The sequence below is a fragment of the Amblyomma americanum genome, chromosome 9 (genome assembly GCF_052857255.1).
Source record: "Amblyomma americanum isolate KBUSLIRL-KWMA chromosome 9, ASM5285725v1, whole genome shotgun sequence".
NCBI lineage: Eukaryota > Metazoa > Arthropoda > Arachnida > Ixodida > Ixodidae > Amblyomma > Amblyomma americanum.
This window is the reverse complement of record NC_135505.1, coordinates 81890661-82010431: the sequence shown is the minus strand read 5'-3', so window position 1 is coordinate 82010431 and position 119771 is coordinate 81890661. Positions and strand designations below refer to the sequence as shown.

At 47.1% G+C, this 119771-nt stretch overlaps 1 protein-coding gene across 1 annotated transcript; it reads right to left on the bottom strand.

The window, feature by feature from the left end:
• Nucleotides 1–40519: 40519 nt before the first annotated feature.
• LOC144103464 (calcium-activated chloride channel regulator 3A-1-like) lies at nt 40520–97721 on the bottom strand. The gene is made up of 11 exons (XM_077636174.1): nt 97653–97721; nt 92448–92745; nt 90642–90748; nt 88906–89079; nt 87744–87871; nt 83863–83977; nt 79153–79371; nt 69629–69905; nt 69322–69495; nt 42363–42677; nt 40520–41031 (listed from the first exon to the last, which is right to left on the bottom strand). The coding sequence occupies exons 2-11, from the start codon at nt 92584–92586 to the stop codon at nt 40520–40522; spliced, it is 2160 nt and encodes a 719-aa protein (XP_077492300.1). The 5' UTR covers nt 92587–92745; nt 97653–97721.
• Between the last annotated feature and the right edge of the window lie 22050 nt (nt 97722–119771).

The window sequence follows — 119771 nt, the reverse complement described above, 5'->3', positions numbered from 1 at the left end:
CGAGCGCTTCGACCTCCATAAAACACGTCCACCGTCTTTCATTGCTCAGCACTGCGCCTTAACGCAGCGCAGACGTTCCACCGGGAAGAAAGACTGCTTGCTGTTGCGGTTTACAATGTAGATGACAAAGTGATATATCCCGACTTGTCGGAACGATGAGGCTCGAGGCTCCATTGTGCCAGCTACTGTAGAGCTACAGCAACTAGATTGAGCATATCCACACCTGTAGTGCCTTTTGTGCAGCTGTCGTGTGAACGCTGTAAAGCAGCGCACGCATGGTTTGACGAATGTCCTCAGCTTTGCAATTACTTGCGCGTGTCCAACATGCACTGCTGCCTGGGCTAGGGTTCGAACAACAGCAGGCTCAGCCCACGGGGAGCGTACGACTGTTTCACACTAAGGGTGTGCACTATTTCGGGAGCGACCGCCAAATAATCTGCCGGTCCCGACCTTGGGCCAGAGTTGGTCCTTGTGCTTGATTAGCGATAGACTAGGTACTTTGAATGCGCAATACCTGTTCGTTCACGGTGGGCGTGGGTGGCTACGTCACAGATGGCCAAGACCCGTCTGCGACAACCGTCCATGCATCACTACTCACATGGCCCTCGTTGCTTAGGGAGTTATGCAGAGGGCGAGGACAAGTTGCACGAATTCCTGGACCATCCTTCTCAATGGCCACTACACTTCTAGAAGACCTTTTACGAGAGGGGCGACTTCGACGCAACTTAGCAGCGTCCCCTCTGGGTGTGGAATCGTGTCTAGTCAATTCTTGCGTCCCTCGTTCTTTTCAGGCTCAGTAATGACCGCCGCGGCAAAGCGCAGACTTTTGGACTTCCGCCAGGGTAGCATCGCCGCTGTGTGGTTGAGAATACAGAGGTCAGGTTGCGCTAAAGAAAAACATTTGCCCCGTCCGCATGGCCGAGAATGCAAAAAATATTGTGCAACCATAAAAAGAAAGAAAAATAAAGAAGAATGCGGTGGCCACAATAGAATGCAGTCTCCTTGGAAAGTCAACGTGGTGCACTTTGTCTTCCCAAGGATCTGAGGTTGCAATAATGATGCGCCGTCAGTATCTCGTCGACATAAAATTTTCGGGTTAGTCTTATATGGTGTTAGGGGCTGCGCCTCAATCCCAAGCCTTCCACCAGTGTCGTAGACGGAGGGGTCCTTGTGTTGTCTGACTCGTTCAGCACCGCAGGTCCCGGCTCCGAAGGACGATGTCGGACTTCGTTAAGAAGGGAACTGTACCGTAGTTTTTCTTTACATTTTTACAGCCGAGAAAGGATCGAGTGTGTCGATAACTAACCAGCACCCTGTTAAATAGCCTTAGCATTACCCAGATCCCTGACTGTGGAATAAAGTTAGTGGAATGATGTTCAATCAAGTGAGAAGATATAAGACGAAAAGCGGGAAAAGAACACACGGACGCAGAAAAAGACTGAGGACAAGCGCTAGCTTCCAACTCTGTCTTTCTTTGCGTCCGTATGTTTTTTTTTCGCACTTTTCGTCCTACATCAATATATTTGATTGGATATCATTCTCCTTACCTTATTCCACCAACTAGCCCGCACCCACACTTTACTAAGTGAACAGATGAAGACACTGGTTGTGCCGCCCGGGGCAGGTGGCGGTGCTGATGCTTTCTCGCAGCTCGGTCGATTGAAAGTTGAAAACAAAGTCCTCGATCACTGTCGTGTCGTCACCGCAGCTACAAGGTCACTGTCTTCGTGAGAAAAGAATGGCAGGCCGATTCCCAGCATGTGCCCAGGGTCAAAGACGGATCGAACACTGGGGTGCGATCTTCAGCATTGTGGCGGATTCGGTGTCACGGTGGAAAAGGAATGTCAAGACATTTCCCAGCAGGTGCATTAACGACCTTGTAATCCCCCGCTTGTTGTCTGAAACGCGGGAACTCCGTCGAGATGCCCACTGTGACCGTTGAAAGCACCACTCCGTCTGGCGACCAGAGGAGAGACTTGGCCACCTGACGCCGCCACGGTCGCCGCTGCTTCCGTGAACGCCAGACCTCACAGCTGCGTTTCATCCCGATGACTCATCCGAGTTCACGTTGGCTTTCTAGCAACACTCCCCAGGTCTGAATTCACAGATCTTGACAATGGCTATGTCTACGTCGAAAATGATGCATACCGTAGCGCAGCTGCCCAGGGGGATATTTCGTGAACGGACACTGATGCCGGCGACCATTTTGATTATTCTCGATCTTTCAAGCACGATTCGGTCCGTGACATCAATGGCAACAGCATTCCCATAACGATTCACCCTCACGCCTTTGAGTCCTCACCTTAGCGCAGTCTCAGTTTTGCCGTGTTGCTAAGGGCTCGGATGAAGCCGTCGTCAGGTTAAGAGTCATCGCCAGCAGCAGAGCACAGCGCAGTGTCTGGGCTGCTTGAATCACTCGTGAGGCCGCGCAGCATCCTCTGGTCAGCAGCAGCTGACCCAAGGGGTTCCACAGGAGGTCCGAAAGAGTTCACTTCCATCACCGTCACCAAAAAGAGAACAGTATCTCTACGATATTACGGTAAACTAGGAAGAAACTGAGGAGAACCATCCTGTTTCCGGTTTCTCGAGTATCTCTCCTGCACTCACCCGAGTCTGTGTGCAGAGAGTTTTCTTTTTCGCCTAGGGTCTGTTGAACATATATTTCCCTAGCTTGCCTGCGTCCTTTATGCAGGTTCGGATCCATGTTTTCGGTACCGAGACTATCCTGAGTGTGTTGCGATATTCGTCAGGTATTCACTTTGTTCTTTATTTTGTAGCGCAATTTCGTAGCCGCATCTATTTAGGAGCGCTATCCCCGCTTTGAATTGTTTTAGCCTTTATAGCTGCGCCCCATGTTGGGCTTCTCTCAGCTCTTCAAAAGTGTTCTGAAAACCCGGGGCTAGGAGTCTTTCCGTTGAGGTTGCTTGCGGTAGGTTGAGCGCTATCTTATATACTTACCTTATTTTTGTGTCTGATAGAATCATTTCTCCCTCAGTGCAGTTGTAGTATGGGAGCCTGTATGTTATTTTGCTTACTACGAGGCTGCTGACGCATTTTAAAGTGTCAGCTTCCCTCATGCTTTGCCTCCTTCTAGAGACTCTACTTATCATGCGGGCCACTTGCGTCACTGAAGCTTTGTTTAAGTTTAGGGCATATGTGCATCGATGGTTCGATTGGATCAACATTCTTAGTTTTATAATCACCGTTTTTTAGGGAATTGGTTGTCCTTCAAGATAGAAGTTTATGCTGAGTTCCTCCTCATCCGGTAGTTTGTGACTTTTGTCTGCTTCTCCAGATTCTTAAGAGTTTTGATTTTTCTGTTGAGCAGGCAAGGCTTCTATCTCTGACGTAGTTCTCTACCCATGTGGCTGGTTCCTTTAGCTTTCCCTCCTTCTCACCGAGCGAGCCCTCCTTGTCCCACACTGTGATGTCGTCGGCATATATTGCGTGTCGTACGCGTTCTATGTTTTCCAACTTCTTTGCTAAGCCAATAATCAACATGTTGAAAAGGATGGAGGAGATTACTGATCCCTGCGGCGTTCCTTTATTGGGCGTGTGGAAACGCTCGGAGCGAATTTCACCGATTCCTATCGTTGCTTTTCGGTTTGTTAGAAATGCCTTGACATACCCGAATATTTTCTTGCCGCAATCCAAGTTGCTTAGGCCCGTTAGTATTGCTTCATGGCTGACGTTGTCGAACGCCCCTTGCGCCATGATTACGTGCCCGCCTCGTGTCGGGACGTTAGTGAAAACCTCGTCTCTGATTTGGAGTAGCACGTCTTATGTTGATAATTTGCTTTAAAGCCAAACATGCTGTGGGGGTATAGCTCGTTGTCTTCCATAAAGTGTTGAAGGCGTCTCGTTATTATCCTTTCATATAGTTTGCCTAGGCACGATGTAAGGGATATCTGTCTGACATTTCCGAGCTGCAACTTTTTGTCTGGTTTTGGGATCATTACTATCTCTGCGTGTAAGGGATGGTGCTCTCGCGTAAAACCACTTGATCGTCTTCATCTGAGGCCCCTCTGACAATGCATTCTGCTTTTTACCGACCCACGACACTTATTCTGATCGCTGTTTAGAGCAATGCCAAAACTAATGAGCCGTAAAAAAAAAGCTCCGACATGCCATGGGGAAGAGGGGAGAGAAATAAAAGCTGCTTACTTTGATGTTACCAATGATTGACTCGTCAGGAGTAACGCTGTTTCTGATGGATACCCGCAGTTTCGTGTAGCCTCCATCCGACGTGTCGAGTTGCACTGACGCGGCAGTGCTTAAGAAAAGCAGCAGAACGGCGGTAAACACGAACATCCCGCTCATTGTGATGTCACCAACAGTGGGCCTGGGAAACATTGAAAATAAATATTTAAAGGCGAAACGACCGCAGCTGTCCGGTCAGAACTATGTAACAATGTTGTAAGATTATAAAAAGGGAGTCCAGAATTCCGGGTTTGTTCTGGACAGGTGCGATGGAATTATGTTCTTTGGTGTTCAATACTAGAACTGGCGCTCCGTAGCGAAGAATCGAAATTCAGTTTCCAGTCTTTGTGCTCATCGCTTCCTAGGCGTAGCTTGCAGCAAAGCTGTAGATGAAAACACTTAACTGGCGAAAGTGTGAAAGACCCGAGAAGTCCACATTATTGCACTGTCAGAACACCCGCATTAATCGAGCGTTATAAATTACATCCGTAGGGTTGTTCCTTTTCTCTGGGGGAATAAGGGTAACTGATTCGGTCACAAATTTTATTTACCGGGTCCTTACCTAGCACATGAGAATTAGTGTAAGTACATTTTGCAAAAGAACTCGTCGGATGGACAGAGTAAATGACCGGCTTCCGCTAAATTAAGTAAAGCCTGTCTAATACAGCCATGAATTTTAGCAACCTATGGATAAGCACAGACATTTTTTTTCCTTAAATTTCAGCCACTAGGCATCTCACAGGCAAATATACAGGTTTGTGAAGCTAACGCCAACATTCTTTCATGATCGTCTGCGTACAATCTTGTCGACGCCTGCAGTGTTATTGCTGTCAGCTCAGTATCCAAAAGGTGGATTCCGGTTTGCCGCTGCAAGCTTCCATGGCAACTGATTTCCGACGCTGATTTGCTTTATAAATCACTGTCAACTGCAATAAAAAAATCATACACGACTCTCAATGTAGCTCCCTAACGTTACAATCCTAGACCGCACAATCTGACATGGTAGTCCTTGTAAGTACAATGAATGCGAAACAGAATACATGACATAATAAAAAACAATTCCAAAGATCTTAACCTTACTGTTTCCATCTTTGCAACTTCATTTCCGTATAGTAAACCTAAACTTACAGGTTTTTTTTAATGCAGCAAAATGAAGGTCATCAAAAGATATTTTTGATCATTTCAGTAGTGGAACTCCCTTTAGGTTGTGCAGAGGAGAAAAATGCTTATGTTTAGGAAGGGCGATTGTCGGACCGGTCGTCATGGGAGAGGTCATACACCCCGTGTACTTATATCTGGTGGTCTGATTGCCCGAAATTTAGAAGTTACGTCTTCCAATGTACACCGTAGACCGACTAATTGAGATGGTTGACAAAGGAGGTGGCACCTGGCAATAAAATCACTGAAGCAGATGTAGGTACCAACATCCTTAACTATAATAGTTTGACAAGCAAATTAGAAGTTGAAAGATGCCAAATATAAATGGATTCGAAGTAAAGACAACGGACTGCAATTGTTTTTGATTTGCCGCTTATTATGCCAGCTTCCTGCTAAATCTGCTGAATTTCAGTCTCACACTCGATCTGAATTCACGATATGATACATTGGTTATATTTGTATAGAAAGATTGCTTAATAAAGTAATTCAACACTATTAACCTGTATAAAGTAGTCTGAATTGTCGTGCGGATTCCTAGTTTAATCAGTAGCGACTGAATTGTATAATTGGCTGATGGCAAAGAAAATTCGCAGATTCTTGTAAATTTCTTCAGCGCCGAAGCACACGCTCTAGGGTTTGCTGCCGGCACAGATATGATAAGTTCGGTGAAGTTCAAAGACAGCGCAGATTGCCAGCTAGGGTGCTTAAGCACTTGTTCAGAAAGATCGTTGACTCATATTGGCGGAAAGCTACCAGAAAACCAGCCAGTAAATATATAGGAAACAGTAACAGGGAAACAAAAAACTTTACAAAACGCCGGATCGAAATGGTACTGCGTCAGTACTGGATTTATTGAGAACCAAAAGCAGACTCTGGGCGTGCATAAATGGAAAGAAAAGAACAAAGCGGGGAGAAATTTTTCCTTGATATTTCTAGAGGAAGCGCTGTGCTGTTTGAAGTCAGAATAGGTTGGCTTCTACCACAGCCACGCGGCCGTTTTGAAAACCCATTCAGTTGAGACTCTTCGATGATACCAATCTCTGTCGAAGTGGAAGGAGCTGTGCCCCTCCTACACGGCAAACTCGATTGCCGTAGAGAACTTCCATCATCTCACAGAGAGGTGTCATGGCGCCACCGTCGCCACCAATAATATTGCAGGCGTGTCAGTAACCAGTTTGTAGGCACCCAGGCAAGTCTGAGCTGCAAAGGTTAAAAACAAAATGTCTATTCATTACAGTAATACTATTCACTCTAGGAAATTTATTTTGTTCTTTCGGAACAAGCTGTGCAATAGCATTCATGCACTGTTTATTGAAGGTAATGTTAATATATCGGAGGGAGACTGCAACAACGGTCGAGGAATTGGTGGCTTAAATGCAGGGCAGAGACTTATGGATGCAAGTTCGGGAATCCGGACTGGCAAATCGTAGACATCAATAAACTTTACGTATCAATAAAAAAATTGAGCACTTATAACTTTGATGGTCTGGTTTAGTTTGTTTTATGGCGTTTTTAACGTACCAAAGCGATTCAGGCTGTTAACCACGATGCGAGCCAGGGCTCCGAAAATTTCAACCACCTGGAGTTTTTTAACGTGCACCGGCATTGCACAGTACGCGGGCCTCTAGAATTTCAAATATTGAGTTTTTTAGATTAGGTAGAGAACTGTTTATAAAACAATACCGTGCATGGCAGTAATTTCCACTACCCAGTTTCAGAGGGGACGCTCATTACTTCCATCCAACCCCATGCTGCGCGAAGCGACCGAAAGGAAAAGCCGGGTTTTTCAACAAGCCAGGTTTTTCCGTTTGAAATATCGATACGGGGTATATTTGGTTTCGTTTTACCTTTACTAAACTGTGGATGTAGCCTTTAAGCCATAGAAGAGCGAATTGAAAAAAGAAAACGTACAACCCTTTTTCTTACTCCACACCAAAGCGAAAGGACATCAAGCAAGCTTGTAGTAAACTGTTGAGCAAACGAAGAGGGAAAATTTCGAATTGTTTGAAAAGATGCCATCAAAGCCAAAAGATGGACGCAGAATTGGCACACACCGGAAGATTTTCCAAATTCGTGACGTTTAAGGAGTGAAAAAGAGACCAGCTTTCATTGAAAGGCTTAAAAAGAAAGATGAAATTTGGGGCATGAAGCGACAAATCAAACATTTCTGGAAACGTTTGAACAGTTAAGGGTTAAAATCTTCATGGTGATGATGAATCGGCACTTATAGGTAGGTAACGCAAATAGCCACAACTTTTGAGAGGCCCAGACAGGCACAGCACCTCCGGCTACTAGAGAAGAAGGTTATGGTTTAGCGGGGTTTAACGTCCCAAAGCGACTCCGGCTATTAGGGATGCCGTAGTGAAGGGCTCCGGAAATTTAGACCACTGGCATTCTTTTTTGTACACTGACCTCGCACAGTACACGGAACTCTAGAATTTCGCCTCCATAGAAATTAGACTCACGCGCCCGGAATCGAATCAGCGTCACAGTGGTGACGCAGTGGTTACAGCGGTCGACTACTGACCCCTCTTACAAAAATTTTTATAGACACTCTAAGGACTGTCCATACACTTCCGCCTATAAATTCTATAGACACACTGTACAGAGCAATCTACACGCAATACAATCTCTACAGAAAGTCTATAGGCAACCTATAAAATTATGGGCATACACTTGGTGGACATTTGTCTATTGACTGAATCTAGACTTTGAATAGATAAAAAGAAATATCTATATCAAGGCAATAGTCTATTAGAAGTCTATAGACTGTATTGGTAGCCAATGGAACACAGGATTGGAAGGTGCAGTGAAAGCTGATGCCAATGTGCCACAACGAGGAACAGCGGAGGCTTGAAAGAAATTGTACAGATGAGATGTCATCACCTGCGAGACGAACACAGATTCTCTACCTTGAGATCGATGGCACTCGCAATTGCGTTTTCCACCGCCAAGCTATCGTTTGCGACAAGGTGGAATCCACAACAATTGCTTGCCTGCTGCCCACTTGGATAGCATGTGGCTTATTCTTTATAGCTGCTAGAGTATCTCGTCTAGAACACCTCCGCTTATCTGTAGCACCTCAACTTCTGCGGCCCCCGCTTAATAGACAGAGTAGCTTACTGACTGGCCCCCACGCAAACAGCGCTTCTACTCAGAAGAACCATTTGGGTTCATGGCTCTCTCCGCACCCGCAGCAACCAGGTCTCGATATAAGGTCTTGGCACCAAGGTTAAATCCATTATTTACGGCACTGTGGAGGCCCAGATGTCAACTGATCAACGAGAGAGACCAATGGCCACAGCTTGACTTCAGATGATCAAATGGGCCCCGTAAATGTAGCTATGACTATGTCGTTGGGTATCTGCGTCCTATCCGCGACGCGACTACATTGGTGAATAGTTTCTCTACCGTCTCGAAGGAACTCAGTCATGGGTCTACGCAGCGGACTAAGCCTTCTGAAGGCGCCATCGGAGGAGTTACAAACGCGCTCACCGGGTGATTGGCGAAGGAGGCGGGCTTGAGCAAGACTGCCACACATGCCGGTGTGGCGGTCTGCAAACTACTCCGTGAGTGCCGAACTGCCGTTCATCAGTGGTCCCCATGTAGTGCGGGGTGCTGCATCTCAGAGCTGCCTGCACCGCCTCCAAGTAATTTCCCCGGAGACGAATTCAACGGGTATGCAGCTTACTGCGCGACGCAAGAAGCAGCCAAGTAACAACTGATCAGGGGAAAGAGGCCGACCAGGTGAAGCTCTCGTGGCCAGGAGAACTTGTGGACACCAGCCGATGTTCACGCTCTCAGCTAACCCAGAAAACAGAGAGAACGCAGGAAACGTACCAGAAATTGAAGAGCTAGTGCAGCAGCACAGGGTACTTAGCCGGAACCGACAGGCGCACCGAGATCGCAGGGCAGCTCGAGAGTCAGCACGCGTTCGAACCTCAGGGAGACTGGCGACGGTTGTGCTCACTTCATCTGCGTCTTTCGTCCACCTGGTGGCCACGAGAGACTATCAGGAGCACGCGCTATGTCGGATTTGTGCTACGTAGAAGACGACGATTCACGGGCAGTGCCGTGGGACGAAGCAGATGGAATTATGTTGAGCAAGGCGACGCTCTGTAATGCACGGCGCGAGAGTGTGGTCCAGCTTAACACAAGGCTGAAGACATAAACATCATCATCATCTGCGGCAATAGCGTAGTCTATTTTTGACGCTGATACTTAAGAGTATCCCTTTCAAATGTTCAGACGGCCCGTGTACGAACTCATACCAATCGTGCTGTGCACTACGAGGTGCCGCCACGTGGCTGCCAAATGGGTCTCTTAGCTTTATTCTGGAGACGTGCTGGTCAAGTAAACATGCTATAGTTAATGAGTTTGCATATCACAACTCTTTTTTTTTCTACCACTGCAAGCAAGGTTGATGTTCATGTTGCGCACTGGATGTCTATCAGTACTCCGCTTTCTGAATATGAATGCGCCGGAATAAATGCTCATTAATCCTTCGGTGAATAAGATGGAGTTGACCAATTGCGACCTTCCAAAAGCCCGGGACCTGACAGGCTCTCAAGGCAATTTTATCAGATATTTTTTATTTCCTATCCTCCTAAAAAATTGTTCAAACCAGTATTGATGTGGAAGCAGCTGCGGTGGCTGAGTGGTTATGGCACTCGGCTGCTGGCCCGAAAGACGCGGGTTCGATCCCGGCCGCGGCGGTCGAATTTCGATGGAGGCGAAATTCTGGAGGCCGGTGTGCTGTGCGATGTCAGTGCACGTTGAAGAACCCCAGGTGGTCGAAATTTTCGGAGCCCTTCACTACGGTGTCTGTAATAGCCTGAGTCGTTTTGGGACGTTAAACCACCCATAAACCAACTGTTGAGGTAGGTGGAGTTTTTGCCGCCGACGTGTACAAAAGCTATATTGGCTTAATACCAAAGGCTGATGTAGATTAACAAAATGCGATTTTTAGGTGGGTACAGACTGATATGGCTTTCTAATGTGGATTATAAATGATCCGCTAAAGAACGCTCAAATCGGCTACAGCTTGCAATCTCTACTTTGACTGAACCTCACCAAACATGTGGCTTGAGGGGACGGTCAGTATAGTCTAGTTTACATGTTGCGCGCTTTGTTTCACTATTTCAGTGACACTCATGTACTACTAGCACTGCTCCAGATTTACCTGGCGAAGACATTTGATTGACATTAACACTTCTTTTTGGGCGAGTTGCTGCATACTTGATTTGAAGAAAATAGCGCCAGAGCATGCGCCAAAACATTTGATTGAGTGTGCCATAATTTTGTTTATGGCACACACAATCAAATGTCTTCGCCAGATAAATCTGCAGCAGTGCTAGTAGTTCACGAGTGTCACTGCAATACTGCAACAAAGCGCGCACAACACGTAAACTAGACTATACTGACCATCTCCTCAAGCCACATGTTTGATGAGGTGCAGTGAAAGTAGAGATTGCAAGCTGTAGCCGGTTTGATAATGGTTCAGGTCTTTCTTCTGGGATGCGTCTTAGTTACAAACACGGTTCCACATGCTTTATTGTAAATGGCTGTCTCTGACAACCAGTCAGCATGAGTCATATGTGAAACACGGCTGCCCACTGGCCCCGCTTTTCTTCGCGATTTACTTGGAGCCACTTTGCTTTAATGTTATAAACGGAAGAGCCGTCAGCGGTTTCCTATTATTGGTGACAAACTGAAGGTATTAGCTTTTTACGATGACCTCGTGTTCTTTGGACTGATAAGCCAAGCGCTGATGTGGTTATTTGTTTAACGGAGAAGTTTGGTCCAGCATCACGGGAGCTCTCATTATTCCCGCTAAGAGTTGAGATCTCTGGTTTGGAATTCGGGGATCGACACCTGTTGATTATGCTGGCATACAGGCCACCTACGTACCTTGGAGTATCTTCGAGTGTCTATAAGCACTGTGCACAATGCTAGAAAGACAGCGTGCCAGCTCTTCAGGGCTATGCTCAGATTTGTCCCGCATGGTCTCTCAATTTTGTGCAGAGCGATGCATGTAATCCGTTTCTCCTACTCAACTTCATTACGCACTAGTAATTATTCACTGCACAAGAGTCTACATCCAGCAGTTTTCACATAATTTTAGCCCCTTTTGTGTGGGATTCGTCTTTTGAATCTTTGAGGCGTGATAACATTTTCCAACCTGTAAGTGCTGGCGGCCTTGGTTTGGTGCAGCAAGTGATGTTCTTCTTTGACAGTTTACACCGAATAGTCTGGGCATTGTTTCAATTTAATTTCAGTCGTGGTTCGCCAACCATCATTGTTTCTCTGTTTCTGTATCGACCGTGTTTGTATAGATTCATGCATGAAATGTATTTGACTGTTAATTTACGGGGTGTTCGTTTCTTCTTAAACTTCCTGTTTTCAGTGTCGAAGAAACGGTTGTACAAGAATGTAAACTGCATGCTGTTCCCTCCACCCATCTACCGTTCTATGTATTTTGGCAGACTGGGACATCACTTACTAAAAAGGGTGCGTGAAATACCCCGCCTGCTACACATCACAAGATTTCCTTAAAAGCTCTCGAGCAAGACATTGCCCGTTAGAACAGGGTTAGAAAAAGGGTACTTTTTTGTGACCTCGGTTAATTCCCGCTTTTGTGATGCTCTAGCAACGACTGACATTTGTTTAATTGATTTCCAAGATGCTTTGCACTTCTGAGACATTTCGCCATGGACATTCAAAAAAAGAAAAACCTGACACCGATTTCTGCGCGGTATCACACTGCACTGCCATTTGTTCGTGACTCTTAATGCATGTTCTTTCATATTGGACTACACGGCCTCTGGAAAATGCGCACGATAGACCGACATTGTGAACCTGTTTTTTCTACAAGAAACCACTTCAGCAGAATGACTGTTCAGCTTAAGGGATTGTATGCCCGGATTGAATTTTAACCAGAGTCGCAACCACTCCTAGTGCTGTGCTCCTCGTTACCTTGATTCCAGTGCCCCGTTGCCTAGGTATATGTCGTATTTTGATGTTATGGTGATATGGCTTGAGTCACGAATTTTCAGTGCTTAATTGTTTTGGTGTGTCCTTTTCAGCAATTTATTGCTTTGAAATTGTCTTTTTCATGGTTTGAATATCGTTCATGTTTTTAATAAAAAAAGTTGCGACAGGCTAGTGGTCTCGCGCATCGGCCTTTGAAGATGGTCTGTTCGCACCACATCGGATTTGAATCCCAGTCGTGGATACTGATGTGGTTTCTTTTTCCAGCGCGGGATGGCGCGCCCCTAGGCACATAAACGCACAGTAAACGCTAGAGATGATTTTCCCTGGTTGTGAATGTCGGGATTAGTACTTTCACTCTAACAGGAAACGAGGAAGGTATACGACCCTTTGTTACTGTTGTTAGGACTTGCACTGCCGAAATTCGATATAAGCGTAGGCTAGAGTTACCGCCTGGCCCCGATCGAGTAGGAAAGGCGATTTAAGCTTTCCAGTTGCTTATTTCGGCCTATATCGCTTTCACTTCGAGAAACGTTTTTACCTAGCACACACTCTGTACATCTGCATGCACTCACAACCCTATAAAATCAATTGAGTTTTGTGTGACCATTTGGCAGATGCTTAAAGTGTTATAGGCATTAAATTTTTAATGATGCTTTAGACGTTGGTGCAAATGCAACAACCCGCGGTATTCGCCTATGCGCGCAAAAAATTTCTTATAGAATTTTTACTTGATGCTCTCTCTGTTTTGTTTTCAGCAGCCGAACGACGGCTATGACCTGTAGATGGTGTTTAGATCACGTGAGGCATGAAAAATAAGCCGCCACCGTCTCGAAGACGTTGAGTTAACGAGCATTAGCTGTATGTTTTACAAGATGTAGAAAGCGAAGAGGAAAACGGAATTTAATATCCTTTGAGACGGAGTGGATTGCCTCCTTCTCAGCTACGCGTGCAAGCACGCCGCCTGGCGGAATGATAGCCGCCTAGCACCACCTAGGTGAGAAATTGCTATTCACGTCTACAAAGTTTCCAGTTGCACCTCCTCACAATACGTCCTAAGCGCAATGTGCTTCCTTTGGGTATCAAGGTAGGCCTAGAATTCGGCTTGCGGTACAATATGGTAACGCTTCGATTAGTAATTCTATGTATACAATGTTTACGTATTATTTAAGTGTGGCTTTATGTCTATAACACAACCCATAAGGTTTTATTTGCCTACAAAATTCCGTATACAACTGTCCCATGATGGATTCCCGTTGTTGTCGGAGTATATATAGTGGAACGAATGCATGCGTGCATAGCGGTCCCGCAACGGGACAGGTTTGCTACCCGTTTTGGGATATTTTTGGTGACGGGGGAGAGGGGGAAGGATTTAGAGGGCACAACCAATTTTAATGGCCGCCGTCTTAGATTCCAGAAACCGAAACTATACCTTCATTTCGCCCCCTGACGTCATCCTCACATAGTTCCACTCCTATCCACAATATTGGACCATGAAGTCATGATTGCTACGCTCAGGTGGTTGTTTCTACAATGCTATTGTAGATGGCGCTACAAGTCTGAATGTCAGATGCGCTGTTTTATAGTTGCACCTACAGATGGCGCTTTGATCTTAGGGAGCCAGGAGACCTCACGAAATCAGGAAACGTGATGAGTAGCTGCTGACACAGATGGCGTTGTGATCAAGAATCGTAGCAGACCCCACGAAATCCCGAAACGTGAAGAGTAAAAGCTACCACTCCTAAAGAAATGATAATATACATCTTTCATTTTCACTCCAGCTCTTGAAGAGGCATGAAATAAGTGTAGTAGTGAATTAAACCTGTGTGTCTGCTATTAATAATAATATTATATTTGGTTTTGGAGGAAAGGAAATCACGCAGTATCTGTCTCATATATCGCTGGACACCTGAACCACGCCGTAAGGGAAGGGATAAAGGAGGAAGAGAAATAAGAAAGGAAGAAAGCTGTGCTGTAGTTGAGGGCTCCAGAATAATTTCGACCACCTGGGGACATTTAACGTGCACTGACAACGCACAGCACACGGGGGCCTTAACGTTGCGCCTCCATAAAAATGCAGCCGCTGTGGTCGGGTTTGAACCCAGGAACTCCGCATCTGTACCCGAGCACCATAACCACTGGGCCACCGCGGCGGGTCATTTCTGCGATTCAGTTTTTGATTTTCGTGCCTAGCATGAGTTACCCACCAACTACACCTCACAGCCATCATTCGGTTGATGAAACCGAAACTGAAACCCAGAAGAGATTCGGGTACACATTGTTTAGTGTTCACATGCGAATACCCCGCGCTGAGTCGGTGAGGAACGAAATCCCAGGAGAGGCTTTCGCTATCCGAGATGCGCGATAAAAAGTGTGTCTGATGTCAAGCGCTTTCGCAAGCACTGCTCTGGGTCTTTGGCCGACAGAGCGACCAATAGTAACGCTGCGCCCTGCAGCATCGGCTGCTTCAATGTCTGCTGCGCATGTGCAGCTGCGCTGAGATGGCGAAAAAGTAAAGAGGGCGTGGTGATAGCGTATGAGGGTTAGGGTTCGTGCAAGTGTGTAATCAACATGTGGTTGCATAGCGCACAATAGGAAAAAGAGACAACACGAGTGTTCGAGTTGTGTTCTTTCCCTGATGTGAACTATTCAACCAAAGGGAGATAGCAAGGGGGATAGAAATCGGGATAGCATTGGCATCTTCAGAGATATTCTCTCATTCGTTGTGTCTCTGTCGGCTGCGTCTAATTCCAATCAATGGTAGGCTGCCCTCAGTCGAGGGCTCCGCTCGCCACTGCCGCCGTGTGAGCTCGCTGTACCAGATCTTGCTGGTCTTCACAACGGTCGCTGGACTGCAAGCCTACCACTGTTCGGCACTCGGGTTTTCTGCAGGTATATTGGGGACCACGCCTATGGTTTGAAAGGCCCATGTGGTTGTAGAGCTTCGGTACGAACTTGTCTGCCGTTCTTTTGTGCACGCTGTCGTGCAAAATTTTTAAATTTTTTTCACGAGAATGTTGGACGTGGAGCTTCCACTTGTAAGATAATGTGGACACGGAACGACATTCGTCCTGTTTCCTAAATAGCAGAATTAGCAGTTGAGCACTGCATCTGCAGTTGGTTATTATTGCGTTTGGAGACGGTGTATCCGGTCATATACCCGCTGGGCGTACTTACGCAGCATTCTCGCAACGTTCCCTCTGTCAACAGTCTCTTTTACTTATTTTCCTTTCCTTTGAGAATGCTGTCTCTCTTCGCGGCTGACGTACCTAATCGGAATGGTTTTCGTGCAGATCTATCTCTTTTTTCTCTTTGATCCACACCCTGATGTACATTCATTCACAGACTAATCAGGCTGGACGCTCTAGCGGAGAATTTCGCGATGTCAACACCACGCTTCTGTGCGGCCGCGTACCAGTTCAAGATCGGCGCGCGAAACCGCACTGCTTGTCGCGTTGCGTGCATGGTTTGTCGGCAGACCGAGGCGTTGTCTGAGTTTTAAAGCCTCAGCTTTTCTTGGCACATGACCGGCGTCGACAGAATTTGTAGATGGAAGCTGTAGATGGAAGTTGTCCGAAAAAGTGCCCGCACGAACTTCCATATTTGTAATAAACAGAAGTGATAGCAAATAGTAAAATCTGTACCAGATTGTAATAATGATATCTACTAATAGTGGCAGTGCTAGAGATAGTGGTAGTGATAGTGAACATGATAGCTCCCGATAATGACAGTTAGTGCTAGAGATAGATACTGTTAGTGATGATGATGGTGATAGTGATAGTTCGAGATATCGGTGATGATAGCGAGGTAGAATAATTAAAAATAAAACAAAAAAGACAAAACTAAAAGCACAAATTAAAAACAAATGCAAAAAGCAATAAACAATAGAATTAAAAATAAAAACGAAAAAATAATTGCAAATAAAAAGGAATACAAATAAAAGAAAAAGAGAGCAAAAATGGAGGGCGTCACAGACGAAATGGAGACGCTCTTCCATTTCCGCTCTTAAGCAGACTTAAGTGCATAGCTGTATTGAATTATTTGCTTAAACATATAGGTTACGGATCAGGAGAACGCTGCAAGCTGACGAGTTAACAGGGGTGGTAAATGCTAATGCGCTTGTTATTAGTTGCCGGCAATCTTCAGCGAGAATGGGGCCCGGAAGCCTGCATCCTCTGCAGTGGAGCGCTCTCAGGACCTTGATTGTGAAAGGAACACCGTCTTCATATCTGATGAAGTGAAGGGCGTAAACTTATATGTGTAAATACAGGGACCTATGAGTTAATGACCATTGCTCAGCACACATGACTAACACAAAGCGCCTTACTTTTGTGCATGTATGCCCCTGTAACCGCAGGCCTCGTTACGGATTGAGTGGACAGTGATATTATATACAAGAATAATGCGGGGAGATGTGGGGAGGGGGAACGGGGCAAGGGTGTCATATAATGGTTTCGTCAAGCTGAATTTCGTAATTTTTCACCCTGCACTTCGTTGTAATCTCATGCCTTTTCCGTGACTGGATGTATGACCTCAGAAAGGGGCGTATGATAAGCATCGATTAGATTACGGCGATAAGATTGTAACATCGTGGGCTTCGATTCATTACTTTCCTTCTATCGGCTGCTTACGAAACAAGTTTGAAGCTCTATTATCTTGGCTTATACCCCAGGCACATGGGCCCTTTGAAAGTCTCTTGAACGGAGCTCACAGTGCTTGAAATTATCAATCGCTATGGAACTAGAAGGACCTGTGTCACTGCTAAACAAAGAACCCGATTACCGTCCGGAACCTTCGTCATCTCACACCACGGTGTTACGGCGCCACCGACGCCGCCAATAATTTGCAGTCATGTAAGCAATCAGCATGTAGGAGTGGAAGTAAGTCAGACCTGGAATGGTTAAAAACGAAAGGTTCATTTGTTACTGTAATATTCTTTACTCTTCAGATTGCTTCTGTTCTTTCGGACAAGCTGTGCACTAGGAGTTTTGATTTGATGAAGAAATTGGTGCTGGTTATTTTAGTTTCGTTGGTAGCAAATCACGTTCTGTTGTTGCAGTGTTATGTATGCCGGCCTGCTTTGTTTTCTGAAAAACAAGTTCTAGATTTGGATGTTTTCAATCCTTCAAACATGATACTGCTGCGATTCGTTTCCCAGTGCCTCGCAGAGTGTGGCTCTGCGTCCGGGAATGCTCAATAGGCTGCTCGAAGGCCTTCGATATCACGATAGAATTCCAGGGCGGTCCGTTGACGTGACGGACTGCTAACCCGGTGACCGTCGGAGCCGCCCTTGCAGCCGCACTCGGTTGGCCTTTGATTCGACAGACTATGCTTTCGAGGGCATTCGAAATGATCCTGTGACAGGGGGACCACAATGCGAAGCTACCATAAAAAATTTATTCAGGTTGATAGCGCACGTGGAATGCGTGGTAAATTAGTAGTAGCTATAATGGGGCAACATATATCCACATGATGCAGGCACAGTCCCTGTCCCGAGGTCAGTGCTTGAGGAGGGTTATGGCAATATATATTTGCTGCAGATGGTAAACAGGGGTCGAAAGAGTGTGCCTTATAAGGAGGGCGCATACTTAATGATACAAGTTCGCGACTCTGAATTGGCAAAGCGTAGACGTGAAAAATTTTTAGAAATAAATGGTATTATTCCTATTTTTGAATATGCCTGATTAAGTCGAGATATGTTAATAAAACAATAACGTGCATGGCAGTGCCCACCACTGCCCTGTTTCAAGAGCGACGTCTCTTATTTCATTCCAACCTCATTCTGTGCGATATGACCACAAGGAATAGCCAGGTTTTCGAAGAAAAGGTTCTTAACTACATTTGTCAAAGAGCTCTTAGTCATTTATCCACAGCGCGGGAGGCCTTCAGCGGGGATGTGCACCGGACAATTCGTGTGAGTAACAACGCTGCAATAACTTAGACCACCTGCATTTCGTTTGAAATCCTGATAGAGGGCATTTTTTTTGCTGTGTATCCTGGGAACATAAAGAATTTTTAGCAGGAAATTGCCAAAAAATCTATGATAATTGTAGGCAAGCTCTTTGTTTTTTGAGGCCAGGACAGGAGTTTTGCTGACTAAGACACATAAGGATCCACGAGATTTGCTGACTAAGACATTTTGCTGACTAGGACACAGTCAGGTTCCACAAGATAGACACGTTGGGCGTTGCGCGCGGAGAGGAGGAGGAAACAGTTGAACACTTGATACTTTTCTGTAAAGGGCTTCACCCTTTAGTGGAAAGCAGCGGGGCTGATTTATCCAAGACACTGGGGTATAAGGACACGGAATTGAAAGTAGATTTTGAGCGGGTAGAAGTAACCAAGCGAAGGTTATTTGTTTGGTGGCTAAAATCAGGACAAGTGTAATATTTCATAAGTCATGGCTAGGTGGCTTGAGCCTGCGAGAGCTTTAAAGGGTTCAGTCGTATCCATTCATCCATCTATCCATTAATCGCTTCTAAAATATGGCTGTGGCCTGAAAGCATTCGAAGAGTGGTTTCAGAAAGCAACGCACAGACCCTTTTTCTTACGCTACAGCACTGGACATGGCGCTGGTTTCGAAACAAAAGAACTGCTTCAACATGAGATAACACAGGACATGTCCGTGTGTCATGCTTATTATTTTTCTGCCGACATCTTTGTGAATGATTTTAAAACTCATATCTGGCACACGAGCTGCAGATTGCAATTTTACGACATGCTCACAGATTATCCCACGTTCATAGTTATAAACTTGTTTTTAGAACTACAGATGATATATTTACTACATAGGAATCATTGTGAAAGCACGCTTTCTGTTGTTAACTCAAGGGGATAGTGGAGCGTACGCACTTGGCCAAGACACAAATAGCGCCTGAAATGTGCTCAGAAACTAAAAAAAAGAATGCACATCTGGCGATTTATTTTTGAACAAGTCGAAAACTGTGTGATCTGTAACTGAAACTGAGAACATAGCCTTGCTTGTAGCCATTAAAAACTTTTAGTCACCCATAAAGAAGAGCAGTAGCCGGATGACGGAATTCGGAAAACAACGTGCATGACATGGCAGCGATTTCTTGTCCCAACGAAGCTTTAAATGGCGGAAAACACATTCCTGCCGCTTGCCCCAGAAATAGCAGCAGCAAGAGACAAAAACAACCACGAAAGAGAAACTTACACCATGCTGTCGCAACAGGTGCTGTACCAGGCCCCTCTATATAGAGGAGAAATAGGGGCAGGTCACCAAGAAATGATCGATCATTTCGCGTTAATCGCACAGGGGGGGGGGGGGGGCAGTGGAGAGACCGCCAGACCAGACCTACGCAGGTAGAATACAGGCAGCAGGTACGTACGCGACAACGCAGACGCGTGAAAGAAACGTCAATATTGCGCGATCACCAATCTTTACTACACCACGTAAAGAGAAGGTGCGGGAAATCGGGATAGGAGGTAAGTTTTGAGGCTAACAATTCCTTCAACAGCAGACAGGTGCGAACCTGGCTGCTGTAATATATGCGCAACGCGGAAGCATAGTCAAGACTGGGCCTTGATGAGGGGCCCTCGCCAAGGTATCAATAAACACAAGGGGGTACCAAAATTTTGAGCGAGCGGTGTGCCTGTGCCTCTCCAGACGCAGTTAGAGACGAACACAGGGGCAATGAATTCGTCAAAATTACAGAAGAAAAGCAGTGCAAATTACGCAAAACCAGGACAACTGCTAAATATTCGCCCAAATAATTGGATGAGTCGGGAGGGCGGTGTGAGAAAGACAAATCGAGGAGGAGAAAAATACGGACACCGGTCGTGTGCACGCAGTGAGACGTCTTTTGCAAAGAGAAAATTAGAGCGAGAGGTCTAGATTTGTAGGCATTGGCACTATGGCTAAAACTCTATTAATTACGGCACTGTAGACGCCCAGATGTTAACTGATCAGCGTGAAAGACCAATGGCCACACCTTGGATTCAGATGGGCATATGGGCTTGTAAATGCCTCTAAGACTATGTCGGTGGGTGTCTCCCTGCTGTCCTCACGCGACTACATCGGCGGATGGCGATTGAAATCAAGTTTCTCTAGCCTCTCGTACGGCCTCACTCGTGGGTCTACAACGCGGACCAACTCTTTTGAGCGCGCCAGATAAGGAGTTACAAACGCGCTCACCGGGTGATTGGCGAAGGAGGCGGGCGGGAGCAAGATTGCCACACATGCCTGGACTGGCGATCTGCAAACTATTCCGCGAGTGCCGAGCTGCCGTCCATCAGTGGTTCCCATGTAGTTCGGGCTGGAGGATCTCATAGCTGCCCGTACTGCCTCGTGGTAATTTAGTCTCATGAAGCTCCCATCCCCGGAGACGAAAGCAACGGGGATGCAGCTTACTGCGCGACGCAAGAATCAGCCAAGTAACAACTGATCAGGGGAAAGAGGACGACCAGGGGGAGCTCTCGTGGTCAGGAGAACTTGTGGACACCAGCCGATGCTCACGCTTTCAGCCACCCCGGAAAACAAGAAGAAAATGCAGAAAACGTACCAGAAATTGAAGAGCAAGCGCAGAAGCACCGGGTACTCAGCCGGAACCAACGGGCGCACCGAGATCGCAGAGCAGCTAGAGAGTCAGCACGCGTTCGAAGCGCAGGGAGACGGGCAACGGTTGTCCTCACTTCATCTACGTCTTCCGTCTACCTGGTGGCCACGAGAGACTGGCAGGAGCACGCGCTATGTCTCATTTGTGCTACGTAGAAGACGAAGATTCACGGGCAGTGCCGTGGGACGTAGCAGATAGAGTTATGTTGGGGCAGGCGACGCTCAGCAATGCGTGGCGCAAGAGTGTGGTGCAGCTTAACACAAGGCTGAAGGCATCAACATCATCATCTATGGCCGCAGCATAGCCGAATTTTTGAAGCTGATAATTAATAGTGTCACATTCAAAACTTCGGGCGGCCTTTGCGCGAACTCACTCCAATCGTGCTTTATTTGCACTATGAGGTGTCGCTACGTGGCTGACAAGAGGGTCTCTCAGCTTTAGTCTGGTGGCGTCCTGGTCAAGTAGAGATGTAATAGTTAGAGTTTGCGAATCAATATTCCTTTTTTCTACCACTGCAAGCAAGGTTGATGGTGTTCATGTTGCGTGCGCGCTGGATGTCTATTAGTACTCCACTTTATGAACATGAACGCGCCGGAGTAAATGGTCATTAAACCTTTGGAGAATTGTTGTTGTTCCCCTCACAAAATAAGATGGAATTGACGGATATCCCTCTTTGAAAACTCCGGGACCTGATGGGCTCTCAAGCCAAATTTATAAGATAAATATATTTTATTTCTTATCCTCCTAAAAATTGCTCAAACGAGTATTAATGTGGGATTTTTGCCACAATGTTTACCACAAGCTATAATATCGCAATACCAAAAATTGATGGTAAAGGAAAAATTACGATTTTTAGATGGCTACAGACCGATATGGCTTTCGAATGTTGATTATAAAATTTCCGCTAAAGCACTCTCAAATCGGTTACAGCTTGCAATCTATACATTGATTGAACCTCATCAAACATATCGCTTGAGGGGACGGCCAGTATAGTCTAATTTTTATGTTGCGTGCGCTTTGTTGCAATATTGCATTGACATTCAAGAACAACTAGCACTGCAGCAGGTTTACCTGGCGAAGACATTTTATTGAGTGTGTCATTAAGTTTTTTTCTCTTTAGAATCACGTTGGTAATTGTTCAGTTCTTTCATCTGGGAGCCACATTTGTTGCAAGAACGGTTCCACACGCTTTATTGTATGCGTGCAATGGATACACAGGGCACCTACGTACCTTGGAGTATCTTTGAGTGTCTATAAGCACTGTGCACAATACTGGAAAGACAGCGCGCCAGCTCTTCACCGCTATGCTCACACATTTCTCCCACATGGTCTCTTAATTTTGTGCAGAGCGATGCATGTAATCCGTTTCTCGCTATTGTACTTCATAACCCACTACAAATTATTCATTACAGAAAAGTGTATATCCAGCGTTTTCACAGCGTTTTCGCCGCTTTCCTGTGCGATTCATTTTTTGAATCTACGAGGCGTGATAACATTTTCCAACCTGTAAATGCTGACGCCCTTGGTTTAGTGCACCTTTACGTCCGGCAAATAGTTTCGCCTTTGTTGTTTTTTCGTGAGAGTATACACAGCGAATAAAGCGGGTATTCTCACAATTTAGTTCATGTTTTACCGAACCTCACTGTGTCTTTTAGTGCTTATGATCGACAGTGTTTTCATGGCTTCAGGCATGAGATGTATTGGGCCTGTTCGTTTCCTGCCTGTTCGTTTTTCCCCAAAATTCCTGTTTTCAGTGTCGATGGAAGGGTTGTACAAAAACAAAAACTGCATGCTGTTCCCTCCACCACCCTTGTTCCCTTCTATGTATCTTTTTTACCAGGACATGATGTACTCGAAATAGAGCGTTAAAAGCCCCGCCCACCGTGCACCACGACATTTTCCTATAGGCCACATAGCGAGACATTGCCTGTTAGAACATGGTTAGAAAAAGGGGAAGTTTTTGTGAACACAGCTTATTTTCGACTTTGTGATGCTCCACAAACGGTGAATCTTTAGACATGATCTTTCTGATTAGACTACATAGCCTGTGGAAAACGCGCATGACGGACCGACATTGTGAACCTGTTTTTTCTACCAGAAACCACTTCAGCAGAATGACTGATCAGCTAAAGGAGTTGCATGCCCAGACTGAATTTGAACCAGAGTCTCAACCACTCCTAGTGCTGTGCTCTTCATTACCTTCTTTTTAGTGCCCAGTGTCTTAGGTATATGTCATATTATGATGTAATTGTGATATGGCCTGAGTCACGACTTTTCACGTGCTTAATTGCTTAGGTGATTCCTATTAGGCATTCTGTTGGTTTGCACCTGTTTTCTTCATGGTTTGTACATAGTTCATGTTTAAAAAAAATGGCGATAGACCAGTGGTTTCGCGCAGCGGCCTTTGAAGGTGACCTGTTCGCGCCATCGCGGGTTTGAGTCCCGGTCATGGACATTGATGTGGTTTCATTTTCTACCGCGGGACGGCGCGCCCCTAGGCACATAGAGGCACAAAACACACCAGAGATGATCTTGCCCTGGTTGTGAACGTGCGGATTAGTACTTTCGCTCTGACACGAAAAGAGGATGGTATGCACACCTGTGATAGTGTTGTTTTTGTCACGACGTGCACTGACTAAGGTCTATGCTACAAGCGTGCGTTAGAACTGGCGTCTACCTCCGACATAGAGACAAAGGCGTTTTCCGCAATGCCGCTGCTTGTTTCGGCTCCACGTAGGCAAAAGCTCTACCTAGCACAAATTTTGTACACCTGCATGTACTCATATCTAGATAAAATCAATAGAGTCGTGTGGCCATTGACAGATGCTTAAAAGATTACAGACATCATCTTTTTGTTTACATATTGTCTTCTTTTAAATGATGTATTACGTGTTGGTATACATGCAAGAACGCGCCATTTTCGCTTATGTCCTAAAAAATAATTTATATTAGAAATTCTTCTTGATGCTCACTTGGGGTGGTTTTGAGCAGCCGAACGATGGGTATGACCTGTAGTTGGTGTTTAGATCACCTGAAGCACGCAAAAAATGACATTATACATTGTTTATTGTAACTGCAGCTCTAGAAGCGGGATGGCATAAGTGTTGTAGTGAATTAAACCTGCGTGTATAATATTAACATTTTGATTTTCGTGCCTAACGTGACTTACCCATGAACTACACGTCACAGGCATTGTGCGGTTGATGAAACCGAGACTGAAACACCAGTAGAGATTCAGTTACACACTGTTTGAGTACCACGTCCTGAATTAATCAGCAACGAAAGCTCGGGAGAGGCCCTCGCAATCCGAGATGCACGCCAAAAAGTGTGTCATATATCAAGCGCTTTCGGGAGCACTACTCGGAGTCTTTGGCCGACGGCGCAGACAATAGAAAACCTAGGCCCAGCGGCATTGGCTGTTTCAATCTCTGCTGCGCATGCGCAACCGCGCAGACAACGCGGCTAAGGAAGGCGAAATGGGAAGGGGATAGCAGAGATGCGTTATGGTTCGAGCTATAGGGCTATCGACTTGAGGTTGCAAAGCGCACAACAAGGAAGGGGCGCAACACGAGCGATCTTGCTCAGTTGCTTCCCTTTTGAGCATTATGCAATCCAAGAGTGACAGCAGGCGGAACGTTCATGGCCAGCTTCAGAAACTGTGACATAACCACCTCTCCTGAGTTGTTTCCTTCGTCCATATTGGGAACCATGTATTTTAATGGTTAACGCGCATCACTGGCAAGAGGAAAAGATTAACGTAAAGTTTATGTTGTGGTTATTTAACACCACGCCGGAAAGAGAAGCGGTCGATAGTGTCTTCAGAGAAGCACAGGAATCTGCTCGCGAGAAGGCAGGCAGGAAGAAAAAACTTTATTGTACCCTAGTGCTTCTTCTATTCTGCGGTGTTTCGGCATCTTCAGAGGTGTTCTCTCCTTGGTTTTATATCCAGGAGTCTTCTCTGTCGACATCGTCCACTTCTAACCAATGGTCTGTTGCTGTCAGACCAGGGCTCCGACGACCACTGCCGCCCGTGGAGCTCGCTGTACCAGAGCTTGTTGGTTTTCGCAGCGGTCGCTGGACAGCACAGTCGCCCACTGCTCTACACTCGGGTTTTGCATATTGGGGACCAATTGTATTCTTTGACAGGCCCATGTGATGATATAGTGAGTGTTTTTGGTCGCATCCGGGATATTTGCCCGGAAATATCGTAGGGTGAAGTATGTTTAGTGTGGCTAGGCTTGAATGTGAACCTGCCTCTACTTGTTTGGTGCCCATTGCGGGCGAAGAGTTGTAAGATTTTTCACGAGAATGTTGGACATGAGTCCTGCATTTGTAAGATAATGTGGACAGATAATAATATTGTTCCAGTTCCCGGAATACGAGAATCGCAAGTTGAGCGCTGTGGCGGCAGCTCGTTTTTATTGCGTTGGGACCCGGTGAACCAGGGCATACACGCTCTGCGCACACTTCTGCAGCATCCTTGATAGGTTCTACCTCTCAACAGCCTCTTTTTCTCATTTCCTTTTCTTTTGAAAATGCTGTCTCTCTTCGCGGCTGATGTGTTTAACCTGAACGATGTAATCGCAAATCTGTTTCTTGATTCTATTTGATCCACACTCTGATGAGCACTGACTAATTACGCTGGACGCTGGAGTGGAGGTTTTTCGCGAAATCATCACCACACTTCGGCGAGGCCGCGAACTAGTTTTGGCGGGTTCGGCCTGCCGAACCGCACCGATTGCTGCATTGCGTGCATGGCTTCGCCGACAAAACGAGGCGTTGTCTGAGTTGTCGGGCGTAATTCTTTATTGGCTGACGAGCGGCGTGGACAGAAGTTGGAGACGGAAGCTGTAGATGGAAGTTGTCCGCAAAAATGTCAGCACTCACCGTCAATCGTCAGTTGTGTGGCGATTCAAATGAAATGTAAAGCTTGACTGAGCAACAGTTGATAAGCAACACAACTGTAATCACAGTAGTGATAGTTCGTGATAGCGATGGACAACTAATTAAAATTAAAATTAAAAAAAAATACAATTTTAAGGTAGGAAGCCAACTCACAAAATAAAAAAATATATTAAAATGTAATTGGAAATAAAAATATCGAAATAAAAATCAACAAATATGAATAAAAATGTAAGAAAAATAAATTAGAAATGGGGGACGCAGAGGAAATGGAATCGCTTTAGTGTTTCCGCTCTTAAGCGGACTTAGTGCAATGCTGTATTGTATTACTTCCTTGAAAATATACCTTACAAGCCCTGTTAGGTGCATGCATGCATGCATGATGACGAGATATAAGGGGTGGTAAATGATATTGCGCAAGTTTTTAGATAAAAGCATTAATGAGAGACGTGGGGCTGGAAGCTTTCATGATGTGCAGTAAAGCGTTTTCAAGGCCTTGAATGCGCAGTTAAAACCAAGCACCAAGCCTTTATATCTGACGAAATGATGGGCGTGAACCTATATGTAAATGCTGGGCGCCATGTGTTAACAACTATCGCCGGGCGCACACGACGAACGCAAAGCGTGGTGAGTTTTATGTATGTATGTATGTATGTATGTATGTATGTATGTATGTATGTATGTATGTATGTATGTATGTATGTATGTATGTATGTATGTATGTATGTATGTATGTATGTATGTATGTATGTATGTATGTATGTATGTATGTATGTATGCATGCATGCATGTATGTATGTATGTACGTATGTATGTATGTATGCATGTATGCATGTATGCATGTATGTACGTACGTACGTATGTATGTATGTATGTATGTATGTATGTATGTATGTATGTATGTATGTATGTATGTATGTATGTATGTATGTGTGTGTGTGTGTGTGTGTATGTATGTATGTATGTATGTATGTATGTATGTATGTATGTATGTATGTATGTATGTATGCATGTATGTATGTATGTATGCCCCTGTAATCTCAGGCCTCATTGGATCTTGTGTGTACACTGATTTTCCTACCTAAGATAATGGGGGGGGGAGGAAGGGGGCATACTGAATTACAAGGGGTGATATATTGATTTACTCATGCCTTCACTGGGACAGGAAGCGTGCAGTGAGAAAACGGTGCGTGGTAGTCATCGATTAGAATGACACGGAATGATTGCATCATCGTGGCCTTAAATTCATTATTTTCCTTCCATCGGCTGCTTACGAAAAAATTAGAGATCACTGCGGCTGCCCGCATTGGAAGAATGCGAAAGCGTTCACTCCTCCTGGGCACTGGTCGCATTTGAAATTTTTGGCCATGGTTGTTTTCTCGTTCACTTGATTTATTGGTTATTGGTTAACCCTGATTACACCCTCGTTTCGTTTTTAACGCGCCCCATGCAGGATGGGGCTACTCAACTATACCAGTAGAACGGGAACTAAACTCTGGGAGACTGCTCAGGCGCTAGGGCACACATTCTCATCGACCCTCACAAACCTACGCACATTGGTAGCACTGTAACCGGGGATACGTGCCCAGACCTTGCCTTTGCAAGAGATATCCCCGATGTGAGAGGGGAGAATCTCAACATTAACATAGGGGGCGATCACCATGTGCTGTGTACCACTTTCTGAAACATGAATTGCAGAATTCGTCAACAGGAATTGAAGCACACGAATTGGGACGCCTTCAGATTTCTCCGCTCGCGAACACCGGCGGAGGGCATTGTTGATTTACTACAGTGGACGGAGCGTTTGCCTCAAGACACCGCCAACACCTCGAAAACTGTGACGCAGCAGGAAAGCGGTCCCAGTCCAGACGCTAAGCTAGTACACATGATGGACGCCCAACGTAGTATACACGCTCGGTGGCCTAAAAAGGAGCCTAAGGGGCGCCTAAAAAATCGACTAACCCGACTTGAAAAGGATATCGTGGCATACAAGTGGGAGCTTAGTCGACAACAGTGGCATCAGGCTGGCGTCAGCCTTAATATACTACTGCGCAATAAGAACACATGGTTTCTACCCAAGCATTAACTCGATCCTACGAAATCTAAGACCGAATCTCAAAAAACCCTGCAGAGGATCACGCATGCTTTGCAGGGAAGCGACGAAGAGCTCATGATCACATTCGAAAATCAATAGCTAAGCACCTCCAGGAATATATCCACGCCAGGTGGGTATTCAGTGTCGCATAATGCTCACATGGATAGGGTCTTTACCGCAGCGGAGGTCAGAGCTGCTCTTAATGAAATTAACACGACCTCGGCAGCCGGGGATGATCGCATCACCAATAAGAAGTTGCTGAATTAGAGGACAATTCAGTAGGGGCCCTTACGAACCTCTTCAACAGATACTGGACAGAAGGCAGCATCCTCGACGAATGGAAGCACGCTAGAATCATTTGCATTCGTAAACCGGCAAAAGGACTCGACGTTGGGATCCTCCACCTAATTTCGCTTACGTCATGTCTAGGAGAAGCAATAAAGCACATTGTCTTAAACAGGCTCCAAATGGACGCCGACGCAGAAGACACGTTTCTCCGGCGATGATTGGGTTTCGAGCAGGTCTATCGACTCAAGACACCATGTGGCAGGTACACGGCAAGACGTTCTAGATCTAAACCGCATAAGAGCCACGCTTACAATCATGGACTCGATGTGAGTAAGGCCTTTGACAATGTGTCACGCGTTTCCATCCTCTCTCACGTCTCACTGACGAACGTGGACAAACGAACATACGACTACATCGCCACCTTTCTCAGCGAGAGCACGGCTACGCTGAATTCCGGAGACAAAAGTAGCGATAAAATTACACTAGCCACCAAAGGAACCCCGCTAGGCGCTGCACTTTCCCATTTTCTCCTCAACATTACTATAAGTAGCCTCCCGCGTGTGTTAGACGGTATCCCACATATACATCATTCTATATACGCCGACGACGTCACCATATGGACCGACTCCGGATCCGGTGGAGAGATTGCGTAGTCATTGCAACAAACCATCGGCACGGTACACTATTTCGTGGAGTTAATAGCATTGCCTGTTTACCGGATAAATCGGAAATATTAGTTACCTGGAACAAACAACCCTCAAAGGCAGCACCATCGAAAACCCATCGAGTTGCACACTGACAAACATCCAATATCTCCCGTAGCTACGATCAGGGTACCTGGCATTTTGATTCAGAATAATAGAACACGGAAGCGATCCGCCGGCTACGCGTCCCGGCGCACCAGTTAGGCGGGCTGGTGAGGCGCATTGCCACGCGTTGCAGGGGCATTAAAGAATCCGACCTTTGCAGGATGATGGAATCATTGATGATAAGTCAAAAACATCCGCCTGCCCGTTTTAGAATCTCCATCACACGGACGAAGATGAACTTAATAGCATTATTAGAGCAGCATACAAGGCGCCCCATGGTCAGCCGGCATACAGCAACTCAGATCGACTGATGCAGTGTGAAATTTTTAACACGCTCTCTGAGCTAATTGAAGCCCATAAGAGGGCACAAGTGACCCGCTTGTCGCGCATTGTTGTGGGACGCGTAATTCTCGACAAACTCCGCATCCACCCCGTAAATGAGGTATGTGCAACATAACATTCTCAGCCCATCACTGTAAACTAATTGTTAACCTAGTATCCAAGAACATGCTGCCGCAGGCGCTTGAGAAACAGTAAGAGAACTAACCACGAGCAGTGTACGTCGATGCAGCTCAATACGTCAAAGGCGGAACGTACGTGGCATCTGTGGCCACTCCAATGTCCGCCCTGGTTAACGCGACAACCTTCATATTTGAATAGCGCAATAAAACAACGGAACACAGCGAACACGCTAGCTCTATACGCGAGGCAGAGGAAGTCGCTATCGCATTAGTCATCGCGGATCCCCGCATCAAAACTATTCTAGGCGACTCTAAGAGCGCCAATCAAAATTTCGCCAAAACTCGGTAAGTGCGCTTGCAATGCGAATTCTGCGCAACCGAAATCTCGATCACATTATTCATCTCGTACGGGTTCCGGCTCACGCGGGTAACTCCGGAATCGAGGGGGTCAACCGTTGAGCCCAAGGGTCAACCAACCGGGGATGCTGGAGACCTCTGGGGAACGGACGCCCCGCCCCGCCAATGCGCCTCGCTCGTAGGCGGAGATTACAAACTGTTGCCGCGAGCTACGATGCACGTATCCCGCCCCTCACACCGACCTGGACAGGGCGCAAGCCACCACACTCAGACGCTTACAAACAAAGGCAACTCTTAGCCCCTACCGATTATATTTTATCACTAACGGTGAATATTACCCTGCGTGCCCGCACTACAGTGACGGGACGCACGCCACTCAAGACCAATATATTGGGAATGTGCTAACAAACCCCCTCTGACGGCACGCTTGCAGCTCCCTCGGTAGAGGAACGGGACAAACACTTGGCCAGTTCAAGAAAAACAACGCAGCAGGCCCTCATCAAGCGAACTCAAGAGGCCGTCCCCGACTGGAGGCCACCTCGGACTCACCCCAGCCTCAGCTAATTCCTTCCATTTTGGGCAATAAAGTTGTAACCACCACCATCAGCCTCGTTTCATACCGACAACCATTTCGAGTTCTCAAATTTTTCGCCAGGCTTCATGCCCGCAAACTCACTATATACCCGTCCAGTCTATTTACCCGTCTGTCACCTTTTCGCTTCTAATTAATTATCCAATTGCGTCTCATTGATCATTCTTTTTCCTATCTCTTGGTTACGTATCGATCACTTATCCCTGGTCACGTGATTGCCCATTTCGAGTTTTCAAACTTGGCGCCACGCTTTGCCTACGTCCGACGTTCTGGTGCTTCAAATTTCCGGTGTTTTCAAAGTTCGCGGCACTTTTCCTCTGGCCGCGCCCACTTTTTGGACATTTTTGGCTCTGATTAACTACTCATCTGATTTCGAAGTTTATTTTCGGGCAACATCCTCCCATCCCCTTTCCATTACAACCATTCATTTGAAGCTCCCTCTTCTGAGTTGCACACAACTGCTGCCGAAACGTTTTGCGGACGCGATACCCGCCGACATACCTTAGCCGACATAGCTTTATAGTTTAAAGAGTGAAAATGCTAGGTGCGGTTGTTCGCAGAAAATATTGCACGAAGTATGGCGGGACTGCACGGACATTTTTACTAATGAGTGCTCATGGGAACAGAGACTGAGAAAGTCTGTCACACGGGCTCGCGTTCCTATGCAACTGTGGCCGTCTCTTGGTGGTGAAAAGCCTTTATTGAATGAAAGAAGCGACGCTCTTTAAAGAGCTCTGCAATGGGTAGAGTCCTTATTCCGGCACACCATTGGTCGAAGCCGCGAGCTTAGCCCTCTTGACCAAAGTCTTTTGGGCCTGAAGGTCCCAACAGCTAAGCAGGGCCGCCTCCCATTCCTCTCTGGTAGGGCTGGGAGGGGGGGGGGGGTGGAGAGAGCTGAGTTGCGGTGGCAAGCCCAAACCACGTGAAAGGTTTCAGCCACCTCCCCACAATGTGTGCACCTGCCAGTGAACGCGGGATCGAAGTGTTTTAGTACTGCCGGGCACAGCACTGTGTTCGTGATTAATTGCAGTAGAGCGTTCTTTTGCTTTCCCCAGTCCCTTTGCAGGGGCCGGGCAGAGGCGATGCCTATCGTTATAATAAGATGTGATATCTTTGAAGGAGAATAAGCAGCTACCTTCAGGTTCCAGGTGGTCAGGAGCCAATGGGAACGCCCGGTGAATGAGTGCTCTGGTCGCAGCATCTGTAGATTCGTTTCCTGCTAGGCCCTGATGGCCCGGAGTCCAAACCAGGCAGCGGGGAGTAGAATCGGTATCCCGGCTGCAATTCCTTAGTATTCGTTCAGCTAGCGGAGTTATCCAGCCAGCCTCATAATTGCGACATGCCAAACGGGGGTCTGTTATTATGTGTTTGGATTTTGAATTAGAAGCAGCTAGGGCGATGGCAACCTCTTCAGCTTGTGTTGTGCCTGGGGATCGAAAGGAAAGCCCATCAACCTGCATTTCTTGATGTATGACCGCGGCCGTGTACCACTCCCCGTGGGTCGGCCCAGCTACATCTACGTAAAAGACACCATGTTTGTTGCCATATTGGTGCGCTAAGGCTTCCTCCCTAGATTGACGACGACCACTATGTTCCTCCTTGTCCATCTTAGTGGGGAGGGTTCGAACTCTGACGACGCGTCTCCAGAGTTCGGGCACTCGGACCCGATCCTGCATGTGAAAATAATTTTGAATGTGAAGGCGGGCTAGCAAGTGCCAACCCGACTTCGTATGGGATAGCCTCGTGTATTGATTTGTGAGATGGGCTCCCGTGAGCTCCTAAAAAGTGTTCACAACTCCCAATGCAAGAAGCCTCGCATTGGAGGTGGACACAGGAAGGTCAGTGCCCTCTTCATCATTTTTCGGAGTATTACCTCAACTTTATCTTCGTCGTGTTTCCGCAAGGGTAGATAAGGGACCGAATAGAGAATTCGGCTGATTACGAAAGCATAGGCCAGCCGCATGGCATCCCTACTTCGCAAACCCCCTCTCTTGTTGGAGACGCGACGGACCATACGGCCTACTTGGTCTCCAAATTTGTGGAGTTTGTGCAAAGTTGTGTTTGTGTTGTGTGTTGTGTATGGGGCCACTTGTTAAGGAGAGATGTAGTTGGGTAGTGTCCTGAGGGGATACCCTAAGGTGCACAAATTCAGACTTGTCGGGTGCGCATTGGAGACCACAGTGTCCTGCGTAGCGATCCACTACGTGAGCGGCTGTTTGCAGGCATTCCTCCATGCGCCCTAAGTTTCCCTCTGTGGCCCAAATCGTGATACCATCGGCATACAGCGCATGCCGTATGCCTTCGATACCATTCAACTGGTCCGGCAGATGGAGATTCGTCAAATTAAAGAGTAAGGAGGATAGAACTGCGCCTTGTGGTGTCCCCCGCGTACCAATTTGATACGGACCGAATTCTGCCTCTTGGATTCTGGTTAGTGCGGCTAGATCGGCCAGGAAGTCTTTGATATAGTTGAAAGTGTGTCGGCCACAGTTGGTTTCATTGAGGTGTGTCAATATGATGCTCTGTTTGAATTTTTCGAAGGCTCCTTTCAAGTCCAAGGCCAGGACGACCTTGTCATTATGTGGGTGTGCGACTGGTTCTACTATGTCTCTGTTGAGTTGGAGGAGTACGTCCTGTGCCGACTTATGGGGGCGAAAGCCGAACATAGTGTCTGGAAATGTGTTTCATTGTTCCAGGTATTCGGAGAGCCTATAACGCACCATGGTTTCCATCAGCTGGCCGACACACGAGGTGAGCGAGATAGGCCTCAAGTTGTCTGTGTTGATTTCCTTACCCGTCTTGGGGATGAAGGTTACTAGGGCAGTTTTCCAATCAAGGGGGTGCGGGTTCACGCCTTTCCATATAGTGTTGATGTATTTCAGAAGGGCCTCATACGCCTGGTCAGGGAGATTGGCCATCAGCTTAACTGTGACCTTGTCCCGTCCAGGCGCAGCGCATCTCCTCATTTTGGTCAGGGCTGCCTTGAGATTAAATAATTGTAACGGTTGGTCCACCTCAGGATTATCTTTGCCTGCGTAAAGTTACTCATTACCGCGAGGGTCCTGTTTGCAGCAGAGATACTTGTCCTTGAGTGGCTCTGCAAGTTGTGTTGTGGTGCCCTTGAAATTATGGAGTGCTCGTTCTAAGTGGCGCTGTGTTTCGCCCCGGGTCTATAAGGCTGCGGAAAAACCTCCTGCCGGACATCTGTCTGGCAGCTATATTGCAGCGATCTATCCAGTTGGCTCAGCAAGCTGGGAGGCATACTGAGCTGCTTTGTGAGAGAGATCTAGGATGCGCTTCTTGAGTATGTATCTGTGTTTTGTGTTGCTTGAGTGTTGTCATAAGTGCTTGGACCCACTGATCGTATCCATCTTTAATCAGGTTGGCTGAGGGCAGGGACTTTTTGAAAGCCTGCCAGTCTGGGAGTCGTGCTTGTGAGAGCGGCCTTTTGAGAGGCCGCGTGTTAATAAGTGTGTTAATGCTGCAGTGGTCACTGCCTAGTGTCTCTTCTGTGTTGTTCCATTCCACGTGTTGGATGTGTTTGGAATGTGTGAGATCAGGACACGTGTCCCGAGCCACAGAGTTTCCCATTCGTGCGGGATGCGCTGGGTCGGTCTGGAGGGTGATGCCTAGGGTAGAGATAAGCTCCGCTAGCTTTCTACCGCGCGCCTACCCCTTTTTGTAGCCCCATAATTGTATGGGGGCATTGAAATTTCCCACAATCAAAAATGGGTCCCGACCCGCTATCTTCAGTGCCCGGCTAAAGATATCTGAGGAAGTAATATGTTTGAGCTTGAGCGGACAGTATATGTTGAATATGTGTACAGGGTGGTCAGAGCGTCGCAGAGGTAACGCGGTGACCATAGTGTAAGAGTATGTTATTTCTATGTCGAGATCTTTCTCCTGTGCTGTGTACGACTTATGTACAAGAATACAGGTGGATGGGTCGCGCTGAGAAGTGTTGTATCCAGAAATTTTGGCCGATTGCACAAGTTCTTGAAGCGCGACAATGGGGGCATGAAAGTCCTATGTTTCAAGGTAAAGGCGCAGGTGTGCTCGTTTCGCGCGGTCGCGAAAGCCTCTACAATTCCATTGTATTACGCCCAAAGTTTCCGGTTTTATTTTACGAGATGTCCGCTTAGTGCCCTGACCCATGATGAAGGCCAGAGGCTGGCTGGCTCACCCCACCTACTGCGCTGGTGCCCTGCATGGTAGCGAGGGGTTATCCTGGTTTTCTTCCTCAATAGTTTCGCGACAAATTTTGGATGGGCTGCCTACTTTCCTTACGAGTCATGTCTGCCTAAGCAATTTAGGGTTAGCCTGTATCCAGGCTTTAATGTTTTGGGTGACTTGCTGCGTAAAGGACACAGTCAGTTGCTGAGTAATGGTTGTTACCAGCTTCTGCATTTGTGCTTGGATGACATGTGTAATAATCGCTGGCAGCTGGGTCAAGCGATCCGCCACATTTTGCACAATATCCGGCATTCGGCTTTCCAGATTTGCAGTGAGCGCTGCACCTGACAACGGAGCTACGCTCGAGGACGCAGACGCCGATTCATCAGCGTCCTCCATTGTTTCCAAGAAATGTGGCTCTGCTCTAGCGTTTTTAGTGCGTTCCATTTGGATTCTAGCTGCGCGTTCTGGTTTTTGAGAAACGCTAGCTCTTTTCTCAGCTCAAGTTCGAGGGGGAAGGGGAGGGAGGGGAAATAGAAGCGACGCCCGCCAAGCTGCTTACCTTTGATGTTGAAGTTGGGCTGTTTCCAAGGGGGGGGGGGGGAGGGGGGAATCTTCGGCTTGGAAAGCTGGTGGCTTGACACCGGTCCCGGATTTCGCATTTTTGGAAGCGGGAGGTGGCTGTTTCCTGCTGCCTTGTTTCCCGGCAGCTTGGCCGGACTTGTCCGTCTTGTTCTCAGGGGACTTGCTTGACTTGCTTGGTTGCTCCCCTTTGTGCTGCTGGGCTAGCGGTCTTGATAGTTAGAGACGCCGAAACTTGCCCTTGCAGTCAGCGGAGCCAGTCAGGTGGGCCTGCCCGCAGATAATGCAGGATGGGGTACAGTCAAGTTCGTTAAGACCCTGCTCGGAGGCGCCTACATGTTGCCCGCCAAATCCACATCTTCTGATGTCCGGGTGTGGGCAGTTGACAACATGGTGGCCGATGGTCCCGCAGCGGAAGCATGCAGGGATCGTCCGTTTGTATTCTCGCACAAGTGTACATTCACAATTGTAGTGCACGTAGCGCAGCACGTTGCGGCCCACAAAGCTGAGCACCGCAAGATTTTATTTTCCCAGTTTGCGCACAAAGGCTATCTCACCTTCGCGCCACTTCACCTTGTTCTTGAGGGAAGCCGTCGTCTCATCAGCCCGCACCGCGATCACACCTCGGCACACCTCACCATTAGGATTCACGTGAGCCCGAAATGGATGGGAGTACGCTCCGGTCTTGAGGTCAAACTTTTAAGTCACCTTATTGGCTGCTCCGATGTGTTGGGCCCCAAAAACCACGAGGTTCTGGGTCCAGACGGGCCATATGCTAAGCGCGGCGCCAGCGTCTCCACCCGCGCACTAGGCAATTGCCGCTCCCAACTCGCCGTGCTGGAAAGTTGCCTTGAGGTTCATGGTTTGCCTTGGCTTGAGAACCACGATTATATCTTCTGAGCTCATTTTCGGCGCCTATTTCGGGCGCAATAAAGCAGCCTTGTTATCCAGCGGCAGCGCAGCGCGATCGCTGCCGGAAGTGAGCGAGTGATAGCTTTATTGGATCTTTCAAGGGTTTCGCGGTTAAGAAGTCTCCGTCGTCTTCTCTGGCGCTGGCGACTTGAGGCTTCTCGTCAGCAAGGGTGGGCCCCTATTCCAAGGCTCCACTGAGTCGTGCTGCATCATTCGCGTGCTGCACAAAGGCCCTTTGGGTCGTGAGCTCGCCGCTGGTGAGCCGACTCTCCCATTGCTCCGCACTCGGTGTTCGTGTTGGTGGAATGCTTTGTTGAGTTCGAACTCCCACGTGATATGGTAAAGTGTAGGTGTGGCATCGTACCAAGGGCGGGTGGCTCTGTATTGTGTCGGGAACAGCTTATTAGGTGTGTGTAGGTTAGGAAAGGAGTTGGTCTGTAATCTGCGCCAGCCAGTCGCTTCCTCCTTTGTTAGGGCTTTGTGTGGTAGTAGATATCTAATTCTAGCTCCCTTATGCAAGTTCAAGGTTTCTGCGTATCCCCCCTCGCAAGCCTGTAGGCGGAGCTCCTGAGCATTTGACTGCCCTGGTCGGAATGCGTTACCTCGAGCTAGGGTGTCTGCCCTTTCGTTCCCCCCTTTGCCCGCGTGGCCCGGGATCCAGATTAGGTTATGCCTGGGTTTCTTCTCGGCGGAGGTTACCCCGCTGAGTATTCTAAGGGCTGTTCTGCTGATCCTGCCCCTCGTGTAGTTGCTGCACGTCTCCTTTGAGTCCGTTAGTATGTTGAGAGATCGGCCCGTTCTGTAGCCTTCTGCTGCTGCCAGCGCAACGGCAATCTCTTCGGCCTCCGCTGTGCCGGCGACCTTTGCCGTGGCACATGTGATCATGTTTCCTTCCATGTTAACCGCTACCGCCGCGGCTACGCGTTCTCTCTCGTGCGGATATACGGCAGCGTCCGTGTATACGGTGTTGTCTAACTGGGCTAGCGTTCTTTCTACGTACTCGGCCCTCGCTTTTCGTCTTTTTTGGTGAAGATTGGGGTCCATGTGTCTCGGCAATGGTCCCACGTTAATGGTTTTCCTGAGGTGGTCCGGTACGTCCGCGTATCTGTCTACTAGTCCGCCCGTGTCCCGACCCAACCTTCTTAGGAGCACTCGTCCCGTAGGGGTGCCTCTGAGTCTCGTGGTTTGCGTTCCCAGCAGAGTTTCGACGAGCTCGCTGAAGGTGTTGCTGATGCCTAGCTGGTGAAACTTTTCGTTTGACGTGCTCTTGGGTAGGTGCAGAACAGTCTTGTACGCTGCCGAAGAAGAGGCGGGCAGTGAGCCCAGCTGCCCGTGTTTGCTTGAGCGACGCCGTCGTGGTACCGTCCTTGGATATCTTGGAACGCTATGTGCACTTAAGCATGGAAATCAGCGTAAAGAGTCCTTTATCTTCAATGGGTGGAGACCTGTCTTCGGGTGTTTGAATGTCGATTTCAGCCCACGCCATTGCAGTGGGATCGTAGCCGCGTTGAGTAGCGGTCGCCATAGCGTTCCGCGGCGTGGCGATGATGAAAAAGTGTCATTGAACAGCCAGTTTCGGGCCTACCTTTTCAGGTAGGACCAGGACCAGCAGGTTCCGCTCGATGTTGGGAAGGTGATAGTCAGGGTTTCGGTGGGGTCACCAGAAAAGTTCCGCGGTTTCTGGAGAAAATACTAGGAACCGACACGCCGCACGTCTGGTCTCTTCGCGCGCTCGCAGTGCCCCCTGTTCTCTTGGACGCACATTAGACAATTAAACAACCTGGACTGTGAACATTCGGAAAGCAGTTAGCAGAACGCAGAGTGAAAAAAAAAATTAAAATTGATATTTGAGAATGGAAATGGCGCAGTAACTGTCTCACATATAAGTGGCCACTTGAAAAGCAGCGGAAGGGAAGGGATAAAAGAGAGAGTGAAAGAAAATATAAAGAAAGGAGTGCCTTAGCGGAGGGCTCCGCGATAATTTCGAACACCTCGGGATCATTAACGTTCACTGACATCGCACAGCACACGGGTGCCTTATACCATATTACATGGGAGTGTAAAAACAATAAACTAAAAGAGCCCAAGGCGGAATAGTGGGAGAGCCTGCTCACCAGCAGCGTGCTGGTGGTCCAAAAAGGACTGGTCCAGCATGCGTATGAGCTAGCAAGACTCAGTGGGGCGCTGGAATAAGGGCACCACCCCTGGAAGACTCGGAACTTCAACATGAAGTCACCCGGGTCCCGCTGAATCGACCAATTTTTGGAGCCTATAAAGTTTTTTTCTCTCTTTTCTCTCTTGCCTTTCGCCTCCGACCTTTATTTCTTTCGACACCGCATGCACTGACCACCTTTAGTCCGTAAACCATTAATGGGAACAAAACTTTTGAATGCTGCCGCACCGTTCTAGAGCCTGCAGTGCGATCTCTCTTGAAACGAGATGTATAATTGCCTCTTTGTTTTGCGTTGCTTTTCCAGCGTGGGTGCAATTTTCGATCAAACGGCGAAGCAGAGAAGCACAGAATGACGATCCCCGCAAGGGCGGCACGACCACTGAAACGTGGCAAATCTCGCAATTCAGCTGCACGAACGGTGGATTACGCAGTTGATCTAGGTAGCAGCGACTACTGAGCATGCTGCCCCATCACCGGACTTAATTCAGAAGGCAATGAAGACAACGAGGAATGAGCCAAGAATATCGTGACGCCCATTGTAAAAATATTCTATAGACTTTCTAAACACTTATGTTGTCTATTGCATCTCGATACATATTTCATTTTGTCTAAACATAGTATACTGACAAAAATTTACTATATATGTGCACCCATAAAGTTATAGTCTTTGGCATCCATGCCGATTTAGTGGAAAAATCTGTGGATGTTCTCTAGGTTCTGTGAGAATGTTTTGTTATGGCGATGTTATAATGCACTAATGCATTTAACACCTACATTTTCGGACCACCGCCTCGACAAAGCTCGAGCAAATAACACACACTCGAAAAGCTAGCGGTTTGGGTGGTATTAGTGCACGCGGCTTTTAGACGCAGTTATGGGTAGAGGAAGCGCTGTGTGCTGTGCGCTGATGCAAGCGGACGGCGGTGTTGCTCCTGTTACCTAAGTAAGAGAGAGGGGGAAAGTGCGCAGGCCGGGGAGTCAGCTTAATACAAGGCCATTAGCACTAACGATTTCTGACTGAACAAAGCCCATTTTTGCGTCGTACACGTTATCTGATCGATGTGGCCACGTGGGTGTTTACAGGAGACGTAAGGAGAAAAATGCATAAAGTTTTCTTCGGTCACAACCTTTCCGTTGTTGCTCCTTGTGTATAGATGACAAAAACATTCCTTCAGTAATCTAAACGCCGCGCGGATTAGCAAACAGTTTGTTCGCATTTCCATGGCTTGCGCAGCGAAGGGATCGGCCGATTGTTTTGCCCAATGTCTTGGCAAAGTATTCAGCTTCAAAATTTCTAGCCATAGGACTCCACAAGAAAGATTTGCAGTTGAATTAGAAGATATTTGGTTTAATAAAACTTTATTCTTTATAACCAAATTATTCCGAGTTGTGCTCAGTTTCCTTCTAAAAAGCTATACTTCGTCAACAAAATTTTATTACGAAAATTTAATGCTTTAACGAAGCTTTCACCACGGAAATGTGTGTTAGACTGGCGGCATTTGTGTGTACTGTATTAAAGTGTAAGCCTATTAGCGTTTGGACTAAAAATAACATATAAAAACCCAATAATAAAGAGTGTTAAGGTGGAAGTATTTTTAATTATCACACTGGTAAGTGGTAACTATATGCTTTATTTCAGTTGCGAATACAGTGAGAACCACAGGCTTCAGATGGAGTGAAGCGGCGGTGGTAGTTGTGCCTTGCACAGCAGTCTTGCGCTAGTCACCCATCCACACAACCGACATCATCTCTACCGCCGTGCGAAAGCTGATCATGTAAAGATCAGCTGCCCAAAGCACGACCTGGCTGTGAAACTTCAGGGGGCAGAGGAAAAAGCAGAGCTCCCTTGCGACATACCTTCAGCACACAGCACACTAGGTAATGACCATTACAACATTGACGCGCGCCTAACACACGATACGAAAATAATTTACACCACCTCGGTGGCTCAGTGGTTAGGCCGCTCGACTACTGAGCAGGATGAAACGGTACCAGCTGACCGCGGATTCAAAAGTGGTCAAAATTATTCCGGAGAGTGATGTCTCCGGAATAATTTTGACCAGCTTTGATTCCGCGGTGGGTTCGTTCGGAATAACCGACCTCCCTGCGGTCAGCTTCTAGCATTGGCACTCGAAAACTGGACATTTGGGTGAGGCGTGAGACGGAGCCCAGAGGGCTCCTGGACTTTTAGGAGCCCTGACAGGGCGAAATAGGTTTTTTATTCTCACTTATTTTTTAAAAGAAAATTCTAAGACTCCTCCGCTTCCTCGCGCTTCAGTATCGCCGACACCGCGACTGCGATGACGATCACGATCGCCGCTGCGATACAGGAAAGTCCAACCCAGAAGAAGGGGGACGCGACGAAATCCGACTCCCGAATACTTTCCTTGGCTGCATCCTCAGCTTGCGTTGTCGTGACATTTGGGGTCGGGGTCCTGGTCGCTGTGGCTTTCGTGGTGGGAGCTGCTGTAGTTGTAACAGGCGGAGGGCCGCAGTCCACTGTTACCACGTTCGAAGTGCTGGTTAGCCCATCGCTGTTAGATACTTGCACTGCCAGGAAAAACTGAAAGTCCAATTGCTCATCTTGCTGAAGCGAGCAGAAGGTGCGCGGAATTGACAGAGTTACGTTGTGCTTGGCCCCAGGTGGTTTTGGGTCCAGGTTGCCTTCGACGACATTGGCTTCCGTGATCTCAGCCTGGTTTTCAAAGTCGTTCTTTAGGTCATCGAAAAATTTTGCGGCTCGAATAACCATGGCAGAAACTGCGAAAAAATAACGCCATTGAAGGGGAATCAGGAGACCATCCTTTGTAACGTCGTCCTAAGCTGTGCCAACTATTTGCGCTGATATTCTTTAGTTTCCCTCACCAAGTTCATGTGACCGTTCTGGCGGTATATATGTTGCTCGACGGAACATGAAAAGGCGTCGATCGTGTTCGGGATGACACGGGCGTCTGCCTGACCCTCTATAGCATCAAGTAGTAGTGATGGACAAAGACGTGAGCTGACTAAAAAAACCACAAATAAAATAAGACCACAAAGAGAGAGGGTTAAGGGGGAAGTATTTTTAATTCGCACACTGGTATGTTTGGCTTTATTTAAGTTGCACGCAATGATCGCCAATTCCGCCCTTGTTTACTTCGCACCTTTTCCGGCGATAAGTCTGTTCTGATGAGTGCAAAAAGTTGCGAAGCTATAATTCTCTCCGCTGTGCTAGCAGTTTTTCCCACCATGTCTGTTATAGAAGGTTCAATTCAATTAACTTACTTTCCAACATGTATATACAAAAAGTGTGAAAGTCCCAGGGAACCTTCTTGTTACCTCTGGATGTTCCTTGCGCTTTTTATTCAAGAAGGATTGATGTAAAAACTGTCTCCGAGCTTAATAATAATAAATACCTGCAGAAATACTGTGAAGCTGTCGGGACAAGTTGCTGTCCGTCTTCGTTATAATGCCGAAAACACAAGGCGCAGTACATCAAAAGCCATTTTCACCCCATAGCTGCACACATATGCGCCCATTTCATATGGCAGCTGACGAGCGCATTGGCAACTTGTCTTTATGCGTAAATTACACGTGACATTTCGAATTCACGGTGATATTCAAATTAAAGTGTATAGGTTTATGTGATACGGTTTTCTGACGAGCCCGGGAGGCAACCACCGAGTATAAAAGCTTCTTTAAATGTTCTGACGCTTTCCACAGCACTACTGGATAACCCGTACAGTGGAGGCAACGAATAGCAATACTGTTGATAAAGTGGTGTGTGTTAGCCTCAGTTATGTAAAATGCACCAGTAGATTTACTTAAAGGAATACAATTGCATTTATAGAACATGTTTCCCGGCGCATAGAAGTGTTCAGCATCATGCAGAACGCGTGGGATGAAACTCGATTTTATTTGGCAATCAAGAATGCTACGCAACATTGCGCGAACTGTGCCACGACAATAAAAAAAATCTACAAATGCTTCCATCCCTTTTTCATCGCTGCCAACTGGCGCAGTTTTTCATCCTTGAATACTGCACCGAATAAGTGGATTAAGCCTGTACGCCCCGAACACTTAACAAAACATGTCTGTTCTTTAGTGCTTACCCTTTCCATACGACAAGCGAGCTCCAGGCCAAGTCCAAGTTAGCTGTACCAGGGGAGTCTCCGGAATCACGTGCGCTTTAATCCACCAGTGCCTTCCTGGTGGCACTTGGTTTATCGTAATATCTTTCGTGACAAAAAAACTACCACAGTCGGCCACTGTCTGGAAATCTTCCATAGTCTCCGCGGCTGTGCCGGTGGTGTGGTCGGTGGTGTCGTCGGAGGGGTCGTCGATAATCTCGAACATAGAGATCGGGTACCCGGTCGCCAGTTCGGGAAAATCGTACGCCGGTTCGAAGCTGGTTCCCGGGGCTGCTCCTGCGTGAGTCGCAATAGAAAAAGGGGCATAATAAGAACGAGGAGGAGAATTCAGACGACCAGTGAGTTCGCAAGCTCATTACAAAAATTAAGGAGGATGCGCCTCTGCATTTAGAACGAGCCACGCAACTTGGGCGACAACTTCCACCATTTCTTCAACTGCGCTCTGTAGGTGTTTTGAGTCTGCGATATATAGAGGTAAAGAAAGTGAGACAGGTGTATGCGCGTACAGTTACAAAGCTCTCTATGTTTTCCACACCCATGCCGGATTCATAAGCAGACGGTTTTACACCAGGAAGACAACGCCGTGAGTGGCGGCAGATGCCCACCGTCTGACGCACGCAGCACAACTCACAGCACCGATGTCAGCGGAGAGGAGCGTGGCGCTACTGCCAGGGGAAAGCAGACAAACCCCCTCCCCCTTCCAGGCCGCTGTACGATCGCATTTTTTCCGCATGCGCCCGGGTCGTTGCGGCAGTGCGCAAGGGCCGCGGAAGGGCGGGACCATAGCCGAACAATGGGGCGCATGAACGCATCCGCCTGCGCGCACGAAGTTCATCAACTTCAACTTTTTGCCGAGAAACGCATATTATTTGGCGCATGTAACTATGACGAGTGATGACAGTGACTTCGAGTTCCACAGTGTGCCACAGCGGCAAGCGGCAGTTTCCCCCAAGTTGTTTTGTCGCCGTCTACACCGAGTTGACCGAGCGGCCTTCAATCTGCGCTGTCATCGCAAGACGTATACAGTGCCGGTGTCGCGAAGTTTCTATTTGGAACCGTTTGTTATTGCTACAAATGTTCTTTATTCGCGCGAGGATCTTCACGAAAAGCTGCGATACGCAGCTCCCCATGGTGAATTTTCTTCACAGCGCAGTGACAAGTGTCAGTGCAGTGAAAGCGATTGCAGTCGGAACGAGTGATCTTGAGTCAGTGATATTGCGTGCAAGTGCAATTGCGTTAGAAAAGCTTACCACGCACGCCTTTTTATCCGAATGCTGAAATGAACTTAGAGCTGTACAGCAGACTGTGTTTCGGGTGCACTCGTGTGTCCCGAGTTTGAGAACAGCCGCGAGTACGACGCGACTAAATGAACTTCGTGCTCTGCAGCCAGTGGCATTCTGTGCTGCGGTTGCAGTGATTGTGAGCACAAGTTGTGCTGCGGCGTAGCCATCATCGATATCGATCATAGTTCGTGTGTACTGTGTTGGAAAAACGCCGAGAGTGCGACGAGACCATTCTGAAACTTGTGTTCTGCTTATGCGAAACAACCTCGGCTGCACGGCCGTTGGGCGGTTTTCTGCCAGGACTACCGAAGTGTCGCCAAAATTCTGCGGCATTCTGCTCCATAAAGTGGAATTACCAACTATGAGTGGCCGCGTTACGATGGTATGCCGGAGGCACTGTGAAATCTGTGTGAAAACATCGGTGTGCTTGCAAGCTTTCACATCTGGAGCCTCTTTTTTTAAATTCCTGCCGGCTGAGCAGGCCCATATCGGCAATAAACATTTGCGTGACAAATTGAATGAGTCTAACTTCCCCTGCAAGTGATCATATTCTGAGAAAAAGCAGTAGTGTTAATCTTGGGTTGTAACATGTTATCACTAGATCAGGAACACTTATATAGGAAGAAAAACCATTGTCGCAACTCTTTCACCGGTGCTTCACAATGCAGACGTCTCTAATACGGGCCCACTGACGCAGCTCTCTCTCTCATGAGAAATTTATTTTATCTGATACGAAAAAACGAAAAAAAGACCAAAGCAGATGCTTACGCTTCTCAAAGCAAACAAACCATAGCCTATAAAATTGTGCCGTATTAATATTGTCACCGACACACCTAGCAGGAAGCGGGAAGCGCAGCCCTTTACTGGAGCGCCACTTGCCGAATAGCCGCGCTCATTAGAGACAAAGACGACATTTGTTCAAGCGCTGGGAGACATATTCGGCCATGATGTGGCCTCCAGGTTCGGCCACTCCACTCGACTGTGACGAACTTGCTGGCTCGCTTAGGGATTGTAATGTCGTCGTCACGTGCGCGCAAGATTACCCTGCTGGGTTCGGTGTTGGTGTCAACGGCTCGCTGGCCGGAAAAAGATACAATGAGCTCTTGAAGGTCGATGGCCGGCAAATACTGTTGAAGGAAATTCATGCCCAGAGTGAGATGTTTAGAACAGTCACGTAATTCGTCAAAGGAGCCAGTGAAGGTAAGACCGCGGATCTGGATGCGGCTGGTGCAGACGCCGATCAGCGTCACTGCATGGCCACAGGCGGTGCCGATCACGGGTATATGCACACCATTGCGTCAGAACCTTACGAGAGTCGTGGCGAGCTGCCTGCACATCACAGAAAAATCAGCTCCGGTATCGACGAGTGCGGTCACTACATGACTGTCGGCGGTTACTAAAATTTCAGCAAAAACAAATCGCTCGCAACACGTCGGTGCGGTTGTCGAATCGGGTCGGCGCCGGTCGGGCCGTAGCGTCAAATCTTCGGGTGGAGGCTGTTGACATTGTGTAGTGGCGGCGGCCCTACCGCCGGAGGACGCTGTCTTCAGTTTTCTCGATGAGGGCACATGCCTCTGAACTGACCAGAGGATGAGGGCAGACTGGGAGATGCAAAGCGCCTCGGGGTGGCGATCGCGATTGGCGCCGCAGCGAGGTCGGCGGCTGCACCTGAGCGGCCAGGTACTCCTCTATGTCCTGCGGTCTTTCACCATAGCGCGGTCGAGGCGCGTCCGGAGGGAGTCCTCTCAAGCCCCTTCTTCGGTACGGGCAATTCCGCAGATTATGGCCGGGCTCCCCCGCAGTGGTAGCAGAGCGGGCGATTGTTCGACGTTCGCCATACGTGCGCTTTGCTGAAAGGAGGGCACATGTCCTTCTGCTGCTGCTCGACGGGACGCAGGTAACGATGCTTTGGTCGTGGTCAGGCAATACGGCGAAGTGTTTACGGCTCGGGGGCAGATCGGCGCAGGGCATCGCTGTAAGACATGACGAGCGGCTCCGATAGTGGTGCATGTGGTGGCTGCGCCCCTCGCCGGATTTCGTCACGGAGGACATCGCCTCTAGAAGGCATGCTTGCCGACGAAGCATTCTAGTGGAGGCGTCGCAGTTCTTCGTGGACAATGCTCCGTACAAGCTCTCGCAGCGCCTGATCCCTGGAGGTTCGCAAGGACGTGCAGTAGTGATCTGCCGCTGCATTTGGTTGACGGCCGTATAGGGCACTCCGTTCCTGCAATGAACGTTTCCTGCCAGTAGCTTCCTTGGCGAAGGCGGTGACGGTTCTCTGAGGGTCGGGCATGGCCGGCCCGATTGAAGAGGTGGGTCATGTACTCAATAACCTTGGCACCCTCTCGTTGGACTGCTGTGACCTGGAGCAAAGGGCAATTAAAGCATTTTCATTTCGCTCACTCGCGCCGAATGTGGCGAGCAACTCACGGCGAAAAGCTTGCCATGTGGAGAAGGTCGCCTATAACCATGTTTTCGCCGAGTTTTGCCGTGAGAAATACACATTAATCAGCTTCCGCTCGTCGTCCCTTTGGTTTAACGCAGCAACACCATCAAAACTGGCCAACCAACCTTCAACATCCTGGAACCGGTCGTCATGGAAGGATGGTGGCGACCGAGGCGAGAGAAAGACGAACGGCGGGGCACTGCCGGAGTACTGACCTGTCTGGGTGCCAGTGGTGGAAGTCATAGCTCGTACAGGCCATGTCCGTGGCTCAAACTCGGGTTGCAGGCCTCGCAGGCGACGGCTCGCTTTGTGGACAGGTGTGGCCTCCGAGCGTCGGGGAGAAGCGGCAACGATATCGTCGGGGTCAGCGTACATAGGAGGACACCCAGCACCTCCACCAAATGTCACCGACAAACGTAGCAGGAAGCGGGAAGCACAGCCGTTTTCTAGGGCGAGGCTTGCCGAACAGCCGCGCTCATTCGAGACAAAGAAGAGGTTAGGCTACGGGCTGGTAGACAGGTTAGGCCACCAGGTGGCGGCGGCGGCAGAGTCTCAGCAGTGTAGCAGTATGAACAATTTGGTTCTAGATCAGAACTGTACGTAGAGTTTTCCGTAATAGCGAACCGTGATTAAAAATTAAAAGCATTTTCAGTAAACTGCTGTGATCACAATGTGTGTTTTGCTTAGCAGTGTGGAGTCAAGTTGGAGTTTAGAAAGATGGTTGCAATATTAAGTGCATTATCGTGGTTGCCAAGGCTATTGGTAAAATGCAGTGATCTTGAAGTGCTCCTTGAGCCATGACAATCGGGATAGAAACTGTACTCTTTAAATCAGCACCTGATCCCACTTTCATTACGCTGCTCTCGCCGAGGTGCTTAACAACTTGGCTTTATTGGTGTCGAACAGTTGTTAACTAGCGTTTCCTAAGTAAGCACTACCAGCTTGTGTACGACATTCTCGAAGCCTTTAGAAGCATGTCATCAATGCACATGCACACATGCATATTCTGCGTTAGTTTACCTGTGATTACCGGCAATTTACATTATTTGCCTGCTGGATGAAGGCGACGGTGGGCCATGAGAATGTAATTGTCAGAAATGCAAGAAGTTTTCTAGATTCCCTTTGCCATCTTTCAATTGCGTGATTTCTAAATTTGTTTGCTTGAATGTAGATGCTTGTTTGCACATTCCACAATGCTCAGCCGTAGGCTTCCGCGGACGCACATCTGTTCACATTTGTCGTATGATAGTGACAAGGCCATATTTGTGCATATTGCCAAAACCACGTTAACGAGGTTTATATGATTTCTCAAAACTTGCTATGCGCTATTGCACTATGGTTGGCCCTGCAATGCTGACGTTGTGCCATTTCTGAAAGTTCTACAGTGGCGATGCAGCCATTGAGCTGTCGAGGCTGAAACAGCATTTAATTTCAACCCATTTCCTTACTGCTTGATTTGTATTTGCAGATTGCCTGCTTTGCACCTGCATAGTTCTCCTCGCGCCCGACGTGCTTTAACTCGAGTAGTTTATCTTCGTGCCGTGTGCTGTATAAAAAAAACACATCCAATTAGTATTGCAAGTAAACATCTGTGAGATTATAACAAAAATATTATACAGTTAGCGAGTGGCTTAATTATTTAATTCGTGCAGTGAACAAAGTGCACCAGGAAATGAGTCTATGAGCCTTTCGGTGCCAATGATGTTGACACCAGGAAGAGAAGTGCTTTGTCAGTCAGAAAGTGCAAGCGGAGAGAGTTGGCATGCATGGCAGTTCAAGATTTAAAAAAAACTGAACTCTATGCTGCCAAGTGGTATTAGGGCAATTCCAGTGTGCAACAGGCATATTATTCAGATTGTGTTCGTCGCCAAACAGTTTTAACAGTCCTTGCGCTGTGTAATACTATCTGGTTACCGCAGGCCAGACGTTCGCATTGATGGCCATATTACACGACAAAAATATGCGAGTCCCAATGGGCTTTGTGCATTTAAACCCTGTCAGTTATCCAAACAGAAAGTTTCCATGTTAAGGCATGCATGCTTTGATAAAGTTTCATCCCCAGAAAAACTGTCCATAATTCAAGCCATCACATTACAGGGTGGATACTAACGAGGCATCGCTGCATACAGCAGATTGTGGTATTTTTTTAGTTCTTATAATATCACAAACACCAAATCATTGCACCATTTCTATGAGTAGCATGGGTTCCTAAGTGCGACAAACACTGTGTACTCTCACGCTGCTAAATTTTTGTGGCCAATTAAATTTTTCTTTCGAAATCGGTACGCTTATCAAACCTTTATCAAATAATGCCTTGCAGCGTACTGTTCTGAGCAGGATTTAAGTGATCCTAGCGAGCTAACAGCAGTTGGCCCATGCTAACTCTTGCTCAACCTCTCTTAGTTTTTTAGGAATCTCGGGCAGCCCCAAAGGTATCGTACTTGGCCCTTCACTTTTTCTTACATTCAATATTTGCATTGTTTTCACACATTTATTTAACTAGTCTTCATTGATTGCTATCTGGCCTGCCATCCTACTGTCAATATTGTGAAGGAAGGCCAGGCCGAGACGGCAAGACGTCTGTGGAAGGCTAGACCGAGACGGAAATACGGCCGTGCCTGGTGTTTATTCCCAAAAGCGAACCCGGGCACGTGCCACAGGCGCAGCCACGGGATGATGAAGTATGTACAAGAGAAAGAAGATGATCCCTGGAAGGCTCACACAATATGCCCGGGGGGTCGGAAGCGGCCATCCTGGCCGCTCCTAAGCAACCGATGTTTCGCGGCGTACAAACGGATTAAAACGGGAAACGTGGACAATTTCAGTACTACGGTGGCGTCGATCGGCTGCGGGAACAACAGGTGTAACACTGTAGTTCACGATGGAAGTGCGATTTATGACACTATAGAGACCAAGGTAGCGGTGGTGAAATTTTTCACTAAGGCCAGTGATGCGCTGTGGTGTGAAAAGGAGTACTTCGTCACCTGGTCGGAAAGAGGCCACACGATGAGTAGAATCGTAGCGACTCTTGCGGTCTTCCTGGCAAGCTGCAGTGTTGAGGCGAGCAAGGTGACGGCATCTGGCCACACGGGATACGAACTGTGCAGGTACTGATGTGGAGGTATATTCAGGCGCAGAGTAGAAAGAACTGTCCAGAATTGTGGTGGGAGGACGGCCGTAAACGAGGAAGAACAGAGAGTAAGCGGTAGTCCGCTGTATTGCTGTATTATAGGCGAAAGTGACAAACGGTACAATAGTGTCTCAATTTCGATTATCCGGTGTGACGTACATGGAGATCATATCGAACAGAGTCCGCTGAAAACGCTCAGTTAGACCGTTGGCCTGGGGATGGTAGCTTGAGATTGTCTTATGAAGGGTGGATGATGCGCGAAGAACTTCGGCAACGACAGTCGATAAGGTCTTCCCGCGGTCACTGAGGAGCACCCGGGGAGCACCATGCCGTAAAACAATAGATTGCAAAAAGAAATTTGCAACCTCTTGAGCCGAGCCAGTGGGCACGGGTGCTGTCTCGGCGTATCACGTAAGGTGGTCGACAGCTGTGATGACCGAATGGTTACCTCGATCGGAGAGAGGCAGGGGACCATATAAGTCGATGCCGACGACTTCGAACGGCGTGGCGAGACAGCGAAGGGGTTGTAGGAGGCCATCGGGTGCAGAAGTCGGCCGGTTGCTAAGTTGACACAGGAGGCAGGAAGCGACGTATTTTGCAACGCTGGAGGATAGGCAAGGCCAAAAGAAACGTCTCTTCACGCGGTCGTATGTTTTGTGGAAACGTAGGTGACCGGCAGTAGCTTCATCGTGGAGAGCCGCTAGGAAATGGGAGCGAAGCACCCGCGGCACGACTGGGCCCAGTGTGTTCCATCGGGGCAATACACGTAGCGACGTAGGATGCCATCTTCGAGCTTGAAGTTGCGTAGCTGTCGGCGGAGCCGGATGTTGGGTGGTTTTGAAGCGCCGGTAAGGCGGTCGATGATGGGACGGCAGTAGGCGTCGGCCAGTTGCTTCGAGCAGAAATCGTGTTTGTGGTCGGAGTCGTCAAAAGAAACTGCTGTGATGTGCGTCGAAGAGGGTGGGCTCTGGTCAGGGATTAATGGCATTGCGTAAAAAACAGCAGGCTGAGTCCAAAAGTGGGCAGCGAGAAGGCGCGTCAGCGTCTTGGTGTTGGCGACCTGATTTATAAAGGATGTCGAAGTGGTGGTACTGGAGGCGCAGAATCCAACGGCCAGGTCGGCCTGTCAAGTTCTTTGGGGAAGACAACCAGTAGAGAGCGTGGTGATCGGTCACAACAGTGAAATGGCGACAGTATATACAAATAAGGGCGGAATTTTTGGACTGCCCAGACGACTGCTAAACATTCCTGCTCGGTAATGGTGTAATTTTTCTCTGCTGGAGTGGGGGTCCGGCTTGCGAACACAATCACTTTTTCACGCGAAGTTGCGTCGCGCTGCGATGTACACCACCGAGACCGTGACCACTGGCATCAGTATGCCGGATGGTTGGAGCCGCGTCACCGAATTGGCCAAGGACAGGGTCTGATGTGAGGGCATGCTTCAAGGATTAATAAAAACTGAACTCAATGCTGCAAGTGGTATTAGGGCAATTCCTGGGTGCAACAGCCATATTATTCAGCCTGTATTTGTCGCCAAGCAGTAGTTCATGAAGGGGAGCAGCAATAGTTGCGAAATTTCTAATAAAACGCCGGAAATAAGACGCCAAGCCGAGAAAGCTGCGCAAATCTGCAGTCCGTTGAGGACGAGGAAAGTGCAGGTCCGCGATGATTTTCTCAGGGTCTGGACGAATGCCGTCGTGGCAAACGAGATGGCCCAAAATTTTAATTTCCTTCTGTGCAAAGTGGCACTTCTTGGTGTTCAGCTGAAGGCCCGCTTAAGCGAGGCACGTGAGAACCTCATTCAGGCGCGTGAGGTGATCTTGAGAAGTTGAACAAAAGATAACAATGTCATCCAAGGAGCACAAGCAGGTTGTCCAATTCAGGCCACGAAGTACACTATCGATCATTCTTTCAAATGTGGCCGGGGCGTTACAGAGGCCGAAGGGCATAACATTAAATTCGTAAAGTCCATCGGGAGTTGCGAATGCAGTTTTTTCTTTGTCGGCCTCGTGCATAGGTATTTGCCAATAACCCGAGCGTAGGTCTGAGGTGGAGAAATATTCGGCGCCTTGAAGACAGTCAAGGGCATCATCAATGCGAGGCATCGGGTAGACATCTTTGCGGCTAGTTTTGTTGAGCGCACGGTAGTCAACACAAAATCGTACTGAGCCGTCCTTTTTTTTAACCAACACTACCGGTGAGAACCATGGCCTTGTTAAGGCACGAATAATATCGCGGTGTAGCATATCATGGACGTTTTCTTCAAGGACTTTGCGTTCGTAGAGAGAAATCCGATAGGGCCGTCACAATAAGATCGAATTCCTTTCGGTAAACATGCGGTGTTGTGCAAAAGTAGTTCCCCCAGTGGTGGGGAAGTTGCATCGAAAATGGCTCGGTGACTGCGAAGCAATGTGAGCAATTCTTGACGTTGATGCGGCGTGAGGTTGGTATTAATTGTCTTTGATAGAACAGTAGTAGAGACGTCGGACGAAATAGGTTGCTGATGTAGAGGGGCGGTGAGCGCCATCACAGACATAAGTTGAGCATCTAATACGCAAAGGATGGAAGTTCCTTTGGGCAGCACGAGGGAATCGCGGGAAGTGTTCTTGGCCGCTACGATCGCTAAGCCGCTACAGTACCGCACAAGACCTGACGGGAAGGCGATTCCACGCGCAAAATGACGTTGAGACGGCGCGATGAGTACGTCCCTATGAGTCATGCGGTCGGAAACAACGGTAAGCAGTTGTTCGCACTCAGGAGGCCAAACTGTATCAGCTGCAGCAGTGAGAAAATAATGGCGGTCGGAACAGTCATATGAAAAATCACTGTCTGTCATATGGATGACGCGGTCGCCACAAGAAAATAATGCTGAAGCTGTTGACAAGAAATGCCATCCCAAAATCATCAGATGCGCACAAGGTAAGAAGGAGTACAGCAAACTGCACATGGTGGCGGACACCGTCAATAACAACTCGCACAGTGCACTTCACGGAAAGGCGCAGAGTGACATCATTTGCTCCACGAAGTTCAGGCCCATCATATGGTGTCGTCACTTTCCGCAAACGGCAGCACAAATCAGCGTGAATAACCGAAATTGCAGCCCCTGTATCAATCAAAGCTTCGACAGGTAGTCCTTCCGCTAAAACAGAAATCATATTGAACGGCCGATCTGGAGGACTTTATTGATTTCGCAAAGTGCAGTTTTACCTCCAGAAACTGCATCGCCTAGTTTTCCGAGTGACGGATAGGGAGAGCTGTTGCGGGTCGGAGTGGGGACACGGAACCGCGGCATGGAGATGGGGAGCGGCGTCGGGAAACATGGGCTCCACTAGGTGCAGTAGAGTGGGGTGGCGGCGGAGAGAATCGGCGAAGCGGGCTGGAAGAAGGCCCGCGTTGATAATAGGAGGAAGGTAGCTCACTCTCGAAGGCGGCGTAACCACGGCGCTCGTCCTGAAGGCGTCGACTACAAAAGCGGGAGATATGTCCTCTAATTCCACAGTAGTAGCACACTGGGAAGGAGGGCGCCAAGGTGCGTAATAGGATGGTGCAGCTGGAGCAGTCGCCATTGCGTTGATGTGATTGTATGTAGGTGCCGGTCGAGGCGGGTGGTCAAAGGGAGGGGAAGATGCAGCTACTTGAGCATAGGTCGGTGGTGGGCGGGGAGCAGGATGTTCAGGTGCGATAGGGTGGGTGAGTGTTGCCAACTCCTCTTTAATGATGTTACGAAGTCCAGCGTCATTAGAAGGCGCGGGAGAATGATCGAGGACTTGGAGCTCTTCGCGGATGATCGCTCGAATGAGTGTTCGCAGATCGAGGTCCGCAGAGGTCAAGGCCTTAGCAAGGCCGGGGTGTGCGAGGCGGGGCAGCAAGCGGGAGGACTGCAGCTTGTCGAGGCGTTGGCAGGTGGTAATGATTGAATCGACACTTGAAGGATTTTGAGCAATTAGGGTGTTAACTAGAAGCCACAGAATTGATTCCTTTCAGAACATCGTAGACGCGGTCAGTATCCGGCATCGTGGGACTAAAGCGACGGCAAAGGGCAAGTACGCCCTCTGTGTAAGACGCATAGGATTCATCAGGACCTTGAAAGCGGGAAGCGAGCTTGGTCTTGGCGACCTCAGTCCGAACAGCCTGGTCGGCAAAGTACTGATGGAATTGCTGTTTGAAGGTGGACCAATTAGTAGTATGGGGTTCGCGATTGATGAACCAGTTTCTGGCGACCTCAATGAAGTAGAAAAAAACGTTGAGAAATTTTAAAGCGGCATCCCACCGGTTGTAGGCACTGCAGCGTTCATAGTTGTCGAGCCAGTCATCCACGTCTTCGTCGCGACGACCAGCGAACTTCGGTGGGTCGCGTTGTCGGAAGGGCGCGGTCGAAGGGGGCGTTGCAGGTGAGGCCGAGGTAGAGGGTGCGGCGGGGTCGGGGTTGTCTTCGTTCGGCATGGCGACAGTGGGAGGTGCACAACGGCGACCGGAACGCAGCTCCAGCGAGTGGCAGGGTACAGGGCAGCAACGGGATCGAGGTTCATCTCCACCGCTTGTGAAGGAATGCCAGGACGAGACGGCAAGACGTCTGTGGAAGGCTAGACCGAGACGGCGAGACGGCTGTGCCTGGTGTTTATTCCACCGGCGCGTACCACAGGCGCAGCCACGGGATGATGATGGTATGTACAAGAGAAAGAAGATGATCTCTGGAAGGCTCACAATATCAACATTCCTAGCCTCCGGAACAACCGTCTGCGTTTCAAGCGAAGCAACACAGGGACTTCCATTGTGCGATGTGGTTAAAATGCTAGGTGCGTATGTTTACGCATGTGACTTTTATGTGCGTGTATCATATGATCCTTATCCTCATCATAAATGGCCTTCCAAGTATGTCATGGGGCCAGCATTTAAAGTATTTATAAAAGGGTCCGTGCTTCTCTAAAATGAAGGTAAATTTCACATACAGTTCTGACGTCATTAATGCAGTCAGATAACAGCTGCTGTGAATTTTCTGAGCGAATGTGATTTTCTTACATTGATGGCAGTGAAACGCATGGAAAGGCGCAAACCTGTACTCAATATTAATTTATTGATAGAGCTGCTGTTTTCCTTACATTAGTAACATGGGTTTTCATATAAGGCCCTGAGGAGGGTTATTATTTTGGTGCATTATTTTGAAAAAAGCAGGCCACAAAACACTTTCGTTTGCCTAATACATGCAGCTCTTTTATCAGTGTTTAAATTGACATATACTGCCTGTATGAAGCCGAAAAGTAGGCATAGCCTAGGCAAAGATCTTCAGGCTGTTAGGCTAACAACTAAGTTATTTTAACATAACATAAGCCTAAACAAAACTTTGGTAGCTTGAAATAGAAACTGGCAATAAAACAAGCTTCGCTTAGCAGAAGACGTTGATAATAACCGCAGCTAGCGCGTTTAAAACCTTCTACATAATATGTGCTGCAGACAATGCTCACTTTTGTCTGCCGTATTGGGAACCAGAATCACTGTTACCATACCTCCTTTTTTTCTGGCCAGAAAAAATTCTTAAATATTACTGTATAAGGAGATGAGAGGATATATGCATGTACCATAATCACACCTAAACGAACACAGCTTTCACCTTGTAAATATATTTCCACATATTATGCTTTCGATAACCCTATCCATGGTGAGTGCATCCTGTTTCCCTGAATACATGTATTCTTTCCCAACCTCTACCAGGAGCCGCCAGATGTAAGCCAGTTTACCAACTCCCACATCATGTTATCTTTACACTGAAGGTAAAAAGCATGTATGGCCTTCTACTGAATACTAAGCAACCACTTTGTTTTCATTCCCATGGGCACTTTCAGAATTTTTTGGAGTTGTGCAGACAACACGCCAGCTTGTCTCTGCATCTGTCACCATTGACTGCCTAATCTGAGCACAACTCTGCAGGTTTGTTTGCACTGCTGCATTCCAGCTTGTGCAATTCTCATTGCAACATGAGCTAAGAAATGACTGCTGAAACAAAACTGGCCACCCGCTTTCACTGTGCAAAAAACAAGGTCATGCATTTCAGCGCAGAGATGAATGGCTTGGCCCGTTTAGTTGTCACCGCACTTTGCTATTTCTATTTTGGCTTTTCTAACGGACCGAATAACTTTACAGAGAGAAATCAGTACTGTTGCACGGTCACTCTTTTGCGAAATGCACAACTGCGGCAGTTACAAATGATTTTAGATATTCCAAATTACAAGGATTGTCATAATTTTATCGTGAATTTGGGATCATATTCGACAGCAGTGTGCTAAAATATGGAATTTTTAATACATGCACAAATCAGAAACACACTTCTTATATCGATGAATAGATAAGTATCTTTCGCATTAAAAGTTAAGTGGGCAGAAAGCAAGGAGGCCTGTTTACCTGACAGTGACCACCAACGTTTATAGATGACAACTAAATTGTGCATGGATTAATGAAAAAGCCACCAAATAAAGGCAATTATAATACGTGTACAAAGACTGCAGTCTGCTAGATTGAATAACTGATGATTTAACCTGTGCCAGATATCAGCTATGTGAATTTTCCTGTTACAACCAAGAAACGATCCAATATGTGCTGCTAACCTGTAGCTGCTCTAGTCCCGTATCCTTGGCTCCGAGAACTCGCGATACGAATGGCGTCGTCGTTTTGAGGTCGTTATTGCATGTTAGGGTATAGCGTAACTTTCAACAGGGGCACTCTTCAAATATTAGAAGGCAAAAATATTAGATCCTAGTTAGAATGTTTGCATATGTGGGTGGTCTTCAGCTGAGTCTAGACGACTAGCGGTCCAACGAGGAACATTACGGTAAGGTGTACTAGAGATAGGTTGAGTGGCGCGACTGCAGTGACATTTAGAAGCGCGTCGTATAGAACGAATAGAGGGCGCTTCGAGAAACCTGGCTTGGTGCTGCATCCTAGCTGCAGCGGACCTTGCCAGCCTGCGGCGCCGCACGTATTAGTGCATTTTGGCATAGTTGAGGTGGCAAATTACGTTGTACATTACGGGCGTAAGTTTGCAACGGCATTTTCAACACAAACGAAGAGCAGTTCTGCGCGCAGATCGGCTGCGTGTGCCCGGTAACTGCTCTCACAGGTGCTGCTTGGATGGAGCGTCTGCTACGGTGACAGAAGTTGCGCGTCTACGCGCAGTCGTTCTTCTTGGTCGAACCGTAGTGGTAACCTAGACGAGTCTTGTTGCAACATCAAGTTTGAATTTAATGTGTGCAGGAAGCGGAAGATCCAAGGACAGGCTGTTTGTTTTATGTTGGCATCGTAGTAGGTGCGCCATGCTACCAGAGTTTACACGGCTGTCGCCTTCCTTATTATGCCGTGCTTTGTATGATTACTTTTATTCTAGCGCAGTTCAAATCAGAAGACAAGAACATTTGCATGAGCGTACATAAAAAATAACAGTCTGCACGGCAGGTTAAATGTGTCCGAGATGCAATCAATTATTGTCGAGGGAACTGCTTGGTCGGAGCGTCTGTTGCACGGTGACAGATTACGCGCTTCGCAATCGCTATTCCTACTTGTTCGACCACGGTGATCACCTAGACAAGTCTGTATCGATAACGGCGTCAATTGAAAACAGAATTCGCGGGAAGTCCAGCATTGACAGACGTTCCGTCGGGATTGTTGTAGTCGGAGTTTACATGAAGACCGCATTTATAGATTTATTAGATATTTACGAGGCGCACGTTTAATCGGAGCCGTCTTGCATTTCTAGGCACGGCATCACTCGCCAGCGCCGATCGACACTGCGTGCGAAATCCTATCTTCTTTCCCAGCCACAATATGCGCGTACTCACGGAAAATATAGCGTTCCTCAAAATGTAGTTCACACACAGACATTTTTCATCGAACGGTTTGTGAGCGCGATGCAGGTTCTTTTCACTCAGCTTCCTACAGACTTCGTCCTTAGGAACACGAACAAAAAATTTGCAAGTAATATAATAATTGTTTATTCTTCAGCATTTTGCAGTTATTTCCAGCCAGCCTAAGAAATAAAATTTGGCTTGTGAGCGGGTCTGGCTGTCAAGCTAGAAACATCGCTCGCGAAGAATAAATCAGAACGTAGGACCTCCTGGTGACAGTAAACGAATAGCGTTTATACAGTGCAAAATATTGATTATAATTCTCATTATGCACGCTCATATGTACAGCAGGCTCCCAAAATAAACTCACAAATACACTCAAATGAACTGACACATGCTAATACACTAATGCAAGAAGCACTCGTATATTATGTCGAAGCAGCATGATGTATAGTGCCGTACGCAAGATGTGTGGCTATTCTGCCTAATATTCGATTCAATGTGTTCAGTTTGTAAGCTGGTGCGAAGCCGTAAATTGCGAGACCGTAACGTGAAATGGCTTCCCTCAAGCAAGCGGGTTTAACACCAGCGTAGCCGGTGCAACAGCCGGGCGCATCGCAGTGCCGGTCCTTCAGCATTCTAACCGCATCACAAGCACAGCCGCCCTGTGAAGAAATTCCACCCGAAAAACAACGAACGATGCTAACAGGGACCCCGGAACTTTTTTAGAGTGAGTAGGTTAGGGTTGGGGGGGTGGAGGTTCGAGCTTATTTTGTTATTTATTTATTTAATACTCATTTACATAAAAAATCATTTTGTTTTTTTATATTTCAATGTTGAAAGGTTGATGCAAGCAGCCACGTTATAGCGACGACAGTAGCCCTGTCCACATGTACCCGATAGAGTCAAGTAGAGTTTGCTTGTCGGGTAAAAAACCAGTTGCCAGGTTCATGTAGACGCTGTCGGGTCGACTAAAATAAGCGGCAGAGCGAGTCGAGTTAACTCGCCTGCAGGGGGTAGGTGAACTCGCCTGACCCGCCTTTCCAAAAACCATGTATACGCAGTCGGGTCAGGGAGTCGGGTAACAGGGAACTCTCAGAAAGATTCCGGTCATGAGATCAGTCGGCCAGAATGGCAGCCGCCGTCGGTCCCCGCGCTGTTTCCACCCGAGCTTCTTGGACCGACCGGGAAGTGGAATGTTTTCTGGGGCTAATAAATAAAAAAAAGTGAGCGAGGCGCTGGACAGCAGACGGCAGCGCAACCAAGATGTTTACAAAGATGTGCAGGCCGAAATGGCCAATCTCGGCTACCACTGGACGTGGCAGCAGTTGCGGAACTGCTGCAAGAATTTGAAGAACCGATTCACGGCCGTGAGTATAAACATTCCGCCACCCGAATTTCGACACCCATACGGAATGATACGACGTTGCAGCACAATTCTGTCTTATGTGACAGAAACGGTTGGAGAAAGAGAGAAGTGGAGCTGCACCGTCGGCTTGGAAGTGGTAGGACCACATGAGCGCGCAGCGGGAACCCGCGGGCCAAAAACAGGAACCGGAAACTTGCACGATAACTGCGAACCTCGACGCTAGGCGCCGCTGCGATACCTACGCGCTTGAACAGAGTTCATGTAGACACCAATCGGGGCGAGTCAGAGGCGAGTCACCTAGCCCGACGCCGACTCTACCCGGTCCTGTCGGGTTCATGTAGACAAGGCTAGTATGTATACAGTAGTCAGGAAGGCAGCGGAAAGGCTTCGAAAAGAAACCATTCGAGTGGACTGACTCGCACCCACTGTGAATGAATCGGCAGCGGCGATGGCCACAAGCGTGCTCGGCGGTCATCGAACTGAACGCTTGACGTTGTTTAAAGCTGGCAAGGAATCTTCGAGATAAAGAACCAAACACAACTTCAAGAATCTGGAAAAATGTGTAAGCATTTGCATGCGCCCATGATCAATGAAGATAAGTTTGGTCATATCTGGCATTAAAAACAAAATCATAAAGCCGTGTGCCGGCTGTTTTGAGTGCGAACGAACAAAAGGTGCAAAGATTCACGGCAATATAAAACGAATTGAAATAGGAAGCTTTACACACGAAGAGAGATGAATTGTATTAAAAAAGTTTGTGCATAGTTGGTTTTAATTCTTCTAATCATGATCATGAACGGGTCAGACAGTCGACTTCTGTTGGGACATGAGTGGTTTAGGTTACTTATATACGAAATGCTTTACAGCTGGCTACGAAGCCAAGTAGTAGCTGAGCCCCAGTGTGCTTTGCAATAAAAGAGTCCTTGAAATAAAGTGTTTCAATTGTCAGGAGTCTGATACAAGTGAAAGCAATTGGAGACAGGGGGGGGGGGGGGCTGCCCCTTTGGAAAAATGTTGGAAAGTGTTCCGAGGTCTCTGGATGCTACGCAATCGTGCGGCCATCTGCACTTCTCTCCTAGTGGGACCCGGTGCTTCCAAATCCAGCTCGACCGCAGCGCCCCCGCACCAACTTTTCATGCGCCGTGCGTCACGCAAAAGTAAGGGCGGCGGCAGGCGTTCGCGGCACTCAACCCATTGCTAGGGTCCCTACAATTTCTAGTAGACTCTAATTACGGCGCGCACCACTCTGCCCACATCTATGAGCGAGCGGCGATAGCTTCGTTCGCTCGATATTGCCGGCATCGAAGGAAATGGACTCGCACTCTCCTCGCTGTCTTTCTCTCCCCTTGATATCCTTTCGCGCTCGGTTGCACCTCTGATGGCGTCGCGGCTCAGCCCGCAAACGGTCACTTCAGCCGCGCTCTGATAAGTGTCGAATTATAACAAGCAGAAATGGGGCTGCTGGACCGCAGTTCCTTATACGACATATGATAACAGAAAACTGCAGCACCGTGTATAGCACCACTGCAACCCCGTACCGCTAGTACCCGTGGTAGTGTGCACACGCAGATTGCTCCGACCAGTTATAGGTGCAGAGCAGCTCCATTGCACCTGCCCTCTTCGGACCATCTGCGCATCCGCAATGCGCACAGCTTGCACAGAAGGGGCAGTATAGGCTGCGTTTTTCTTCGAGTTTACAGGCACACACAAAAGTTTCCCTAATATAGAAATCACGTTTGGCAGTGGCGAGCAACGGACGCACGCGCCTTGCATATCATTTTTTTTCGCACTTTTCTCAGGACAGAACAGCCGCTGCCAGGTTGCTTAAAAAACCAAGCGCTGCTTCTGCCGTCAGCGGTAATCGGCAACGCCCCCCGCACTTGATAGTAGCAGTGTCGAGCGACGGTCCCACCCTTACACGGCTCGAAAGTCCTATCGCACTTTTTCCAGGTTGGTGGATTCTTGCTTCCTGCTTTAGCTTCTCTGTATCGACTCTGCTGCTGGCAAACGTTTAGTGAAGTGGTTTGTGTACGAAATTGTTGTCTATGGGAGATACAGATTAAGAAGTTTGCGCTGCTTGCAACAGAACAACTGACACTCCTGAGAGCCTAATCACATGTAAAGAATGTCAGTACCCATAACATGTAGAAGGCTGTTCAGGAATCCCTTAGTAGGGCATGCCATTCAGTCATGGCTCTCAGAGAATTGCACTGTTCAACGCGCAAAACAGGTTCATCTCGCAGCGGGAAAATGGCACCTACAGCCGAGGTTCCTGCTTGTGCCATTGGATATGCTTTTCTTCAGCTGTCAAAAAACTAGACAGTTTAATGTCATTTATAGAAAAACTTGATAACATTGAGCAGTCCGTCCAGACAATGTCTGGCCACTTTTACGAAATCATGAAGCGTCTGGATAATGAAGACAAGGAAATCGCGCAGCTGCAGAAAACCATGGCCCAAGTCGAGAAAGCGCGCTGCGATCAACAACTCTCTCAGCTTAACCTTGATTTGGACGAGCTGGAATTTCGTGACAGGAAAAAGAACATAGAAATTCAAGGTGTTTCTGAAAGTGAGCAGGGGAATCCCCTATGCAAAGTTAACGAAGTGGATAAGAAAATTGATGATGCCGCTCTTAGTAAGACCGATATTGAGGAGCGCTACCGGCTTCCAGCAAAAGCGAACAAGATCAGCCATTATTATGAGCTTCAAGCGACAAGCTAAGTGAAAGCAATGACGTCAAAACAAGGAGGCTTTGGCAGAGAAGGGGTCAACGCGTGTACCTGTGTTGAAACAGTACCTGGACAAAGAACTCCTTTCTTCAGTAAAAGAAAGAAACAATATCAGGTTTGTTTGGTGCGAAATGTGCTTGTTCGCCGAAGGGAAGGTGGCACTGCTCAAATTATTCGAGACGAAAGTGACCTTAATTGTGGACTTTTAAGCAGGTATCCGTTGTGAACGCTGTACACAGACATAGCAAATATCCTCTCCCATGTGAAATTCATGACATGAACTGGAAAGGCCGACAATAACTAAGTTTTCGTCTAAATACTAGATCAGCAAAAATTCGAGATCATTGCGGTATAACCAGCATTGGAGTAATGCGAAAGCTTTGGCACATCCTCGGCACTCGTCGCCTCCATTTGCTCCTCTTTGATTCTCTTTACCTCTCTTTGCCCCGCCGGGCACTGACGGCTTAGACATGCTGCCATACGCCCACACAATGCGCAGTTAAGCACCACGGCATCAGCGCGAGAACACAGCATCGGCACGCGGCAACGGTGGGAGAGCAACTGGCGTACAAGCGGTGCGCCTAAGCAAGCATCTCAAGGGCATAATTGCAAGCGGGGGGGGTGGGGGGGGGGGGCAAGTTTTGGAAACCTATTTTTTACATTTTAACATGAGCATGTGAAAATAACTTTGAACAGCTAAGCACAGTATGTAAATACAAGAAAGTAACAAAATTCGTGATATCGGTACGTCGTCTAGGCGGCAATCGGCCTTCAGGTCACCGCGATGCAAAAATCACAACACAGAAATCGAAAGGGTACACTTTTGCATCAAGCGCAATACGTGCCAGAAGATATGAAGTAAACGGGATTTTATTAATCTACGGCAGACTGTGTGACAATAAAGACAGAAACTCTGAACACATTTGACATTCACCAATGCTCTTGGGAAGCCTATTTCTGTTTGCGGAGGCATGCGGAAAAAAATGAATTACGTTATCCTCTTCAGACCCCTTGTCTCTCTACAGGGACACTGGTTCTCATATCCTGAGGAGAAACTCAGTTTATGTAGAACATAGACCTAGTGTCCCCCTCGGAGGACAATTTTTGTGGCGCCTCCTGTGAAGAGCGGAGAGAGATATCACGCTCCGTAAAGAAGACATCATGGCGCGATTAAACACGAGAACGTTTTATATGCGACGGAGAGATAAGTCGCATTCTACCATTGAAAACTGTCTTGACTGGAACCGTATTCAATATATAGAATTGCTATCGCTTAAAAAACAATTTAGTATAGTTTATTGCGAAAGAGCATAGTGTTCTGCCACTAGCGATATATTAAAATAAATGTATGTCCTTGCATGGGGACATTGGGTTACAGAGCTGGCAGTTCTTGGTTGGTTCCGGGTGATGAAACGTTTTTTGTTCATCACACGCAGCTTAGAAATTAAAACACTATTGTAGTTTGTTTATGCCCTGGCTAATAGCAAGGCCGAAGAGATCTCGGGGTCAATTTGTGACCTTTATAACTCCTATATATACGTACCTGAAAGTGAAGAAGATCCTAATGATGCATGCTCCTGTAATACTGAGGAATACACTGATGCCACATCTGGCAGTGACCAGGAAGAGCCAACTCCTCAAACTTGGCGGTGACGTGTTTTCTGGAGAGGAGCGAGTTCGGCTCCAGAGAATGATGACCCAGATCTAGAAACCTGGACATACTGCTCATTTGTTAATTATGAATATTACACATTAGATTCTTTCAAGTTCTGAGTAGGGGGACATTCTGACAGCGTTTGAGGATGCCTACAATAGCGTGGGAATATCCTGAACTACCTAAGAAATACAAACATAGGAACCCTAGTGTCCCTGTAGGAGGACATGCATTTTCAGCCATGGCGAAATTGCGATAACTGGAACTGAAGTAGAAGCTGATGGGGCCGTATATTCATTTCACGTTGGCGTGGCATCGCTCCGCGCCACACCGTCACACCATTATTTCGCATTAGTTTACATTAATTCACTATTATCACCCTTATTTCACCATTTATTCACCTTAAATAACACTTAAAATTTTTCAATAATCATTTATTCGATTTTCATTAACTGCGCATTTCTCTTGTTTCATCTCAGTATCCATTTCGGGTGTTCAAATCTGGCGCAACTCGTTGGCTTCGCGCACACTTCCGGGCACGTGGTCCCAAACTTACGGCGTTTTCAAATTTGGCGCCACTTTTGCTCTCGCCCCGCCCACTTTTTCGAACCATTCATCCGATCCCGAAAATATTTCTTTCCTGAGCACCCTCACATTATCCTCCTTTGATTACAGCCACTCGTCTGACGCTATCGCTTCTGATTTCCCCAGAACAGCTGCGGCCACGTTTTTGCGGACACGACCTTGGCAACGTGGCTTAGTAAAGCTTTCGCTTTCATAATGACTATCAATTCTCTATCTTGTTAAACAGCTTTTGTTTTGCAGCGAAAGCTACTCTCTACGCTAAACGAAACGATTTCGCCTGTCTTGGCTATCTGTTCTAAATGCGCAAGCGCGAGTTTTGCCTCAGATGACACGTGCGTGACGTCACTGCTGCGCTGCCGCCGAGACCGCCGCCGACTCCTCCGCATCACCCCCTCCCCCGCTGCGCGTTGACGCCAAGCCTAGCTATGCGCCTTACAGCGCGTGCGCGTGGGGTCGAATGAATAAGGGAGGCGATGCGCTCGGCCATCAGTTGCAAGCAATAGAAGAGAAGCCCTGATTGTTGCAGCAGCTTTCGCTATGTATACTAGGCTAAGCACAGCTAAGCCACCGCTAATTTATTTTTTCGATTCAGTAATGATTCAGAGGCTTGGCTGACTGACAGCGATAACTTTGAGTTGCCCTCGTTTTAAACATTCTCTTTAAATCGGAAATCCTCTGGTAGAGGTCGTGTATGCATGCTTGTTTGAGCGCGGTGTGTGAAAGTTTTACCGAATTGTGTTACATGCTGGATGATGTTGAAATTCTGTCAGATATATCCAAAAACACTTTAAGGCTTGTCGTTTACAGGCCACTGTCTGGTCGACTGAGCTCATGTCTTGCAATCATGCAGTCTTATTTAAATCCTGCAATAAGCAATGAGTATGATGTATTCATTGGTTGTGATTTCAACATGGGTATGTTACGTGCAACTATGAACAGTGCATCTTTCGATGTTTTACTCAGATGCTTTTGTGTTACAAATATTATTGCGAATACAGTCCGTAAAACACCCACCTCTCAAAGATGCATTCATATATTCGTAACTATCATCGACTCTTCACTCATCACTCAGGAGTTGCATGCTGGGACATGATTGATCATACGGGTGAGCATTTTACTCCAAAGTTAAACAGGGTATCTGAGACCATAAGCAAGCCGGGGAGATCGCGTGAATTGTTAGAGCGTATTAAAAAAAATAACAAATTTTGTCTGCTATTTATCGTCACCAGTGATGTTCTTGTTTTTCAGCACTTCAAGAGGTATGGGAATAAGCTTAATTCCGATATACGACAGGCTAAGGATAGATATTATGTAACTTTCTATCTGCATCGAATCGCCCTGATAAACTACTGGATAAGCTTCGGCTGTTCGACTCTGCCGTCTCCCTGGCTAGAAGCCACAATAAGACAACTAATAATGGCATAGATTATTTAAGTAATCACCTCACACAATAAGTTGGCAAATTTTCTACCTATTAATCGAATTCCTCAGCCCATTAATCTGACCTAGCCCTTGATAGATGGCCTTCGTCTATGTTTCTAGAACCTGTCCCTAAGCACGAAATTTTGTCAACGTTTAGAGACTTGAACAGCTGCTCTTGTGATGCGGATGATTTCCAGATACGCCCAGTTATTCTCGTCATCGACATAGTTGCTGCGCCATTATAACACATTTATAACTCGTGTATAGAAACCCTCACCACCTCCCCTATTTTCGAAGGTTGCTGGAGTTACAATCATATACAAGTATGAGGCAAACACAATTTTAGGAACTATCGCCCAGTAAGTAGTTTGCCGATGTTCTCAAAAATGTTGGAGAATATCATTCCTAAACGAGTTGAAAGCTTTTTGAATAAACACAGTACGATCCCCGACTGCCAATATGGCTTTAAGAAAAACCGTACAACAAGAACTTGCTCTTTTACACGAGACGTGATATATATTAAAGACCCTTTAAAATAGGAAACTTGCCTTGGGATTTTTTTTAGATTACAGCAAAGCATTTCACTGCATAAATCATAGCATCTTATTTCAACAGCTTGGTTCTTGAGGACTGAGAGCAAAATCATTAATTTTAACTAAACCTTATTTGTCATTTATAGAACAAAATTTCCATAGAAATGAATAAAATTAATCTGAGCGAATAGTCTCCAGCGGGGTTCCCTAAAGGAGTATTCTGCGACCATTGCTATATATACTGTACATTAATGATATATTAATTGCGGTTACCTATCCTCAGTTCGTAGTTTGCCGTGATGATACTGGTTTGTTTTTATCTGGCGATACTAATATTAATTTAATAAGCAATGCGAACATGTTATTTGGGGAATATAAATATGGCGCTGTAAAAAATCTTCTCACCGAAAATACTCTAAATTTAAGGCAATACTTATTCATGCAAAAAACAAAAAGTTCAATGAACTCAAACCACTATTCTAACAAACTAAATAGATTAAAATATTAAGGTTATTTAGGACGCCTGGCATAACATTCATCAAATATATGTTATGGGATGACCACATAAGCACAACTGCTTTATTAGTGCCGCAATAGCATCCCTTGACGACTAATTGACGCGTTGTTGAAAGTAAATTACTAAGCTTGTCTTTAGTGTTTGCATGGTGCTATTCTCTTGTCAACTATAAAAATGAACCATTACTATGTTTTTTTTTCTTGCAGCAACCCTGACCTATTGCCTCAGTGAAAGTTGGCATTACAGGTAAGCCTATACAATAATGAATATACATTATCAAGTGTGTGATATTTCGCTATTTTGTTGCAGCAGCCTTGTCCTACAGGGGAACCTTGCACCAGACTGACATCTCACCAGCAAAGCGGAACCTGAGTGCAATACTGAACGAGAAAAATCATTACCCGATAAAAGCTGGGAGGCGTCTTGCATGCGCAAAACTTTGAAGCAAGTAAATCTAAAGTTCAGACAGATCTTTTCACTACGGTGCTTTCATCCCATGAGCGTTCACGGACAAGCTTTGTGAACATGCGGGCACCGCAGCCCATAAAATGCTAGGCACATCAGAAATGAATTTTAAGGGCGACATTGCTCTCTGGCTTTGGTGAACTACACTGCCTGCACGTACACGACGTGCTAACTTAAGAGCCAGCAGTGACTTGTTTCAACAACGAATTTCCAGTTCGAATGGGACCATTTGACAACTGGTTTAAGGAACAACTTTCCAGTTGAACTGGGACCGGTAGCCAACTGGATTATGAAACAAGTTTTCAGTTACACTGGGATGGGTTGTAACTAGGCCAGCTGAAGTGGAAAATTGTTCTTTAAACCACTTTTACTGGAACCTAATGGTCCCAGTTAATTTTCAGCTGCCCATTGGGTTTATGACGCGTTTCATAAGTTGTCTTCTGCAAAAGATAAAACTTGTCTTATTATGCACTGTTTTACTAACATTTGAACTACTGCATGCCCATTAGTGTAGGGCGCCTCTACATACATCAACTCTAAAAACCAGCTGTTGCTGAAAGACGAGCTCTCACAATTGTTTCTGACCTGCCAAATAGACGTACACTCCACTAAAAATTTGTTTTCCCAGAATAAGCTAATCATCGTTTAAGATATTCATGCTTATAGACTGCTGCACAACTTTAAAATAGAGCAGCGAAAATGCACAGGCAATATATCGCACTTAGCCAATATACAGCTATTTCATTGTACACTTCGACGCGTTTAGAATCTACACTGGCAATTACCGCTCACGAAAACACACCACGGATGCAAAATAGTTTCATTTCAACTTCCATTCCTTCTTAATATTACTAAATGATGCAAATATAAGCAGAGAGCATTAGCTGCACTAACCTCCACGACATCTTTATCCCCGCAACTTCCCTTTGTTAGCGTTTTCATGATGCATGTGTAAACGTTCCCTTGTAGCAGTACACTCTGGGGGGCTAGCTGGTGCATGGATTTTCAAAATCATGCACCAACCAGGTCCCATGATGCCGCAAGATGAGCTTCTACAGCACAAGGCGGATTTATGGTCGCTTGACAGCGGAACTCATCTCTGGTCCGTCAAGGCAACGATTTGGTCCAAGACCCTTTTCCCAAGGGTCTCACCCCAGAAGAGCCGAGCACCTGGCCGGAGGGAACCTTGCACTCATAAGAAAACCGGTGGGTCCCCGGCGGCACTGGGGATCGAACCCTGCACCTGCCGAATGCGGGGTGGCTGCTCTACCACGAGTTCAAGCGAAGTGTTTTACAAGCGCTGTTTCAGATGCTATTATTGTTATTTTGATGTTTGTGTTTCTTTTATGACTGAACAGGTTTCTCTTGCTTACGACCAAGTCAACTTTGCCGATATATTTTTTTCTTTAGTTACTTGTATGAAATCGTGATATAAGTGCTGTCGCATGCCACAGCTCATTTGCTGTAAAAGGGGTGGAAACATTGTCAAGCGTTAATCGCTTTCATTTCCACCCGCTCCGCCAACGTACGGTAATGGAAAAATAATGGTTATTATTATTACAAAGAAGCTAAACTCTTTTACTGCTCCAAATTGAAACCATGAAATTGAAAGCCTGTTCTCTTATGAGGTCAGCATAACGCACACACGAATTGCAGGACGTACGTGAAGTAAGGCACTGGGAAATTGAACTTCCTTGTGCTTTCTTTGTTCAGAAAACTATGATGAGAACCTCCAAGAATTGTACAGGGAAGGAACGGGGGCAGTTTCCTCTTTCTTCGACTTTTTAGCCTCAGTTATGTGGAAAGCATCATTAGCTTTACTGAAAAAAAGCGAAGTTGCATATGCAGAAGATGTTTTTCGGTAGATAGTAGGCTTCAACATTGTGCAACATGTGTTTCATGAAAGTGGAGTTAATGGCGAGTTCATGAATGTCACAGTAGCTGTGCCAGATCGGATATTTCCTTCTCTGGAGCTGCATAATGGCGGCGGCACACTGCTCTTACCCACGTGCGAATACGAGTCCGTATAGAATCTTTCCACCTATATTTTACTGTTATTCATGCTTGGAACAGGCCTCTGCGGTGACGTTACGCCGACTTCTGAGTCCTCGGGGACCCCGTTCAGTCTGCATTCGATTCCAACGCGAATGTACGTTTCCCACTGGAGGTCGCTGATAGCGCGCGCCGTTAGGCCTAGTTGGCGCTGCATAAATTACGCTCGAGAGCCGATGTATGTAATTGGCTAGCTGAGGTGTGTTCCAGGATATAGAACCCATGTCACGACACTACATCGGCCCGCATTAGCGCAGTGAGAGATATCTGCGCCGTTTTATGCTACATAAAATGTCCGGAGCAATTAGTTTGGAAAAGCCAATTTTCACATGAGCACAAATGGGCTTACACTCACTTTCATGTACAAGCCGGGGCGAGTCACCAGGCGAAGGGGGCTGCAGGTACGTACAAATGTAGGCACGAAAGCAACGAAATAATTGTTGCAGGTACGTGGGATTTTACGCTCTAATGTGGCACACGGTTTCTATAAGCGGAGCTGCAGTGGAGGGCAAAATAATAAATTATACCACGTGGCGTTTTTTAACCCGCAGTCACACCGCACAGCACCCAGGCCTTTTCGCATTTTTCCTTCATTTTAAATGCAGCCGCTTCGCCCGAGGTCCGATTTGGCCATTTTGGGATCAGCAGCCGAACACAAAAACATCCGAGCCTCCGCGGTGCATTCAACCGCCCGCCTGAAGACATCCAACTCAAATTGCTTGTTTTAAACTTCTGCCACAATGCAATTACGAGCATTCTCATTCGCTCGTAATTGCATTGTGCTCACATGACGGGAATCCTCCATTGCCTGTACTCATAAGCGCGTTCTTTTTCTTATAATTAGTGCGCTTGGTGGTTCTGCGATTGCCTGAGAGGTAAATGGGCCGAGTACATGGAAACTCACCCGTCGCCGCATGAAGGAATGACGTAGTGAGGAAGGAATCCGAGACACTCAACGCGTAGGCCAGGCGAGTGGAGTTCTGGTTAGAGACCTCCACCATGGCGGTGTATCGTCCCTTGCCTATGAAGTCGACGAAAAAGCCGAAGTACCGGCCATCATTTTGCTGATGATCGGGTTCTGGAAAAAGGTTCAGGAAAGGCAGATGATGACAGAAAGCGAGAGAGAACATCCGAGCACAGCCTTTGTTTAATAATCCTACACTGCGGAAGAGGGCCGAATGCCTATTACCATACCAAAGAACGGCTCTTACCCTCTGCGTCGTCACGAAGTGGGAACTTTATCGGCTGCGGATCCTTCTCCGGGCGGTAAACTGTGGCGAGGACAACGGCGCCTAGAACCAACTTCTTGCCCTTCGTTACCTTGGCGTAGACGATCGCTCGGTCGGACTTGTCCACGATCAAGTCGAGCATCTTGCAGGTGACTAGTATAGGCTCGTAGTCTTTTGCTCTGGGTTCGGACTCCACCCGGACGCTGACCTTCACTGGAGTCGAGGCGAGACTCGGCATATGAAGTGTCCTGTTTCCAACCTTGTAGGCAGGAAAAAAGTGTCAGTGAGCCTTGGTAATCTTCAGCCACCAGACAGCCGCCATTCAGTGCATTCAGAAAGCAGCTACGCACTTGCACCAGCACTTGCAAGGTAACTGCGCGGGTTAGCAGATGTGGTGTAACGGCAAGAGAGCGCTAAAGGTTGGATATATACACTTAAATTCTCTGCGCGTTTTCTACCGTCAAATGATGCGTTATACATTACAGTACACGAATTACTTTGTGGTATTTTCCTACTACCGATAAATAATTTACAAATGATTTTCTTCTCTCATGGTGCTTCGGTTCTGGTTTCATTGACCGAACAAAAACTGCGACGTCAAGTTTGTTTTGGTCACGTTATCCACAAGAAAAACTAATATAATCGCTGATATGTAGTTTTATTTCACTATAACATTTAGTGTGTTCTCTTACAAGACCTTGAATTACGAAAAATGACCCGTCAAAAAAATTATATAGCCGATTTTTTATGCCGCTTGTAACCTAAACAGAAACCACACGTTAGAGTGTTCGTTGCGCTGATGAATCCGAAAACCCAAACAGTGCCAAGAAGAAATTCAATTATAAATTATTTAGCGGTTATTATTTATGCCTGGTGGCTCAAACATGAGGACGTCGTCAGGATATACAGGGTACTTCACGTCAAACTGTACGCGATTTTTGAAATATCGTCTTTTTGAGTTAGCAGAGCGATTTTTTCGACATAGCATTGTGAGCGGTATAGTACATTGTAATAAAGCTATGAAGTGCTAACTAGCAGGCTGGTTAACTAATGTTGAATAGTTAACTCTTCAACTATTACTGTAAGGCTTCTAGAACACGTGTAGCCCACCGTATGTAGTATCCATTTATGTTTTTAGAATTTCGAGAAAGAGGTTACCATTGGCTCTATGACGCAAGATATTTTGGCTACATCGCGTCAAAATAAATGCGCTTTTGAAAAGCTTGCAGGCAAAGCAACTTCTTTAGTGGATGTAACTCGTCGAAGTAGTCAAAATTTGTTGAGCCACAGCGCTGAGGGTATCTGCCGTTTAGAAATTATAAAAACTGATAGTGATATTATTTTCTGTATTTCTGGATCCTAACCGAAATAGTAAGAAAGTTAACAGTTGAATATTAGTTAATTAGCCTGCTAACTAGCACGTCCCATCTGAATTCTGATGTACTACACCACTGACAATGGTAAATCAAAAAAGCGTTCTTCTAACTCATAAAGCCGGTTTTTAAAAGTTGTCTAGAGTCTTAGGCGAAACCCCCTCTATTATAAAGCGGGTAAAAAGAGACAGGCGATTACCAGTGGCGATCCTAAAAGAAAGGGCAATGAAGGCGATGCTAAGCGATACGAAAAGCAAACTGTCACAGAATGTGGCAGTTACCGTGGTAATCGTAGCAGCGGGACTGAACAGTGACGCTGCGCATGTGGTGCAAAGATTAGCTCAAAACGCTCACGATAGAAACGCAATAGGACAGCAACGGCTGATTGAGGGGTGGACACTGCATGCTTGGACGGTGCGTAGAGGTTGACAGGGATGTGGCGATTGAAAGTCGGGAAATAGGGAAGTCCAGGATGGATAAAGGTTTGCACCTGGAAGAAACAACAAGTGTGTGTGGAACACGGTTTGGCAGAGAGTTTGCACGACACGGCATCCACCAGTTGAAGAATGGGAACAGAGATCGACTAGCAGGCCATGCATTAGCTTTTTTAGGGACTCCGCGGGGACCCTGGACGTAGGACTAGCTGGCAGCGAAGCAGGAAGCATAGTAATGTAGGTTGTGCCCAATAAAGTGGCCACTTAGCGTTCAATGAAGAAAAATATAAAATAAGTTAATCACAAGGATCAGATATACAAACCTAGTAATGGGTAGAAAGAGAGCGAATAGGTTAGAAACAGCACAGCACTTCGAGGACGATGAATAGGCGTGTACGCTCTATGCGCGACGCAAATGAGGGATCTGGAAAATCCTCCGCTTATCAGGGGCTATGTCTTGGAAGGGCGCAACACAAAAGGAACGGGGAAAAAGAGGGAGGAGAAGGAGTCGGTATCCTGATCCATCAAGGACCAAAATGCCACAGATTAAATCAACTTGCAAAACTTGCCTCGGTAACAGCATTAATTATCTGCAAAAGTTCATTGTTATGGGTTGTTTATTTATGGACCTGTGGCGATGGTAGGCAAAAAATACAGGTTCTAGTTAAGTGTCCCAAAAACGATATAAAACAGATGGGAGGTGCTGCAGTAGTAATTGTATTCGGCGCATCAATGGTGACTCTGATGATCTGGATGGGTGCCCAGATTATAACGGGAAGTTAATGCAAGACCTCTGAGAGCAGCGGTAATTAGCTATTACAAATGGAGGAGCTAAATGTGATAGATAGATCATGTAAGATTTCCAGAATATGCAGACGAGCATTGACTACGGCCTTATCTCGCAAGGAATCTGTAGCAAGCTTACAAAAATAGAAATAGGCGAGGAAGGGGAGAAGTGCCTTGGAAGTGATAATAAACGTATTAATCTGCACATTGGCGCCAGGATCAATATAGGAACGCAGAAAATACAAAAAGGGAGCGAGAAATGAAGCGAACAAATAGCGCGATAGCACCAAGCGCTGAGGAACCAATACAGAAATGCGTTTTGAAATATGGGCTTTATAATAATTTAGAACAACTCATGAGTACGAAAATCAAAGAAGTGAAAGCGGGAACACACTGAAAATTAAAGAGGATGCCACAAAACTTGTGAAAAAGTAAATCAAGGAGGACATAGGAAAAAACGGCCTTACTGGTCGCAACACATAGTTGCAAAGAAGTCGCTGTTATCAAAAGAGAAAACAGGAGAATAATGCGAATCTTATAGACATAAGAACGTGAGAATGCTGGCCCTCGCTTAGGGAAAAGTAAAGCAGTCGACCGATCGCTGGATGGCTGAAGTTGGCGATTCAATTATGGGTGCACGGTCATGAAAATTCTGGAACCGTGCAAGCTATCTGGGTAAAAAGAATGAGAGAAAGAAAGAATGGATTCAGGATACAGGGAAAAAATGTTTATACGAGAGAAAATGCTTAGAGAATTACGATGCTGGTGATAAGTACATTACATCAACTATAGCTGAGTCATTTAGTAGCGAGGATAGGGTGATAAGAGATAGGGGTTCAAGCCGATTATTTAACTCGGTTTTAGAAGCAAGAAAACTTCGTTAATTGGATTTGAAATAGTCAACACAAATAAGGAAAATCTGGACAGCAGGTGACAGAGAAAACGCAATTTGATATATGGAGAAAAACGACACAGGATCAACATAACATTCTTAAGACCTATTAAGATAGCATCAGTTACTGACAGGCTGGCAATACAGGCGGTGAAATTAAAAATGCTGACATGGATAGCAACTAATAAACACAGAAATACACAATGGGTTCAGGCGGAATAGGCGCTTAAATGATAGCCAGTTTCCGCTTACTGAAAAAGCTAGGGCGGAAAAGAGACCTGTGTATTTAGCCTTCGTGCACATAAGCAGTGCATCCGACAACGTGAACAGGGGACTCCTATGAAACAGAAAAAAGATGAAGGCATCAGTCATGAGATAACTGATATCGAGCTCGAAATATAGTGAGATAATGAAGATGAAAGTGCATTTGAAAGAATTTTAGGTACACAAATGATTAAGGCAGGGTTGCCCTCAGTCACTGCTGCGGTTCATGCTTTATGTGATAAAGTGTCAAAATGAGGCTACAAGAAACCCGTTTAGCTTATAATTTGTCGTAAAGGTTAACCGAAAATGTCATAGAGCAGCGGCTTCCAGGTTTATTACTCTACTATTTCATATTGTATTATTAGCAGATAAATGTAGTATTTGCAAACTCTGGATAAATCTTGTGGAGCAAAAAAAGGCGCTTTACAGCTCACTTTTTGCGCAAATATCCCAGTTATGATATTTAACGATTGAACTAACCAGATGCTTACACCAAACCGCCTTGAAATAAAAATATTTGAGGAAAACGAATATCTCAGTGTATGAGAAAGGATTGAAAGCTCCAAGGCTTACTTTCAGGAAAGCGGTTTTGTGCGGAAAGGTAGACGCCACTTGCGACCATCCGGGAGATAGTGGCGGCGGTAAAGGAGCTCGTCTCGGAAGGCGAAATGGTGGGACTGACGGCGGAGAGCACGGGAAGGAGGTCGAGACGATTGGCCAGATAGGAGATCAAAAACGCAAGTGATATACGGGTCTTTGCGTTACTCGGAAGCCATATCAGCGAACTCAAACTTCAAAGAAGGCAGGGCGGATATACAAGGCGCTGCCGCAGATGGTACAGGGGAACGTGGGATTGCATCAGCATCGGCATGTTTTCGGCCGGAACGATAGAAAACGCGTATATCGTATTCTTGGAGTTGCGGAGCCCATCGCGCCAGTCGACCAGAGGGATCTTTCAAAGAGGACAGCCAGCAGAGGGCGTGGTGATCGGTGACAACGTCAAAGGGGCGCCTGTACAGGTAGAGGCGAAATTTGACTATCGGCCAAAGGATGGCTAAACACTCCTTCTCGGTGACAGAATTGTTGGCTTCAGCTTTTGTGAGTGTACGGCTAGCGTAAGCGACAACGTATTCGTGAAAGCCTTGCTTGCGTTGAGCGAGTACTGCACCGAGGCCGACGCCGCTGGCATCCCTGTGGAGTACCGCTGGAGAACGAGGGTCGAAGTGACGCAGAATTGGTGGAGTGGTGAGAAGGCGACGGAGTGTGGTAAACGCTTCATCACAGGCTGGCGACCAGGCCGAAAGGTCGTGGCTGGAAAGGAGCTTGTTCAAGGGGTTGACGATAGTGGCAAAATTCCGGACCAAGCGGCCGAAGTAGGAGCAGAGGCCGACGAAGCTGCGGAGGTCTTTTACAGAAGTGGGCTTTGGAAATTTGGCCACAGCTCGCAACTTGGCCGTGTCCGGGAGAACGCCATCCTTCAACACGACATGTCCTAGAATGGTGAGCAAATTAAGTTGGAGGCCAGCGTCGGCCAGGCAGCGAAGAACAGTCTCGAGGCGCTGGAGGTGAGACGGAACGTCCGGCAGAAAGATTACAACGTCGCCTAGATAACAAAGGCATGTGGGCCATTTGAGCCCTCGGAGTATGTTGTCCATCATGCGCTCGAATGTGGCGGGTGCATTGCAGAGGCCTAAGGGCATGACATTAAATTTATAGAGCACGTCGTTTGTGACGAATGCAGTTTTTGGGCGATCGGCCTCCGCCACCGGCACCTGCCAGTAACCGGAGCGCAAGTCCAATAAAGAAAAAACTCAGAGCCCTGCAGGCAGTCAAAAGCATCGTCGATACGGGGAAGAGGTTAAACGTCCTTGCGTGTAATCTTATTTAGACGACGGTAGTCCACGCAGAAACGGATGGAACCGTCTTTTTTCTTGACCAGAACCACTGGCGATGCACACGGGCTGTGCGACGGCTATATCACGTGACGCTGGAGTATGTCGGTCACCTGGACGTCAATGATGCTGCGCTCAGCGGCTGACACGCGGTAAGGACATTGGCGCAAAGGGGCATGAGTTCCAGTGTCAATACAGTGGGTAACAGTGGTGGTGCGGCCTAAGGAATGTTGCTGGTAGTCAAACGAAGCTTGAAAACGCTGAAGAACGGCTACAAGCTGGTCTCGTTGGGTAGACGTCAGGGCGGCGTCAACGAAACGGTGAAAAAATCGACAGACGACTGATTCGTGATGGGAACAGGCGTAATGGCGCTGACGTGAAGGCCGGCCGCTCCATCGACGAGGGGGTATGCGGAGGCGGGATCGAGAACGGCAACGCTACCAAACGATTGGCCACGGAGTAAAGTGGTAGGGCAGGAGAACGGGTTGGCCACATAAATAGCGCTGGAGCCACGAACAATTGTCAGCACAGCATGAGGCAGCAAAACAGACTTCTGGTCAGCGCATCGTAAAGATGGGGTATAAGTCACAGTTGCATCTGAGGGCGCAGCACAAGAAAGAGGCACCAGCACTGAAGAGAAAGGTGGATCATCTGTGTCCTCTGAGACGACCACAGTAGCGGCAGCAGCACCGGTTACGTTCAAGGGGGCGTCACTGTAGGGCGACAAGTCAGGCTGAGCACGGGCGCAGTCAATAACGGCGTGATGTGAGGAGAGGAAGTCCCAACCAAGGATAATGTCCAGAGAGGAGCTGGCGAGGACGATGAACTCGATTGTGTAGGGAACGTTTCCGATGAGCAGGCGGGCGGTGCAGGCGGCTAATGGTCGAATGTCCTGAGCGCTGGACCTGCGGAGAGAAAATGGAGGAAGGGGCATCGTCACTTTTTTGAGTCTGCGACAGAGGGTGTGACTGAGAACCGAAACGGCTGCGCCAGATTCAACCAGTGCTTCGAAGGCGCCTCCTTCAACGTAAACGGTAATAATATTGGCAGGCGCAGAAACAGGTCTTGAGTGAGCCGCTGTTGACGCAGTTCTTGCCTCCGGAACTGCGGCGTTTAGTTTTCCGCGTGGACGGCGGGTTGGCGACGGATCATGGGAGAACGGGAACGTCGGCCAGGAGATGGCGAGCGGTGGGAGCGGGGATGGTAAGTAGGAGAAGAATCCGGAGGCGGAAAGTTTGACGCAGGCGAGGACGACGGCGGAAGGTCGTACGTCGGCTCACGCCTATAATCGTAGGAACGGCGGTCACGACTGTGACACAAACGAGCCACGTGAACAGCGACGCCACAGGCGTCGCATATAGGGCGGTTGTCTTGTGTGCGCCAGGGGATGAGTGGCTGCGGCTGAGATCGGGGGCGGGCAACCGGACGGTAAGGTGGGGTTGCAGGTCGCTGGGGTTCTAACTGCCGGGTAGGCGGCCTGTAGACAGGGGCTGTTAACAGGTGAGGGCCGCGACCACACCACGGCATCGGCGTACGTCAGAGGAGCCGCGATCAGGGGTGGCTGAGAAGGAGGTGGCAGGACTTCAGCGACCTGCTCCTCGATAACACGCTGTAGGTTGGGAGTGAGCGACGGCGCAAGCGAAGGCGGGCAGATAGACAAAGATAGCTGGCTTGCGACTTCCTCACGTACAAACTGCTGGATGCTCTGGAGGAGCGACTGTTGGTCCAGAGCACCGTCCCCTGGGAGAGCCAAGCTGCAAAGTGCGGCCTCCTGAAAGCCTGCACGCCGGGAAGAAAGGCGCTGTTTGCGCAGCTCATCGAAGCTTTGGCAGTAGTCGATGACACCGGAGACAGTCTGGTTATCTTTGGCGACGAGCATTTGAGAGGCATCATCCTCAATGCCTTTAATAATTTGTCTGATCTTGTCGGCCTCGCTCATAGAAGACACGTTTGCAGAGGTCGACGACATCTTCCATATAACTGGTGAAGTTTTCACCGGTTTGCTGGGCCCGACTTCGCAAGCGTTGCTCGGCGCGAAGCTTTCGCAATGCGGCACGGCCAAAGACTTCTGTCAGATTGGTTTTTAGAGGTGCCCAGCTTGAGATGGCAGCCTCGTGGTTTCGAAACCAGAGATTGGCTACGTCGCTCAGATAAAAGATAACGTGGTGAGCTTGACGCTATCATCCCAATTATTGTATGCGCTTACGCGTTCATAGGAGGCCAACCAATCCTCCACATCCGTGTCATCCGTGCCGCTGAAGATGGTCGGGTCACGCTGCCGCGCGGCGCCGGAACAGAAGACAGCCGACGGAAGTGACGGTCTCAGGCATTTCAGAGGTGGTAGGCAATGCGCGGGTGCGAAGCTCCAGGGAGAGAGATCGTTGGCAACTCCACCACTTGTAATAAGAAACGTCTTCAAAAGCACAGTGTCACGAACAACCAGCGGAACCGTCCAGGCACAGATCAGAGACCGCCTTCAGTTCAGAGCACGCACGAGCGACCGAGCGTTCGCGCTCGAGCTTCACAGTGTTCGGCGCTTCTCGTCGTCTTCTTCGTTGCGCGCCAGCCTCTGAAGATTCTAAAGCCCGTGGCCAGTCTTACAACTAATTAGTTTCATAAAAAGTGCAAATGTAATTTAAATAAAATCCCAATTGTTGCTCGCAAAAAGTAATGGAATCGCGAGAAATAGGTGCCGAAAAGAAATGGAATTACTTTTAAATTTACTCTTTCGTTCTCATGCTTAAGAAAGCAATGAAGAGAGAAGAGAAGAAACTGCAACATCTCTCGAAGTAGACATTCCTTGGCCTTCATGTCAAATACCGTCCCTATAACTATTGCCGCATCCTTTAGGGCCGCCATTACAAAGAAGAGGTGACGCCAACAAAACAATTGAAACAAGCAGAGATGAACACTCGTCACGCTCGGTGCGCTCAAGACCCGAGCGGTCAAATCATCTTGCTATCCGGAGCTCTCTCTAGAAGCGTAGCCAGCCATTATTGCGCACTTAAGCAACATAACCTTGTGGGCGTGACACTTGGGAGTGCGGCCCTCGCTATTCCAGCGGCACGCAAAAAAAGCCAGCCAGACGTCACGTCTTTTCGAAAGGAATGCTGGGAGTGTTTGGCCGACAAATCAGCCTATAGTAACGTTCGGCACTGCGTCGTCGTCTGCTGCATTGTCCGCTGCGCATGCGCAAGTGCTCCAAAGCGGCCGCCAACTAGCAAGGAGGAGATGTGACGTCTGGCTTCAGAAAATGTGACATAAGTTTCTAAGTTTTTCCTTCCTCTATGTTTCGAAAGTTTCGCAAAGCATTTGCGGTAAGCATAAGGGCACGCACCACGTCCGCTAAAATTGCTGTGTGCTGCGGTGGAGAACACCCTCAAGGTGCGCCTACTCTTAAATAAATACCTCCAAAGTAGAAGGCGCAACGTGTGCCCATTTCATTCAGCTGGTAGAGCATCGTTCTCGACATGCGGAGGTAATGGGGAACGAGTCGTTGCGGCAACATGTGGTTGTTCTTTCTTTTATGTTCTTGCAATTACTCTAGCATTTATAACTATTCAAAAAATATTTTACTGGCATAAATTAAACCAGTAACAACAGAAGCCGCATGCATTCCCAGCTTTGTACGCGGCCGGAAAGAATACTGCTTCGAGGTATAAAGCGTAAGCAGTGTTTGAATAGAGCATGGTGTTGAGAATATTATAGAATGAAAATCAGCGCCGTTTTGAGAAAGAATGCTCATAGCATTCATCCATCCTTTGGCACATACACGGATCAGTGATGGGAAGCTTGCTCTAATTAAGGGCGTCTTCTACCAAATGTCAAACTGGTCAAGCGCGTACTGAATTAAGGGGCCAATTACCATTGCCGGACTCGGTATGGTGACGGTTGTTTCATCCGCGTTCGCACTTTCATGGCAACCCTGGCACGGCTGCCCGCTGGGGTCGATGAGGCTGGCGTGGATTCGCATGTTGCTGGGGCTGTTTTGCTTCACGTGCACCACCGTCGTGTTTCCCACGGCGAAGTCCACTTGATGCTTACTCTCAAGCGAGCTCGTGACCTCTTCGTCGGCATCCAACAGCTGTTATGGGAAGAGATTGTCGCGAAGAATTAACTGAATGCAGTCAGTCTCAGCAGTGCAAGTAGAATTTATGCATAAGTGAAGAAAAAATAAAGAAGGAAAAGAAGGTGTTGTGAAGGTTGGCATGTATTCATTCATTGCACGTGGACACAAGAAAGCCGTCTCTTAAAAGCTGGGGAAAAATTTTGTCCTTTAACCTTCGAGAGAACAAGAAACTTACAAATGGCGAGCTGTATGCTCGGCATACAGCTCCTTGGCTACAGCTGTAGAAAACAATCATTATAGTATAGCGAGCTATACCACTGCTACCGAGCATCGTCCGTGCCAGCGCAGGCGGTTCGATGGCGCCAGGTTTCCGCACGTGGCGCAGGGAAGACAGCGCATGCGCACTGGCGACAGTAAGCGGTACGTTCTGTTAACTTTATTTTCTATCATTTCAACAGAACAGAACATTTTTTCCTGTTAGGTTCATCTTAACTTTTGATAAATTCGAAATTTCTCGCTAAATTCACACTGCATTTTTAAGGAAGCGAAAAATATGTCGGCATGCATAAGCAGGAAACCAAATTTTTGTTGCGTGTTATGCTTTCGGAATGTGCTCAAGACATTAGCAAACGTCGGCCAGCATATGGAATTCGGCTGCGAGCAACTGATCTCCACAAGGACGCTGCATGGTGCAACGAGCGCCCGAAAGTGAGGCTACCGGATGTAAGCAGCTTTTTCCCGGAAGTCAGCCTTCGGAAGTGCACGAAACCGGACCTCAGCGTGGTTTTTCAGATTCAGTTTTCGTTTCATTCGTTTATTCATTTATTTTATTCTTAAAGGCCCGACAGCATTACATGAGGATGGGGTTTACAAATGGTTTTGCATATAGCACTCATGATGAAAACAGGCGCAATGAACGCAACACTGCAACTCTAAATACGCTAAAGAAATAAAATGAGGAGGATCAAGCGCTTACAAACAGTGCAAGCAAAAAAGCACAGAAATACATAGAAAAATATAGGAAAAAGTACCAGGCAACAAAAGGTTCAAGTGTTGAGTTTCACTGCCGAGTTTCGCGCGAAACGATTTCCGATCGTTGCATGAAACTATATCGTTGGGCAGGGCATTCCAATGGGTTATTGCGTAACGAAAAGAACTGCTCATTGCTGAAGTACGGCTCTTGATGCTGGCTATAGGGTGGCTGTGGCTGAGGCGACTGGAAGCCTTGGTCGGTGGTTTCAGCAGGGGGTGCTAGGACGTGGAATGGCAGAGAAAGCTGTGCAGTAGGCAAAGGCGTGAACTGATGCGGCTCGACTCAAGTCTGGGGAGGGAGATTGAGTGCAGTGATGCTGCTCTCTTGTGTGTATTGAGAAGTGAAAAAATGGGTGGCGCTGTTATGAATGGCCTCAAATTCAGAGGTGAGGTAGGGTTGAACGGGATGGGTGATGCAAATTCAAGTTTGGGACGAACAAATGTTAGGTACTCAAGCATTTGGCCTTTTCGCCGTTCTCATCTTTTTACACGACAATGCCTACCCGTTGCGCCGTCAACTGCATGACAAGAGCAGCAAAGTAAGTCTTCGGCAAAGACGTTAACAAAATAATGATCCATTGCATTGCAATGAAACGACAGTCGCAGAGGAGAGGACGATGCTACACAGACAACGTACGGAGCCTCGTGTGCTCAGCTCTGTGTGGCCCAGTTGCGCTAGTGTTGCAAACTCTGCTCTTGATATTGACGCACGTTGTCGCGCTCTAATCCAAAGTTATACTCCCAATAGGGATAAATTTTAGAAAGAATGGGTGAAAAGTTCGCCACACAGCCGCTGTCGCAGTGACCTTGCATTTTACTTAATTATACTTAGACTGAACTGGACTGAGGGCGAGGCTACTAACTGGAGAGGTGCCGACCGTGTTCTGCTGGTTTACATTAGTGCCTCAAAAAGGTAAGGCACTGCTTTTTCGACGGAGTGTATCATGTACTCTTTCGTAAGTTAACACTTTATGCGTGAATGAACACTTTATGTGTGAATGGGATTTTACACGTGATGCTTGATGCAGTTAACTTCTAACAGCGCTTGTCACCCGCCTTGCAGCCTTCGTGTATCTATTCAGTTGTTTCTCTCGCGCTGTGCAGCTGAAACGTGAATGTGCTATAGAGTTTGGTTAAAAGTACATCTGGAAGGTTAATAACCCCTTATATTTGAGATCACACCTGCCATCGATGAGAAGGCACATCGTCCGCAACTGACTGGAAACAAACTGCGGCAGCTCTAAAACTAGCGGCTCTTCGAGTGTCAGAATTTCCGCGCCATCGACCGCTTTTTCTTTGCTACAATAAAATTCGGTTTTAAGATTACCTAGCCTCATCGTCATTCCGCTACTTCGTGCGTTGAGCTTGCCTATTCCTTTGAAATTATACCGTAGAGCTTGAACGTGATCAAAGCGAAAAACTAAAGACGGAAGGGCTAAACACGCGACTTTCTGCAATGAAACACAGAAAACATCGGCCTTCCGGGACATGCCGCAAAACTTCTGGCGGCTGCCCTAGCGCCCACATCAGGTGGTTGTGGTAGTTACAACTTTTCTGCCACAAAATGAAAGAGATTAGTTGGGGCTGGGACGAATCCAGGGTTGCCTCCAGTCGCGGGTGACCTCTTGAGGTCGCTTCATGAAGGTTAGTAGCGTTGTTTTTCTTGAACAGTCCAAGAGCTTGCCCCATTCTTCTGTCAAGGGAGCTGGCAAAAGTGTCGTCGGAGGGGTTTGCTGGCGCGTTCCCACAAACTTTGGCCTTGGGTGGCGTGCGTCCAGTCAGCGCCGTGCGGTCATGCAGGGACACACTCACCATTTGTGATTGAACATAATCAGTAGGGGCTAAGGATTGTCTTTGTTTGTAGGTGTCTCAGTCGTGTCTCGCGTCCTTTCCAGGTCGGGGTGAGGTCGGAAAGCGGGAATACGGCATCCAGCCACCTGGTGGAGGTCTGTGGTGCGAGCAGCGGAACAGTCGCTTTACATCACGTGTAGAGCTCATACTAAGTGAGGCGTACAAGAGCTCCAGTATAATCGCTCCCTGTCCATGTGGTCGCTATAGCCGGTTCCAGCAGCCGGAATGAAAGTGAGTGAATGAACAGCTTTTGACCAGTTTTACTCACGCGTACCAAAAAAGGCTTTGTGCGCGTGGAACTCTTACGAGTAAGGAGTTCGCAAGCGCAGTTCGCAGCGGGTCTGCGTGGGTCTCTTGGACGTAGGTGGGATTTCGAATCTTGCGAGTGTGCCTTGCACGCGTAGAGGGCTCTGCGCGCGATGATTTTGCATGATATCTAACAAAGAAGAGCGCTTAATGCAAGACGACAGCGGAAAGCCGCTGACAGGATGCGTTCGGCAGCTCCGTGTATTGATATCCAGAACATGCCGAATTTCCTTCGTTGCGAAGCGTAAAGGAATGCAAACCCGCCAAGGTAGGCAAGCGAGATGCAGTTGCGATGGACGGACATTGTTGTGCGCATTTAAGAAATGTAATAGTGTTCAGCGCCCGCACTGTGCGCGACCGCACGGACCTGCAGCTCTTCTGGACGAAGCGCATCGTTGGAGCACTTGGAGCGTACGTCCGCTTGAGGTTGAGGCACTTTGCAAGACACGCTGCACGAAGGCGTACGCGGGAGAGAGCTTCGGCAGCACAGCCGAAATAGGCCCAGAATGACGCCAGGTAACGATTACACGAGTCACGAGGCGAGACATGTCCACAATTCTGAACAAAAGCATTTTTGAGCGGGAAGTCTTTGAGGAACGCAATTGTTTCATAAAATGCAAGATTTCTCTATAACAATGAAAATACACGCAGACGTTTTTGCTATTGTAAAAAGAGGTCCCCATTGGTTTTCTCGGGCAGTCTGTACTTTTCTATGCGATCGATGTAAGCACTTTGAAAGAAAGATTTCGCTACGTATCCGAAGAATGGACCGTTTCCTCCGATATTTGCATAACAGTATCTTACAATTGTCCAGTTTTGAAAAATTTTGTCTAGACATTTGGACGCTGATGGCACGGCTCAACGTACGCTAGCAGTACATATTGAGCAGAATACATCCACATAGTCGCTTTTTGTGTAGGTCACGTATGTGTAACTAAAAGCGTTTCAGAGGACGTGCGGATTGTGCCCGCAGAGTTCTCCCGTTAGTATCGGTGAAGTCTCTACGAACGTTTACTACAACTGCATTGTACTGTGTTTCTTCATGGTCTTGCGTGAAACCTTCTACTTGTGACGGACGTAGCCGCCGTTTGTCTGGCGAAATCGAAGCCACAATGGAATTAATTTAAATCTAAATCGTTTGCCAAGCGCAGCCTTATTTCACATCTCAGTGCATGTCTGCTGCTTTACGCACCATTCCGAGGATATAACCCGGCACGAAAAATTTCATCTCGTTTAAGGGAGAAAAAGAGCGAGTTGCTTTGGGAGAATGCACGAGGTTTTTGAAAGGGTCAATGACCGCCAAAAGATTTTGCTCACCCTCATGCTTTTTGAAACGTCCAGCTCAAGCGCCACGCGCCGCTGTAGGTCTTTGTCCTCCTGTGCTTCGTCGAAAGTCACATCGATTCGCTTGGACATGTCCGGCATTGGCAGGCTGGAATAAGTAAACAACTTTCATTCTTTCTTTCCTTCGTTCGCTTGCACAGGTCGCTGAATAATTTGTACAGATTCTAGATTCATTAACCTCCAAAGAATAAAAACAGCCGCCAATTTCGGGCAGGCACGTGTAAGAAATACGTTTTAGTAGCCATTGAACTCACGTCTGGATTGGTAGTTTCTTTCGCACTGAAGGTTCTATTTTAACTTTCCGCGAATATCTATTGCAAGTCTGCAGGTAGTGCTAGGAAACGGATATCGCTGAATAAAAAGATTGTATCGGCGCTGAATTTTCAAACCACTTAAAGGATCTTCATCCAAGAAAAAGTTTACTCAAAGAGATTTTTGGCGTACGCCGCTCGATTGCGTTGGTAGGGAAAATAGGTTATGCCTTAGAAGATACAGCTTCACTCAGCTATGTTATTCAGATTTCGTGTTGTATCCGACCTCTTAATGGAGCTCACTCGCCGAGTGCGCGGCCAGTCGTTGAGGCGCCGCGCACTCACAGCAACTGGACCAATCGGAAAGCCACGTGCGGTGCGCGTGCTCACATGAGGCCGTTCAGATCATCCGCTTGCAAGTGCTTGCTCGCCGAGCGACAGTCCATTGGGGCGAGCGCTGCTATTCCGAAGTTAAGTAAAGGCCGAGTCCGAAGAGACCTGCTCTCGCTGGCTACCATGACCCACAGAATAGCGTCGACGTTCAGGCGCTAAGTGCCGCCGATTCTCACAGAAGCGGGCGGCGCGAAACAACAGCGCCTACAGCAGATACTGTCAACGTTACAAGGGCTCCGTGCATGCCCAACTTCCATTCACCGATGCGCAGCGAAGGCTGAGTAAGAAGGGCGCCTAGAAGAGATGCGGAAGTCGCTCGACAATGCCGTGGTCGCGAAAGAACCGATCAACACGAGGGTGGGCTCGAAGAGAGGCGTGAGGTCAGGCGTCGGCATGCGTCAGGAGAATCATTACAGTGGGGTCGATGCCTACTATGCACTGCACTTCACGCAGAACGAGTTCGGAGTTTATTACAGCGTGCGCGAAAGATGGCGTTTACGTCGGGCCTCAGTTGTGTCCACGGTCTGTGCGAGGATATTCTCTGACTATGCCGTGCTCAAAATGAGTCGCTTCAGGAGGTCATGAACAAAGCTATGACTCTTCATCAAATCTTATCATAGCCAGTGTCCATGCAGCTTCTCCGCCCACAGGACGATAGAGCTACGTTATCGCAGCAGCCGATCCCGCCTCTTGTTGAACTGCGACACACTCTCGCGCTGTGCATTGCACGTCATTGTTCACCAAATTCCATCTGCGGCGCGAACAGATCAAACCAGCTTATAACCCTGAGCAGAGCTCAACCAGAATCTATTATCGACGTCGGGTGTGCCGACGACCCAACAAAGCAAAACCTTGAGCCAACCAGGCTAAACACGCGCTTTCGCACGTATGCTCGCTTTAGCTACAGGTTTAAACTGTAACACTTTTTAATGATGAAGTCATGAGCTCAAAAATGACAGTGAGGACGCGTGGAGTTTGGTATGTATCTTTGCACCAATCAACGCGTTCAAAAGCCAAGCATGCTATTCACATAAAGAAAGCTAAACAAGGCCCAAAAGTTGTAGACATACCACAATATTGGTACGTAAACCGCGGTTCATCGACAGAGTTGGATGGGTGCGAATACCATTGGGCTCACTTACATCGTGATTCATTCCAAAATCCTTTTAAAACTGTGTTCATGGAGTCCTTTGCCGCGCAGACGTCATAGTCAGGAAAATTTTAAAAGAATTTTTTTACCAATAGACACGTCTTTCGCAACAAGATAAATATCAAAATTCAAGAGAGAGGAACGAAAGCGATTTTTACTGAGGATCAATCAGGACGGAATTGCTGTTAATGCTATTTAAGGTCCCAGACTAGCAATGTTAAACTTGTTTCGATGTTCCTTGCTTCAGCCAAATGTCTCCAGACGAGCAGTCCTGGTGAAGGCACTAAATTAGTGGTGTAAGTATCTTCCAGCGTTGTTTAACTATGCGCTCATATACTCTTCGAATTCTTTTTTGTTAGTTGCACACTATAGCAGGATACAACTTTAAAAATCCTGCAGTTTTTAACACTGAGCTCGGTCTGCGGCGTACTGTATCACTCGCCAGCCAGTCAAAAAAATTAAACGAAATCATCTTTTTAATGTTTGACTTTATTAAACAAGCCAAATGTCAAAATTCTAAAACAAGTTTTTTCTCCAGACTAGCTTCTTGTTAAGGTGACAAGAGAAGTCAAGAGAAGAGGCGTAGCTTCACTGCAGACTTACATTGTATCCGACTATAGGAGCGCAGTTTAACAGTCTTGTCTTCCCATGAGGCTGTTTATTCCAGATTTGTTTTGTTAATCAGCATACTTGCTGATTCTCAACATTGTCTGAACTTGCACTGCTTCGGTCACGAGTCCGTATGTCTTGAAAAATTGAATATTTGTTTTTAAGGAAAGGAAATAGCGCAGGATCTCTCTTACATCTTGGCTCCCAACCATACTGCGCCGCCGTAAGGAAAGGGATAAAAGTGGGACTGAGAGAAGAAAGGAAGAAAGAGGTGCCCTAGTGGAGGGCTCCGGAATAATTTCAACCACCTGGGGATCTTTGTGCGAATCTTTGCGCTCATATATTTTTCAATTGTTTATGTTAGTCAGTTACACACTAGGAGTGCAATTTAACAGCCTTGTCTTCCCCTGAGGCTGTTTTACACTAAAGCTTTGTTTTGTTAATCAGCTTACTTGCTGACTGTCAACAGGATGTGAACTTGCGCTGTTCCGGCCACGAGTCCCCGTGTCTCCCTTCATTCGTTTCGTTTTCGAATCGCCACGAATGTCTTACATGGCAAGTTGTCACCGCAGTAGTTTAGAAATAACCCTACTCTCCCTACCATGTTTTTAGGATGCTTGGTCGTTTACTCCAGTTATTGGCTTTTGTACACCAAAGCATGTAGGTATATCTCGACCACAAACTAGACAGTGCAAAAGAAAAAAAATATTCCGAATCTATTTCGTCGCACACTATATAAAATATTAAAAGCTATTAAAGATATTAAATTTAAATAGGTATTAAAAGCTATTAAATCATGAAAAACCATTAAAAGCTCAAGAAGATTCTTTGACAACATAGCGAACTGGCGTCAAAGCCAGCTCAATAAGTCTTTAAACCCAAAGCGCACTAAAATTTATTCCATTGGGAAACAAGCCATGCGGTAATTTATGCCCGAATGAATTTGGAAACTTTTTTTCTCCTCTAGGTGATGCTGTGATTTAAACATTTCTCAGTCTATTTGAACTTGTTTAAAGCTCTGAAACTTGTGTTCAGATAGTTTTTACACCTGGGTGACATTTATTATTAAAACCATTGATTTTAATCCCAAAGAAGATATAAACATTATAAAGCATTGATTTTAATTTAAGAAAAGATATAAACATTATAAATAAGTTTTTCTATTTTATAGGAATAACGTCGCTGGAACGAAACAGTGCGTAAAGGCCAATACTGAAGTATCTGTACCCGTCAACACGTTTCTAAATTTTACAACTAGCCTTGGCACCTTCCACAATAGCTGCGCTGAGGTGCGCAGTGCTTATGCAGACCCATCATGGCTCCTTCTGAATCACGGTGGAAATGTTGGAAGCAGATGAGGATATTATTGCTATTATTCAGACAGTTCACTACTGCGACAAGTCCCAATGATATTACTTATAAGCTGCAGCTGCTAGGACTACCCCACTCACTTCTTGAAGTCCTCGTGTTTGCTGATAACATCCCAAGTCGAGCGTTGATCGCAGTACTCGTTCTGCTTGTTCGGGGCGTACGGGATGTGGGGGCAGGGTCCTTTCCGGCTGTCCCTGAACTGGCTAACCTGCAACGGCGGAGAATGCGTTGATGCACAGCAGCGTGGGGTGCGATGTTTCAAAGGATAGGAGGAGGAGGAGGAGCAGGTAGAACTTTATGGCCTCGAGGACACGGGCAGCGGATTTGAACCTTAATTATTTAACAGTGGAAAGCGATAATCGCCGAGAGATAAAGACAATGACGGAAAGAAAAGTAGGTAGGATAACATGTAAAAGAGCAAGAGGCTGAGGAGGTGCGTGTGGCATATTCACAATTTATCAGGCAGGCCAGACTCCCTCAGGAATTGATACAGTATTTTGTATCACTGGCACGCCAACAATAAGAAAGTACAAACAGACACCTAATTCCATTATGAGTAAGCAGCTTTTGGTGCCTTTACCGGAAGTGCCACAATTTTCGTCGTGCTGAGGTCACTTCCTGTCTGGTAAGAAACATTTTTTTCTTTGTCCTCATCTGCAGCACTTTTAGTTTTTAGCACGTCTTACTTTCCTTCCAGCCTTTGGGAAGTCCTCCGTACGGAGGCGTCCCATCCCTCGAGACAATAGGCGAATTTTATGACTGATAACGCATTCCGGCGCCTTGGGCTTCACTAATATCACTAAAATATGAATTCGGGCGGGAGTTCAGTCCACTGTCATAAATACAGGTTGCCTGCCACAAACTGCAGTTCAATCACGAATAAATGCAAGAAAAATAACAGACCTACCGCCTGGTACGATATGTATATTTTGACATCATATTCACCCTTTTCTTGAAAGTAACCAGCGCTGCATATTTAGACGAATACACATAAAGGCATCACAGGACGGCCGCGGTGTATTCGTCTAAAAATGCAGTGATGTTTAATTTCAAGAAAAGAAAAAGTCATCACCAACTAGCCGTGCGAATAGTTTTATTAAATGGTTAACCCTTAGCCTCTTAGCCGCTGGCCCCTGGCTTGCTCTGCTTCACACACTAAACCAGCTTTTGTTAACTCTCAGCCCCTTCAAACCGTCCGGGTGATGCCGCACTTCGTCACCAGAGTATGAGAATACTTCTTACATTGGCGACGTAGGGCATGAACATGATGGAAGACTGGACGGGGTCATGTTCCATCTGCTTGATGATGACTTTGCAGTTGCGATGTAAGCGGCACTTTTTGTTGATTGCGCACAGTTTTCCTTCTGCGGTTCTTGGGCTGAAGAAAATCCGGCTCGAGCAGGCGTTCAGCCGTACCTGAGAAAATAATTCGCGCGCACATATACGAAGTGATGAGCACATCTGGTACGTCAACTTTGCAATGCAAATAAAAACATTGGTGTTGTGTTTTTTTTGCTATTCCCCTTATTAGCCATCAACAAATAATGTAGCTCTGCTGATACCGATTTCGTTAGAACTTGTCCATGGCCAAAGAATTCGCTAAACTCTCGATTGTTGGGAGGGTTTATTTTCATTAGATTGTATTCAACCCACACAGTTGATATTTAGCGTTTATGGCTATGCAATATAGGCTATTAAATTTTACTGATCTGACTGACAACCGAACTCGTTCTTCGCATCGACTAAACATCCGTGAACTGTTTTCGTGGCCGTTATCAACGACCCCACTTCGAGCTTGCCAGCTGCACTGCCATCATCATTATGAACAGCAGTAACCTGAATACTCCCTGTGCTGCTGCTAGTGTTAAAGCTAAGAGGGATTAGAAACGATTCTTTTCATATAGACTATATTTGCATTCCATAGACTAGATTCGAACTCCCTTTGTCAGGGCATTATGCTTTGCTTCATGTCACCAGCTTTTTCCCCCGACTCACGTCTCGAGAAAACGTAGCAATAAAACTGGCCAAGTGCCCTTTTCATCACTGTTGCTGTTAAAGGGTGCTAGAAGCACTCAAACTGAGTCATTATAGGCAGCTATCGACGCAAACATTCTTGCTCTTTGAGTGGCGGCCACGAGCCCCGACGCCCCGGTGCCCTTGAAACTCTTGCAAACCTCTTGATCCGCTAATACAGATTGCGGTGCTTCAAGCGAACGACTAATGCTCCTGTATATGCTATAGAAACGCTAAAGAGCTCTAAAGCTTTTGTTAGACAGCACTTCTCTAAGCGTCTTTGGGTTTTATTTACGGCGTTAAAACTTATCCCTGGCTTGTGATCAGAAACACGAAGCGATGGTTGTGCCAACCGACGAAACCAGCACGCCCACATTATCATATGTGCCATCGAGTGCTTAAATTCCAGCCGCACTACGACCTCTTACATGCAGCCGGTGTTTGCAAGGTCTAAGCGTTGGCTACTAAAAGTTTAGGCTGAGACTCAAGGGCTCTATAGTTGTTGTGAACGCGATCTTCTTTAACTAAAGTTTGTCTGGTTCGGTTCGTAACATTCAAGGTTCGTAATAATGAAGGCGCCATTCGAGAACCGAAACGTAGATCCAACCCTTAGGAATTAACTTCGTCCTTCACAAAAGAAATCGTGAACATACACTATGTACCTATGCTCTTCCCATGCATAAAACGCCTAAGTCAAGCCGCGGAGAAATATGGTGGTCTCCTGCCTGCTAGGTGCGGGCAATTTTAGCCGTCATTCAAGAATTAAGGAACGCAGTACGTCACAGAACATTGGGATTTCGATTTCAACTCTTGGTAGACCGCGCAGTCTCCTTGTATATGTATTGTTATTTTCTAGATGCTCTGGATATCTCCTTGTAATGTGTTTTTTTTTACAACTCTCTGCCAGAAACTGTGCATGCCTCCCATCGTTTCTCGTGTCGTGCAATGTTTTCCGTGTGGCTCACCGTGTTGTTGTAGCAGAAGGTCAGGGGGTATCTGCTGTCGTTGAGGCTGCCGTAGTCGTCGAACACGCCGTACCTGAAGTGGGCCCACTCGTGCACGAACACGTACTCTGGGAAGGTGTGTCTTTATTAAGCGCACTTTTAAGCGAGAAATGTCTTTAGTATCCCGCTGTCTGTGCCGCGGGTAGCCTTGGTACCACAATAGAGCATAACACAGGGCCGAACCTCAACTAATGGTGGTGTCACCTCTTTCATTTCATTTATTCAAACGGCCCGCTATCATTTATTTCCGCTGCCGCAGCTCAGGTGCCGCCGCCGTAGTGATGGTAGATTCCGGTGTTAAAAAAAAACCTCTTACCTTCATTTTTGTTTTTATTTTACATTAGGCACTTAATACTACTACACCGGCGAAACTGTCGGTTCACCCGCCCCTGGTGCCTACGTGCTGCGCGGCCACGGGAGCTGCGCATGCGTACAAACAGCGTCGTCATTGTCTCTTGGTGCGAAAAGCCAGCGTTGGCCCGGAGGAAGTTCTGCCCTGCAGTCCGATAGGCGCGCGCGCAATCCTGGTGGCAATTGATGAACGAGGCAAGCGGCTGCGAGTGGGGCGGCAGTCCCTGGAGAGTTTCTGTCATTACGCAATGTGTGCGCATGCGTCACAGATACCCGTGGCGCCATTAATTAGCACGGCCAGTAATCAGCTGTGGTTAATCATGTCCCCTTATATAAGACAATATTTACCAAATTTTCGTTATGAGAAAAATTATCGCTTCCTTGCCGTACTCTGGAGAGAAAAAGAGACACCTGTTGGCCTGCAGGCTGTGCTGCACACTCTCATAGCACACATCCTGTAGCACTATTCGAAATATTTCACGGTGGGGCATTGCACCCGCTGCAGCAGCCGTCGTGCTTTCCAGCTACTTTCCGTTGTGCCTTAGTTTGAGTGGCGCGTCGCAATCTGTCTCGGCAACTTCACCGTTCCTTTCGCCGCATCGCTCCGCGCATCAATTCACCGTTTCATGCTGCTCTGTTTACTCCGCCCAGCGCTTCTTTTTTTTTTTCAGCCCGTTTGCGAGCGAACTGTTCCTCGCAGTGTAGCACTCGTTCCGGCGGCATGACGGCTGTATCCCGGCAGCAGCTTCCTACTCTGCCCGACTACATGAACACAAGAGCGCGCCACGAGAATCGCATCGGCGACTCGCCGCCTGTCAGCAGAGCTGCAGGCTGGCCAAGGCCAACGCGACAAAGGCAGACGCGCACAATGCGCGAACCTTTATCCATCCTCGTGTCCCTAAAATCCCGACGTTCTCTAGGTTGTAGGGAGCTTTAGAATATAGGGATAGTTAATGGAAGAAGGGAAATAGAGGGGCGCCATTACGCATGCGCTGAACACTCAACCTAGGCAGTAGGCGGACTCTGGGTTAGTGCTCTTGGGGGGGGGGGGGGGGTGCACTCTGCGCACGTGTACTGGCGCCCCACTTTTCCCTATCCCTCTTACCAAGGGAATTAGGGGGATAGGAACGACCCCTAATATAGCCACATTTGCCATCTGTTCTAAATGCCTCCTTGCCACATCCGTAGGAGCATATTCTGCTCTTGCCTTATTGTTTTCTCTGCAGACTCTCCTTTTTCTCCCTACTACCATGGCAACGTAGTTTTTACTCTTCCTTCCTCAAACCTGTTCCTTTCGCAAGCAACGGATGCAGCGAAGGCGAACATACGTGCTTCCGTTGGTCTTCCTCGGTAATAAAAGCTATCGCCGTAAAGAACTTAAAGCGAAATTATCGTGTAGAAAACAACTTCATTTACCTGGGTTAATAAACCTCTTAGCCGTAGAGTTGGTAAGTGTGGCCAGAAATCCGGGAGTGAGGTGGATGAACTCCCCCTGCTCGCCGCACGGCTTCACCTGTGTTGTGAACGGCCTGTCGTCGTACGGCGGCGTGGGCATGTCGATAAGTACGTCGCTCTTTTCGGAGGCGTTGGACGACGGTGCCCAGGAGCTATTTCTCTTTGGCCACGTCTTGGGAACCTCGATGATGACGTGTTTGAAGTACACTCGTCCATTTGTAGCCTTGTGAAGAAACTCTGTTGACGATCGGAACAGCGCCTGCACATTTTAATCGTTCGCACTATCTGTACTCATTGCGCCGCAAGAAATTCAACTTTAGGTTGTCCGCTGTTGCTAATCATAAAGCCTGTTAGCGTGTTTCACTTTATTGGGGCTAGGCATGTGCACCTGCCTCTGCTTAAGCCTTATCTTTGTTCCTTTTTGTATCTATCACTCGCTTTTGAACCTAGGTTGCCTGGCTTGTAACGCATATTACATCGACCATTATTCTTAAGGACGCGACAACCTGCTGGTCACGTTGACATCGGGAGGCTGAATTCAAAGGAGCAAAAAGAACTGAGGACATTTCAATAACGGAGAGCTTCCTGACTAAAAATGCGCGCTAGAACTTAAATACCAGAATGACAGTAGAACGCTTCTCTGTGAGAGAGAAAGGAATGATAGAGGAAGCGCAGGGAGGTTAATTGCAAGGGTGTTCCAGTTGACTACTCTGCAATGGGGGAAAGGGATGAAGGGGGCATAAAAGGACAAGATAAAGTAAAAAAATGCGTTCCGTAGCAAGAACATCCAGCAATGACACATGCACTGAAAGTCACAGGCTGCCGCAATCGTAGCCTGCACACCATGAGGGTTGTCGAGCGCTTCGACCTCAATAAAACACGTCCACCGTCTTTCATTGCTCAGCACTGCGCCGTAACGCAGCGCAGATGTTCCACCGGGAAGAGAGGCTGCTTGCTGTTGCGGTTTATGATGTGGAGGACAAAGTGATATATCCCGACTTGTCGGAACGATGAGGCTGGAGGCTACATTGTGCCAGCTACTGTAGAGCTGCAGCGACTACATTGAGCATATCCAAACCCGTATTGCCTTTTGTGCAGCTATCGTGTGAACGCTGTAAAGCAGCGCACGCATGGTGTTGACGAAAGTCCTCAGCTTTGCAATTACTTGCACGTGTCCAACTTGCACTGGTGCCTGGGCTAGGGTTCAAACAACAGCAGGCTCAGCCCACTGGGTGCGTACGACTGTTTCATCACTAAGGGTGTGCACTATTTCGGGAGCGACAGCCAAATAACCTGCCGGTCCCGACCTTGGACCAGAGTTCATCCTTGTGCTTGATTAGCGATAGACTAGGTACTTAAAATGCGCAATACCTGTTCGTTCACGGTGGGCGTGGGTAGCTCCGTCAGAGATGGCCAAGACCCGTCTGCGACAACCGTTCCTGCGCCACTACTCACATGGCCCCCGTTGTTTAGGGAGGTATGCAGAGGGCGAGGACAAGTTGCACGAATTCTTCGACCATCCTTCTCAATGGCCACTACACTTCTAGAAGACCTTTTACGAGATTGACGACTTCGCCGCAACTTGGCTGCGTCCCCTCTGGGTGTGGAATCGTGTCTTGCCATTTCTTGTGTCGCTCGCTCTTTTGAGGCTCAGTAATGAGCGCCGCGGCAAATGGCTGTCTTTTGGACTTCCGCCAGGCAAGCGTCGCCTCAGTGTGGCTGAGAACACAGAGGTTAGGTTGGACTAAAGAACAACATTTGCCCTGCCCGCTTGTCTGAGAATGTTAAAAACATTGTACGACCATAAAAGAATGAAAAATAAAGGAGAATGCAGTGGGCACATTGGAATGCAGTCCCCTTGGAAAGTCAACGTGATGCACATTGTCTCCCCAAGGATATGAGGTTGCAATTGTAACCCGAAATCAGTAGCTCCTCGAAATAAAATTTGAAGGTTAGTCGCATATGGTGTTGGCGGCTGCGCTTCAATCCCACCCCTTCCGCCAGTGTCGTTGACGGAGGGGTCCTTGCGCGCTCTGACTCGTTCATTTCCGCACGTCCCGGCTCCGAAGGACGATGTCGGATTCCGTTAAGAACAAACTGTACCTAGGGTATTTTTATATATTTACAGTCGAGAAAGGGGTGTGTCGATAACTAACCAGACCTGTTAAACAGACTTAGCATTACCCAGATCCCTGACTGTGGAATAAGGTTAGGAAAATGATCTCCAATCAAGTGAACAGATGTAAGACGAAAAGCGGGAAAAGAACACACGGACGCAGAAAAAAACTAAGGACAAGCGCTAGCTTCCAACTCTTTGTCTTTTTTTGCGTCTGTTTTTTTTTCGCGCTTTTCGTCTTACATCGGTTCAATTGATTGGACATCATTCTCCTAACCTAATTCCATCAACTAGCCCGCACCCACACCTTACTAAGTGAACAGATGAAGACACTGGTGGTGCCGCCCGGGGCAGGTGGCGGTGCTGATGGCTTTCTCGCAGCTCGGTCGATAGGAAGTTGAAAACAAAGTCCTCGATCACTGTCGTGTCGTTGTCACCACAGCTACAAGGTCACTGCCTTCGTGAGAAAAGAATGGCAGGCCGATTCCCAGCAGGTGGACAGGTACAAAGATCGAACACTGCGGTGCGATCTTCAGCATTGTAGCGGGTTCGGTGTCACGGTGGAAAAGGAATGTCAAGATCTTTTCCAGCAGGTGCATTAACGACCATGAAATCCCCAGCCGGTGGTCCGAAACGCGGGAACTCCGTCGAGATGCCCACTGTGACCGTTGCAAGCACTACTCCGTCCGGCGACCAGAGGACAGACTCGGCCACCTGACGCCGCCACTGCTACCGCTCCTTCCGTGAACGCCAGACGTCACAGCTGCGTTTCATCCCGATGAAGCATCCGAGTTCACGTTGGTTTTGTAGCAACACTGCCCAGGCCCGAATTCAGCGATCTTGACAATGGCAATGTCGACGTCGAAAATGGTGCCTGCCGTAGCGCAGCTGCCCTGGAGGACATGCCATGAATGGACACTGATGCCGCCGACCATTTTGATGATGCTCAAACTATCAAGCATGATACGGTCCGTGACATCAATGGCAACAGCATTCCCATAACGATTCACCCTCCCGTCTTTGATTGACCCCGGGACCGAGCCTCTAGGAACCTAAACGTGGCTTGCCTGTTGATTTGGTTAATATTGTCGGTGGGGGTCTCTGGCACACAGTATTTGCCGATTTTACTCGTTTCGGGGTGATTAGAGACTTACTCGACACCGAAGAGTCCTCACCTTAGCGCAGTCTCAGTTTTGCCTTCTTGCTAAGGACTCGGTTGAAACCGTTGTCAGGTTACGAGTCATCGCCAACAACAGAGCACAACGCAGTGTCCTGGCTGCTTGAATCAGTCTTGAGGCCGTGACGCATCCTCTCGTCAGCAGCGGCTGACCCACGGGGTTCCACAGGAGGTCCGAAACAGTTCACTTCCATCATCGTCACCAAAACGAAAACAATATCTCCACGAAATTGCGGTAAACTAGGAAGAAACTGAGGAGAACCATCCTGTTTCTTGTTTCTCGAGTATCTCTCTTGTACTCAGCCGAGTCTGTGTGCAGAGTGTTTTCTGTTTCGCCTAGGATTTGCTGAACATAAATTGACATAGCTTGTTTGAGTCCTTTATGCAGGTTCGGATCCATGTTTTCGGTATCGGGACTATCCTGAGTGTGTTGCGATATTCGTCAGGTATTCGCTGTTTTTTTTTTCTTGTAGAGCGCCCTCGTAGCCGCATCTATTTTGGAGCGCTATCCCCGCTTCGGTTTGTTTTAGCCTTCGTATCTGCGCCGCATGTTGGGCTTCTCTCAGCTCTTCAAAAGTGTTGCGCAAACCCACGGCTAGGAATCTTTACGTTGAGGTTGCTTGCGGTAGGTGGAGTGCTGTCTAATATGCTTTCCTTATTCTTGTGTCTGATTGAATCATTTCTCCCTCAGTACAGTTGTAGTATGGGAGCCTTTATGTTATTTTGCTTACTACGAGGCTGCTTACGAATAATAAAGTGTCAACTTGCCGCATGCCTTGCCTCCTTCTAGAGACCCTAGTTATCATGCGGGCCACTGGCATCGCAGAAGCTTTGATGAAGTTTAGGGCGTGTGTGCATCTTTGGTTGGATTGGGTCGACATTCCTTGTATTCCAATCACCGTTTTTTACGGTATTGGTTTTTCTTCTAGTTAGACGTTTATCCTGAGTTCCTCCTCATCCGGTACTTTGTGACTTTTGTCTGCTTCTCCAGATTCTTAAGAGTTCTGACTTTTCTGTTGAGCAGGCAAGGCTTATATCTCTGACATAGTTCTCTACGCATGCGGCTGCTTCCTGTAGCTTTCCCTCTTTCTCACCGAGAGAGCCCTCTTTGACCAACACTGTGATGTGGTCGGCATATATTGCGCGCAGTATGCCTTCTATGTTTTGCAACTGCTTTGCTAAGGCAATCATCGAGATGTTGAAGAGGATGGGGGAGATTACTGATCCCTGCGGCGTTTCTTTTTTGGGCGTGTGGAAACGCTCGGAGTGAATTTCACCGATTCCTATCGTTGCTGTTAGGTTTGATAGAAATGCCGTGACATACCAGCATATTTTCTTGCCGCAATCAAAGTTGTTTAGGCCCGTTAGTGTTCCTTCATGATTGACGTTGTCGAACGCCCTTTAATGTCTTGCTTAATCATTACGTGCTCGCCTCGTGTCGCGACGTTAGTGAAAACCTCGTCTCCGATTTGGAGTAGCACGTCTTATGTTGATAATTTGCTTTAAAGCCAAACATGCTGTGGCGGTATAGCTCGTTGTCTTCCATAAGGTCTTGAAGATGTCTTGTTATTATCCTTTCATATAGTTTGCCTAGGCACGATGTAAGGAATATCGGTCTGAGATTTTCGAGCAGCAAATTTTTGCCTGGTTTTGGGATCATTACTAACTCCGCGTGTGAGGGATGGTGTTCTCGCGTAAAACCACTTCATCGTCTTCATCTGAGGCCCCTCTGAATATAAATTCTGCCTTTTACCGGCACACGGCACTTATTCTGATCGCTGTTTAGAGCGATGCCAAAACTAATGAGCCGTAAAAAAAAAAAAAGCTCCGACATGCCATGGGAAGGGGGGGAGAGAAAATCAAAGCTGCTTACTTTGATGTTACCAAAAATTGACTCGTCAGGAGTAACGCTGTTGCTGATGGATACCCGCAGTTCCGTGTAGCCTCCATCCGACGTATCGAGTTGCACTGACGCGCCAGTGCTTAAGAAAAGCAGCAGAACGGCGGTAAACACGAACATCCCGCTCATTGTGATGTCACCAACAGTGGGCCTGGGAAACCCTGAAAAGAAATATTTAAATGTGAAACGACCGCAGCTGTCTGGTCAGAACTGTGTAACAATGTTGTAAGATCAAAAAACGAGAGTCCAGAATTCTGGGTTTGTTCTGGACAGGTGCGAGGAATTATGTTCTTTGGTGTTCAATACTAGAACTGGCGCTCCGAGCGAAGAATCGAAGTTTAGTTTCCAGTCTCTGTGTTCATCGCTTCCTAGGCGTAGCTTGCAGCAAAGCTGTGGATGAAAACACTTAACTGGCGAAAGTGTGAATGTCCCGAGAAGTCCACATTATTGCCACCGTCAGAACACCCGCATTATCCGACCGTTATAAATTACATCCGTAGAATTGTTCTTTTCTCTGGGGGAATAAGGGTAACTGATTCGGTTGCAAACTTTATTTACCAGGTTCTTACCTTGCACATGAGAATTAGTGTAAGTACGTTTTGCAAAAGAACCCGTCGGATGGACAGAGTAAATGACCGGCTTCCGCTAACTTAAGTAAAGCCTGTCTATTACAGCTATGAATTTTAGCAACCTATGGACAGGCCCAGAAATTTTTTTCCTTAAATTTCAGCCACTAGGCATCTCACAGGCAAATATACAGGTTTTTGAAGCTAACGCCAACATTCTTTCATAATCGTCTGCGTACAATCTTGTCGACGCCTGCAGTGTTATTGCTGTCAGCTCAGTATCCAAAAGGTGGATTCCGGTTTGCCGCTGCAAGCTTCCATGGCAACTGATTTCCGACGCTGATTTGCTTTATAAATCACTGTCAACTGCAATAAAAAAATCATACACGACTCTTAATGTAGCTCCCTAACGTTACAATCCTAGACCGCAGATTCTGACGTGGTAGTCCTTGTAAGTACAATGAATGCGAAACAGAATACATGACATAATAAAAACCAGTACGAAAGATCTTAACCTTACTGTTTCCTTCTTTGCAACTTCCTTTCCGTATAGTAAACCTAGACTTCCAGGTTTTTTTCTTAATGCAGCAAAATTAAGTTCATCAACAAATATTTTTGTTCCTACCAGTTGTGGAACTCCCTTTAGGTTGTGCAGAGGAGACACATGCTTAAGTTTAGGAAGAGCGATTGTCGAACTGGTCGTCATGGGAGAGGTCATACACCCCGTGTACTTATATCTGGTGGTCTGATTGCCCGAAATTTAGAAGTTACGTGTTCCAATGTACTCTGTAGACTTATTAATTGAGATGGTTGACAAAGGTGGTGGCATCTGGCAATAACATCGCTGAAACAGATGTAGGTACCAACATCCTTAAATATAATATTTCGAAGGGCAAATTCGAAGTTGAAAGATGCCAAATATAAATGGTTTCGAAGTAAAAACAACGTACTGAAATAGTTTTTGATTTGCCGCTCATTATGCTAACTTCCTGCTAAATATGCTGAAATTCAGTCTCACGCTCGATCTCAATCCACGATATGACACATGGGTTATATTTGTATAAAAAGATGGCTTAAGAAAGTAATCCAACAATATTCTCCTGTATAAAGTAGTCTGAATGGTCTTGCGGCTTCCTGGTTTAATCTATAGCGACTGAATTGTATAATTGGCTGATGGCAAAGAAGATTCGCAGACTCTTGTCAATTTTTTCGGAGCCGAAGCATACGCTCTACACTTTGCTGCCGGCACAGATATGATAAGCTCGGTGAGTTTCAAAGACAGCACAGAGTGCCAGCTAGGATGCTTAAGTACTTGTTCAGAAAGATCGTTGACTCATAATGGTGGAAAACAACTAGAAAACCAGCCAGTAAATATATAGGAAACAGTAACAGGGCAACAAAAAATTTACAAAACGCCGGATTGAAAAGGTACAGAGACAGTACTGGATTAATTGAAGAGAACCAAAAGCAGAATCTGGGTCTTCATAAATGGAAAGAAAAGAACGAAGAGGCGAGAAATTTTGTCTTGATAATTCTAGCGGAAGCGCTGTGCTGTTTGAAGTCCGAATAGATTGGCTTCTACCACAGCCACGCGGCCGTTTTGAAAGCCCATCCAGTTGAGACTCTTCGATATTACCAATCTCTCTCGAACTGCAAAGACCTGTGCCACTCCTACACTTCAAACTCGATATCCGCAGAGAACTTTCATCATCTCACACCGAGGCGTTATGGCGCCATCGTCGCAGCAAATAGTATTGCAGGCGTGTCAGTAATCAGTTTGTATGCACCCAAGCAAGTCTGAGCTGCAAAGGTTAAAAACAAAATATCTATTGATTACAGTAATACTATTCACTCTTGGAAATTTATTTTGTTATTTCGGCACAAGCTGTGCAATAGCATTCATGCACTGTTGAGCAAGATGGTGTTGGTTACGTTTGTTTTGCTGGTAACAATCGTTTTATGCTTGCTGCACTGTTTTGTATACACCCAGCCTTATTTTCAGGAAAGCTAATTGTATATTCTGACTTCAAAATTTTCAATCAAGATACCGTTGCGATTTTATTTTCCAGTGCCTTGCGCGTCCGGATCGGCATCCGAGATTGTACAATCACGCTGCTGGAAGGCCCTCGAGATATCGATAGTCTCGATATCGATATCGAAATCGATATAGTTCTACAGTGCTGCGTCGACGCGACACACCTTTAACCCCATGGCCATCGGGGCCGCCCGTGTAGCAGCTCTCGGTTGGCCTTTGAGTCGACAGAATATCTCTACGAGAGCCTTTCGAAAAGTCCCTGCGACAGGGGTAACACAACGCGAAGACACCACCAGAAATTTAACGAGGTTGATCATGCATGTGCACTGCGCGGTAAATCAGTAGACCTAATTCAATATTAGGCTTGAATGGGGCAGCATCTATCCACATGATGCAGGCCCAGTCGGTGCCCCGAGGTCAAGTGTTTATTGAAGGTAATGTCACTATATCTGCGGGAGACTAACAACGGTCGAGGAATTGGTGCCTTAAATGCAGGGCAGAGACTTATGGATGCAAGTTCGGGAATCCGGACTGGCAAAGTGTAGACATCAATAAAATTTACGTATCAATAAAGAAATTGAGCACTTCTAACTTTTATGGTTTAGTTTAGTTTGTTTTATGGCGTTTTTAACGACCCAAAGCTACTCGGGCTGTGACCCACGATGTGAGGCAGGGCTCCGGAAATGTCAACCACCTGAGGTTTTTTAATGTGTACCGGCATTGCACAGTACACGGGCCTCTAGAATTTCAAATCTTGAGTTTGGTAGATTAGTTAGAGAACTGTTTATAAAACAATACCGTGCATAGCAGTACTTTCCACTACTCAGTTTCAGAGGGGACGCTCATTATTTCCATCCAACCCCATGCTGCGCGAAGCGACCGAAAGGAAAAGCCTAGTTTTTCAACAAGCCAGGTATTTCCGTTTGAAATATTGATACGGGGTATAATTGGTTTCGTTTTACCTTTACTAAACTGTGGCTGTAGCCTTTAAGGAATCGAACAGCGAATTGAAAAAAGAAAACGTACAACCCTTTTTTCTACTCCACACCAAAGCGAAAGGACATCAACCAATCTTCTAATAAAATGTTGAGCAAACGAAGAGGGAAAATTTCGCTTTGTTTGAAAAGATGCCATCAAAGCCAAAAGATGGACGCAGAATTGGCGCACACCGGAAAATTTTCCAAATTCGTGACGTTTAAGGAGTTAAAAAGACACCAGCTTTCATTGAAAGGCCTAAAAAGAAAGATGAAATTTGGGGCATGAAGCAACAAATCAAACATTTCTGCAAACGTTTGGACAGTTAAGAGTTAGAATCTTCATGGCGATGATGGAATCGGCACTTACAGGTAGGTAACACAAATAGCCACAAATTTTGAGAGACCCAGACAGGCACAGCGCTTCCGGCTACAAGAGAAGAAGGTTATGGTTTAGCGGGGTTTAACGTCCAAAAGCGACTCCGGCTATTAGGGTTGCCGTAGTGAAGGGCTCCGGAAATTTAGACCACAGGCATTCTTTATCGTACACTGACCTCGCACAGTACACGGACCTCTAGAATTTTGCCTCCATAGAAATTAGACTCCCGCGCCTGGAATCGAACCAGCGTCGCAGTGGTGGCGCAGTGGTTATAGCGGTCGACTACTGACCCCTCTTACAAAAATTTTGATAGACAGTCTAAAGACTCTCCATGCACATCCGCCTATAAATTCTATAGACACACTCTACATAGCAATCTACACGCAATACAATCCCTACAGACAGTCTATAGGCAACTTACAAAATTTCGGGCATACACTTGGTGGACTTTTGTCTATTGACAGTATATAGACTTTGAAAAGATAAAAAAAAATCTATATCAAGACAATAGTCTATAAGAAGTCTATAGACTGTCTATAGAGCATTTTATAAGGGCCAAAAGAAGGAGGGGACGAAGCTTATCCCTAGTAGCTGTGGTGAACAAGGCATGCTGCAGAGCGGAATTTTAATGCTGGTCGGGCATACAATTTCTAAATCAGAAGTGAGCGCCTTCTCGTGGCGGAACGCATGTTGCTTCGCCTGCTCAGCATGCTGATCGCACAGGTTCCTTCCGCAGTGATCTCCTCTCTATGGGCCCGATGAATTTGATTGCTTGCACTTGATGAATTACATGTAAGCGATAAACTATAGAGATATTAACTTTATAAGAGAACCGGAAAACTAATAAAACGCATACATTTATCATTAATGGAGAGCTAAATATCGTCTAACCATTGCTCCAGGACATTGAGGTAAGACTGTAAGGACTGATGCACAGAGTGTCCATCATTCCAGGAAGCAAAAAAAAAACGCAATTTAATCTGCCTGCGCACAGGTTATCACCTTATGACTGCACGAAATACAGCCAAATCAATTAAACGTAAAAAAGAACAGCCGAGGGGACAGCACGTTGGGGCACTCCTCTCGTCTGTCGAAATCTGTCAGAAAAAACACCATTCTGGAAACAATAAATTTCCTCGTTCAGCCAGAAATTCCAAAATTCATGCTGCAGAATACTCGGAAACCCTGCTTCCTGCCAACTTTGCAACAACATCCAGTGCTCAACGCTGTCATAAGCCTTAGACACATTTTGTGTAACAAGCACGGCATATTGCTTTCGGCGACGAGCTAACTGCATGCGGCTCTCCAGTCGGGTATGAGTGTACCATATAGAGCATCTTGGCCTTAATCCTATTTGGCAAGGATTCAGAAACCCATTATCTGAAATAATTGACATGATTTCGCAACGCAACACCCGTTCAATAAACTTAACGAGATTCGGAATTAAAGCAATCGTTGTTACATTGTCTAACTCTTAGCCTTCTCCCTCCTTTTTTGGCAAAGGAACAACATTCGCTTGACGCTTCTTGTTTGAGATCCATGCACCTCAAAGAGAGTAATTTATAAGTGCGAGTAAAGTGACACCGACAGCGCCAGGGGCCGCCGGTGGAAGGCGGGACACGTTTGCGAGAGCCCACTGAGGGAGACCTCCCCCAAATCCACCAATGTGCGTACAATTCTCGAAAACTTAATCCGTTGTCTGAACTAGAGAGACTGCGTTTAGTGCGGTCGTGGTCAGCTTCCTTTTGGTTAAGAAATTAAATAATGCTCGCAGATTAGCTGATATAGAAATTCAGAGCATTGTGTATCGTACACCTTTCCTGCGCGAGATGTGGTGCCCTTCAATATAGGCGCAATTAAATTATAATCAATCCTGTCTTTGGGGCATTGGTTACGTAGATTTTTTCCATGCAACCTACCGGCGCCTATATTGCCATATGCAATCCACATTCCACCAAAAGCATGGCGAGGTACCTGTAATGACCTGGACCAAAAGGTTTTTTCACGCTCCGTCCAAAATTAAACAAATGTGGAAGGCCTTGTCCCCACTGTCTGAATAAGACAATGCTTCAAGATCTGATCCGAAGATGTCTTTAAAGCTGTTGTATTTAAAGGAGGTGTGCCGGTGGCTGTTGGGATGATCAACGGGCACGCAATCCGGAAGCTGATCGATAGGTAATCCCTATTGGAAGCACAGTCAACTCGAGCCCAAGAAGAAAAATCCATCCGAGGGGAGGAAGACATTAGGTCTAATGCAGAGCAAGACTAGCCTCGGAGGAATTTGTGGAGCCCAGAATTTAGGTTGCGAGGATATCGTAGCAATCTGTTCTATACTCCCACGGAACATGATGCGAGTTAAAGACACCGAGAATTCAAATTTGTGGCCTGCAACTCGATAAAAACGAGTGTAGAGGACGAATATCATGCACACATGTTGGAAAATGTACATTAGCTAAGGTGATAGTTGGTATCCAGGAAATTCATATCCACAGCCTGTATTTCGCACTGACTGTCCACATATTGAAATAATACATTGCCCTGTGGCAACATTTTGAGGGTACGAAGCATTCAAAACCACCACCTCTTGATGTACGATAAGGCGTGGAAGAGGTATAACTTTGTTTGGATTGTATCTGTAATCTTGAGTAGGCCACATTTCCAGAAAGTGCAATTACATCCTGAGTTAGACTATTTCTTTAACAAACTAAATCTTGTGAAGCGGAGAGAGCGCTTCTACTCAGAACAACCATTGGGTTCGCGGCTCTCTCCCCACCCGCAGCAACCAGGTCCTGATATACAGGTCTTGGCACCTTGGTTAAATTCCATTACTTACGGCACTGTGGACGCCCAGATGTGAACTGATCAAAGAGAGAGAACAATGGCCACACCTTGAATTCAGATGGGCAAGTGGGCCCCGTAAATGTAGCTATGACTATGTCGTTGGGTATCTGCGTCGTATCCGCGACGCGACTACATTGGTGAATAGTTTCTCTACCGTCTCGGAGGCACTAAGCCGTGGGTCTACGCCGCGGACTAACCCTTCTGAAGGCGCCAGCGGAGGAGTTACAAACGCGCTCACCGGGTGATTGGCGAAGGAGGCGAGTGTGAGCAAGACTGCCACACATGCCGTTTATGGCGGTCTGCAAACTACTCCGCGAAGGCCGAACTGCCGTCCATCAGTGGTCCCCTGTCGTGCGGCGTGGTGCATCTCAGAGCTGTTTGTACCGCCTCCAAATAATTTCCCCGGAGACGAAAGCAACGGGGATGCAGCTTACTACGCGACCCAAGAAGCAGCCAAGTAACAACTTATCAGGGGAAAGAGGCCGACCAGGTGAAGCTCCCGTGGCCAGGAGCACTTGTGGACACCAGCCGATGTTCACGCTCTCAGCTAACCCGGAAAACAAGAAGAGAATGCAGGAAACTTACAAGAAATTGAGGAGCTAGTGCAGCAGAAACCGTGTACTGAGCCGGAACCGACGGGCGCGCCGAGATCGCAGAGCAGCTCGAGAGTCAGCACGCGTTCGAAGCGCAGAGAGACGGACAGCGGTTGTACTCACTTCATCTACGTCTTCCCTCCACCTGGTGGCCACGAGCGACTGGCAGAAGCACGCGCTCTCTCGGTTTTGTGCTACGTAGAAAACGACGATGCGCGGGCAATGCCGTGGGACGGAGCAGATGGAATTATGTTGAGGAAGGCGACGTTCTGCATGCACGGCGCGAGAGTGTGGTGTAGCTTAACACAAGGCTGAGGACATCAACATCATGTGCGGCGATAGCCTAGTCACATTTTTGAAGCTGTTCAAATGTTCGGGTCGCCCGTGTACGAACTCACACCAATCGAGCGTTATTTGCACCATGAGGTGTCGCCACGTGGCTACCAAGCGGGTCTCTCAGTTCTACTCTGGCGGCGTCCTGGTCAAGTACACATATAATAGTTATTGAGATTGCAAATCAGTATGCCTTTCTTTTTTCTCCCACTGCAAGCACGGTTGTTGGTGTTCATGTTCCGTGGTGGTTGTCAACCACTATTCCAATTTCTGAATGTGAACGCGCCTCAGTACCAGGTCACTAATGCTTGCGCCAATAAGCTGGACTTGACCGATTGCCACCTTCAAAAACCCCTGGACCTGACGGGCTCTCAAGGCAAATTTATAATAGTTATTTTTCATTTCCTATTCCACTAAATAATTGTTCAAACCAGTGTTGATCGGGACGAGATTCGAGAAACCGAAACTATGCCCTTATTCAGTCCCCTGACGCCATACTCACATAGTTTCACATCTATGCAATAAGTCGTCGCGACAGTAATAGGCTCAGAATATAAGGAGATCTCTTTCGCGTCGGCACGGGACTGCACGGTAACTGAGGGAGAGGAAATGGCGGTTGCTCTAGCGCCGCGGAGGGTTTTCGCGCGATTAAGTCCTTAACAATCCTCACAGATTCGAGAGAGGCATGCCGTAACTACATTAGCGGCAGAAGAGGGCATAAAGCGCTCTAAATCCTCCTCCGTTCAGGCCTACCCTAAGAACAGATTATACACGCCATTTTCTGAATACCGGGACACACCGCGATAGAAGGCAACCAAAGGGTCGATAGAATCGCTCGCGAGTACACTAACCGAGCTCTCTTGAACGAATAGCCGGAGGACTTCTTGAGGGTAATCCCGACGTACTCCGACATTCTAAATTATTACAGAGGGACGAGACTAAAGTATCCTCCTCCTCACAACAAATCAAATAAAAAAGAAGCAGTTTACTGGAGGAAGCTGCTAACCGGAACCTTCCCTAATTTACACATCCTTAGCAAAATGTTCCCGAACCAATACAGGGACATCTGTCCATGGTGCGGAGCAACACCCACCCTATACCATATTACTTGGAAATGTGACAAAAATAAAGCAATCCATTGGACAGAAAATCCGAGTGCGGAGCAGTGGGAGAATGTGCTCTCCAGCGGCAGCCCAATCCTCGAAAGAGGATTGGTTATCCATGCCCACCAAGCGGCCAAACTCAGCGGTGCCCTGGAATAGGGGCGCCGACCTCTCCAAGACGGAGGGAGACATCTGCTTGAAGATGAAGACCTCTATCTAATCGAAAGACCTTGTTAGAGCATTTAAGTGCACTCTATCCTATCGTCCCTTATCCACCTCTATCCACTATATTGGACCGCGACGTCAGCAACGCCACGCGGCAGGAGGCTGTTTCTATAATGCTTTTTTAGATGGCGCTACAAGTCTCAATGTGAGATGCGCTGCTTTCTAGATGCAGCCACAGAAGCTGCTTTGATCTTAGGGTGGTAGGAGACCTCACAAAATCTCGAAACGTGATGAGTAGTTGCTGCCACAGATGGCGTTGTGATCAAGGTTTGTTGCAGACCCCACGAAATCTTGAACCGGGAAGGTTAAAGCTAACGCTCTTAAAAAATGACAATATACATCGTTTATTGTCACTCCAACTCTTGAAGCGGCATGAGATGAGTGTTATAGTGAATTAAACCTGTGTGTCTGCCATTCAGTTTTAGATTTTCGTGCCTAGCATGACTTAACCACCAACTACACCTCACAGCTATCATTCGGTTGATGAAACCGAAACTGAGAAACCAGAAGAGATTCGATTACACATTGTTTAGCGTTCACAGGCGCATACCAGGCGCTGAATCAGTGAGGAACGAAAGCTCAGGGAGGGGTCTCGCTATCCGCGAAACGCGCCAAAAAGTGTCTGATGTCAAGCGCTTTCGCAAGCGATACTCAAAATGCTTAGCCGAAATTGAGTGCATGGTTTGTCGGCACACCGAGGGGTTGTCTGAGCTTTAAAGCATTAGTTCTTTTCGCACATGACCGGAGCCGACGGATGTTGTAGACGGAAGTGTAGATGGAAGTTGTCCGCAAAAGGGCCCACACGAACTTCCATATTTGTAAAAATAGTAGAGATAGTAAAAAGTGAAAACAATGACAAATAGTTATAATGTTAGCTACTAATAGTGGAAGTGCTAGAGATATTGGTAGTGATAGTGAACATGATAGCTGCTGATAGTGAGAGTTATTGCTAGAGATAGATATTATAGTGGTCATGACGGCGATAGTGATAGTTGGAGAGAGCGGGGATGAAAGCGATGTAGAAATAATTAAATATAAAACAAAAAGAGAAAAATAAAAACATAAATAAGAACAAATTCAAAAGTAATAAACACTAGAAATAAAAATGAAAATGTATAAATATTTGCACAAATAAAGAATAAAAATAAAAGAAAAAGAGCAAAAATGTAGGGAGTCAGAGACGAAAGGGAAACGCTTTCGCATTGCCGCTCTTAAGCAGACTTAAGTGCATAGCTGTATTGAATTATTTGCATAAAAATATACCTTACGGTCCTCACGAACGCTTGCAAGCTGACGAGTTAAGGGGGCGGTAAATTTTATTGCCTATGTTTTTTGCCAGCAATATTCAGTGAGCATGGGGGCTACAATCTTGCATCCTCTGCAGTGGATTGCTTTCAGGACCTTGAAAGTGAAAGGAATACCGCCTTCATATCTGGTGAAATGAAGGGCGTAAACCTAAATATGTAAACACTGGGACCTATGTGTTAATAACCATTGCTCTGCACACACTACTAACGCAAAGCGCTATACTTTTATGCTTGTATGCTCCTGTAAACGCAGGCCTCAATACGGATTAAGTGCACAGTGATTTTCTATTCAAGAAGAATGCGGGGAGGGTGGGGAGGGGGGTGAGGGTGCAAGGGGATCATATAATGAATTCGTTAAGATCATTTTCGCAATTTTTCTCCGTGCACTTCATTGTAATCTCATGCCTTTGCCGCGACTGGAAGTATGACCTCAGAAAGGGGCGTATGGTAAGCATCGATTAGATTTCGGCGATAAGATTGTATCGTTGTGGGCTTTGATTCATTACTTTCCTTCAATCGGCTGCTCACGAAGCAAGTTTGAAGCTCTATTACCTTGGTTTATACCCAAGTCACATGGCTTCTTTGAAAGTCTATTGACCTGAGCTCACGGTGCTTGAAATTATCGATCGCTATCGAACTCGAACCAGCTGTGTCATTGCTAAACAAAGGAACAGTTTACCGCCCGGAACCTTCGTCATCTCACACCACGCTGTTACGGCGCCACCGACGCCGCCAATAATTTGCAGTCATGTAAGCAATCAGCATGTAGGAGTGCAAGTAAGTCAGACCTGGAATGTTTAAGAACGGAGTGTTCATTTGTTACTGTAATATTCTTTACTCTTCAAATTGCTTCTGTTCTTTCGGACAAGCTGTGCACTAGGACTCTTGATCTGATGAAGAAATTAGTGTTGGTTATTTTAGTTTCGTTGGTAGCAAATCACGTTCTGCTGGTTCCAGTGTTATGTATGCCGGCCTGTCTTGTTTTCTCAAAAAGAAGTTTCAGATTTTGATGTTTCCAATTCTTCAAACATGATACTGCTGCGATTCGTTTCCCAGTGCCTCGCCGAGTGTGGCTCTGCGTCCGGTAATGCTCAATAGGCTGCTCGAAGGCCTTCGAGATCACGATAGAGTTCCAGGGCGGTCCGTTGAAGCGACAGACTGCTAACCCGATGACCGCCGGAGCCGCCCTTGCAGCAGCGCTCGGTTGACCTTTGAGACGACAGACTATCCTTTCGAGGGCATTCGAAATGATCCGTTGTTAGAGGGATCACAGTGCGAAGCTACCGTAAGAAATTTATTCAGGTTGATAGCGCGTGTGGACTGCGTGGTAAATCAGATGTAGCTCTAATGGGGCAACATATATCCACATGATGCAGGCACAGTCCCTGTCCCGAGGTAAGTGTTTAAGTAGGGTAAGGGCAATATATATTTGCTGCAGATTGTAAACAGCGGTCGAGGAAGTGTTGCCTTACAAGGAGGGCAGATACTTATTGATAGAAGTTGCGACTTTGAATTGGCAAAGGGTAGATATGAAAGAATGTTTAGAAATAAAAGTGATTATTCGTATTCTTGAATTTCGCAGATTAAGTACAGAAATTTTAATAAAGAAATAACGTGCATGGCAGTTCCCGCGACTACCCTGTTTCAAAGGCGACGCTCCTTAGTTCATTCCAACACCATGCTGCGCGAAGAGACCACAAGGAATAGCCAGGTTTTCCAAGAAGAGGATCTTAACTGAATTTGTCAAAGAGCACTTGGTCATTTATCTAAAGCGCGGGAGGCCTTCAGCGGTGAAGTGCACCAGACCATCCTTGTAAGATACAACGGTGGAATAATTTCTACCACCTACGTTTCATTTGAAATCTCAATAGAGGGCATTTTATTCGTTGTGTTTAACCCCTTCTAAATTGCGGCTGCGGCCTCAAAGCAATCGAAGAGTGGTTTCAGATAGCAATTCACATGCCCTTTTTCTTACTCTACAGCACAAGACAAGGCACAAAATTCCGAACAAAACTGCTGCAACATGAGATAACACCGGACACGTCCGTGTGTTTTGCCCATTTTTTTTTCTGACGACATCTTAGTGAAGGTATCATAAAACGCATATCTGGCACATAGGTTGCAGATTAACATTTTACGATATGCTGACAGATTCTCCTCACAGACAATATATGTACTACATTCGAATCAGTGTGAAAGCACGCATTCTGTTGTTGACTCAAGGGGATATTGGAGCGTGCCCATTTGGCCAAGACACAAAGAGCGCCTTAAATGTGCGCAGAAACTGTTAAAAAATGAATGCAGATCTGGCGATTTAATTTTTGAACAAGTCGAAAACTATGTGATTCGTGACTGAAACTGACATTGTGCCCGTACTTGTAGCCATTAAAAAACGTTTAGTTACGAATTATGAAGAACTGATGCCGGATGACGGAATTCGGAAAACAACGTTCATGGCATGGCAGCCATTTCTTGACTCAACGAAACTATAAATGGCGTAGGGCACATTCCTGCTGCTGGCCCAAGAGGTAGAAGCACCAAGAGACAGAAACAATCACGAAAGAAAAACTTACACCGTGCTGTCGCAACAGGTGCTGTAGCAGGCGCCTCCCTATAGAGGAGAAATAGTGGCAGGTCACCAAGAAATGATCGGCCGTTCCGGGTTAAGCGCACAGGGGCAGCAGTGGATATACAGCCAGACCAGACCTACGCGGGTAGAACACAGGTAGCAGGTACGTACGCGACAACGCAGACGCGTGAAGAAACCTAAATATTGCGCGATCGCCAATCTTTACTGCACCACGTTAAGAGAAGGCGCGAGAAATCGGGATTGGAGGCAACTGATGAGGCGAAAAATTCCTTCAACTACAGACACCTGCTAACCTGGCTGCTGTAATATATGCGCCACGCGGAAGCTTGTCATGACTGGGCCTTTACGAGGGGCCTTCGCCAAGGTATCAGCATCGTCATTTAAATTAATTCCTCTGTGTGCACGCATCAGGTCCAACTACAATAAACACACGTGGGGTGGTTGCAAAACATTCAGCGAGCGGTGTGCCTGTGCCTCCGTAGACGCAGTCAGAGAGGAACACAGGGGCAACAAATCCGTCAAAATTACGGCAGAAGAAAGAAGAGCTGCGCAACTTACGCGAAACCTGGACTACAGCTAAATATTCGCCCATATAAATTGAGAAATCGGAAGAGCGGAGTGAGAAAGACATATCGAAGAAGAGAAAAATTCGAACAGTGAGACGTCTTTCGCAATGAGAGCATTAGAGTAAGAGGTCTATATTTGCAGGCATTTGCACTATGGCTAAAGCTCCATCATTACGGCACTGTAGACGCTCAGATGTGAACTGATCAGCGAGAAAGACCAATGGCCACACCTTAGGTCCAGGTGGACAAGTGGGCCCCGTAAACGCATCGATGACTATGTTGGTGGGTGTGTCCCTCCTATCCTCTACTCGTCTGCATCGGTGAATGGCAATTCAAAGTTAGTTTGCCTAGCGCCTCAGACGGCCTCAGTCGTGGGTCTACACCGCGGACTAACCCTTCTGAACGCACCAGATGAGGAGTTACAAACGCGCTCACCGGGTGATTGGCGAAGGAGGCAGACGTGTGTGAGGCGGCCACTCATGCCTGGACTGGCGATCTGCAAACTATTCCGCGAGTGCCGAACTGCCGTCCATCAGTGGTTCCCATGTAGTTCGGGGTGGAGGATCTCATAGCTGCCCGTACTGCCTCGTGGTAATTTAGTCTCATGAACCTCCCATCCCCGGAGACGAAAGCAACGGGGATGCAGCTTACTGCGCGACGCAAGAAGCAGCCAAGTAACAACTGATCAGGGGAAAGAGGCTGACCAGGGGGAGCTCCCGTGCCAGGAGAACTTGTGGTCATAAGCCGATGTTCACGCTTTCAGCTACCCCGGAAAACAAGAAGAGAATGCAGGAAACGTACCAGAAATTGAAGAGCAAGCGCAGAAGCACCGGGTACTCAGGTGGAACCAACGGGAGCACCGAGATCGCAGAGCAGTTCGAGAGTCAGCACGCATTCGAGGCGCAGGGAGACGGGCAACGGCTGTGCTCACTTCATCTACGTCTTCCCTCCGCCTGGTGGCCACGAGCGACTGGCAGGAGCACGCGCTCTCTCGGATTTGTGCTACGTTGAAAACTACGATGCGAGGGCAGTGCCGTGGGATGGAGCAGATAGAGTTATGTTGAGGCAGGCGACGGTCTGCAATGCAGGGCGCGAGAGGTGGTGCAGCTTAACACAAGGCATAGGACATCAGCATCATCATCTGCGGCGATAGCGTGGCCGAATTTTGCAGCTGATATTTAATAGTATCACTTTCAAATTTCGGGCGGCCCGTGTACTAACTCACACCAATCGTGCTTTATTTGCACTACGAGGTGTCGCCGCGTGACTGCCAAGCGGGTCTCTCAGCTCAACTCTGGTGGCGTCCTGGCCAAGTACAGATGCAATAGTTAATGAGTTTGCAAATCAATACTCCTCTTTTCTACCACTGCAAGCAAGGCTGATGGTGTTCGTGTTGCGTGCGCGCTGGGTGTCAATCAGCACTCCACTTTGTGAATATGAATGCGCCGGAGTAAATGGTCATTAAACCTTTGGCTAATAAGATGGACCTGACAGATTGAAACCTTCGAAAATTCCGGGACCTGACGGGCTCTCAGGTCAATTTTATAAGATAAATATATTTTATTTCCTATCCTCCTAAAACTTGTTCAAACCAGTATTGATGTGGGATTTTTGCCGCCGATGTCTCCTATAATGTCTCAAAAGCAAAAACTGATGATAAGGGAAAAACTGCGATTTTTTTATGGCTACAGACCGATATGGTTTTCTAAAGTTGATTCTAAAATTTCCGCTTAGACACTCTCGAATCGTCTACAGCTTGCAATCTCTACTTTGATTGAACTTCATCAAACATCTGGCTTGAGGGGACGGTCAGTATAGTCTAATTTACATGTTGCGCGCCCTTTGTTGCATTGTTACTGTGGCACTCAAGAACAACTAGCACTGCTACAGATTTACCTGGAAAAGACGTTTGATTAAGAGTGCCATGAAGTTTTTTTCTCTTAGAGTCACGTTGATAATTGTTCAGTTCTTTCTTCTGGGAGGCGCATTTGTTACAAGAACGGTTCCACTCGCTTTATTGTATTCATACAATGGATACACAGGCCACCTACGTATCTTGGAGTATATTTGAGTGTCTGTAAGCACTGTGCACAATACTGGAATGACAGCGCCCCATATCTTCAACGCTATGCTCTCACATTTGTCCCCCATGGTCGCTGAATTTTGTGCAGAGTGATGCATTATAATAAACTGCACATCTCCAACCAAAATTTTAAATTTAACCCAAAGTTTCCAAGCCGACTCGGCTGCTTCGTCAGGGGTAACTGAGGGCGGTAGCTAGCGTCTTTTAGGAATGGAGGAGGGGGGGGGGGTGAATAGAACGACAGCTGTGTTGCGAAAGGCGCGGGGGAAAGGGAGGGGGTTTAGGCTGTTAGTCACACTGGCGCACTGCAGGGAGGTGCACAAAGACCAACGCCACCGCCAAAATACGTCACTTTACCTTATGTTGGAGGTGTCAGCGAAACCATCGCCCAAATGCTAAAAAAATCGGGTCTCCAGGTGGCGCGCAAGCCCACAAACACTGTTGCGCTTTGCCTACCTGTTCCCAAAGACCGGCCGCCGAGAGAAAGAGCCCAAGGCATTGTCTTCAAAATTCTATGCGCCGACTGCGACGCAAGCTACATCGGCGAAACCGAAAAATTTCAACGAAACAATTCGGCAACATATAAATGACGTCCGCAAATTCGCAAGAGAGCGCAATCCAGTAGCCGAACATTCCGAGGACTCGGACCATAGAATCAACTTCAAAAAAACCCGCATCCTCGGAACCGAAAGAAATTACCACAAGAGGCACCTTCTTGAACCCTGGAATATCTAAACCACCCCGAACAATATCAACCTCACAAAAGGAAACCTGCCCCCAGTATATGCCCAGGGACTTCGCTCTTCAACGCAACGAAAAAAAGTCGCCATTGAGCACCTCCATGCAGTGCGCCAGCGTGACTAACAGCCTAAACCCCCTCCCCCGTGCTTTTCGCGACAGAGCTGATGTTCTTTTCACCCCCCCCCCCAATATTTAAAGAGGCTAGCTACTGCCCTCAGGCACCCCTGATGAAGGAGCCGAGTCGGCTTCAAAATGTTGGGTTAAATTTAAATTTTGGTTGCAGTTGTGCAGTTTATTATAAGTCTTCAAACCCAACCAGACAGGCAAATTTGTCAAAATGTTTAGTTTTCAGAGTGATGCATGTAATCAGTTTCTCGCTACTGAACTTCATTACCCACTACAAGTTATTAATTCCAGAAAAGTCTATATCCAGCGTTTTTACAGCGTTTTCGACGCTTTCCTGTGGGATTCATTTTTGGAATCTACGAGGCGTGATAACATTTTCCAACCTGTAAATGCTGACGCCCTTGGTTTAGTGCACCTTTACGTCCGGCAAATAGTTTCGCCTTTGTTGTTTTTCCTTGAGAGTATACACAGCGAATAAAGCGGGTATTCTCACAATTTAGTTCATGTTTTACCGAACCTCATTGTGTGTTTTAGTGCTTATGATCGACAGTGTTTTCATGGCTTCAGGAATGAGATGTATTGAGCCTGTTCATTTCCTGCCTGTTCGTTTTTCCCCAAAGTTCCTGTTTTCAGGGTCGATGGAAGGGTTGTACAAAAACAAAAACTGCATGCTGTTCCCTCCACCACCCATGTTCCCTTCTATGTTTCTTTTTTACCAGAACATGATGTACTCAGAAGAGAGCATTAAAAGCACCGCCCACCGTGCACCACGACATTTTCCTCTTGGCCGTATAGCGAGACATTGCCTGTTAGAACATGGTTAGAAAAAGGGGAAATTTTTGTGAAAACAGCTTATTTACGACTTTGTGATGCTCCAGAAACGAGTGAGGACAGTTTCATCGATTGCAAAGATGAAGTGCACGTTTGGGATATCTCGCAACGGACCGAGAAAAAAAAAATCAATTAATTTGACACCGCATTCTGTGCGCTATCTCTCTGCACTGCCATTTGTTGGCGAATCTTTAGACATGATCTTTCTGATTGGACAACATAGACTGTGGAAAACGCGCATGATGGACCGACATTGTGAACCTGTTTTTTCTACCAGAAACCACTTCAGCAGATTGACTGTTCAGCTAAAAGAATTTTATGCCCAGACTAAATTTGAACCATATTCGCAACCACTCCTAGTACTGTGCTCTTCATTATCTTGTTTCTAGTGCCCCGTTGCTTAGGTATATATCGTATTTTGATGTTATGGTGATATGACCTGATTCACGACTTTTCACGTGTTTAATTGTTTTCGTGATTTCTTTTAGGCATTCTGTTGGTTTGCGCCTGTTTTCTCCGCGGTTTGTACATAGTTCATGTTATAAAAAAATGGCGATAGACCAGTGGTTTCGCGCAGCGGCCTTTGAAGATGACCTGTTCGCGCCATCGCGGGATTGACTCCCGGTCATGGATATTGATGTGGTTTCATTTTCTACCGCGGGATGGCGCGCCCCTAGGCACATACAGGCACAATACCCACCAGAGACGATTTTGCCCTGGTTGTGAACGTCCGGATTAGTATTTTCGCTCTGACACGAAAAGAGGTTGGTATGCACCCCTGTGTTAGTGTTGTTTTTGTCACGTCGTGCACTGACCAAGGTCTATGCTACAAGCGTGCGTTAGAACTGGTGCCTACCTCCGACGTAGAGACAAAGGCAATTTCCGCAATGCCGCTGCTTGTTTCGGCTCTGTAACGTAGACAAAGGTTCTAACTAGCACAAATTTTCTACACCTGAAGTGCTCACAACCAGATAAAATCAAGAGTCGTGTGGCTATTTCCAGATGCTTAAAGGATTACAGACATCAACTTTTTGTTTACATATTGTCTTCTTTCAAATGATGGATTATGCGTTGGTATAAATGCAACATCGCGTGATATTTGCCTATGTCCCAAAGATTATTTATGAGAGAAATTCTTCTTGATGCTCACTTGGGGTTGTTTTGAGCTGCCGAACGATGGTTATGACCTGTAGTTGGTGTTTAGATCACCTGAATCACGCAAAAATGACAATATACATGGTTTATTGTAACTGCAGCTTTTGAAGCCTGGAAAACCTCCTTACGAGCTTACCTCATACCGGCCAGTTGCACTAGCAAGCTGCGTCGGCAAAGTTATGGAGCGAATGGTGCTGGCGCGTCTCGAATGGTTTTTAGAGCAGAATGCTCTCTATCCGGATATGATGACCGGGTTCCGGAGGCGACGTTCTTCAATTGACAGCGTAATCGACCTCATATCGACAGTGGGACATGAAAAACGTAATCGCCGACTCATCGCTGCTGTCTTCTTTGACATCAAGGGGGCCTACGATAATGTACTTCATGACGCCATCCTTGATGCCCTTGACGACATTGGCGTTGGCGGCCGGATGTATTTGTGAATTGGGAGCTGCTTCAACGGCCGGTCTGTTTACATGTCTACGCCTGATGGGGAGACTACCCGCCATCAGGTTTGCCGTGGAGTTCCTCAGGGAGGAGTTCGTAGCCCAACCCTATTTAACGTGGCATTGATTGTACTGGTGAATGAACTTCCCACTAACATTCACATCAGTGCCTATGCTGATGATATCTGCATCTGGGCGTCGGGTTCGGCACGTCCGCAAATGCGTGCGAGATTACAACGTGCCGTGTCATCTACTTCAAGGTACCTACGGCGTCAGGGTTTGCACTTGGCAGCTGAAAAATGTGCTGTGGTCGCGTTCACGCGCAATTCTGTCTCCCACCACAGATTTTTGGGCATTATCATTGACCGCGATCTGTCTTGGTCGAGGCATATAAACATGCTAAAGAAAAAACTGTCTTTTTTGCCATGTGCTTCGCTTTGTGGCAAGCATTAAATGGGGCCCAACGGAGCGCTCCTTGCTTCGACTTTACTATACCCTCTTTATTGGCTACATTCGTTACAGCCTTCCTGTACTCTCTAACATGAGTATTTCCTGCTTGCGGAAATTAGAGAGTGTCTAAGCACAGGCGCTCAAGATATGCCTCGGATAACCGCGTTGTGCCTCGAACAAAGGAATGATTGAGAAATCTCGTGCGTGCCCAATATCGGTCTACCTGTCACACGAACCACTTCGTGTATATTTACGTGCGCTTACACGGCACCGCTGTCACCCGCTGACGAAGATTTTTCATGAGCGACCGGACAGCAGTTTTGCACGCGCACTGCGCTTTCATCGCTCCGAATTGCCATCAGACTATGCCCTGCCGCATCATTCCTTGCAGCCCCCATGGGTAATGGCTCAGCCTTCAGTCTGCCTGCATGTCCCTGGCGTAATCAAGAAGTCTACGATGCCGGTTAGCGGACTGAAGCAACTCGCACTTGCCTACATCTGGTCAGAATACCACAAATATGTGCACGTCTACACGGATGGATCTGCGTCTCCAAATGCACCAACAGCAGCTTTCGCAATCCCTGCACAACATACGACCCGCAGATTCATTTTGGGACACAAGTCTACTTCAACCGCTGCAGAGCTTGTGGGCATTCGGGAATCGATTCGCCACATCTGCGGAGAGCCGCCTCAGGAGTGGTGCATTTTCACCGACTGTAAACCTGCGCTACACATTTTAGGATGCTTCCTATACGCCACACAGCCTACCAAGCTCTGGCTCTTGATATCATTAGTCTCATATAATTTGCTCAGGGAAACGGCCACCGTATAGTGTTTCAGTGGACCCCCGGACACTGCGGACTCAAAGGAAATGAGACCGCCGACGCTGAAGCAAGGAGCGCCTTCAGCAGTGGCCTACGTACAGCTGTACCGTTCTCTATAGTGGACACAACTTGCCTCCTTTCGGAACTGATGAGGAGGGCGACGGCTAGGTACTGGGCCCTGCCAGACACCCGCCACATCCGCCTTAAACGGCTAGATCCGACGATGACCTTTTCAGTTCCTCGCGGAATACCTCGCGCTATTGCATGCGTTATCCGTAGACTACGTTTAAATGTGGCATTCATGCGCAAATACTTGCACTTAATAGGACAAGCGGACTCCCCGGAATGTCCCATATTTGGCATGCTAGAGACTATAGAACATGTTTTAGTGGCGTGTCCAGCGTATGCAAGTGAAAGACTCATACTCGCATCTGCTCTGAAGCGACACGGACCTTGTCTCGCGTTTGTGTTGTCAGAAACTGTGCCTTTTTTTTAAAGTAGTTTTTCATCTGCCTCCTCCCATCATCATCGTACCCCATCGTGACCTTCTTTTATCTCCTCTTCCCATCCCTCAGAGCAGAGTAGCAGGCCAGATATTTATTTTTCAGGCCAACCTCTCTGCCTTTCTTATCAATAAACCCTCTCTAAACCTGCGTGTATGGGATTAACATTTAGATTTTCGTGCCAAACGTGACATACCCACGAACTACACGTCACAGCCATTGTGCGGTAGATGAAACCGAAACTGAAACACCAGAGGAGATTCAGTTACACACTGTTTGAGTACCACGTCCCGAATTAATTAGGAACAAATGCTCGGGAGAGGCTCTCGCAATCTGAGATGCACGCAAAAAGTATGTAATATGTCAAGCGCTTTCGGGAGCACTACTCGGAGTCTTTGGCCGGCGGGGCAGACAATTGAAAAGCTAGGCCCAGCGGCATTGGCTGGTTCAATCTCTGCTGCGCATGTGCAACCACGCAGACAACGCGGCTGAGGAAGGCGGAGGCGGTAGGCATAGCACAGATGCGTTATGGTTCGAACTAGAGGGCTATCGACCTGAGGTTGCAAGGCGCACAACAAGGAAGGGACGCAACACGAGCGTTCTTGCTCGGCTGCTTCCCTTTTGAGCACTATGCAATCCAAAAGTGACAGCAGGGGGAACGTTCACGGCCGGCTTCAGAAACTGTGACAAAAACATCTTCCTGAGTTGCTTCCTTCGTCCATTTTGGGAACCATGTATTTTAATGGTTAACGTGCATCACTGGCAAGAGGAAAATATTAATATAAAGTTTATGTTTGTGGTTTTTTAACACCACGCCGGAAAGAGAAGCGGTCGTTAGTGTTTTCAGAGAAGAACGGGCATCTGCTCGCGAGAAGGCAGGCAGCAAGAAAAAGATTTATTGTACTCTAGTGCTTCTTCTTTTCTGCGGTTTTTCGGCATATTCAGGGGTTTTCACTGCTTGGTTGTATCTCCAGGAGTCTTCTCTGTCGACCTCGTCCACTTCTAACCAATGGTCGGTTGCTCTCAGCCCAGGGCTCCGATGGCCACTGCCGCCCGTAGAGCTCGCTGTACCAGACTTTGTTGGCTCTCGCAGCGGTCGCTGGACAGCACAGTCGCCCACTGCTCTGCACTCGGGTTTTACATTTTAGGAATCAAGTGTATTTTTTTACAGGCCAATGTGGTGATATAGTGAGGGTTTTTGGTCGCATCCGGGATATTTGCCCGGGAATATAGTAAGGTACAGTTTGTTTAGTGTGACTAGACTTGAATGTGAACCTGCCTCTAGTTCTTTCGTGCCCAATGCGGTGCAAAGAGGTGTAAATGTTTTTCGCGAGAATGTTGGACATGAATCCTGCATTTTTAAGTTAATGTGGAAACGGCATAATATTCGTACATTTCCCGGAATACGAGAATCGCAAGTT

Excerpts from the sequence above, each read along its gene's own strand:
- LOC144103464 (XM_077636174.1), bottom strand. The coding sequence starts at position 92,586 with ATGCCCACGCCGCCGTACGACGACAGGCCGTTCACAACACAGGTGAAG. Across the intron at positions 87,872-88,905 it reads TCATGCCCTACGTCGCCAAT|GTTAGCCAGTTCAGGGACAG; the intron begins GTAAGAAGTATT and ends CCGCCGTTGCAG. Across the intron at positions 69,496-69,628 it reads ACTTCGTGACGACGCAGAGG|AACCCGATCATCAGCAAAAT; the intron begins GTAAGAGCCGTT and ends ACCTTTTTCCAG.